This window comes from Thamnophis elegans, chromosome 4, assembly GCF_009769535.1.
Source record: "Thamnophis elegans isolate rThaEle1 chromosome 4, rThaEle1.pri, whole genome shotgun sequence".
NCBI lineage: Eukaryota > Metazoa > Chordata > Lepidosauria > Squamata > Colubridae > Thamnophis > Thamnophis elegans.
Window position 1 is genome coordinate 140,903,403 of NC_045544.1, and position 127,500 is coordinate 141,030,902.

The 127,500-nt window shown below is 48.2% G+C and overlaps 3 protein-coding genes across 5 annotated transcripts in view; 2 read left to right on the forward strand and 1 right to left on the reverse strand.

Moving 5' to 3' along the window:
• The first annotated feature begins 6,387 nt into the window (after window positions 1–6,387).
• CORO6 (coronin 6) lies at window positions 6,388–46,869 on the forward strand. 2 transcript variants are annotated; one of them, XM_032217024.1, is made up of 10 exons: window positions 6,388–6,603; window positions 19,178–19,300; window positions 27,989–28,118; window positions 34,395–34,576; window positions 35,513–35,632; window positions 39,126–39,230; window positions 40,445–40,590; window positions 42,615–42,672; window positions 45,639–45,869; window positions 46,557–46,869. In XM_032217024.1, the coding sequence occupies exons 1-10, from the start codon at window positions 6,406–6,408 to the stop codon at window positions 46,677–46,679; spliced, it is 1,416 nt and encodes a 471-aa protein (XP_032072915.1). In that variant the 5' UTR covers window positions 6,388–6,405; the 3' UTR covers window positions 46,680–46,869. The 2 variants fall into 2 exon arrangements, with proteins under 2 accessions (XP_032072915.1, XP_032072916.1); XM_032217025.1 differs by lacking the exon at window positions 35,513–35,632 and adding an exon at window positions 36,037–36,156.
• A 5,160-nt stretch (window positions 46,870–52,029) lies between these two features.
• ANKRD13B (ankyrin repeat domain 13B) lies at window positions 52,030–89,298 on the reverse strand. Its single transcript, XM_032217026.1, has 15 exons — window positions 89,122–89,298; window positions 78,941–79,076; window positions 76,941–77,065; window positions 71,336–71,381; window positions 68,896–69,039; window positions 67,763–67,952; window positions 66,127–66,193; window positions 65,936–66,017; window positions 63,866–63,930; window positions 63,461–63,591; window positions 63,191–63,348; window positions 60,706–60,864; window positions 56,637–56,797; window positions 52,782–52,858; window positions 52,030–52,346 (listed from the first exon to the last, which is right to left on the reverse strand). The coding sequence occupies exons 1-15, from the start codon at window positions 89,284–89,286 to the stop codon at window positions 52,136–52,138; spliced, it is 1,917 nt and encodes a 638-aa protein (XP_032072917.1). The 5' UTR covers window positions 89,287–89,298; the 3' UTR covers window positions 52,030–52,135.
• Window positions 89,299–105,184: 15,886 nt separating this feature from the next.
• The window catches only part of GIT1 (GIT ArfGAP 1), a 55,058-nt gene continuing 32,742 nt past the window's right edge, over window positions 105,185–127,500 (forward strand). For both annotated transcript variants that reach the window (XM_032216733.1, XM_032216734.1), the window contains exon 1: window positions 105,185–105,382. In XM_032216733.1, the coding sequence (XP_032072624.1) occupies window positions 105,331–105,382 (52 nt within the window). In that variant the 5' untranslated portion in view covers window positions 105,185–105,330. The remainder of the gene's footprint in view (window positions 105,383–127,500) is intronic.

Sequence of the window (127,500 nt, forward strand, 5' to 3'; positions counted from 1 at the left end):
ACAACGTGGAAAGTAGGACCCCCCAATTCTTCTGGATAGAAGGGGGGGAAGGAGGGGGGAAAACTCTGGCGGACTTTTTTTTGGCCGGTAGGAATTGGGGTCCCGGGACCCCCTGCGGAAGCCCACCCCCCACGTGTATAGTCGGGGGAAAGACCCCCAATTCTTCCCCCTTTGGAACGTTGGCTGGATAGAAAGGGGGGAGGGGGGAGGAAGGGAAGGAGGGGGAAAGTGCCGGAGTGGGAATTGGGGTGGGGTCTCGGGGCGAAACCCCTCCCACCAACGTGAAAAGTCGGACCCCCCAATTCTTATGGCTTTGGGGCTTTGGCTGGATGGAAGGGGAGGAAACTCTGGCGGACTTTTTCTGGCCCATGGGAATTGGGGTCTCAGGACCCCCTGCGGAAAGCCCCCCTAAGTGGAAGGTCGTAGGGCAGACCCTCAATTCTTCCCCCTTGGGAACTTTGGCTGGATAGAAGGGGGGGGAACTCCGCCGGACTTCGTTTGGCCTGTGGGAATTGGGGTGGGGTCTCGGGGAGAGTCCCCCTGCGGAAGACAACGTGGAAAGTAGGAAACACCCCCCCCCAATTCTTCCGGCTTTGACTGGATAGAAGTGGGGGGGGAGGGAAGGGGGGGAACTGTGCCAGACTTTATTTTGGCCCGTGGGAATTGGGGTCTCAGGACCCCCTGCGGAAGCCCCCCATACGTGGAAAGGACCCCCAATTCTCCCCCCTTTGGAACTTTGGCTGGATAGAAGGGGAGTGAAAAGGAGGGAGGGGGAAACTCCGTGGGACTTTTTTTGACCCGTGGAAATTGGGGTGGGGTCTCAGGGCGAGACCCCTCCCACCAACGTGAAAAGTCAAAACCCCCAATTCTTATGGCTTTGGGGCTTTGGCTGGATAGAAGGGGGGGGAACTCTGGTGGGCTTTTTTTGGCCCGTGGGAATTGGGGTCTCAGGACCCCCTGCAGAAAGCCCCCCCCCTAAGTGGAAAGTCTTAGGTCAGACCCCCAATTCTTCCCCCTTGGGAACTTTGGCTGGATAGAGTGGGGGGGGGAAGGAGGGGGAATCTCCACCAGACTTTTGACCTGTGGGAATGAAACCAAAGATAGCCCCCCCTTTTTCCCTTCTCTGCCCCCCACCCCCACCCCACAGACACACCTAAAGGCTCATCTTTAAACAAACTAGCATTGAAGGAACTTTTAGCAATCCTGGTTTAGTCTCCCATGGGCTAAGGATCCATCAACTGGGATTACAGGACCTTAGGGGCTGAATGGAACCTCCATATCCCAGCGCAGTCTATCAGGGAACCCCCGTTTAAAGCAGCAATCCCCCAAACCCATCCTTTCCCTGACACACACACACACACACACACACACAAACACAAACACACACACCACACACATTTTTTTAAAGTTTTTATTTTTATTTTTTAGAAACATATCAATGCACGAACAGGTTGCGCCACCTGAACTGTCACACATTTTGATGCAAATAAAATAGTATTAATCATATTTGTTTCATTTAACAAGCTGATATAATTCCAGGAATCGTACACACATTTATATTAAATTATAATCTTTCATTATTTAGGGTTCCAATATTTCGGTGTGTTGCTCTCCATGTCTATTGAACTTGTTCCTCCCCCCCCCCCCAACTCTCCCCCAATTCCAAATGGCTGCTGGTCCTGCTTTCAGCTTCTTAGATTTTTGTGGTGGGTGTGATTCGCACTCAAGGCTGGTCTCGTTAAGTTTCTCTCTGGCAAAGCTACTGAGCAATTTTTGGTTTAAAAAAAAAAAACCACCATTAAGTTAGAAGCTTTGGGCTCAGAATAACAAAGTTGAAGGGGACCTTAGAGGTCTTCTAGTCCAACCCCCTGCTCAAGCCCATATTTGGGAAGCAAAGGCTGTGACTTATGGATAAGAGCTTAGAGCATTTCCGTCGTCCTTAAAAAGTGGGTATCGCAGGGCGCTATAAATCCCAGATCCTAGTCCTAGGATGGTCAGACTAGATGACCCCTAAGGTCACTTCTGACTCCTGTTTTTCTCAGATTACAGATAGTTATTGACTTTCGACCACAACTGAGCCCAGAATGTATGTTGCTAAGTGAGGAATTTGTTAAGCAAATTTATTTGCCCCGTTTTGCAATTTTTTCCTTGCCATCGTTGTTAAGCGAATCGCTGCCGTTCTCCAATGGGCGTTAAGTGGATCTGGCTTCCCCATTGACTTTGGCTTGTCAGGAGGTCTCAAAAGGGGACCCCATAACTTTGGGATCGTCATAACTGTGAGTCATTTGTCAAGCATCCGCAACGGTCATAAGGGAGAAAAATGGTCACGAGTCACCGCTTCAGTGCTTTTGGAACTTTGAACCGTCACTAAATGAAGAGCTGTAAGTCAAGGACTGCCTGTACTGTCTAGGCCTGGCTGCCACCCATTGAAAAGCAGTACAGGTAGTCCTCAACCTATGACCACAATTGAACTCCAAATTTACGTGGTTAAGCAAGGCCCCATTTTTTCACCGTTCTTGCCACCGCCGTTAAGTGAAACGCTGCAGTTGTTAAGTGAGCCACACGGTTGTTAAGTGAATCTGACTTCCCCGTTGACTTTGCTTATTAGCAGGTCGCAAAAGGGGAACCATGTGACCCCGGGGACACTTCGACCGTCATAAGTGTGAGTCAGTTGTCAAGTATACAAATACAAAAATCATGCGACGATGGGGATATTGCAGCGGCCTTAAGTCCCTTTTTTCAAGCGCTGTTGCCACTTCAGTCACTAATGAGTAAGGTTGTAAGTCGAGGACTATCTGTATTTGTGGTGTGGCTGGCACAGTAGCCCCAGGCTGGTGTTCGGACTCCACTTTCCGGGCAGAAAAAGAAGATTTCTATAAGAAAATCCCCTTTCAAAACAGGTTTTAATATCTGAGCTGGGATTTGTGATGGTCCTACCTTAGCAGGGACAAAGAATTAGGGATAACACAACAAAATTGCACAAAAATTAGAAGTGAGAACCAGGAGTTCGGGCAAACACAGCAAAAATTAATCCTGTGGAACTCACCGCCACATGATGGAGCAGCCGAGGTGGGAACGGCAAACTGCATCCTTTGAAAGGATATTGGAGGTTTTATTTATTTATTGTTGGAAAAAGTTTTTTCGTTTTTATTTCTCTCGCATAACATTCACAAACATACAATCTCCTAACTCTCGTTAATCCAGTGTTTCTCAATCTTGGCGACTTTAAGTCCTGTGGACTTCAACTCCCAGAATCCTCCAGCACAGCTGTGCTGTGCTGGCTGGAGGATTCTGGGAGTTGAAGTCCACAGGACTTAAAGTCGCCAAGGTTGAGAAACACTGCGTTAATCATATTTCAATATTTTCAATATTTATAAGAGTTTTTCCTCCTCCTCAAGTTAAGGTTGCTTTCTCTACCATCCCTTCCACACGTCTCACTTTATAACAACCCTCCTCCTTCTTCTTCCTTCCCCTTTTCTCCTTCCCTCCCTTCTTCTTGGGGTCTCGGGGTGAGACCCCCTATGGAAGACCACCCCCAATTATTCCCCTTTTGAAACTTTGGCTGGATAGAAGGGAGGGGGGGTGGAGTGAAAGGGAGGAAGGGGAAAACTCTGGCGGACTATTTTTTGGCCCGTGGGAATTGGGGTCTCGGGACCCCCTGCGGAAGCCCCCCCCCATCCCAGGTGGAAAGTCATAGGGCGGACCCCCCAATTCTTCTCCTTCCCTCCCTCCCTTCTTCTCCTCTCCTTCCCTCCTGTCCTATGGGGATTTTAGAGAGGGGATTATCACGGGCCCCCACCAGGGCCTGGCTGGGGAGGGGGTGGGTGGGTGGATCAAGGGAGTGGATGTGTTGAGCCCCCTGCCCTTTGAGGCCCCTGCCAGGCGGGCATCCGCTAAGCCCTTTTGATTGATGGGCTTTGCAAAGTTTTCACACACCTCTCCCGAGCCAGGATTTCTCCCTTGGCCGTGATTGGAGCAGGAATGATGCTGCCTAAACCTTTTCGGGTTGCTGGGCTGTCGTGGCCATCAAACCTGGGGGCAGTGCCCGGTTGGCACTTGGGCCCTTCCCAAACCATTGCCAGTTTGCATAACCGTTGGTGAATTGAGTGAGGGGCTGTGCAATCATTTAATACCTGTGGGTTTCTAATTCCCAATCCACAATAGAGCTGAAAGGGACCTTGGAGGTCTTCTAGTCCAACCCACTTCTCAAGCAGGAGATGCTCTACAATTCCGGACAAATGGCTGTCCAGTCTCCTCTTGAAAACCTCCAGTGATGGAGCGGCCACAACTTCTGGTGGCAAGTTGTTCCACGGGTTAATTGTCCTCACCATCAGGAAGTTTCTCCTTAATTCCAAGTTGCTTCTCTCCTTGATTCTTTCTATTTCTATTTTATTTCTATTTATTGCCCTTCCTTCCTTCCTTCCTTCCTTCCTTCCTTCCTTCCTTCCTTCCTTCTTCCTTCCTTTCATTTCTCTTCCTTCCTTCTTGTCTTCCATCCTTCTTTCTTTCCTTCCTTCCTTCCTCCCTCCCTTCTTCCTTCCCTTCTTCCTTCCTTTGTTCCTTCCTTCTTTTCATTTCCCTTCCTTCCTTCTTGTCTTCCATCCTACCTTCTTTCTTTCCTTCCTTCCTCCCTCCTTCCCTTCTCCCTTCCTTCCTTCCTTTCATTTCCCTTCCTTCCTTCTTGTCTTCCATCCTTCTTTCTTTCCTTCCTCCCTCCCTCCTTCCCTTCTCCCTTCCTTCCTTCCTTTCATTTCCCTTCCTTCTTGTCTTCCATCCTTCTTTCTTTCCTTCCTTCCTCCCTCCCTTCTTCCTTCCCTTCTTCCTTCCTTTGTTCCTTCCTTCTTTTCATTTCCCTTCCTTCCTTCTTGTCTTCCATCCTACCTTCTTTCTTTCCTTCCTTCCTCCCTCCTTCCCTTCTCCCTTCCTTCCTTCCTTCCTTTCATTTCCCTTCCTTCCTTCTTGTCTTCCATCCTTCTTTCTTTCCTTCCTCCCTCCCTCCTTCCCTTCTCCCTTCCTTCCTTCCTTTCATTTCCCTTCCTTCTTGTCTTCCATCCTTCTTTCTTTCCTTCCTCCCTCCCTCCCTTCTTCCTTCCCTTCTTCCTTCCTTTGTTCCTTCCTTCTTTTCATTTCCCTTCCTTCCTTCTTGTCTACCATCCTACCTTCTTTCTTTCCTTCCTTCCTCCCTCCTTCCTTCCCTCCTTCCTTCCTTCTTTCCTCTTCATTTCCCTTCCTTCCCTCTTGTCTTCCATCCTTCCTTCCTTCCTCCCTCCCTCCCTCCCATCCATCCATAGAATAATAGAATAACAGACTTGGAAGGGATCTTTGAGGTCTTCTAGTCTAACCCTCTGCACAAGCAGGAGACCTTATACGTACCGTTTCGGATAAACGGCTGTCCATCCTCTTCCTAAAAAATGGATCCTCCCACAACTTCTAGTGGCAAGCAGGTCCACTGGTTAATTGTCCTCACTGCCTGGAAGTTTCTCTTTAATTCGCTTCTCTCCTTGATTAATTTCCATCCTTTGCTGCTTCTGCCTGCCTGCTGCTACGTTGGGGAACAAGTTGACTCCTAGAATTCCCCAGCCAGGCAGGAATTCTGGGAGTTGAAGTCCACAGATCTTAACATTTATGCCATTTTGCCCCCCTCTCTTGACCCATCGCTTGGGGCAGGAATGTGAAGCTGGAGAAACATCTCCTCAATCTTGGCTTCCAGGAACAGGAGCCTATCGTGTTCTGTTAGATGTTCTTCCCAATCCAACATTTCTCAGCCTCAGTCACGTGACGATGGGGGCGGACTTCAACTCCCAGGATTCCCCAGCCAGCTCTGGAATTCTGGGAGTTGAAGTCCACAAGTCTTTAATAGCTTCAAGGCAGGGCACCCTTGAGTTCAGTAGCAGGGTCCCCAAAGCAAAGAGGAATAACCTTCCTAATCTGGAACTCACTTGCCGGGGCCCAAAAGATATAAAGGAAATAAAGGAGCAGCTTTAGAGGAAAACCGAGACGGCAGAGGACGAAAACTGCAGCTTTGGAGACTGGAAACCGGGGAGGAAAGAAAAGTGGAAAGGAGAGCAGATTTAATCAACCTGGCATCCTCTGATCATCTTCATTTTACGACCCCGCAATCCCTTTGTCAGGTGGAGGCTGGGCAACTGAACAGAGCTGAGTGTTTTAATGGCCGGATGCCTTTCCCTGTTGCCAATGGGGAGTTTTGTTCGGCAGATCTATTCTCATTATGCCCAGAGAGAGAAATATCGGCCTCTACCTAGGATCATTCTGACATTCTTTGAATGCATGCCCAAAATTGTGACTTGTCCACCTAGGCGCTGCGGTGGTCCAGCTGCCTGGCTCATCTTACTGTCTCTCTCTCTCTCTCCCCCCCCCCCCCAGCACCCGCCCACATCCCACGCCATGAGTCGCCGGGTGGTTCGGCAAAGCAAGTTCCGGCATGTCTTCGGACAGCCGGTCAAAGCTGACCAGATGTATGAGGACATCCGAGTCTCCAAGGTGACGTGGGACAGCTCCTTTTGTGCCGTCAACCCCAAGTTCCTAGCCATCATCGTGGAATCGGGAGGAGGCGGGGCCTTCATGGTACTGCCCCTGAGCAAGGTAGGTGGGCTTGAGGAGGGGCAGGGAGTCATCCCCATGGGGAGGGGGCATCCATTGAGGGCCCCCAAGCTTTTGATTTTTGCCCTCGAGGCGCTCCATAGCTATTCACGACAACCCTGCGAGGGAGGTTATCCCCAAAAAAAATCTATCGGAAAGTGAGAGGAAAGAAAAATACATATAAAAAGAAGAAGAAGAGGAGGAGGAAAAGAAAGTAGGAACAGGGGATTAGTAAAATAAAGTGAAATATGTTAATCCTGGTGATGGTATGTAGCTAATTAGGATGTGATTGAACTAGACTGATATTATTAATTGTGCAAATTATTAAGTAAAATGTTGATTATACACAATACTGAACTTGAAGAGATATGTTACCTATGGAAAATAAATGGAAATGAAATGATCAATTTCATTTATTTCTAAAAGGATGAAGATGACAAGCTGTATGTATGTATTTATGTACTGGTATGTATGTACTGGTATGCATGTATGTATGTATGTACTGGTATGTGTATATGTACTGGTATGTATGTATGTATGTACATGTATGTATGTATGTATGTACTGGTATGTGTATATGTACTGGTATTTATGTATGTATGTACATGTATGTATGTATGTATGTACTGGTATGTATGTATGTGTGTACTGGTATGTATGTATGTATGTGTATATCTGTATATATCTATATCTCTCTCTCTATATATATATATATGTATGTAAGTCTTTGGTTATTCGGGTTTTCTCCCGCGTAAAATTGGAGATGTCTTAGCGACATTTCGACGAAGTCTCATTCGTCATCTTCAGGCTTCGTGCTTCCAGGAGCAATATATGTATATATATTGCAGGAGCCGAGGTGGCGCAGTGGTTAAATGCAGCACTGCAGGCTACTTCAGCTGACTGCAGTTCTGCAGTTCGGCTGTTCAAATCTCACTGGCTCAGGGTTGACTCAGCCTTCCATCCTTCGAGGTGGGTGAAATGAGGACCTGGATTGTTGTTGGGGGCAATATGCCGACTCTGTAAACCGCTTAGAGAGGGCTGAAAGCCCTATGAAGCGGTATATAAGTCTATCTGCTATTGCTATCTATCTATCTATCTATCTATCTATCTATCTATCTATCTGTCTGTCTGTCTGTCTGTCTGTCTGTCTGTCTGTCTGTCTGTCTGTCTGTCTGTCTATCTAATCTTCTTATCCTATCTATCAGCCATCTGTCTTTCTCTGTCTCTCTACCTATCATCCATCATCTATCTATCTATCTATCTATCTATCTATCTATCTATCTATCTATCAATCATCTATCTATCTATCTGGGTGAAATGAGGACCCAGACTGTGGGGGCAATATGCCGACTCTGTAAACCGCTTAGAGAGGGCTGAAAGCCCTATGAAGCGGTATATAAGTCTATCTGCTATTGCTATTGCTATTGCTATGTATGTATGTATGTATGTGTATATATGTATGTATATATCTATCTATATATCTATCTCTATATGTATGTGTGTATGTGTATGTATGTATATATCCATTTCTCTCTCTCTCTCTCTCTTTCTCTCTCTCTCTCTCTCTCTCTATATATATATATATATATATATGTGTGTGTGTGTGTGTATGTATGTGTATATTTATCTATATCTATACATCTATTATATCTCTCTTTTTCTATATATATATATATATGTATGTGTGTGTGTGTGTATGTGTATGTATGTGTATCTCTCTATATATATATGTATGTATGTATGTATGTATATCTATCTATCTATCTATCTGTAAGTATGTATGTATGTATATGTGTGTGGGTGGGTGTGGGTGTGGGTGTGGATGTGTATATGATTTAAAATTGGAAAATATGGGAAGAAAATAATACGGCTAAAATGGGAAATGGAAATACAGTGTAATATGAATTATGTATATATGAAAATGTTAAAGGGAGTAACCGGAGAACACTCTTGTTTACAAAAGAAATTTAAATATGTAACAAAAAATTAAAAAAAAACTTTGCTTTTTTTAAAAAAAAAAAACCATCCCTGCGAGGGAGAGAATCCCCTTGGCCTATAGCTGGCAAACCTATGGCACGCTTGCCAGAAGTGCCAGACAGAGCCATCTCTCCAGGCATGCCAGCCGTTGCTCAATGCTCTTCCAGTTGGTCTTTGTGTGTGAGGGAAACCATGATTTGAGCTCTTAACACGATCAACAGCCAACTTTTGAGAAGGACGCAGAGAAAGGGACGAAGGAGAGAAGTAAGGATGTTCAGGGAATGAGAAATGGAGGGGCTAGGAGGAGGGATGGGAAGGGGTCAAGCTTGGGTGCATTTAATCTTGGGAAAAGGAGGATGGAAGGGGAGATGGACAGGACTTGGTCAACCGCTGAAGGACGTCAACGGAAGAAGGATGACTCATACCTTTCTCTTCTTTGGCTCCAGTGTCCGAGATGAGGGTTAATGGATTGGATTAAGATAATGTTTCTCGACCTCAGCACCTTGACGATGGGTTCGTTAACCGGATTCGGTTTTTTATTCTGGGCAAGGAAGGTGGTTTTTGGGGTTCCTTTTCTGGAGGGGTTTGAAGGCCCCCCAAAGGGTTCGACCAAAACCAAAGCCAACTTTGTCTACTTTCAGGAATGGGAGCCCATCATGTTCTGGTATCCTCACCACTTGGATGGTCTTCCTTAATCCAATGTCTTTCAACTTCAGGAACTTGACAGTGGTTGGACTTCAATTCCCAGAATTCTGGGAGTTGAAGTCCACTCCTTGTCAAATTGCTGAGGTTGAAAAACATCATCTTAAGCCAATCCATCATCCCACATCTTGAAAAGCCAAAGACATGACTCATCCTTCTTCCGTTGACGTCCTTCAGCTGTTGACCAAGTCCTTCCAGCTCCCCTTCCGTCATCTTTTCTCAATAAATGTACCCATTTCCACTCCTTCCCATTCCTCCTCCTCGCCTTCATTTCTCATCCTCCTGAATATCCTTGATACTCTCCTTCATCCCTTTCTCTGTGTCCCTCTCAAAAGTTGGCTCGCAAGATCGAGATGAACCCAACGGAACAATGAATGAGAACATTCTCCGTTCAGTCGTGACCTATTCTTGGCAATTCTCTCCGGCCAAGACTTTCCGCGTCTTCTGAACTTACACTATGAGTAAATAGTCTCCCCTAATTAGGGGACGTGATGGAAAACACCCCAAACTGCAGGAGATCGAATCATTTCTTTTGGCCGGTGACATTAAGCCCACTCTCTCTTACACAGCACAGAACAAAGGGAAGGATTTCCTCACAACCTTGTGCAAAGTTGGTGTGAGTGTGTGCATGCACGCCCGTGTAACAGACTCCAGCCAGGAGTGAGAAATCGGTTTGCAACTGATGAGGAAATGGAATTAACAGCGAGGAGAAGTGAGTTCCCTTGAAAAGGAAGAGAAAATGCTACAATTGAAATGTGGATTTGTTCCTTTGACGCACAAAGGGGCCGGACCTCAGTGTTATTTGCACAAGCTGATCCCTGCAAAAAAAGAAAAAGCAGGCCTAAGAGAGTAGAACAGAACAGAGTTGGAAGGGACCTTGGAGGTCTTCTAGTCCACCCCCTGCTCAAGCAGGAGAACCTAGACCAGTGTTTCTCAACCTTGGCAACTTGAAGTCCTGTGGACTTCAACTCCCAGAATCCCCCAGCCAGCATAGCATAGCTGGCTGGTGAATTCTGGGAGTTGAAGTCCACAGGACTTCAAGTTGCCAAGGTTGAGAAACACTGCCCTAGACTATTTCAGTCAAATGACTGTCTGATCTCTTCTGGAAAGCCTCCAGTGATGGGACACCAACAACCCCTTCTGGCCAGCTGTTCCACTGATTAACTGTGTTCACTGTTAGGAAGTTTCCTCTTAATTCCAGATTGCTTCTCTCCTCAATTAGTTTCCATCTGTTTTCCTTCCTTCCTTCCTTCGTTCCTTCCTTCCTTCCTTCCTTCCTTCCTTCCTTCCTTCCTGCCTGCCTGCCTGCCTGCCTGCCTGCCTGCCTGCCAGCCAGCCAGCCAGCCAGCCAGCTAGCCAGCCAGCCAGCCATCGAATTACAGTGCTGGCAGGGGCCTTGGAGGTCATCTAGCCCAACCCTCTGCTCAGGCAGGAGACCCCGGACAATTTCAGACAGATGACTATCCAATCTCTTCTTAAAAACCTCCAGTGTTGGAGCACCCACAACTTCTGGTGGCAAGCAGTTCCCCGGGTTGAATTAACGTTTTGGAAATGTGGGTTACTCTTTAGAATTCCATAGAAATTTAGGGCGGGTCAAAATATATGCAGGTCATCCTCGACTTAACAACCACATTGGAGACCAGAATTTCCACTGCTAAGCAAGCGCGTTGTTAAGTGAGCCATACCCGATTTGACAACCACCTTTGCCATGATTCTTAAGCCCCATCACTTGGTTGTTAAGTAAGTCACATGGTCATTATGCAAATCCAACTTGATTTTGTTTATTGGAAGCGTTGAGAAGGTCAGAGGGATCACGTGACCATGGGGTGCTGCAAATTTTGTCAGCGCCGGCCGTGGGTCACTTTTTGTTGTTGTTGCTTTGCAATTTTGAACCACCGGTAAACAAATGGACGTAAGTCGAGGACTACCTGTGCTGGGTAAACTACAAGCAATTCATGGAACATCAGAAAGATTACAAAGGTTCAAATACGCCTTGCAAATTCCATCACAATGGAAGTCAACAGAACAACAGATTAACAGAGTTGGAAGGGACCTTGTAGGTCATCTAGCCCAACCCCCTGCCCAAGCAGGAGACCCTACACCATTTCTGACCAATGGCAGCCATGTCTCTTCTTGGAAGCCTCCAGGGATGAAGCTCCCACAACTTCCAAAGGCAACTTCTGTTCCATTTTCTGTTCTCACTGTCAGAAAATTCCTCCTTATTTCCAGGTTGAATCTCTCCTTGGTCAGTTTCCATCCATTCTTCCTTCTCTGGCCTTTGGGTGCTTTGGAGAATAGCTGGACCCCCTTCCTCCTCTCTGGGGCAGCCCCTCAAATACTGGAATGCTACTCTTGTGTCTCCCCTGGTCCTTCTCTTCTCTACATTGGCCATACACAGATCCTGCAACTGTTCTTCAATATGTTTTAGTCTCCAGGCCTTTAATCATCTTCTTTGCTCCTCTTTGCACTTTTCCCAAAGTCTCTTTATTCAGATTAACGGAGTTGGAAGGCACCTTGGAGGCCATCTAGTCCAACCCCCCTGGCCCCAGTCTCTTCTTGAAAGCCTCCAGGGATGAAGCTGCCACAACTTCCGAAGGCAACTTCTGTTCCATTGGCTGATTGTTCTCACGGTCAGGAAATTCCTCCTTATTTCCAGGTTGAATCTCTCCTTGATCAGTTTCCATCCATTCTTCCTTCTCTGGCCTTCGGGTGCTTTGGAGAATAGCTTGACCCCCTTCCTCCTCTCTGGGGCAGCCCCTCAAATACTGGAAGATGCTCTCCTGTCTCCCCTGGTCCTTCCCATCCCTAGACTAGCCAGGCCTCGTTCCTGCAACCGTTCTTCGTATGTTTTGGCCTCCAGTCCCTTTATCATCCTGGTTGATCTTCTCTGCATTCTTTCCAGAGTCTCCACATCTTTTTATAGCGTGGGGACCAAAACTGGATGCATTACTCTAGGTGTGGCCTTACTAAGGCTTTGCAGAGCAGTATTAGTACCTCCCTTGATCTTGATTGCATCCCTCTGTCATTCAAACTTTTTCTCCTGTTTTTATTTGACGTCTAAAAACTCCCAGATACACATGAAGGAAGAGCCACAGAAGGCCACTACAACTTTCTCCAGCCACCAGATGTGGAATTGAACCCACAATTATGTAGGAGGAACAACCCATTATGAACGATCAAGAGAGGGGACATTAGTAGTCTTTAAAAACAAGGCTAAATCAAGAATCGTGGACGATCCTCAACTTAACAACTGTAATTCGGCTCAAGATTTCAGGTTTTGCCCCGTTTTATGACTTTTTTGCCACCGTCGTTAAGTGAATCACCGCAGTTGTTAAGTGAGCCACACGGTGTTTAAGTGATTCTGGCTTCGCCCGTTGACTTTTCCTGGCCAGAAGGTCGCAAAAGGGGATAGCGTGACTCCAGAATACTGTGACCCTCATAAATATGAGTCAGTTGCGAAGCGTCCGGATTTTGACTGTAGAGATGCGGCCGTCGTCGTAAATGTGAAAAACCGGACAGAAATCGCTTTTTTTTCCCGTCGCTGTTGAAATTTTGAGCAGCCACTAAGCAGGCAGTTGTAAGTAGAGGACTCTCTGTACAATATTTTTCTTGATTTATCCTAAAATTGCCGCCGTTGTTGGCTCACATTCAGTTTGCAATCCACTGCTATTCCCGAGCCCTGTTTTGCATCCCTCCTTCAGCCTCAACCCGGGCTTTGGATCTGCTCCGAAGAGGCTTTTCTCAAGAGGCAACTGGACTTTCTGGTTGTTTCTTTTGAAGACGTTTCTCTTCTCATCCCAGAAGCTTCTTCAGCTCTGACCGGATGGAGGGGAAGAGAAGGATTGATGCTCCTTGCAGACAGCTGGTCATTTGCATCCTTTTAGAGGGTCGTTGAGGCCACTTGGAGGTTTCTCTGTGTCCTCAGGGCCACCCAAGTGGTGCAAATGGTTCCTGTGGTCTGCAATTTCTTTCCCTCTGGAAATCCATTCCTTCTCCCACACCTGAATCCTCTGGAAATCCATTCCTTCTCCCACACCTGAATCCTCTGGAAATCCATTCCTCCCACACCTGAATCCTCTGGAAATCCAATCCATCGGAATAGATTTCAAGAGGGGGGAAAAATGCAGACTACGGGAAGCAGGAGCTCCAACTCAGGAAACTAATTATAGGTATGGAAATTTCACTCGTCCCAAAGGGGCTTTTATCCAGGAGTCAACTGGAGTTTCTTGGTTTTTCTTTAAAGGTGTTTCAGTTCTCATCCCAGAAGCTTCTTCAGCTCTGACTGGATGGTGGGGAAGGGAAGGATTGATGCTCCTTGCAGACAGCTGGTCATTTGCATCTTTTGAGAGGGTCATTGAGGCCACTTGGAGGTTTCTCTGTGTCCTCAAAGTCACCTGAGTGGGGCAAATGGGTGTGGAGCCTTCTTGGAAGGGCTGGAAGGACTCCTGTGTTGTAGAAGGTTCCATTTGCACCAAAGCCCACGCAGTCTTTTTCCTCCTCCTCCTCCTCCTCCTCCTCCTCCTCCTCCTCCTCCTCCTCCTCCTCCTCCTCCTCCTCCCCCCTACACACTCCCTCCCTTCTAGCACTGGTGATGTTCCCTAGTTGGGTCATGAAATGTCTGCAAGGAACCCACCCAACTCAGAGAGCACCAAGGACCCCACAGTCCTCCTCCTCCTCCTGCACCACCTCGTCTTCCTCCTTTTCCTCCTCTGCCTCTTCCTCCTCTTCCTTCACCTCCTCTTTTTCCCCCTCTTCTTCTTCCTCCTCTTCCTCCTCCTCTTCCTCCACCTTTTCCCCCCACTTTTCCCCCTCTTCCTCCTCCTCTTCCTCCACCTCCTCTTTTTCCCCTCTTCCCCCTCCTCTTCCTCCACCCCCTCTTTTCCCCCTCTTCCTCCTCCTCCTCTTCCTCCTCTTCCTCCTCTCTTCCTCCACCTCCTCTTTTTTCCCTCTTCCTCTTCCTCCTCTTCCTCCTCTTCCACCTCCTCTTCCTCCTCTTCCTCCCCCTCTTCCTCCACCTCCTCTTTTTCCCCTCTTCCTCCTCTTCCTCCCCCTCTTCCTTCACCTTTTTTCCCTCTTCCTCCTCCTCCTCTTCCTCCACCTCCTCTTTTCCCACTCTTCCTCCTCCTCCTCTTCCTCCTCTTCCTCCTCCTCTTCCTCCACCTCCTCCAAACCCACATAATTTTAACCTCAGAATGTCCACCGTGGACCTCACCCCATTCCTAAGAGATCCTTAAAGGGGGCGTGCATAAGTGCACCAGCGTGCCTGCCGTCCCCATTTATTTATTTCGTTCATATCCATGTTTATATTTATACCTGCTATCTTGTACATACAATAATACAATACAATGCAATAGCAGAGTTGGAAGGGACCTTGGAGGTCTTCTAGTCCAACCCCCTGCCTAGGCAGGAAACCCTATACCGTTTCAGACAAATGGCTATCCAGCATCTTCTTAAAGACTTCCAGTGTTGGGGCATTCACAACTTCTGGAGGCAACTTCTGTTCCACTGATTAATTGTTCTAACTGTCAGGAAATTTCTCCTTAGTTCTAAATTGCTTCTCTCCTTGATTAGTTTCCACCCATTGCTTCTTGTTCTGCCCTCAGGTGCCTTGGAGAATAGCTTGACTCCCTCTTCTTTGTGGAAGCCCCTGAGATATTGGAAGACTGCTATCATGTCTACCCGGGTCCTTCTTTCCATTAAACTAGACCTACCCAGTTCCTGCAACCGTTCTTCATATGTTTTAGCCTCCTAATCCTCTTTCTTGCTCTTCCCTGCACTCTTTCTTTTACAATACAATAGCAGAGTCGGAAGGGACCTTGGAGGTCTTCTAGTCCAACCCCCTGCCTAGGCAGGAACCCCTATACCGTTCCAGACAAATGGTTATCCAACAACTGCTTAAAGACTTCCAGTGTTGGGGCATTCACAACTTCTGAGGCAACTTCTGTTCCACTGATTAATTGTTCTCACTGTCAGGAAATTCCTCCTCAGTTCTAAGTTGCTTCTCTCCTTGATTAGTTTCCACCCATTGCTTCTTGTTCTGCCCTCAGGTGCCTTGGAGAATAGCTGGACCCCCTTCCTCCTCTCTGGGGCAGCCCCTCAAATACTGGAAGATGTCCTCCTATCTCCCCTGGTCCTTCTTTTCATTAAACTAGACATACCCAGTTCCTGCAACCGTTCTTCATATGTTTTAGTCTCCAGTCCCCTAATCCTCTTTCTTGCTCTTCTCTGCACTCTTTCTAGAGTCTCCGCATCTTTTCTACATTGTGGCGACCAAAATTGAATGCAAATATTCCAAGTGTGGCCTTACCAAGGCCTTGTAAAGTGGGATTAACCCTTCACCTGATCTTGATTCTCTCCCTCTGTTGATGCAGCCTAGAACTGTGTTGGCTTTTTTGGCAGCTGTTGCACACGGCTGGCTCCTATTTAAATGGCTGTCCACTAGGACTCCAAGATTCCTCTCACAGTTACTGCTATTGAGGAAGGCACCACCTATACTGAACCTGTGCATTTCGTTTTTCTTGCCTAAATGTAGAACTTTATTTTTCTCACCCTTGAATTTCATTGAGTTAGATAGTGGCCAATGTCTGATATATATATAATGTGGCTTCCAGGCAGAGGAGCTGCATTTGAGAATGTTTTGCCAATTTGTGAATTTCTCTCCTCCCCTCGCTGACGTCCTCCCTTCTCTTTCCTCTTCCCTCCTCAGGCAGATGCCCTCTAAGTGCCCCCTTCTCTCTCTCTCTCTCTCTTTCCCCCCCCCCCTGCCCTTCCTGTCCCGGGCCAGCCAGCCAGCCCGAGAGATGGACTGGAGCAGTTGTCCGGCTGAGTCACAATAATAAGTGACTCACTTTGGGAACAAAGAGGAGGTCAAGCGGAGAAGGGGGGGCGGTTTTTCCACGGCTCAAATTTCCCTGGGCTGGGGGGGGGGCAGCAAGGTGGCCCCGCTCAAGGTCAGGGTGCCTAGAGGAGAACGTCGACACCCAGCGGGCATCTGCGTGGAAACGGGTGTGTGTGTGTTGCAATTGCTCACCCAGGTGTGTGCCATGCACGTTTTCTCATTGGGCTGCCTGTGGTCGTAAGTCGAGAGCAGGTACTCCTCGACTTACAACCACAACTAAGCCCCACCGTTTCTGTGGCCGAGCGAGTGTTTTGTCCCGTTTGATGACTTTTCTCGCCACAGCCGTTAAGTGAACCTCTGCCGTTGTTAAGGGCCGTTAAGCGAATCGGGCTTCTTCCGGCAATTTGGCTTGCCGGAAGGTCGCAAAAAAGGGGACCCCGGCCGGGATGCTGCGACCGTCATAAGTACGAGTCGGTGGCCCAACGGCTGGATTTTGATGGTGGGGAGGTGCGACGGGCGTAAGTGTGGGAAACGGCCCTACGACAGATTGTCCAGCGCTGTTGTAACTCTGGAGGGTTCCGGTTGTGAAGCAGAGGGGCCGGAGGGCCGGGGGGGCAAAGCTTGGCATTTTGGCTTTGCCAATTTTGACTTGACATTATGGGGTGTTTTCTTCCTTCGGCTGTTTTCCTTCGGCTCAGGATCCCTTTGAAAGGGAGCCTGTGAGGCCAACGTCCAGGATGCCTTTCTCTCCACAATGGATCAAGCTCAGGGGTTGCATTGCCTCCCCCCCCACAATGACTTCTGACCTTTGTGGCCTCTCTGCTTTCGATTCCCCTTCCTCCTCCTCCTCCTCCTCCTCCTCCTCCTCCTCCTCCTCCTCCTCCTCCTCCTCCTCCTCCTCCTCCTCCTCCTCCTCCTTTCTCCCTACAATCTCCACTTCCTTCCAGCACTGATGATGTTCCCTAGGTGGGTCATGAAATGCCTGCAAGAAAACCGCCAACTTTAGAGAGCACCAAGGACCCCACAGTCCCCCTCCTCCTTCTCCTCCTCCTTCTCCTCCTCCTTCTCCTCCTCCTCCTCCTCCTCCTCCTCTCCACAACTCCTCATCCCTTCTAGCAGGGATGCCATTACCTAGTTGGGTCATGAAACGTCTGCAAGAAAACCACCAGGCTCAGAGGGCACCAGGGACCCCACAGTCCTCCTCCTCCTCCTCCTCCTCCTCCTCCTCCTTCCTTCTAGCACTGATGATGTTACCTAGTAGGGTAATGAAATATCTGCAACAACCAAGCTCAGAGAGCACCAAGGCCCCCACAATCCTCATCTTTTTCCACCCCGTTGTTTCTCCTCCTCCTTTTCTATCTTCTTCTTCTCCTCTTCCTCTCCTCCCTTCTTTTCTCCTTTCCTCCCTCCCTCCTTCTTCTCCTTTCCTTTCCCTCCGGTCCCCTCCCCTCCCCTCTGCTTTCTCTTTTTATCTTCCTTTTTCCTTCACCCTTCCTCCTCCTTTCCTTTTGTTCCCCTTCCTTTCCCCTTTTCCCTCCCCTCCCTTTCCCTTCCTTTCCTTTTTCCTTTCCCCTTCCCTTTTCCTTCTCCTCTCCTTTTCTTCCCCTTTCCTTCAATTCTCTTTCCCCTTCTTCCTCTTCCTCCTTCTTCTTTCCTTCTCCTCTCCGTTCTCTTTTTATCTACCTTTTTCCTTCACCCTTCCTCCTCCTTTCCTTTTGTTCCCCTTCCTTTCCCCTTTTCCCTCCCTTCCCCTTCCTTTCCCTTCCTTTCCTTTCATTTTCCCTTCTCCTCTCTTTTTCTTCCCCTTTCCTTCACTTCCCCTCCTCTTCCTCCTTCTTCTCCTTTCCTTCTCTCTTTTCCTCTCCTCTCCTTTCTCTTTTTATCAGATGGTAGGAAGAAAACCTGAAGCAACAGAGGAGGAAACATCTCCTCTCAAAGTCACCCAGCCTAAAAGTTTGACGTTTCAAAAAAAAACCCCAGCTCTCGCTCTTTAAATGAGACCCAAACGCTCCGATGCCCAGGGCCGGATCAGGATGTTCTTGCCCTGCCAGGCGCGCCTGGGAGTTGAAGCTCAGGAACTACCGTTTATTCCTATCCTGAAGCGGAGCGAAGAGCGTGACGGGGCTGCCAAAAACGGCCCCGATGATTTGGGGCTGGGTTAATGGAGCCGTAACAGTCAGACAATGACAAATAATTGTTCTGTTTTCTTTGTCCTTGGCAAAACGGACGAGTGATAAAACGCACCTTGTCTGGACCGCAAAATCGGGGTGGGGTGGGGGGCTCCCAGTGGATCCTGGTGGGGGGCTCTAAGCTTACTTGGTTTTATTTATTGCAGGGGTGTCCAAACTTGGGAACTTTTAAAGACTTGTGGACTTCAACTCCCAGAATTCCCCAGCCAGCCAAAATGGCTGGCTGGGGAATTCTGGGAGTTGAAGTCCACAAGTCTTAAAGTTCCCAAGTTTGGAGACTCCTGAGTTATTGGTATCCTGCCTTTATTATTTTTTTACGAAGAACTCAAGCGAGAAACGTGTCCAATACTCCCCCCCCCCCGTTTTTAGCGCAACAACAACCCTGTGAGGTGGGCTGGGCTGAAAAAGTAGCCCAAAGTTACCCAGCTGGCTTTCAGGCCTAAGGCAGGAGTAGAACTCTCCGTCTCCTGGTGATTGGCCCAAAGTCACCCACATGGCTTTCAGGCCTAAGGCAGGACTAGAACTCCTCGTCTCCTGGTGATTGGCCCAAAGTCACCCAGCCGGCTTTCATGCCTAAGATAGAACTAGAACTCACCGTCTCCTGGTGATTGGTCCATGCCTAAGATAGAACTAGAACTCACTGTCTCCTGGTGATTGGCCCAAAGTCATCCAGTTGGATTTCATGCATAATGTGAGACTAGAACTCCCAATCTCCTGGTGATTGGCCCAGAGTCACCCAGCTGGCTTTCAGGCCTAAGGCAGGACTAGAACGCACAACCCCAGGCTGGGATCTCCCTCTGGCCCTTGGCATGGGTGGCATGTAAGTTTAACAAGTAAACGAAATCCCCTCCTTCTCCCTGTCTGTTGGCAGATGGGCCGCGTGGACAAGAACGTCCCTCTGGTGACTGGACATTCGGCCCCCGTGCTGGATATCGACTGGTGCCCCCACAACGACAACGTCATTGCCAGCGCATCGGAAGACACAACCATCATGGTAAGCAACGGTGCCAGCAGGATGTCACCGCCCTTCAGAGCTTTTGCACGTGGGTCGTCCTCGACGTACGACCACAATATCTATTTTTAGTCATTGTCATAAGTTGAGTCATCGTGGGAACGGATCCAACTGGACAACTGTTTTTCCCGTGGATTTAAAATTCAAGTCGTACCCTCGAAGCAGGTTGAACGGCCTGCTTGTAATTGTGAATCCAGCTTAAGGTAAAGGTTTCCCTGGCACAGATGTGCTAGTCGTTCCCGACTCTAGGGGGCGCTGCTCATCTCTGTTTCAAAGCCGAAGAGCCAGCGCTGTCCGAAGACGTCTCCATGGTCATGTGGCCGGCGTGACTCAACGCCCGGAGCCGCACGGAACGCTGTTCCCTTCCCACCAAAGGTGGCTCCTGTTTTTCTACTTGCAATTTTTATGCGCTTATGCGCTAGGTTGGCAGAAGCTGGGACAAGGAATGGGGGCTCCCTCCGTTATGCAGCACTTGGGAATCCAGCTTAACTCATGGCATTTTTTTTGCCAGAAATGGGGCCGAAAGTCGCAAATTGTGACACTACAACCTGTCATAAACAGAGGCACCCAAAGTGCAATCAGGTTGACTGATTGGCGGGGGCGGGACAGCGGTCATAAATTCGAATTTCGCTGACCTTTTCAGGGCTTATCGTAAACTCAAACCGTTATTAAGAGAAGGACGGAAGGTCGAGGATTATCTGGGTTTAGCGTCCTTGGTCAAAACGGGGATTTGGATTGGAGGTGTGTGGGGGCCTTGGACGAAGGCAGGGGGTGTCCCAACCTGGGAACTTTTTAAGACTTCTGGACTTCAACTCCCAGAATTCCAGTTATTCTCTCCTCTGCCGTCCCAGTGATGGCAAACCTTTTCGGCACCGAGTGCCAGAACTGGAACATGCGCCCACCGGAGCACTGGAAACCCAAAGACCATCTGGTGACAGCACATGTGCCCACAGAAAGTGGTCTGTGTGCCACCACTGGCACAAGTGCCACAGGTTCACCATCTCTGTTTTATACCATCCCATCCTCTAGTCCCATGATGGCAAACCTGTGGCCTGCGTGCTAGAGGTGGCGCACAGAGCCCTCTCTTTGGGCATGTGTTCTGTTCCGTTATTTGTTCTGTTATCTGTTCTGTTCCATTCCATTCCTTATTCAATTCTATTCTTATTATTCTATTCTATTCCATATTCTGTTCTGTTCCATTCTGTTATCTATTCTATTCTATTCTATTCTATTCTACTCTATTCTGTTCCATATTCTGTTCTGTTCTGTTCCATTCCATTATCTATTCTGTTCTGTTCTGTTCCGTTCCATTCCATTCTATTCCTTATTCAATTCTATTCTTATTATTCTATTCTATTCCATATTCTGTTCTGTTCCATTCCGTTATCTATTCTATTCTATTCTATTCTGTTCTGTTCCATATTCTGTTCTGTTCCATTCCATTATCTATTTTATTTTATTCTATTCTGTTCTGTTCTATTCTATTCTGTTCTGTTCCATATTCTCTTCTGTTCCATTCCATTATCTATTCTATTCTGTTCTGTTCTATTCTATTCTATTCTGTTCCATATTCTGTTCTGTTCTGTTCCTTTCCGTTATCTATTCTATTCTATTCTATTCCATATTCTGTTCTGTTCCATATTCTGTTACGTTCCCTTATCTATTCCATTCCATTCTATTCTATTCTATTCTATTCCATATTCTGTTCTGTTCTGTTCCATATTCTGTTTTGTTTCATTCCGTTCTGTTCCGTTTATCTGTTCTGTTATCTGTTCCATCCCATTCCATTCCTTATTCTATTCTTATTCTTTTATTCTATATTTCTATTCTATTCCATATTCTGTTCTGTTCCCTTCCGTTATCTGTTCTGTTATCTGTTATCTGTTCTATTCTGTCCTTATTGTTATTCTACTCTACTCTTTATTCTATTCCTATTCCTATTCTTGCCAATCCACTCCCTGCACTGCACCAGCCTCTTCCTCATTTCTCGGCTGGCCAAACCAGGCATTTGCAGAGATTTTCAGGGGCGAAAAACCCAGCACTCCTTCCTTTCCTTGTCCCAGCTGAACCAGAGCCCTGGGACCTTTTCCAAGCCCCCCAGGAGCAGCCTGGGCTCCCTACTGGCACTGCAGGAAATCAAAAGCAGTTAGTCAGCACCCAGAGGCAGCAAAATGCCCACTGCGGAGGGCGCAGGGCATCCGATCCGCTACCCCTTTCTCCATTGGCGCAAAGAGAAAGGAGCAGTTTCCCTTTCCCGTGGCTGTCTCTCCGGGGGCCAGCATGAGGGAGTGGGCTTGGGACCCCAGGCCCGGTCTTGGAGCTGGCACCTTTTCCACGGACATGAGGCAGCATTTTAAGGCTAAAAATAGCAGCCAGGACTCAGCACCTAAGAATAGACCTTTCCGCGCAGGAGGCCAAGAGGAGGAAGGGATGGGCAGTTCAACGCACACAACCGGGCGCATTTCCCCCCCCCTCTTCGTTTGCGCCCCCAAGGCAGCTTTTGGGAAGAGCAAACACTTTGGGTGTGATGGAAAAGTGTCTCTGCTGGCAACAATAAGGGTGGGTGTTTCAGAGCCCCCCCCTTCCCCCCCCCCCAGCCTCACCAGGTGCCAGCAGCGTAACTGTTGATGGACGCATGCAAAAGGTTTTGACATGTGAGAACTGAACTTTCTTAAGGACACAGCTCTCTCTGGGCGGGGGGGGGGGGAGGTTTCTCAGCCTTGGCAGTCTTCACATGGATGGGCTCCCACTCCCAGAATCCCCCAGCCAGCAATGCTTTAAGAGGGGAGGACTTCCACTCCCAGAATCCCCCAGCGAGCCTGCTTTAAGAGAGGTGGGCTTCCACGCCCAGAATCCCCCAGCCAGCAATGCTTTAAGAGGGGAGGACTTCCACTCCCAGAATCCCCCAGCCAGCCTGCTTTAAGAGGGGAGGACTTCCACTCCCAGAATCCCCCAGCCAGCCTGCTTTAAGAGGGGAGGGCTCCCACTCCCAGAATTCCCCAACCAGCAATGCTTTAAGAGGGGAGGACTTCCACTCCCAGAATCCCCCAGCCAGCAATGCTTTAAGAGGGGAGGACTTCCACTCCCAGAATCCCCCAGCCAGCCTGCTTTAAGAGGGGAGGGCTCCCACTCCCAGAATTCCCCAGCCAGCAATGCTTTAAGAGGGGAGGACTTCCACTCCCAGAATCCCCCAGCCAGCCTGCTTTAAGAGGGGAGGACTTCCACTCCCAGAATCCCCCAGCCAGCATGCTTTAAGAGGGGAGGGCTCCCACTCCCAGAATTCCCCAGCCAGCCTGCTTTAAGAGGGGAGGACTTCCACTCCCAGAATCCCCCAGCCAGCAATGCTTTAAGAGGGGAGGACTTCCACTCCCAGAATCCCCCAGCCAGCCTGCTTTAAGAGGGGAGGGCTCCCACTCCCAGAATTCCCCAGCCAGCAATGCTTTAAGAGGGGAGGACTTCCACTCCCAGAATCCCCCAGCCAGCCTGCTTTAAGAGGGGAGGGCTCCCACTCCCAGAATTCCCCAGCCAGCAATGCTTTAAGAGGGGAGGACTTCCACTCCCAGAATCCCCCAGCCAGCCTGCTTTAAGAGGGGAGGACTTCCACTCCCAGAATCCCCCAGCCAGCATGCTTTAAGAGGGGAGGGCTCCCACTCCCAGAATTCCCCAGCCAGCAATGCTTTAAGAGGGGAGGACTTCCACTCCCAGAATCCCCCAGCCAGCCTGCTTTAAGAGGGGAGGGCTTCCACTCCCAGAATCCCCCAGCCAGCCTGCTTTAAGAGGGGAGGGCTTCCACTCCCAGAATCCCCCAGCCAGCCTGCTTTAAGAGGGGAGGGCTTCCACTCCCAGAATCCCCCAGCCAGCAATGCTTTAAGAGGGGAGGACTTCCACTCCCAGAATCCCCCAGCCAGCATGCTTTAAGAGGGGAGGGCTCCCACTCCCAGAATCCCCCAGCCAGCAATGCTTTAAGAGGGGAGGACTTCCACTCCCAGAATCCCCCAGCCAGCATGCTTTAAGAGGGGAGGGCTTCCACTCCCAGAATCCCCCAGCCAGCAATGCTTTAAGAGGGGAGGACTTCCACTCCCAGAATCCCCCAGCCAGCCTGCTTTAAGAGGGGAGGGCTTCCACTCCCAGAATCCCCCAGCCAGCAATGCTTTAAGAGGGGAGGACTTCCACTCCCAGAATCCCCCAGCCAGCCTGCTTTAAGAGGGGAGGGCTCCCAGTCCCAGAATTCCCCAGCCAGCAATGCTTTAAGAGGGGAGGGCTTCCACTCCCAGAATCCCCCAGCCAGCCTGCTTTAAGAGGGGAGGGCTTCCACGCCCAGAATCCCCCAGCCAGCCTGCTTTAAGAGGGGAGGGCTCCCAGTCCCAGAATTCCCCAGCCAGCAATGCTTTAAGAGGGGTGGGCTCCCACTCCCAGAATCCCCCAGCCAGCCTGCTTTAAGAGGGGTGGCTTTCACTCCCAGAATCCCCCAGCCAGCCTGCTTTAAGAGGGGAGGGCTTCCACTCCCAGAATCCCCCAGCCAGCCTGCTTTAAGAGGGGAGGACTTCCACTCCCAGAATCCCCCAGCCAGCATGCTTTAAGAGGGGAGGGCTCCCACTCCCAGAATTCCCCAGCCAGCAATGCTTTAAGAGGGGAGGACTTCCACTCCCAGAATCCCCCAGCCAGCATGCTTTAAGAGGGGAGGGCTCCCACTCCCAGAATCCCCCAGCCAGCAATGCTTTAAGAGGGGAGGACTTCCACTCCCAGAATCCCCCAGCCAGAATGCTTTAAGAGGGGAGGGCTTCCACTCCCAGAATCCCCCAGCCAGCCTGCTTTAAGAGGGGTGGACTTCCACTCCCAGAATCCCCCAGCCAGCCTGCTTTAAGAGGGGTGGGCTTCCACTCCCAGAATCCCCCAGCCAGAATGCTTTACGAGGGGAGGACTTCCACTCCCAGAATCCCCCAGCGAGCCTGCTTTAAGAGAGGTGGGCTTCCACGCCCAGAATCCCCCAGCCAGCAATGCTTTAAGAGGGGAGGACTTCCACTCCCAGAATCCCCCAGTCAGCCTGCTTTAAGAGGGGAGGACTTCCACTCCCAGAATCCCCCAGCCAGTATGCTTTAAGAGGGGAGGACTTCCACTCCCAGAATCCCCCAGCCAGAATGCTTTACGAGGGGAGGACTTCCACTCCCGGAATCCCCCAGCCACGATGCTTTAAGAGGGGAGGACTTCCACTCCCAGAATCCCCCAGCCAGGAGGCTTTAAGAGGGGAGGACTTCCACTCCCAGAATCCCCCAGCCAGCAATGCTTTAAGAGGGGAGGGCTCCCACTCCCAGAATTCCCCAGCCAGCCTGCTTTAAGAGGGGAGGGCTCCCACTCCCAGAATCCCCCAGCCAGAATGCTTTAAGAGGGGAGGATTTCCACTCCCAGAATCCCCCAGCCAGAATGCTTTACGAGGGGAGGACTTCCACTCCCAGAATCCCCCAGCCACGATGCTTTAAGAGGGGAGGACTTCCACTCCCAGAATCCCCCAGCCAGGAGGCTTTAAGAGGGGAGGGCTCCCACTCCCAGAATTCCCCAGCCAGCCTGCTTTAAGAGGGGAGGGCTCCCACTCCCAGAATCCCCCAGCCAGAATGCTTTAAGAGGGGAGGATTTCCACTCCCAGAATCCCCCAGCCAGAATGCTTTACGAGGGGGGGACTTCCACTCCCAGAATCCCCCAGCCACGATGCTTTAAGAGGGATGGACTTCCACTCCCAGAATCCCCCAGTCAGCCTGCTTTAAGATGGGTGGACTTCCACTCCCAGAATCCCCCAGCCAGCCTGCTTTAAGAGGGGAAGACTTCCACTCCCAGAATTCCCCAGCCAGCATGCTTTAAGAGGGGAGGACTTCCACTCCCAGAATCCCCCAGCCAGCCTGCTTTAAGAGGGGAGGACTTCCACGCCCAGAATCCCCCAGCCAGCCTGCTTTAAGAGGGGAGGACTTCCACTCCCAGAATCCCCCAGCCAGCATGCTTTAAGAGGGGAGGGCTCCCACTCCCAGAATTCCCCAGCCAGCAATGCTTTAAGAGGGGAGGACTTCCACTCCCAGAATCCCCCAGCCAGCCTGCTTTAAGAGGGGAGGACTTCCACTCCCAGAATCCCCCAGCCAGAATGCTTTACGAGGGGAGGACTTCCACTCCCAGAATCCCCCAGCCACGATGCTTTAAGAGGGGAGGACTTCCACTCCCAGAATCCCCCAGCCAGGAGGCTTTAAGAGGGGAGGACTTCCACTCCCAGAATCCCCCAGCCAGGAGGCTTTAAGAGGGGAGGACTTCCACTCCCAGAATCCCCCAGCCAGGAGGCTTTAAGAAAGGTAGAGTTGGATGTGATGTGAAGCCTTGAGAAACTTGTAGTATCTCCCTCATACCCCAGTTCATCCTCAAAAGGCGGCCCCCTGTTGTGATGTGCCAGGTATCAAAAAACCGCAATTCCCGATGGATCTGACAGGCGCTAGGTTGGCGGATCTCCGAGGGTTGGAGAGACGTTCCGAAATCTGAGTTCAAATCTCCATCTTGGCTCTGTTTTAGTCCTTTCTCCCTCGGAGAGTTAGCCAGGGGGCCCATATCAAATATTTTGGTTTTTTTTTAAAGATTAAGTAATGGGTTTCCCCCCCCCCTTGGGGCAGAAAAGAATAGGGGCAACAGGCAGAAGTCCCGGTCTGTTTCACAACTCCAGGTGTGAAGAAAAGGTGAAAAATGAATGAAAACATCTGCTGATGTATTTCTGTTTTTAGCTGCATGTGAGGCTGATGCCCTCACGGTGCTAAACTCTGGATGAGCTAAGCAGGATCAGGTGGATTGGAGTGGGGGCTACCAGGTGATCCCAGGGTTGTAGCAAAAGGGAAAAGCAGAGACTACTGACATCCCCAATGTTGCATGGACCATCCTCGGAGGGCAAGAGGCGTGGGGCTCATGTATCTTGATACCTCTGTGGTGTGTTAACAACAACAAAAAACATGGGGTGCAGTCAAGTTTTCTGGGGGTGGGCAACGTCTGTGGGGTGCAGTGCTGTGGACTGGGGGGGGCAGAAATCTCACATAAATGTTTGGGGGGGAATGAGGCCAGTGTGAGCATCCATCTTTGTAGCAGAGGGCGTGGCTTAAGAGAGCAGGAAAGGATTCCTTCGGCTTTGGAACTCCCTGCCTCAAGAAAGTGGGCTGATCGTCTCACTCCTGGCCTTCAGGGAAGCTAATTCAAGGTATCAAAATTATCTGCTGCCTTTTCGTTACATTTAGCATCTTGAAAAACTCATTGGTATTTTATATATTATTTTACTTTGTATATTATTTTATGTTATATATTGTTTTATTTTATATATTATTTTATTTTATATTATATTATATTATATATTATATTTTATATATTATATTATATTTCATATTATATTTTATTTTATTTTATATATTATATTTTATATATTTTATTTTATTTTATATATTTTTTATTTTTTTATTTTATATTTATTTACTTTTATTTTATTTTATTGGACTCTATTCTATGTATTCCATTCCATTCTATTTTATTATTATTTTTGTTTTATTTCACTTTATTTTTTATTTTATTCCCTTTTATTTTATGCTTTATTTTATTTTTATTTATATCAGTTAATCAATGGAAAAACAATTAATCAGTGGAACAGAAGTTGACTCCAGAAGTTGTGAATGCTCCAACACTGGAAGTCTTTAAGAAGATGTTGGATAGGCATTTGTCTGAAACGGTATAGGGTTTCCTGCCTAGGCAGGGGGTTGGACTAGAAGACCTCCAAGGTCCCTTCCAACTCTGCTCTTGTATTGTATTGTACTGTAATTGTATTAATGAAAAGGACTAGGGGAGACATGATAGCAGCCTTCCAATATCTCAGGGGTTGCCACAAAGAAGAGGGAGTCAAGCTATTCTCCAAGGCGCCCGAGGGCAGAACAAGGAGCAATGGGTGGAAACTAATCAAGGAGAGAAGCAACTTAGAACTGAGGAGAAATTTCCTGACAGTTAGAACAATTAATCAGTGGAACAGAAGTTGCCTCCAGAAGTTGTGAATGCCCCAACACCGGAAGTCTTTAAGAAGATGCTGGATAGCCATTTGTCTGGAACGGTATAGGGTCTCCTGCCTAGGCAGGGAGTTGGACTAGAAGACCTCCAAGGTCCCTTCCAACTCTGCCATTGTATTCAAAGTCCTCAATTTACAATCTTTCATTTGATAACCATTCCAAATTACAACAGCACTGAAAAAAGTGAGTTATATGATCATTTTTCACACTTACAACCGTTGCGGCCTCCCCACCATCAGGTGATCAAAACTTGGTCTCTTGGCAACTGATTCATAGTTATGACGGTCACAGATCCAGAAGATCACATGATCCCCTTTTGCAACCTTCTGACAAGCAAAGTCAAGAAGGAAGCCAGAATCACTTAACAACTGTGTTACTAACTTAACAACTGCAGTGATTCACTTAACAACGGTGGCAAGAAAGGTCGTAAAGCACGGCAAAACTCACTTAACAAATGTCCCACTTAGCAACATAGATTTTGGGCTCGATTATGGTCGTAAGTCGAGGACTGCATGTGTACTTCCCATCTCACTACTACTGGCACCTTTTAGCCAAGAAATGCTAGAAGTTTTCACTTGACTCGAACAGCGGCCGTTTTCTCTCCCTCCAGGTGTGGCAAATTCCGGATTTCCTGCCGTTGCGTAACCTGACAGAGCCGGTGGTGACCCTGGAAGGGCATTCCAAGAGGGTGGGCATCCTGACTTGGCACCCTACTGCCCGGAACGTCCTACTCAGCGCAGGTAAGAGACTCTCTCCACCCACCTTGGCCGCTTCCAGTGGGATGGAGTTCCTCAGGTTAAGCCAGTGTTTCTCAACTTCAGGAAACTCTTTTTTTTTTAATGAAAAATTTAAAAAACAAACTTTTACAAATATTTACCTCCCTCCCCCCCCCACCCTCCTCCCCAACCCCCCCAACCTCCCCCCCCCCGACTTCCCAGAACCAATACAAGGTATAAATCTTTAACAAAAACATTCTAAAATAAGCTTAAAAAGAAAAAAAAAAGTTAATAACATCTTTCACTTGAGCTTTAACCCCTCCTTGCTAGGCTAACTCTAAACAATTTATATCATTCCTAGTTTCTTTAGTCATAATCTATCTGGAATTTCTTAGTCCCGTATTTATTTTGAGTATAATCAATCCATCTTCTCCACTCCAGTTTATATCTCTCGTTTGAATGGTCCTTGAGATATGCAGATATTTTAGCCATCTCAGCTAGGTTTGTTACTTTCGATGTCCATTCTTGAATTGTAGGCAAATCTTCCTTCTTCCAGTATTGCGCCACCAGCAGTCTAGCTGCGGTTATTAAATGCAAAATCAGGTTAATCTCTACAGCTGTACAATCAGTAATTATACCCAACAAAAATAACTGGGGGGTAAACTTTATCCTTTTTTAAAGAACATTATGCATAATCCACCATATTTTTATCCAAAATGCTTTAACCTTTTTTGCAAATCCACCATATATGATAATACGTAGCATCAGCACAATCGCATCTCCAGCATTTAGGTTGTAAAAGCCAGCTTTTTAGGATCTAAATGCCATCTATAAAACATAAAAATTTTCTCTCAAATTTGGGGCTTGTGTAAACTTTACATTTCTTACCCAAATCTTTTCCCATGTATCCGACTTCAGGAAACTCTTAAGGTGGGTGGACTTCAAGTCCCAGAAAGCTTTGCTGGCTGGGGAATTCTGGGAGTTGAAGTTCGCCCACCTTAAGAGTTGTTTTGTTGAGAAACACACGGATCTACATAGAAGCCAGGTGTTTTTTTTTCCTTGGAAGCATGGAGCTGCACATCGTCAGAAATGGCTGGGGGAATCTCCCCCCCCACCCTGGAATCCCCCAGGACCAGGATGGGGAACTCATGGCACGCAGAGCCCTCTCTCTGGGCACGGGGGGCGGCTGTCTCCAGATGTACACCCGGAAACCAGAAATGGCGTTTTTGGCCCGAGAGATGGCCTGTTTTCAGAACTTTTTCGGGCCATTTTCCTGCAATTTTTCAACCATTTTTTGGGCCAAAAATGGCCTGAAAATGGCCTAAAAATGGCTCCCAAAACCACCAAAAAACAGGTCATTTTTGAGGCCGTTTTTGGCCCAAAAATCGTATGGAAAATGGCCCCAAAACAGCCTGAAAATGGCTCTAAAAACAGCCACAAAACAGGCATGTGCATGCTGGCCAGCTGGTTTTCAGGTTTCTGGCGCTCCGGTGCATGCGCACGAACGCATATTCCAGGTTTGGGCACTCAGTGCCAAAAAGGTGCACCATCACTGCCCTAGGGACTAGCATCTTAACTCCTTCTTTAAAAGGAAAATTAAAAAAAAACAACAGTCTCAGTCTTCACAGGTTAATTATTTGGCTGATCTCGCTTCTTCCTTCCTCGACTTTGAAAAATTGCAGTGACTTAATTCTGCTGATCTGTTTTTATTTTTTTATTGAGTGAATGGATGGATTCTTGAGGCCGTTAAGAACTGGATGAGCGCTAACAAACTGGTACTCAACCCGGACAAGACCGAGTGGTTGTTGTGTTTCCCTCCCAATAATTTGGCCGATATTCCATCACTCAGGCTGGGGGGTCAAATTTTATACCCCTCAGAGAGGGTCCGTAACTTAGGAGTCCTCCTGGATCGACAGCTGACCTTTGACCATCAGCTGTCGGCTGTGACCAGGGGGGCATTTGCCCAGGTTCGCCTGGTGCGCCAGTTACAGCCCTACCTGAACCGGGAGGCTCTCGCAACAGTCGCTCGAGCCCTTGTGATCTCCAGGCTGGAATACTGCAATGGGCTCTACATGGGGCTGCCCTTGAAGTGCATCCGGCGACTGCAGTTAGTCCAGAATGCAGCCGCGCGAGTGATAGTGGGCGCACCGCGGTTCGCCCACATTACACCCATCCTCCGCGAGCTGCACTGGCTACCTGTCGATCTCCGGGTGCGCTTCAGGGTACTGATGACCACCTTTAAAGCACTCCATGGTAGTGGATCTGGGTACTTGAGAGACCGCCTTCTGCCGATTACCTCCCTCCGACCGATTAGATCGCACAGACTGGGCCTCCTCCGAATCCCATCCGCCAGTCAATGCCGACTGGCGACTACACGGAGGAGAGCCTTTTCTGTTGCAGCTCCGACCCTGTGGAACGATCTCCCCGCCGAGATTCGCACCCTCACCACCATCCAGACCTTCCGCACAGCCCTTAAGACCTGGCTCTCCCATCAGGCCTGGGGATAGGTTCCCAATTTACCCGCCCGAGTGTTGACTGTTGAATGCAAGTTGTGTTTTATTATTTTATTTTGTTCACTTACTGTTTGTCTTTTGATATCGCACCCCACTCCCTGTGATTGTAAGCCGCCCTGAGTCCCCTCAGGGAGAAGGGCGGCCTATAAATCTTAATAAAATGTCTAAAAAAAAAAATTTGAGATTTATAAGGCTGCCTGATTCAGACAGAGTGATTCTGGGCTCAGGTCAACACAAACACTCAATACACAAACACACACACACACACAAAAACACACACATACCCGCATCACGACAAATCGGCCAGGTGTAAATACGGCATTTTAAAGCTCTTAGAATGAATGAGCCGGAAGGGACCTTGGAGGTCTTCTAGTCCAGCCCCCTGCTCAAGCAGGAGAACCTATATATATATATTATTTCAGGTAAGTGACTATCTCTAGACTCTTCTTGAAAACATCCAGTGATGGAGCGCGTGTGACCTGGATGGATGGGGGATCTCAAAGATCATCTAGCCCAGAATACAGAATAAGAGAGTTGGGAGGGGTTTGGGGAGGTCATCTAGTCCAACCCCCCCCCTCCCCGCTCAGACAGGAGATCGTCTACCATTCTGGAAAGACGGCGATCCAACCTCTGCTTAAAATCCTCCCATTGATGGAGCACCCATCCATAATCTGCAATTTCTCAATCTTGGCAACTTGAAGACGGGTGAACTACAACTCCCAGAATCCCCTGGGCAGCTTTGCTAAATATTGCCAGAGTTTTCCATTCTTTCTTCTTATCCTGGATGGCTTCCCAGCATTCCTGCTCTCCTTCGGTTTTGGCCACTTGGTTTCGGTCACTCTGTGGGCCGAAGCAACCTTCCTGCAGTTGGGGAAGGTGGACGGTACCTTAAACACCCCCCCCCCATTTCTTACACGTTGGGGAGGCTATAAAGCCTCAATAAGGCCCCACCTGGAATCCTGCGTCCAGTTTTGGTCACCACGATATAAAAAAGATGTGGAGACTCTGGAAAGAGTGCAGAGAAGATCAACCAGGATGATGGAAGGATTGGAGGCCAAAACATACGATGAGCGGTTGCAGGAACTGGGCCTGGCTAGTCTAGGGAAGAGAAGGACCAGGGGAGACAGGAGAACAGCCTTCCAGTATTTGAGGGGCTGCCCCAGAGAGGAGGAAGGGGTCAAGCTATTCTCCAAAGCCCCTGAAGGCCAGACAAGGAACAATGGATGGAAACTGACCAAGGAGAGATTCAACCTGGAAATAAGGAGGAGTTTTCTGACTGTGGGAACTATCAACCCATGGAAGAGAAGTTGCCTTCGGAAGTTGTGGGAGCTTCAAAGAAGAGACTGGGCTGCCATCGGTCAGAAATGCTGTAGTAGGGTCTCCTGCTTGGGCGGTGGGGTTGGACTAGATGACCTCCAAGGTCCCTTCCAACTCTGTTAATCTGAATCTATCTAAGACGATCAAAGGCCTGGAGGCTCAAACATACGATGAACGGTTGCAGGAACTGGGCCTGGCTAGTCTAGGGAAGAGAAGGACCAGGGGAGACAGGAGAGCATCTTCCAGTATTTGAGGGGCTGCCCCAGAGAGGAAGGGGGTCAAGCTACTCTCCAATGCACCTGAAGGCCAGAGAACGAATAATGGATGTAAACTAAACAGGAACAAGAAGAGACTGGCCCTCGGTCAGAAACAGTGTAGGATCTCCTGCTTGGGCAGGGGGTTGGACTAGATGACCTCCAAGGTCCCTTCCAACTCTGTTATTCTGTTATTGTTATTCAGAAGTTGTGGGAGCTTTCAAGTTTCCTTCGGAAGTTGTGGGAGCTTCATCACTGGAGGCTTTCAAGAAGAGACTGGGCTGCCATCGGCCAGAAATGGTGTAGGGTCTCCTGTTTGGACTAGATGACCTCCAAGATCCCTTCCAACTCTGTTCATCTGTAATATGAAGAATAGTTGCAGGAACTGGGCCTGGCTAGTCTAGTGAGGAGAAGGACCAGGGGAGACAGGAGAGCATCTTCCAGTATTTGAGGGGCTGCCCCAGAGAGGAAGGGGGTCCAGCTATTCTCCAAAGCACCCGAAGGCCAGAGAAGGAAGAATGGATGGAAACTGACCAAGGAGATATTCAACCTGGAAATACGGAGGAGTTTTCTGACTGTGGGAACTACTAACCAATGGAATAGCTTGCCACCAGAAGTTGTGGGAGCTTCATCCCTGGAAGCTTCTAAGAAGAGACTGCCATTGGTCAGAAATGGTGTAGTAGGGTGTTCTGACCCCCCTCATCCCACACCAACACGCACTCCGAGCCAAAGATAAGTTACGGCATTTAATTAACAGACAGACAGGTCCTTGGCAGCAAACCGGCACAGATAAACCCTGGCAGCAATCCAGCCTTCCCAAACTCACAATAATGTTCTTCGACATTAGTTCCTGCATTGACTTCTGCAAGAGGGGCGTGTGCACAAGCAGTCCTTTTATAGTCTGGAGAGGAGCCTAATTTCCACCAGCTGAGTGCAATTACCTCCTGTACTTGCACAACTGTTCCTGACGCCTATTAGCTCTTCGGTGCCGGGCATCCAGGAACAACTCACTGCTGACCTCCGGCTCACACTCCCTTGTCTCCTCCCCACTGGTCCAAGGCTCAGGCGCCTCCTGGTGGCCAACCAGCCTCTCTGCCCCCTGCTCGGAGTCGGAACCCTGTCCAGGGTCCTCCACATCCTCCAGAGCTGACTCATAGGGCCCCTCGCTGTCGGAGTCTGGTGGCAGCTCCAACGGCTCCTGCTGGACCACAACAGTAGAGTATCGTGCTTGAGCAGGGGGTTGGACTAGATGACCTACAAGGTCCCTTCCAACTCTGTTAATCTGTAAATGCCAGCCTATTTTATTATGAAATTTCATTGCTGCCCATCTTAAACATAAAAACATTATAAACATATGATATACAATATAAGTTCAGCCATAATTCAAATGAGGTTTAGATCAGACTACAAAATAATATTGCAGAAATGGAGCTCCTAATAAATGACTGGTTTTCTTTTGAAACTTGGCTTGAGGCTCATGAATCAATTAGGGCATTTTTCGGAAACCTGACATACAGCTAGTCCCAGGCACACAACATTCAATGACCGTTCAGAGTTACTACGGTGCTGAAAAAAGTGACTTAGGACCAGGTTTCACACTTACGACGGTTGCAGCATCCCCGTGGTCACGCGATCCAAATTCAGGTGCCTGGAAACCGACTCGCACGAGCGAAGGGAATGCGGAAGCCAGACTCACTTAACAACCATGGGACTGACTTTTATCAGCTAAGAGTGATTCACTGCACAACTATGGCAACAAAGGTCGTAAAACAGGGCAAAACCTATTTAACAACCATCCCGTTTAGCTCCATATTGTGGGCTCAGCTGTGGCCGTAAGTGGAGGACTACTGTAAACCTGTCCCTGGAGGTAAAAAAAATCTAACCTAATTCCATTGACTCATATTTATGACGGTTGCTGTGTCCCGGGGTCGTGTGATTCCCTTTTGTGACCTTCTGACGAGCAAAGTCCACGGGGAAGCCACATTCGCTTCGGGGCCGTGTGACTGACTTAACCAGAGAGCCGATTCGCTTAACGACCGTGGCAAGAAAGGTTGTAAAATGAGTCAAAACACACGAGAAATGCTTGAGTTAGTGACATAAATTTTGGACCCGAGTGTGATCACGAGGAGGACAACCTGTAATGGGGAGGGGGGCAGGGGAGGGGTCCAGGGACCCTGGGTCCTTCCATCGCGTCCTGACACCCTCTTCTGCACCAGGGGGGGACAATGCCATCATCCTCTGGAACGTGGGCACAGGGGAGGCCCTCATAACACTGGACGACCTGCACACCGACGTCATCTACAGCGTCTGCTGGAATCGCAATGGGAGCCAGTTTGTCACCACCTGCAAGGACAAACGCCTGCGGATCATCGACCCACGGCAGCACCTGGTTGTGGCTGTGAGTAAGACGGGCCGAGGGGAGGGTGGCTGGCACTGCCTCATCTGCCCCCAGCATGCGGGGTAGAGGTGAGTTTTCCGTCCTTGGTTTGGCTGGGTGGCTCAGATCAGCGTTTTCAACCCTGGAAAATTCCACTCCCAGAATCCCCCAGCCAGCAGGCTTTAAGAGGGGTGGGCTTCCACTCCCAGAATTCCCCAGCCAGGATGCTTTAAGAGGGATGGACTTCCACTCCCAGAATCCCCCATCCAGCAGACTTTAAGAGGGATGGACTTCCACTCCCAGAATTCCCCAGCCAGGATGCTTTAAGAGGGATGGACTTCCACTCCCAGAATCCCCCATCCAGCAGACTTTAAGAGGGATGGACTTCCACTCCCAGAATTCCCCAGCCAGGATGCTTTAAGAGGGATGGACTTCCACTCCCAGAATCCCCCAGCCAGCATGCTTTAAGAGGGAAGGACTTCAAACTCCCATAATCCCCCAGCCATCATGCTTTAAGAGGGATGGACTTCCACTCCCAGAATCCCCCAGCCAGCAGGCTTTAAGAGGGATGGACTTCCACTCCCAGAATCCCCCAGCCAGCAAGCTTTAAGAGGGGAGGACTTCCACTCCCAGAATCCCCCAGCCAGCCTGCTTTAAGAGGGGTGGACTTCCACTCCCAGAATCCCCCAGCCAGCATGCTTTAAGATGGGAGGACTTCCACTCCCAGAATCCCCCAGCCACCCTGCTTTAAGAGGGGAAGACTTCCACTCCCAGAATCCTCCAGCCAGCAAGCTTTAAGAGGGAAGGCCTTCCACTCCCAGAATCCCCCATTGTGGCTGGGGAATTCTGGGAATTGTAGTCCCCCCCATCTTAAAGTTCCCAAGGGTGGGAAACATTGCACTAATGCTTTTGGGGTGCCGTGTCTGTGTGATCTAACCCACTAACCCTTGCCCCCAGGAGACCCTCAAGCCCCATGAGGGGGCGCGTCCCGTCCGCGCCATCATCTTGGCCGATGGCCGCGTCTTCACCACTGGCTTCAGCAAGATGAGTGAGAGGCAGCTGGCCCTGTGGGACTTGGTACGACTGGCTGGCATCTGGAGGGGCAACTCACGCCTGTGGGGGTCTCTGGGGAGAGAGGAAGGGGTGTATGGGGGCTACGGGTGGCTATCTTGACCTTTGACTCCACAGGAGGAGGAGAAGAGGAAGAACAGAATGCCTTAAGATGAGTGGACTTCAACTCCCAGAATCCTTCAGTCACCAAGACAGGTGGACTTCAACTCCCAGAATTCCTGAGCCAGCATGGCTGGCTCAGGAATTCTGGGAATTGAAGTCCATAGGTTGTAAAGTAGCTATAGTTGCTGACAGTTGGGTTAGTAGCAGTGTGTATATATCCCCCTTGTCCTTCCTCGTCTTCGTCCCTCTGGCCAGCCGGCTCCTCTGTGCCCCTGCCGGCCCGTAACGCTCTCTTTCCCGTCTGCCAGGAGAGATTGGCGGCCCACGAAGGGATGAGGCCCATGCGCGCCATCTTTACCCGCGAAGGACAAATCTTCACCACGGGGTTCACCCGCATGAGCCAGCGGGAGCTGGGACTCTGGGACCCGGTAGTCGGGCTGCATGGTGTGGACCCTCCCCCAACCCCTCCCCCCTCTGGGAACTCGGGCATTGTCCTGCCCGGCCCCTCCCCTCCTGTCTAGCGGGGGGGGGAGGCAGGCCCAGAGGCATGGCGGGGTCATGTTCGGGCAGGTGATGTTACGGTGGGATGAATGCCCATGGGCAGGAGCAGTTCCCACATGCACCAAGTCCAGAACACATGTGCACGCACGCACAGACATATCCCTGTGGGAGTCAGTGATGCAAAGATGGTGAAAGGGAAAATCAAATTTTCACACAGAGAAATTTACACACACAGAAATGTAGACGAACACACACAGAGAGACACATCCCTGTGGAAGCAGGTGTAAAGATCCTGAAAGTGAATTACAAATTTACAGAGAAATTTACACACAGAGAAATTTACACACAGAGAAATTTACACACAGAGAAATTTACACACAAGAGAAATTTACACACAGAGAAATTTACACACAGAGAAATTTACACACAGAGAAATTTACACACAGAGAAATTTACACACAAGAGAAATTTACACACAGAGAAATTTACACACAGAGAAATTTACACACAGAGAAATTTACACACAGAGAAATTTACACACAGAGAAATTTACACAGGAAATTTGCACATATAGAAATTTACAGAGAAATTTACACACAAGAGAAATTTACACACAGAGAAATTTACACACAGAGAAATTTACACACAAGAGAAATTTACACACAGAGAAATTTACACACAGAGAAATTTACACACAGAGAAATTTACACAGAGAGAAATTTACACAAGAAATTTGCACATATAGAAATTTACAGAGAAATTTACACAGAGAAATTCACACAGAAATTTGCACATACAGGAATTTACAGAGAAATTTGGAGACACAAAAATTTACACAGAGAAATTTACACACAGAGAAATGTAGACGTACACACACAGAGAGACACATCTCTGTGGAAGCAGGTGTAAAGATCCTGAAAGTGAACTTCAAATTTACACACAGAGAAATTTACACATACACCCACATAAATACATCCCCATCAAAGTCAGCGCTGCAAAGAGGCTGAAAATGAACCTCAAATTTACACACACAGAAATTTACAGACACATTTACACACACTTTACACATACATACATACAGAGACATATCCCCATGGAAGTCAGGACTGCAAAGGTGCTGAAAGTGAACCTCAGATTTGCACACACAGAAATGTACACAGAGAAATTTACACACAGAGAAATTTTCAGAGAAATTTACAAAGAGAAATTTACACACAGGGAAATTTACACACAGAAATTTTCAGAGTTGTTTACACGGAGAAATTTTCACACAGAGAAATTTACACAGATATTTGCACATACAGACGTTTACAGATAAATTTGGAGACACAAAAATTTACACAGAGAAATTTACAGAGATAAATTTACACAGAGGAATTTAAACAGAGAAATTTGCACATACAGAAATTTATACAGAAAAATCTACACACACCCATTTACACAGAGAAATGTGCAGAGATAAATTTACACAGAGAAATTTACACACACACACACACTTAAGTCAGTACTATAAAGATGCTGCAACTGAACCTCAAATTTGCACATACAGAAATTTAGACACACACACACACACACACACACACACACACACACACACACAGGTCCCCATGGAAGTCAGCCCTGTAAAGATGTTGAAGCCAAACATTGAATTGAACTCAGCAATTAAGCCAAAGACATGGAGTCCTCGACTTACAACCATTCATTTAATGACCGTTCAAAGTTACCACAGCACTGAAAAAAAGAGACTTAGGACCATTTTTCACACTTACGACCGTTGCAGCCTCCTCGTGTTCAAGTGATCAAAATTTGGACACATGGCAACTGACTCGCATTTATGACGGTCAGAGCATCCCGGGGTGATCACAGGATCCCCTTTTGCAACCTTCCCGACAAGCCAAGTCAAGGAGGAAGCCAGATTCACTTACTGACCATGCCACTGGCTTTAGAACTGTGATGTTTCACTTAGCAACTGTGGCGAGGAAGGTCATAAACTGAGACAATTATTCGCAAGGTCTCCTTTTCCTATAACCTTACACCGGATTTGGCTTTTTTCCAAGGACATCTGGGAGCAGGTCAGGTGTCAATCAAATTTATTGCCCATCTGGCCAAGATTCTGAGTGTCCAGCAGAGGGCAGCATTTGGCCCACCTTGACTCCACAGCAGTTAACATTTGGATAGGAGGCCACCAGGTGATCCCGGGGCCAAAAAGCTTCAATGGGAAGCTCCGAGGAGACATGACTTCCCTTTCTGACCACTCGGTCCGTCCCCGGACAATGCCTGCTTCCCAGAGTCTGATTGCTGTGGATTTGGGGCCCGGGGGTGGGGTGGGGAGGATGGAAGAGTGCATGGGGGTGTGCTGTGCTTCCAGGGCGGGGGGTGGGGGCTACAAAAAGAGGATGGGGGGCATTCACAAATAGGGAGTGGGACTAGGAATGGACGATATAGTCTGTGCAGCCCAGGATTCTCCAACTTTGGCCCCTTTAAGACTTACGGACTTCAACTCCCAGAATTCCCCCCCCCCTCCCAGCCAGCCTTCTGGGAGTTGAAGTCCACAAGGTCTTAAAAGGGGCCCAGGATTGAGCATCCCGAGTGCAACCCATGGGGCACTGCGGCTGAGGTGAACGGGGGGCTCAGTTAGAATGCGCAAGGCTAAGAGGCAGGAGATTAGGGAGGGGGTCAGACTAGATGTCCTCTGGGGGGATCCTTCGGTCAGGATAGAGCGCAAGGGGAGCGTTTTGAGTTACAACTGGCGTCACGGGTGATTCTAGGGGGCGAAATGTGGCTGGGGGGGATCACCTTGGGTTCTCCCACCCCCACCCCCAGCTGCGTGCATGGGCCTTGGAGTGGGCCTGGGGGAGGGGTCGGGGGGTCCTGACTCCTCTCCTGGTCTTTGCAGAAGAACTTCGAGGAGCCCATCGCCCTCCAGGAGATGGACACCAGCAACGGGGTACTCCTCCCCTTTTACGACCCTGATTCCAGCATAGTCTACCTCTGTGGAAAGGTAGCTAAACGGGGGTCATTCCTCCCCTGGCAATGGGGGGTGGGGGTGGGGGTGGGGCAGGGAGTCTACTCTGGGGGGAAATGGGGAGGGGGCACCGTGCTCCCCTCCGATGGCTCCTCATGGTGATCAATCTGAGGTTCTAACCAAGGGAGTGCAGCCCCGATCGCCCCCCCCCTTCCCACCTTAGACCCACGGCCGGGGTTCCTGGTGGGAATAAAAAGGGAGTCAGGGAGGGGGGAGTTGTAATTGGGTGTCACCGTTTTCTTGGAAGAAATGAAAAAGGAAGAATGGGCTGTTAGGGGAAATGAGAGAGAGGGAGGGAAGGAAGGAAGGGGAGAAAGAAAAGTAAGAAAAAAAGGGGGGAAGGAAAAGAAAGAAAGAAGAAAGAAAGAACGAAAGAAAAAGAAAGAAAGAAAGAAGAAGAAGAAGAAAAGAAAGAAAGAGAAAGAAAGAAGAAAAGAAAAGAAAGAAGAGGGAGGAAGGTGGATGGGAGGAAGGTGGGGGGGAAATTGAAGGAAGGAAAAAGAAAAAAGAAAGAATGAAAGGAAAGAAAGAGGGAGGAAGATGGATAAGGAGAAGATATGAGTAAGGAAGGAGAGAAAAAGAGAAAGAGAAAGAAAGGCGAGAGAAAAGAAAGAAAAAGACAAAAAAGGAAGAAAAAGTGGGAGGAAGATGGATAGGAGGAAGCTAGGAAGATAAAAAAAGAAAGAAAAGGAAAGAAAAGAGGAAGGAAAAATGCAAGGAAAAATTGAAGGAGGGAGAAGGAAAGAATGAAAGGAAAGAAAGAAAAGGAAAGAAAGAGGGAGGAAGGTGGACAAGAGGAAAAATTGAAGGAGGAGAAAGAAAGAAAGGAAAGAATGAAAGAAAAGGAAAGAAAGAGAAAAGGAAAGAAAGAGGGAGGAAGGTGGGCGAGAGGAAAAATTGAAGGAAGGAGAAGGAAAGAATGAAAGGAAAGAAAGAGAAAAGGAAAGAAAGAGAGACGGAAGATGGATAGGAGGAAGGTGGGGAGAAGGAAGATGAGAGAGAGAAAGAAAGAAAGAGAAAGAAAGAGAAAGAAAGAAAGAAAGAAAGAAAGAAAGAAAGAAAAAAGCCACAGAGCCTGATTTAGGGGAGAACCAGGGAAGATGCTTTGCAGCGTTTGGCAAAAGGTCTTGGCCTTGCGGGAGAGGAGGGGGAGCCAGCCTGAGACCCCTCCTCCTCCTCCCCCCCCGCAGGGGGACAGCAGCATCCGCTACTTCGAGATCACGGAGGAGGCGCCCTACGTCCACTACCTGAGCACTTACAGCAGCAAGGAGCCGCAGCGCGGCATGGGCTTCATGCCCAAACGGGGGCTCGACGTCAGCAAGTGCGAAATCGCCAGGTGAGGCACGGGGGGGGGGGGGGAGCAACCGGGCGCTGGGATCTCCGGGGCTCTTAGCACCCTCCCCAACACGGCAATTCCTTTAGGGACCCTTCCAAATTATAACCCACGGAGCAAAGGGACTCAAAATGACCGGTTTTCACACTTAGTGACCGAAAGTCAGAGGCTTGGCAACTGGCATGGACTTACGACGGTCGCCATTGCCCAGCCCAGCTCCACCACGTGCGCCTTCGTGCCTCCCGCCAGCCAGCTGGTCTTCGGGTCTCTGTCGCGCATGTGCGAGGGGGGAGGAGGGGCGAAAACGGGGGGACGACGACACTCGCGCAGAGGAGGCGGAGCGCATGCGCGGGGCTCACTCGCATTGCGTTTTGGGTCCTCGCACAGCGCCCCTCACCCATTTTTTGGCTTCCCGGTTGGTGGGAAGCCTTTTGCATCAACCTGGAAGCCAAAAATGGGTGAGGGGCACGCGGTCATTGCGCAGGAGGAGGCAGGGTAGTGGGGGGGGGGTCACGCACATGCGCAGGGGTCGCACACGCATGCACGGGAGGGTGCGTGCAGGGGAATCACTGTTACACGCATGCACGATTTTGGCACATGAGGACAGAAAGTTTAGCCATCACCGCTGCTGTATTATATATCCAAAGGACGATGCATTTTAGACCTGCAGCTCTTTACATCCCAGGGCCAAATTGATGGAGGATCTGAATTATAATTTAGATATAGGATTGTTGGAAGAAACGTCCTTCTGAGTTCGGTTCCAAGTGGGGAAAAAGACACTGGAGACATGGAGGCTGCTTGGAAAGATGGTTTTAATGGTGGACAGGACCACGTGCCTTGAGCTCCTGAACAGAAAAGGGGGATCCCATCCTTCCAGATGTTTGGTGAAGAAGAAAAAAATGGGGCTAATACTATCATGCCTTAATCCCATCACCCTGGAGATCTTTGTTATGTAGAATAGACTGGCTCAGGCCTTTAAATGGCCCATTGACAAAGGTGGGGGCTATTAAGATAAGGTGACCAGATTTTCAGATTGGTAAAGAGGGACACCTTTGACCGGGGTGGGTGGGTGGGCTTGATTAAAAATTTTATACGGAGCAACAAAAAATTTCATACAACACAAAAATAGTATTGTAATTTTTTTTTATTTCAACATAACTACAATTTACAATTTGCTTTAACGTTTTATCTTCAATGAAAGTACTGAGACAGAGAGAGAGGTTAGACAGATTTCTTAAGCAAATCCACCTGGGCTTTCAACCTGAAGCCAGAAAATCGGGACTGTTTTAAAAACGCCCCGGGACACGGGACAAATTGTTATAAATCGTGACTGTCCCGCCAAAATCGGGACATCTGGTCATCTTATATTAAGAGTGAGGTCTGTTTCCCTGGGCCATGCCCATCGGTTTAGTTACATTGGAGTCCCATCTGGGATGCCAATTGTTGGAAGAAATATCCTTCTGTCTTTTAAAACATACTTCTTCCTTTTCACATCCAGAGGAAATATTCTGCCTTTTCAATATTTCCTAGGATATTTCATTTTTTTTCTGGGAGACGGCTGGGTAATAACTTCCTACAGGATCTAAACTATGGCCAGTCCTTATTTAAATGTGATATATTATTCACTTTCTTTTGGCACAAGGGGGCTGAAAAATGGCCGTTTTCCAGACCAATCGATTCAATTAAAAGGTGTAAGGCTTTTATAAGTTGCACTGTATTTTTTCAACTTTTCAACAGTTTGAGACAAGTGGATTTCAGCTCCCGTAATTCCCCCCGTGGCTGAGGAATTATGGGAGTTGAAGTCCACACTCCTTAAAGGAACTATATGACTTTAAAAGAAATTTCTTAAGGGAAATTGCAGAGAAAATGGGATTTCCCTTCCACTCCTCCTAGGAACAACAAACTGAATTGACGTGATTCAGAAGCTGGAAGGGGGCTTATGGGACGGGGGGAAGGGATGCAGGAGGGGAGCAAGACCCCAGGCATGCCAGACCCATAACTTCCGTCTCTTTCCCCCCACCGCACAGGTTTTACAAGCTGCACGAACGGAAATGTGAGCCCATCGTTATGACTGTTCCCCGAAAGGTGAGAAGGAAGGAAGTAGTAGGGTTTCCTGCCTGAGCAGGGGGTTGGACTAGAAGACCTCCAAGGTCTCTTCCCATTCTGTTATTCTGTAAACAAAATAGCCACCTTTGAGAGCACTTGCATGGTGTGCAACTCCCAGAGGCAGAAAGGGTTTTCCCCTGGAGCCCCAAATCCATGAATCCACCACCATTATAAAAGATTGTAACTGTGAATCGGGGATCTTGGAGTCCTACTGTACAAGCATTTAAATAGGAGCCAGCCGTATGCAGCAGCTGCCAAAAAACCCAACACAGTTCTAGGCTGCATCAACAGAGGGAGAGAATCAAGATCACATGAAGGGTTAATGCCACTTTATAAGGCCTTGGCAAGATCACACTTGGAATACGGCATTCGGTTTTGATCACCACGATGTAGAAAAGATGCGGAGACTCTAGAAAGAGTGCAGAGAAGAGCAAGAAAGAGGATTAGGGGACTGGAGGCTAAAACATATGAAGAACGGTTGGAGGAACTGGGAATGTCTAGTTTAATGAAAAGAAGGACTAGGGGGGACATGATGGGAGTCTTCCAATATCTCAGGGGTTTCCCCAAAGAAGAGGCAGTCAAGCTATTCCCCAAGGCACCTGAAGGCAGGACAAGAAGCAATGGGTGGAAACTAATCAAGAAGAGAAAAAACTAAAGAGAAATTTCTTGACAAGACAATTAATCAGTACTACAACCTTCCTCCAGAAGTTGTGATTGCTCCAACACTGGAAGTTTTTTTTAATGTATATAAGAATTTTTTTATTTTTGAATAAACCCAGGCAATCAAAAGACAAAAAACACCACAAAACCATTTCCATTACAGATTGTAAAAAGTGTGTCAATTGGTTACAAAAAACTTTCGTGCATCCCTTCCACAGTCATCACCTATCATTCATACCAAGTTATATATTTTAAATCATATATGTATGTATGTATGTATGTATGTATGTATATATATATTTTTGAATCCCAGTAAGGGTATGGCTAGCTGATGAGAGCTAAATAGCTTGAAATAGATCTATACTAGTCTCCCTTTATTTATTTATCAGCACAAATAAAACACACGTGCACACACACACACAGACACACACACACAGACACACACACATATATATATGATTTAATATATATATATATATTACTATCATCATACCTCAACCTTCATTTGACTATAATTGTTTTAACATCCTTTTATATAAAATATTCCAAAATTTAAAGAAAAACCACATAGTGGCATTCCGTTAACTGTTTCCATTATCATCCGGTAACACCACGTCTTTATGACATGTTCCAAATTTTAAAAAAAATTGATTATATTTAATAACAAAGTTTCTAGACCTCCTTTCTTAACACTGGAAGCTTTTAAGAGATTGGATATCCATTTGTCTGAAGTAGTGTAGGGTTTCCTGCCTAAGCAGGGGGTTGGACTAGAAGACCTCCAAGGTCCCTTCCAATTCTGTTATTCTATTCTATTTCTATTCCCTATTCTATTCCTATTCTGTTCTATTCCTTATTCTATTCCTTATTCTATTCTTATTGCTATTCTATTCCTCTTCTCTTCCTATTCCTCTTCCTATTCCCTATTCTACTCTACTTCTATTCCTATTCCGTTCTATTCCTTATTCTATTCCTTATTCTATTCCTTATTCTATTCTTATTGCTATTCTATTCTATTCCTCTTCTCTTCCTATACCTCTTCCTATTCCCTATTCTACTCTACTTCTATTCCTATTCCTAATTCTATTCCTTATTCTATTCTTATTGCTATTCTATTCTATTCCTCTTCTCTTCCTATTCCTCTTCCTATTCCCTATTCTACTCTACTTCTATTCCTATTCCGTTCTATTCCTTATTCTATTCCTTATTCTATTCCTTATTCTATTCTTATTGCTATTCTATTCTATTCCTCTTCTCTTCCTATACCTCTTCCTATTCCCTATTCTACTCTACTTCTATTCCTATTCCTATTCTGTTCTATTCCTTATTCTATTCCTTATTCTATTCTATTCTTATTGCTATTCTATTCTATTCCTCTTCTCTTCCTATTCCTATTCCTATTCCCTATTCTACTCTACTTCTATTCCTATTCCTATTCTGTTCTATTCCTTATTCTATTCCTTATTCTATTCTATTCTTATTGCTATTCTATTCTATTCCTCTTCTCTTCCTATTCCTCTTCCTATTCCCTATTCTACTCTACTTCTATTCCTATTCCTATTCCGTTCTATTCCTTATTCTATTCCTTATTCTATTCTTTATTCTATTCTTATTGCTATTCTATTCCTCTTCTCTTCCTATTCCTCTTCCTATTCCCTATTCTACTCTACTTCTATTCCTATTCCTATTCCGTTCTATTCCTTATTCTATTCCTTATTCTATTCCTTATTCTATTCTTATTGCTATTCTATTCCTCTTCTCTTTCTGTTCCTCTTCCTATTCCCTATTCTACTCTACTTCTATTCCTATTCCTATTCCGTTCTATTCCTTATTCTATTCCTTATTCTATTCTTTATTCTTATTGCTATTCTATTCTATTCCTTATTCTATTCTTTATTCTATTCTTATTGCTATTCTATTCTATTCCTCTTCTCTTCCTATTCCCTATTCTACTCTACTTCTATTCCTATTCCTATTCTGTTCTATTCCTTATTCTATTCTATTCTTATTGCTATTCTATTCCTCTTCTCTTCCTCTTCCCTATTCTACTCTATTCTACTCTACTCCTATTCCTATTCTATTCTTATTCCTATTGCTCTCTTGTCCTATTCTAAGGTGGGTGGTCTAACAACTCCCAGAATCTCCCAGCCAAGACGCTACAAGAGGGTTGATTTCCTAGCTGGGGAATTCTGGGAGGGGACGTCCACCCATTTGAAAGTTACCGAAGTTGGCAAAGACGGTTACAACTTCCCAATCCTTCACGAAACCCCTCTCTCCATTCTCGGCAGTCGGATCTCTTCCAGGATGACCTGTACCCAGACACCCCGGGTCCCGAGCCGGCCCTGGAGGCGGACGAATGGCTGGCGGGGAAAGACGCAGAGCCCCTCCTGGTCTCCCTGCGGGACGGTTACGTCCCCCTCAAGAACCGCGAGCTCAAAGTCAGTAAGAAGAACATCCTGGACAGCAAGCCCCCGGCCGGCACGCGCAGGACCCTCTCCAGCTGCGACTCCAATTTTTCTGTGAGTTGTGTGTGTGTGTATGAGAGAGAGAGAGAGAGAGAAAAGAAAAAAGAGAAAGAAAAGAGAGAACGGGGGAAAGAAAAAAGAGAGAAAGAAAAGCGAGAAAGAGGGGAAAAGAAAAAAGAGAGGAACAAAGAGGGAGGGAGGGAGAGAAAGAGAGAGACAGAATGGGAAAGAGAACAAGAGAAAGACAGAAGGAGAGAGAGAATGTGGATTTTGTCTGTGAAAATCAACTGAGCCCCTTCTTCCTTCTTTAACTGACATATCTCTTTCTCTCTCCTCCTTTCTCTTTTCTTTCTTCTCTGTTTCTCTTCATTCTCCTCCTCTCTTCCCCTTATGCCTCCTCCTTTTCCCCCTCTTCTCCCCTCCTCCTTTACTCCTCCTTTACTTATCCTTTTCCTTCTCCTTCCCCCCTTTCCTCTCCATCTCCTGCTTTCTTTCCTCTCCTTTTCATTCTCCTCGTCGTCCTTCTTTTCCTCTTTTTTCTTCTTCTTTCTTTCTTTCTCCTTATCCTTTTGATTCTCCTCCTTCCTCCTCTTCCTTTTTTCCTTTCTCCTCCTCCACCTTCTCCTTTCCTTCTTCTCCTTTTCCTCTTCTATTTTCTCCTGTTTCTCCTCCTCCTTTTTCTCTTCCTTTTTCTTCTCTCCTCCTCCTCCTCCTCTCTCGCTCACACAACCCCCTCCTCAGACCTCCACCCTCGAAGACCTCTTGCAAGAAATCCGCACTCTGCGCCAGACCCTCCAAGACCACGAAAAGCGCATCACCGACCTGGAAAACACCCTCTGCGAACTCGCAGATGTGACGGACTAGCCTCTTCCGTGCCCAGAAACATTGCACCATCCCGGAGGCCGGGCATCTCCCCCATCCATCTGCTTCTTTCTCAGCTCAGTGGGCATTTACAGGGAATGCCCCTGGCTCTCCCTTTCTCGTCCCTTTCTCTCCAACCTGACTCTCCTCAATTTTGTGACGGAAGCGAAGAAAACATCTGCCGTGGACGCTCGGGTGGGACGGGGGGGTGTTGCAGGTAGGGTTGCTGTGATGCCAACTCACCTTTCGGTCTCCGGGGGGGGAGCAGGGGCGAAGGGAGCGGAGTTGCTGTGAGCCAGAGGTTTGTTGTGAGTTTTGCAGTGCGAGAGGGACCTTTAGGTTTTCAGGATTAGAAAGGGGTCTGGGCCTCTGTGGAGAGGCGGGGGGAAGAGAGGGAAGGGGGCAGCCAGACCCTGCTGGCGGGGGATTGGTTTTACCGGAGGGGTGGGGGTGGGGGGCCCAGGAGGATTCCCCAGCCCCTATTGGAAGGGGGGGAAGAGGGGGCATTGTGGCCCAGCAACCCTGCCCCGAAGGGAGGCATCTGCAGGCATAGCTTTCCGTGATGAATTGAGGAGGGGGGTTGCCCGCTGCCTGTGGCGAGGGGAGGGGGAGCTGTGGCCTTTTCCCATCTCAATTGCTGAATGTTGTACAGATGTTGCACCGCTGGGCCAGATGTGCTGCCAGGGGTGTGTGGGGGTGGAGGAACAAGGATGCTGGGTTACAGCAACGCCTCCCCTCCCCACATGCAAAGGGACCCCCTCCCTGGTGGGGTTGGGAGGGGGGGAGAGAAAATGAGGCCATTGCTCATTTGCATATGCTGATAAATATATATATATAGATAGATATATATAATGTGGCTCATTTCCAATGGCTGATTATGATTCTTGGCTCCGAGTTATTTTCTTTGTGGAGGGAGGGAAGGGAAAACGGCCAAGCCTAGGGGCTCAGCTGGATGCCCTTGAGGGAACCCACAAGCAACCTCAGATGACAGCTGCGTTCTCCATCCATGGACAGCAACACCGGCTGGGGAATTCTGGGAGTTGAAGTCTCTGGTCTATACTCTGCACGGCATCCAATGAAATATGCAGCACAGGCAGTCCTCGTCTTACGACCACCCTTGGGCCCCAATTTTCAGTGGCTAAGTGAGACAGCGGTGATTTGAGTTTTACCCCCCTTTCTTGCTGTGGTTGTAGTTAATTTAGCCAGACCGCCGTTAAGTGAATCCGGCTTCCCCCTTCTGACTTGTCAGAAGATCCCACCTGACTCCAGGAGACAGCGACCGTCATAAGTACGAGTTGGTGGCCAAGCATCTGAATTTTGATTACGCGACCATGGGGATGCTGCAACGGTCGTAAGTGTGAAAAATGGGCCCAAGTCATTTTTTCCCCGGTGCTGTTGGAACTTCAGACGGTCACTAAATGAACTGTCGTAACTCGAGGACCGGTGTGCAGCTCTCAAAATCTTCTGCCTTTGGATCAAATGTGTTAAATCAGAAAAGATGCTTCCAGGATCCTGATTTCTGCCTTGTGGCAAAATACAGGTAGTCCTCGACTTACAACAGTCCATTTAGTGACCGTTCAAAGTTACAACAGACTTAGGAGTCGCTTTTTCAGCCTTACGACCGTTGCAACATCCCCACTGGGTCACGTGATCAAAATCCAGGCGCTTGGCAACTGACTCACATTTACGACGGTCGCACTGTCCCAGGGTCCGATGCTCTTCTTTTGCGACCTCATTACAAGCAATGTCAATGGGGAGTCCAGATTCACTTAACGACCGTGTCACTAACTTATCAACTGCTGTGTTTCAATTAACAATTATGGCCCAAACGATCGTAAAACGAGGCAAAATTCACTTAACTGTTTCGCTTAGTAAAACAAAGTTTGAACTCGATTGTGGTTATAAGGATTAGTTGTAGATATAATAACAATACATAATATAAACCTTCCGCCAGGCTATCCAGTCTTCATGTTATGACGGACTCACAAAATAAAATATTTTAATTTTAATCTCTTTTCTAAAGACAGCAGAGAGAGAAAATAGGGCATCATCAGATCTGCATATCCAACCCAATTTATTTATTTTTAATAAAAAATAAAATTTAAAAATTGGGAATGCCCCCTTTCCGGGCACTGAATACCAAATATGACGAATGAATGAATAAAAACAGGTCGTCCTCAACTTACGACCGCAATTGAGCCCAAAATTTATGTTGTTAAGTGAAACACTTGTGAAGGGAATTCTGCCCCATTTTTCTGGCCACCGTTAAGAAAACCACTGCAGCTGTTCATTTAGTAACACGGTCATTAAGTGAATCGGGCTCCTCCACTGCAGCTGTTCATTTAGTAACACAGACATTAAGTGAATCGGGCTCCTCCATTTGACTTTGCTTGTCAGAAGGTCGTAAAAGGGGATCATGTGACCCCGGGACACTGACCGTCATAAATATGAGTTAGTTGGCAAGCGTCTGAATCTGGATCACAAGACCATGGATATAATACGAAGGTGGTAAGTGTGAAAAATAGTCCCAAGTCCTTTTTCTCCTCTTTGTCGTAACTTTTCAACCGTCACTAAATGAACTGTTGTTAAGTCGAGGACTGTCCTTTCACAGGGCGACAAAATCCCCTCTGCAGAACCTCAGATGAACTCCAGGAGGCACTACTGAATAGACATTTCCCCAAGCTTAACTCTGCCCTGCCCCCCGGTGGCCGTTGCAATCGTTGCAACCCAGATCTGATTGCTTTTAGGTACTCCTCAATGTACGACCCGCTCATCCGGCAAGTTCGAAATGGCCACTGCACCGAGGGGTGGGGTGGGGGGGCAAGGGGGGGGTTATAACCTGACCTCGGTCGAGTCCATTTTTTTTCCAGGGCCGTTGTAACTTTGAACCGTTGCTAAACAAGGTTGTAACGCGTCAAGGGCCCCCAGGGCCAGAAAGCTGCAGACGAATGCACAATGTTTGGATTGAAGAGGTGGGAGGTACAATTTCCAAATGCTGCTACTTCAAATTTAAGGAAATCTGCCCACCCCCTCCCCTAAATTCACAGTGCTGCCCCCACCCCAACCCCCAAAACAGAGGCAGAACGCAGCGAGGGTTCTTAAGGTATTTTATTGGTGTTTCTGTGCAGGGAAATACACCTGGCCCCCAGGTGGTGCATCTCCAACGCCTTCCCCAATGTGCGGGGCGCCCAGAAGCCCCCTCCCCTCCTTGCAATTGCTGTAGTTTGATCTTAGCCCCTCCCACCGCCCAAAAAACACAAGCCCCCCCCCTGTGGCTTCCCTGGCAGGTAATAGAAGAGGAGGGGGCTGCAGACGATCCCTCGCCTTCCCCCCCCCGCACCGTCCTGACCCCTACCCTGGCAAAGGGGTCTCCAACCCCCCTCCCCAGAGGTTAGCACCATGGAACGACAGGATTGTAACGACCTTGCCAGGGGGCCCTGGCAATAGGTGGGGGGGGGGTCTTCCTTGGAAATGGGTAGGGGGGGCCAAATTGGAAAAGAGCCAATCGTTAGCCCCCATTGGAATCACGGCAAGGGGCACATCCAACAGGCTTTGGAGGGGCAGTGGAGAAAAGGGGGTGCAGGGTGGGGACCCCACCATGTCTCCCCATATTTCCCCCCCCACATACCCCGCCCGTTGGCACTGCCTCCTCTTGCATTCAAGTCGTCCCTCCCCAATGCCAGCCTGGGTACCCCACAAATGGGGTACCCAGAGTGAGTGGGGTTCAGCTGAGGGGGGGGGCACAGCCACGAAAGGAACCTGGAAGACCCCCCCCGGAAGGCGGTGGAGACCTGATTGGCAGGCAGGGGGTGGGGTTAAGTGCACTTGGTGCTACTGGTGCAGAAACTGGGGTGTGCGGGGAGGCGGGGCGCGGACGGACACACGCTGCCATAGGGGTCCCCCAAATATCTCGGGGTGGCATTTCTCCGCCCCTTGTTTTGTGCTCGCCACACGATAAATGTTCTCGTCGGCTTCCGGGAAGTTCTGAAGTGGTCAAAAAAGTCAAGATGGCAGCCAAGATGGCCGCCAAGCCCCGCCCACTTTTTAAATGTGCTCCTCCCCGAATTAACAAGACTTTTTGATTCTGTGCTAAATTAAACCAGGATTCGTTCCCGTAAGCTGTTTTTTCTCCTTTGCATTTTCTGAATTCAATAAGAGGTAAGCCTTCGACTTAACGACGGCTCATTGAATGACCAAAGTTACAACTGCAGTGAAAAAAGGTGACTTGGGACCATTTCTCGCATTTATGACCATGGCAGCCCTTATCCCTGATCGGGTGACCAAAACTCGGATGCTTGTCAAATTTATGACGGTTCCGATGTTCCCAGGGGTGGGGTTATACGCAATCCCCCTTTGCGACCTTCTGGCAAGCAGTGGGGGAAGCCAGATTCACTTAACAACCGGGTAACTGTCTTAACAGTTGCAGCGATTCGCTTAACAACGGTGGTAAGAAAGTGCGTAAAACTCAACTCGCTTCGCAATGGTCTTGCTTAGTTGGCTTCCGTTGTGGTCATAAGTTGAGGACTACCTGCTCCTTAACTTATGACCAGTTAGGATGGACCTCCCCTGGGGGGAGGGGGGGATGGACCCCCAGTTCTGAAGTTCCAAAGGCTGCCCCCCCGGGAAATGATCATGTGACCTCAAGTCGGCAATTAGAACACAAATATGGTCCTTTGCAGCTTCCCAGAGTGACGTGACAACATTTTATGTCGTTTTTGCCAAAGGGGTGGTGGTGGTTGGGAAGGGGGAGGGGGAATGGTCATAAGTCACATCTTTCAATGCTGTTGCAACATCACATGGTCACAAAACAAACCGTTGTAAGTTGAGAACTACCTGTCAGTAGGACTGAAAGGGCCCTTGGAGGTCTACTAGTCCAACCCGGATTATCTTCCATTCCAACAATTAGTGTTAAGGCTCCAAATTTGCTCATCGGCTCCCCTCTGGGCTTCCCGCCGTTCTCCAATTGCACCCAGGTTAAGAATTGGGGTCTCGAATTAGGTTTGCAAACAAGCTGGCAACGGAGAATGCTTGGGCCCTCTGGTGGCGCTCTGGGATTTTGCACCCCGATGTGGGGGGAGACTTGGCTGAGATGCATCCCTACCTGCCCAATGGTTGGAACCCAGAGCCTGGCAGCCCCCCAGACCAGAAAAAAAGGGGGCAGGGAAGGAAGCCCCCTCCCTTATTTACTGCAGAGAGCTGGCCAATCTCGGAGTGATTCAACCCTCCTCCCACCGTCCAAGGAGGGTCAAATTAAATGGCTCAACTGTGAGATGGGAAACATGTCCGGACCCCTGCCAGCCCCCCCCCCTCCGGCTGTGCCCCCCCCCCATATCCCGCCCCACTCCGTCCTGGTGGTACCCAGCTTTGTGCATTGGCTGAGCCAGAAGTGGGGAAGGCACAGTCTGTTCAGCGCTGGCTGGTGGGCCCCGGGGACCGAGACCCTCGGGGGTGGGGGGACCCTATTGTTCGGTGAGGGAGAGACGCAGGATCCGCTCCAGTTCTTCCTGCTCTAGGCGTGAGCGCCGTTCGGCCTCTTCCTGCTCTTTGGCAGAGAGCGCCATGGCCAGGCGCAGCTGCTCGGCGTACGTGGGCAGTCCGGGGCCCCGGCCTGCTGTGGGGAGAGGCGGCTGCGGGGTGGAAGGCCGCGGGGATGGCATGTGCTGTGGTGTCCTGGCGGGAGGAAACGGAAGGCAGGTTAGCCGAGCATTTGGAGTGGTGATGCTTCCTAATGCTTCTCTGGACCTCAAGATTACACTCCTTGTTGATCGAGGGGTCCTTGGTCCTTTCCTGCAGATGTTTCATGGTGAAACTAGGGAACATCAGCAGGGCTAGAAGGGAGTGGGGTGTGTGGAGAGGAGGAGGAGGAGGAGGAGGAGGAGGAGGAAGGGCTGTGGGGTCCTTGGTGCCCTCTGAGCTGGGTGGTTTCCTTGCAGATGTTTCATGACCCAACTAGATTTTTTAAAAAGCCACTTTTTAAAAGCGCTATTCTAACGGTCGCTAAACGGATGGTTGTAAGTCAAGGACTACCCGTGAGAGCGTAAAATTGACAAATATTCAGAACGAGGAAATGAAATTGACGGAAGTGACCCCGGGAGGGAACCTCACCTGTTGACTCTGCGCCCTTCCTGGGACACTGGCAGAGTACCTGGTTTGCTGTTGGTCAAAGCTTCCCAAATAGTCACCTGTGGGGAGGAGAGACAGGTAATTTGACTCCCCCCAAAGGCGATTTGGACATTTAGGAGACCTGGCTCAGATGTGGAAACCAGCCTATGGTTCATTGCCCCTTTTTAAAAACCTCCAGACATGAAGCACCCACGAGGTCAGGTTTCCGAAGGATGCCCTCATTTTGATTCATGAGCCTCGAGCCAAGTTTCAAAAGAGAAACAGTCATTTATTAGAGGCACCATTTCCACAATACCCTCTTGCAGTCCGATCTAAGCCTCATTTGAATTATGACTGAACTTTGTCCCTGTTCCTCCCCTGCCCTCAGTCTGTGTCATAAATCACATTCACCAATGAGGTGCACACCTCCCAAGCCGGCTGTAGTAATCTTGAGATCTGACTCTAGCCGAAGGTATGCGTGGAATGCGCTCCCCCACTCCTTTCCTCACCATGGCAACTTTATGAGTTGACAGTACACAGTACATCTAGTGGCAAGCTGTTCCATAGGTTAAATGTCCTCACTGCTAGGAAGTTTCTCCTGAATTCCAGGTTCCTTGATTAGTTTCCATCCATAGTTTCTTGTTTTGCCCTCGGGTGCTTTGGGAAGTAAGCTGACCTCCTTTTCTTTGGGGCAGCCCCTCAAATACTGGAATACGGCTATCATGACATTCCCCCTATTCTTCCTTTTCTTTGGACTGGCCAAACCCAAATCCTGAAGCTGTTCTTCATATGTTTTGGTCTCCAGGCCTTTCATCGCCTTTCAGAGAGCCAAGGTGGCGCAGTGGTTAGAGTGCAGTACTGCAGGCCACTTCAGCTGACTGTTATGTGCAGTTCGGCGGTTCAAATCTCACCGGCTCAAGGTTGACTCAGCCTCCCATCCTTCCAAGGTGGGTGAAATGAGGACCCAGACTGTGGGGGCGATATGCTGACTCTGTAAACCGCTTAGAGAGGGCTGAAAGCCCTATGAAGCGGTATATAAGTCTAACTGCTATTGCTATCTATCTATCTATCTATCTATCTATCTATCTATCTATCTATCTATCTATCTATCTATCTGTCTGTCTGGGTGAAATGAGGACCCAGACTGTGGGGGCGATATGCTGACTCTGTAAACCGCTTAGAGAGAGCTGAAAGCCCTATGAAGCGGTATATAAGTCTAACTGCTATTGCTATTGCTATCGCCTTAGTTGCTCTTCTCCGCACCATCTTTTTTGTAATGTGGTGACCAAAACTGGACGCAGGTGTGGCCTCACCAAGGCTTTATAAAGCGGTGCTAATACTTCACCTGTCTATGGAGATTCTCCGTCCTCCAGGTCATGGTTGTCCCAAAGGATTTTTCAAGAGGCAACTGGACTTTATGGTTTTTCTTCAAAGACATTTTGCTTCTCGTCCAAGGAGCTTCTTCAGCTCTGACTGGATGGTAGGGAAGGATTGATGCTCCTTGCAGACAGCTGGTCATTTGCATCCTTATAGAGGGTCCTTGAGGCCACCTGGAGGTTTCTCTGTGTCCTCAGGGTCCCCTGAGTGGTGCAAATGGTTCCTGCAGTCTGCAATTTTTCCCTCTGGAAATCCATTCTTACTCCCACATCATTCCAAGGGTCTTCATCCCAAATTGCGTAGCTAAAAGACTGAAGAGATTCTCCTTCATCCAGGTCATGGTTGCCCCAAAGGTGTTTTTATCCAGGAGGCAACTTGACTTTCTGGTTTTTTCCTTTGAAGACGTTTCGCTTCTCATCCCAGAAGCTTCTTCAGCTCTGACTGGATGGTGGGGAATGGAGGGATTGATACTCCTTGCAGACAGCTGGTCATTTGCATCCTTTTTAGAGGGTCGTTGAGGCCACTTGGAGGTTTTGCTGTGTCCTCAAGGTCACCTGAGTGTTGCAAATGGGTGTGGGGCCTTCTACAACAGTCAGTTCCAAGAAGGCTCCACACTCATTTGCACTACTCCAAGTGGCCTCAACGACAGATAAATCTCCAAGTGGCCTCAACAGCTCTCTAAAAAGCATGCAAATAACCAGCTATCTGCACGGAGATAAATCCTTCCCTTCCCCACCATCTGGTCAGAGCCGAAGAAGCTTCTGGGACGAGAAGCAAAATGTCTTTGAAGAAAAACCAGAAAGTCCAATTACCTCTTGAAAAAGCACCTTTGGGACAACCATGACTTGGAGGACGGAGAATCTCCATAGACAGGTAAAGTATTATACTCCTTGCTGACATCTGGTCATTTGCATCCTTTTAGAGGGTCGTTGAGGCCACTTGGAGGTTTCTCTGTGTCCTCAGGGTCACCTGAGTAGTGGAAAGGGGGGGTGGAGCCTTCTACAACAGTCCTTTCAGCAGTTCCCAGAAGGCTCCACCCCCATTTCCACCACTCGGGTGACCCTGAGGACACAGAGAAACCTCCAAGTGGCCTCAATGACCCTCTAAAAGGAGGCAAATGACCAGCTGTCTGCAAGGAGGATCAATCCTTCCATTCCCCACCATCCAGTCAGAGCTGAAGAAGCTTCTTGGATGAGAAGTGAAACACCTTCAAAGAAAAACCAGAAACTCCAGTTGCCTCTTGGATAAAAAAAACACCTTTGGGACAACCATGACCTGGATAAAGGAGAATCTCTACAGACCTTTAGCTACACAATTTGGGATGAAGACCCTTGGGATGATGGTGGGAGAAGGAATGGATTTCCAGAGGGAAAAATTGCAGACTACGGGAACCATTTGCATCACTCAGGTGACCTTAAAGAGACAGAGAAACCTCCAAGTGGCCTCAACGACCCTCTAAAAGGACGCAAATGACCAGCTGTCTGCAAGGAGCATCAATCCTTCCCTTCCCTCCCATTCAATCAGAGTTGAAGAAGCTTCTTGGGTGAGAAGGGAAACGTCTTGGAAGACAAAAACAGTTGCATCTTATCAAAAACAAAGGGACCTCTGGGAATACTTCACCTGATTTTGATTCTATGCCTCTCTTTAAACAACCCAGGATCGTATTTGCATTTTTGGCTGCTGCTGCGCACGGCTGGCTCATCTTTGTGTTTTTTTTTCTTTTTCTTTTTTTCTTTTTAAATGTGTTTTTATTTTCCATTTCATTTTCGTACAGTCACATATATACTGTGCATAACCGGGGCCATATAACATTAAACAATAAACACAGCCATTCCTCTTGTCAATAATAGCCCCCAAAATAGAAACCCAATGTACCTCTTCGACCCTCCATACACCCTTTCTTTCGCCCCCCTCCAACTTCCCTTCTTCCCTCCATCATTCCCCTCTACCCTACTTCCCCTCCCCCTCTACCACTCCTCTCTCCCACTACACTCCCTCCCTTCCTTCTCACCCTCCCTCCCGTTCTCTCTCCCACCCTCGCTACCCCTCTTTCTTCTATCCCTCTACTCCTCCCTTCGGTGTATTTCTACAATCTATTAATATATTCAGCTTGTCCTATTTTTACAGTGAAATTAAAGAGCAATAGTATACAAGTGCCATCACGTTACTTTAAAATCTAGCACATACTATATATCCCCCCTCTCCCCCTCCCCACTAACACCCCACCTCCCTTCTCCCCCCAACTTCCCAGAGCCCGTAAACGGTATAGATTTTTAACAAACACAGTCTAAAATATATTAAAACAAAGGAAATTAAAAAAAAGAAGTTAATAACGGCTGGCTCATCTTTAAGTGACCGTCTACTAGGACTCCAAGGTCCATCTCCCAGTGACTGTTTCGGAGCCAGGTTCCACCTTTTCCCTTCCCATGGATGCCCTGCTTTTGCCCCCTCCATCCCATGAGGTCGGTCCCTCCCCCATACCTGGTCGTATTCACTGCCCGCCTCTAGCAAGCTCTGCTGGATGGCGAACTGCAAAAGATCATCCTCGTCTTCCCTCAAGGGCTCCGGGTGCCTGCCGACCACGCTGTAGCCTTGGGGGGCTTCGAAGAGGGAGGGGTCCATCTCAAAGCAGCGGCAGGAGCCTGCAAATAAAGGGGGGGGTGTCAAACCACCATCAGAATAACAAGAGTTGGAAGCAGGAGTGAAATACGGTTCCACTACAAAACCACGTTCGAGTAAACCACGCTCGACTAAAGCGCGTAGCTGACGTCATCAACAGGGCGACAACAGCACAGAGACAGAAGCACGCTGTAAACGCTAAACCTAAAATTAACCTCTAAACCTAAACCTAACCTCCCTAAACCTAACCCTAACCCTAAACCTAACCCTTAACCTAACCCTAACCCTTAACCTAACCCTAAACCTAAACCTAACCCTAACCCTTAACCTAACCCTAAAGCTAACCCTAACCCTTAACCTAACCCTAACCCTTAACCTAACCCTTAACCTAACCCTAACCCTTAACCTAACCCTAAACCTAAACCTAACCCTAACCCTTAACCTAACCCTAAAGCTAACCCTAACCCTTAACCTAACCCTAACCCTTAACCTAACCCTTAACCTAACCCTAAACCTAATCCTAACTCTTAACCTAACCCTTAACCTAACCCTAAACCTAACCCTTAACCTAACCCTAACCCTAACCCTAAACCTAAACCTAACCCTAAACCTAACCCTTAACCTAACCCTAAACCTAAACCTAACCCTAACCCTTAACCTAACCCTAAAGCTAACCCTAACCCTTAACCTAACCCTAACCCTTAACCTAACCCTTAACCTAACCCTAAACCTAATCCTAACTCTTAACCTAACCCTTAACCTAACCCTAAACCTAACCCTTAACCTAACCCTAACCCTAACCCTAAACCTAACCCTAAACCTAACCCTTAACCTAACCCTAAACCTAAACCTAACCCTAACCCTTAACCTAACCCTAAAGCTAACCCTAACCCTTAACCTAACCCTAACCCTTAACCTAACCCTTAACCTAACCCTAAACCTAATCCTAACTCTTAACCTAACCCTTAACCTAACCCTAAACCTAACCCTTAACCTAACCCTAACCCTAACCCTAACCCTAAACCTAACCCTTAACCTAACCCTAACCCTAACCCTAACCCTAACCCTAAACCTAACCCTTAACCTAACCCTAACTCTAACCCTAAACCTAACCCTTACCTTAAGTTGAATCGGCTTGCTTTCAAAGCGCTATTTAAAGCGCCCTTCTTTCTCCGCGCTCGCCGTTGTCGCCCTGTTGATGACGTCAGCGATGCGGTTTAATCGGGCGCGGCTTAGTCGAGCGCGGTTTTGTCGTGCCACGGTGAAATACAACAAGCCTCACCGAGTTACAGAGAGCTAAGAAACAAACAATGGCCCTTTACACAAAAATAACACAGAAGCTACACAACTGACTCACACACCCACAGCGCACAAGCAGCCGGACTTCGCCCCAAATGGCCCCTTGCAACAACAAGCAGGGACCTCACAGAGTCGCAGCTCCAAAACCAACGCTCACACTCTACGCAAAAATAACACCAAAGCTACACAACTCAACTCGCGCACAATCTCACGCACAGCCAGCGGCGACAATCGGCTGTGCCCCACTTTTTTTTTTTTTTTTAGCAAATAAGTAGTAAAAAGAAATGATTTAATAAAAAGTTGTTTTTTTAAAGGTTCCCACTATCTGCGGCACAACTGATTGTGGGAAACTTTTTTTTTTAAACTTTTTTAAAAGTGTTTTTTTAACTACCTGTTTGCCCGGTAGTAAAAAAAAAATAACGTTTTTTAAAAAGTGTGGCACAGCTGGTTGTCACAGCGGATCGTGGGGTTGTGCGAGTCAGTTGTACGTGGCTTTTGTGTTATTTTTGTGTAAAGTGGGATAGTTTTGTTTGTGAGCGCTCTGTGAGGTTCTTGCTTGTTGTGGCAGGGGGCCTTTTTGTGTGTGTGAAGTCCAGCTGCTTTTGCATTGTGTGTAAGTCAGTTGTGTAACTTTTGTGTTATTTTTGTGTAAAGTGTGATAGTTTGTTTCTGAGCTCTGTGTAACTCGGGGAGGCTCCTGCTTGTTGCACCGAGCCACGCCCACCGAGCCACACCCACCGAGCCACGCCCACAGAAACGGTAGGGGAAATTTTTGAATTTCACCAGCTTGGAAGGGACCCTCGAGGTCATGTAGTCCAACCCCCCACCCGAGCAGGAGACCCTACACCATTTCTGACCGATGGCAGTCCAGTCTCTTCTTGAAAGCCTTGTGATGAAGCTCCCACAACTTCTGAATAACAATAACAGAATAACAGAGTTGGAAGGGACCTTGGAGGTCATCTAGTCCAACCCCTTGCCCAAGCAAGAGGCCCTACACCGTTTCTGACCAATGGCCAGTCTCTTCTTGAAAGCCTCCAGGGATGAAGCTCCCACAACTTCCGAAGGCAACTTCTCTTCCATGGGTTGATTGTTTCTCACAGTCAGGAAATTCCTCCTTAGTTCTAGGAAACTATTGGATTTGATCAGGGATGGAAGGCCACTAGGAGAGCTTTTCTTTTCAATTAAAATCTGTCTTACATCGCTACCAATTCCCAGGGGGCGTTATCGTCCGACTCACCAAATTCTCAAAGCCTCAAAGTAAATCAATATTTATTTCCCAATTTTTTTTAAAATGGAAAATAGATGTCAGAAAGATTAAAATCTTTCTGACGGGATCTCGGTCCGTGGCCAGCCTGCTAAGGGGTGCATTTTGAACAAGATGACTGAGCGTTGCCCGCATCATAAAAATAAAATAAAAAATAAAGAAATATTCCATAGTTGTATTCAACCAGTAGATGGCAGTATTAACAAGTTCGGATCTATGGTATATTCTCTGTGCTCTTGCTCTAAGTAGAATTTCCTGTTTCCTGTTACAGTTGCGTGACTGAGCAGTAAAACACATGGTGATTGTTCTTTTTGTTTGCTCCATGTGGTGCTTTACATAAACAGAATTTCTAACAATAACCTTCTCCAAGGTGGCTCAGCTACTTAGTAGGAGAGCCCAGAAATTGGGGGAGGGGGATAAAAAAAATTATAGAGATGGTCTTCACTGGGGGTGCCACCCCATTTTTACACACACATCTAACCCATGTGAAAAACTACATCTAACCCATGTGAAAAACTACATCTAACCCATGTGAAAAACTACAGGTAGTCCTCAACATACACCCATGCATTTAATGTCCATTTAAAATTACAACGGTGCTGAAAAAAGCAACTTATGACCATTTTTCACACTTACGACCATTGTAGTATCCCTGTGGTCACATGACAAAAATTCAGACACTTGGCAACTGGTTTGTATTTATGACGGTTGTAGTGTCCCTGGGTTATGTGATCCCCTTTTGCGACCTTCTGACGAGCAAAGTCAATGTGGAAGCCAGATTCACTTAATGACCATGTGATTCAGTTACAAACTGCAGTGAAGCACTTAACAACTGAGGCAAGATAAGTCATAAAATGGGGCAAAATTCACAATGAATGTCTCACTTAACGACATCAATTTTGTGCTCAACTGTCATCATAAGTTGAGGACTATCTGTTGCAAGTGTCTAAATGTATACAATCCAGAGTCACTTTGGACAGTGAGATGGGCAGCATATAAATTTAATCATCTTCTTTTAACGATCCCACAATCCCTTGCGGGGTGGAGTCTGGGCAACTGAAGGGAGCTGAGGGTTTTACTGGCCCGATGCTCTTCCTGTTGCCAATGCGGAGTTTCGTTCAGCAGATATATTCTCATTGTGCCCAGAGAGAGAAATATCTGCCTCTACCAAGGATTGAACTCACAACCTCCTGATTGTCAGGCGAGAGTTTCACCTCTAGGCCACCGCACCACTCACCAGTATATAAATTTAATAAATAAAATGCTTGTGATGTCATCTTGACCACCACCCCCGCCCACTGGCTTTGCAGGGCATCTCCTGACCCACCTTGCCTCGTGGCCCCATTCTCCGCCCCCCCCCCCACTTACCAAGGGAGCTGGAGCTGCTGATGCTGGACCGGTCACTCCCGGGCGAGGGGGCATCGCTGCTGGGGCTGCCGGTGCTGCGGAGGGAGACCACCGGCTCGTCACAGCCGTTCAGGTTGCCAAAGGTGATGCGGGCATTGAGGATGTGGAAGATGGGGATTTCTGGAGGGGAGGGAGAAGGAAGTGTGCGCGTTTGTGTGTGTGTCTCCTTCAGCCCAGGGGAGAGGGAGGGTCACTTTAGGGAGACCCACTTCAGCCAAGGCACACCGGGACTCTTCCATTAGCCTCTGGGCTGGGTCTCTTGCACTACAACTCCCATCTTCCACCATTGGTGTAAAGCAGAACAGCTCTCTCCTCTCCACCATACCTCTCTCTCTCTTTTTTCTCTCTCTCTCTGTCTCCCTCTTTCTCTTTCTCTCTCTCTGTCTCTGTCTCTCTTTTTCTTTCTCTCTCTTTGTCCTCTCTCTTTCTGTGTCCTCTCTGTCTCTCTCTTTCTCAGTCTCTTTCTCTGTCTCTCTTTTTCTTTCTCTCTCTCTTTCTGTCTCTCTTTCTCTCTCTCTCTCTGTCCTCTCTCTTTCTCAGTCTCTTTTTCTTTCTCTGTTCTCTCTGTCCTCTCTCTCTGTCTTTCTCTCTCCTCTGTCTCTCTCTTTCTCATGCTCCCTTTCTCTCTCTTTGTCTGTCTCTCTCTCTCTGTCTGACTCTCTTTCTCTCTCTCTCTTTCTCTCTCTCTGTCCTCTCTCTTTCTCAGTCTCTTTTTCTTTCTCTGTCTTTCTCTTTCTCTCTTTTTCTTTCTCTTTCTGTCTCTCTTTTTCTCTCTCTGTCTCTCTGTCCTCTCTCTCATTCTATGTCCTCTCTCTGTCTTTCTCTCTCTCTCTCTCTCTCTCTCTCTCATGCTCCCTTTCTCTCTCCTCTATCTCTCTTTCTCGTGCTCCCTCTCTCTCTCTTTGTATTGTTTGTATCTCTCTCCTCTCTCTGACTCTCTTTCTCTCTCTCTTTCTCTCTCTCATGCTCCCTTTCTCTCTCCTCTGTCTCTCTCTTTCTCGTGCTCCCTCTCTCTCTCTCTCTCTGACTCTCTTTCTCTCTCTCTCTCTTTACCTCTCTTTCTCTCTCTCTCTGTCCTCTCTCTTTCTCAGTCTCTTTTTTTCTTTCTTGTCTTTCTCTTTCTCTCTTTTTTCTTTTTCTCTCTCTCTCTTTCTGTCTCTCTTTCTCTCTCTCTGTCCTCTCTCTCATTCTATGTCCTCTCTCTGTCTTTCTCTCTCCTCTGTCTCTCTCTCATGCTCCCTTTCTCTCTCCTCTATCTCTCTTTCTCGTGCTCCCTCTCTCTCTCTTTGTCTGTTTGTCTCTCTCTCTCTCTGACTCTCTTTCTCTCTCTCATGCTCCCTTTCTCTCTCCTCTGTCTCTCTCTTTCTCGTGCTCCCTCTCTCTCTCTCTCTCTGACTCTCTTTCTCTCTCTCTCTCTTTACCTCTCTTTCTCTCTCTCTCTGTCCTCTCTCTTTCTCAGTCTCTTTTTCTTTTTCTTTCTCTGTCTTTCTCTTTCTCTCTTTTTCTTTCTCTCTCTCTTTCTGTCTCTCTTTCTCTCTCTCTGTCCTCTCTCTCATTCTATGTCCTCTCTCTGTCTTTCTCTCTCTCTCTCTCTCTCTCATGCTCCCTTTCTCTCTCCTCTATCTCTCTTTCTCGTGCTCCCTCTCTCTCTCTTTGTCTGTTTGTCTCTCTCTCTCTCTGACTCTCTTTCTCTCTCTCTTTCTCTCTCTCATGCTCCCTTTCTCTCTCCTCTGTCTCTCTCTTTCTCGTGCTCCCTCTCTCTCTCTCTCTCTGACTCTCTTTCTCTCTCTCTCTCTTTACCTCTCTTTCTCTCTCTCTCTGTCCTCTCTCTTTCTCAGTCTCTTTTTCTTTTTCTTTCTCTGTCTTTCTCTTTCTCTCTTTTTCTTTCTCTCTCTCTTTCTGTCTCTCTTTCTCTCTCTCTGTCCTCTCTCTCATTCTATGTCCTCTCTCTGTCTTTCTCTCTCCTCTGTCTCTCTCTTTCTCGTGCTCCCTTTCTCTCTCTCTCTTTCTCTCTCTCTCTCTTTCTCTCTCTCTGTCTCTCTTTTCTCTCTCTCTGTATCTTTCTCTTTGTCTCTCTCTTTCTCTGTCTCTCTCTTTTCTCTCTCCTCTGTCTCTCTCTCTCTCTCTCTCTCTCTCTGTCTTGCTCTCTTTCACACTCCCTGGGCAGCATGCTTTTAGAGGGGTGGACCCCCAACTCCCAGAATTCCATAAGATAGTATGGTTGAAGATTTAACGACTCCCAGAATTCCCTTACGAGAGGCTACGTGGCCCACAGCCCTGGGTCATTTCTCAATCTCATTGCTTCCAATGTGCCGGAGAGCAAATAGAATAATTGCTCTCTTATTACAATCCCTTTCTCTCCGATCTCTCTGCCCTGCGAGAGATGCCAGAAGTTCTCTCGGCCATTTTTAACTTCCCTCTTCCCGCTGCGGTATCGACATCTCACCGATCTTGACGGGGAAGCCGGGTGGCAGGCGAAGCGTGATGAAATCCCGGAGCTTGGCGAAAAGGGCGTTGCTGACCGCCATGAGGTCAATGATGGGGGCCACCTGCTCGGCCAGGGACAGTGGGTGGTCTTCGCACAGCCACAACTTGGCTTTGAACCTGGGGTGGGGGGGAGGCAGGAAGGGGAGGCGGGGGTGTGTGTGTGTGAGGAAGGGTCCCTCAAAAAAAAAAACCCCAGCCCCAATGCCCCCCCCCTCTGCTCTGCTCTCACTTTTGCGTCTTGGTGGTGAGTTCAACGGGTCGCCCCATATCCCGGGTCCCCAGCTCAAAATTGGGGTTGAAGTATTCCTCGGGCGTGATGGCCGTGGGGTTGGCGTGGCTCAGCGTCTGAGTGATGAGAGCCTGCAGAGGGTCAGAGAGAAGATGGGGGGGTGACGGGGGTCCCCACCACTGGAGAAGCACCTTCCGGGGGGGGGGGAACTGAGGCCAAGTGGCCGCTTTACCCAGAATCACAGAATCGGCATTAAGAGAGCTCCTAAGAGATCATCTAGTCCAGCCCGCTGCAAGATTCGCTGCAGCAGGGGTGTCAAACTCTTTTTCTTTCTTTTTTTCCCAAAAGGTTTAACACCCTCCCCCCCCCCCCCCCAAACAGCTGAAGGGCCTGCCAGTTACTCACCCCATTGTTGGGCCCCACGTGTTGCTCGGCGATGCCCAGGAACGACTGCAGTGGGGTTTTGCCACCTGGAAGAGAGGAAAGCTGTGAAAAGGGAGGACGTTGAATGTGTGGGTGGCACATCTGGGGCACAACGGAGTGGTGCTCGTGGCCTAGAGGTGGCGCTCTCGCCTCACAATCAGGAGGCTGTGAGTTCAATCCTAGGTAAGGCGGATATTTCTCTCTCTGGGCATAATGAGAATACATCTGCCGAAACAAAACTCCGTGTCGGTGACAAGAAAGGCATCTGGCCAGTAACACACACTCAGCTCAGCTCCATTGTGTAGTTTTCTTTTCTTTTTAATTAGCATTATTTCTAATTAGACCCGTGTCCAGACCCCCCAGGGAAACAGGGTGAACAGAGAGACTACGGAAAATCAAAATAAATGACACTCAATCCCTGACTTACAACAGTTCATTTAGTGACCATTTGAAGTTATGACAGCACTGAAAAAAGAGAATTATTATGACTGTTGTTCCCTCTTACGATCATGGATCCAGTGGTCACGGGCTCAAAATTCAGACGCTCAGCAACCGACTCATATTTATGACGATCGCAGCGTCCCGGGGTCACATGATCCCCTTTTGCGACCTTCTGACCAGCAAAGTCAATGGGGGAAGCCGGATTCACTTAACGACCGGGTTACTAATTTAACCATGGCACTGATTCGCTTAACAACTCAGGCAAGAAAGTTGTAGAATGGGCAATGGTCTCGCTTAGCCACATAAATTTTGGGCTGATAGCTGTCGCAAGTCAAGGACTTTAAGACTTTTTAAAGTATTATTAATTATAGTACATTCATATTTATTACTTATATTATTTTATAAAATATATACTTATATATAACTTTACATAATTTATATATCTATATCTACATCTATTATATATCTATATCTACATCTACAATCTATCTATATCTCTATCAATCATCTATCTATCCTATCTCTATCTTATCTATCATCTATCTATCATCTATCTATCTATCTATCTATCTATGTCTGTCTGTCTGTCTGTCTATCTATCTATCTCTACCTCTCGTTATCTCTCATGCCGTGTCTGTCTATCCATCTATCATCTATCACCTCAGATGATAGATAGATAGACACAGACAGACAGAGATTATCTATCTATCTATCTATCTATCTATCTATCTATCTATCTATCTATCTATCTATTATAGTAATAATTAAATGATTAAACCGATGTTAAAAATAGGAGGAATGATATCTATCTCTAAGGAGGTTTTAAAGTACTATTAATTATAGTACATTCATATTTATTACTAATTATATTATTTTATATAATATATACTTATATATAACTTTACATAATTTATATATCTATATCTGTATCTACATCTACAATCTATCTATATCTCTATCAATCATCTTTCTATCTTCTATCTTATCTCTCTCTCTCTCTCTCTCTCAATCTCTCTCTCTCTCTCTCTCATCTATCTATCTATCTATCTATCTATCTATCTATCTATCTATCAATCAATCATCTATCTATATCTATCTTAGTAATAATTAAAAGATTAAACCCATGTTAAAAATAGGAGGAATGATATCTATCTTTAAGGAGGTTTTAAAGTATTATTAATTATAGTAAATTCATATTTATTACTAATTATATAGTTTTATATAATATATAATTTTTATAATTTTATATAATTTTATATATCTATATACTGCATATCTATCTATATTTATATCTATATCTATTCTCTCTCTCAATCATCTATCTATCTATCTATCTATCTATCTATCTATCTATCTATCTATCTATCTATCTATCTATCTATCTATCTATCTATCATCTACCTACCTACCTACTATATCTGTCTGTCTGTCTGCCTGTCTGCCTGCCTGCCTGCCTGCCTGCCTGCCTACCTATCTATCTAATTGTAGTAATAATTAGATCATTAAACTGATGTTAAAAACAGGAGGAACGATTAAGGCCCACTCCTAACCTGCCAACTGAAAGGGCGAAACAATCCAGCAGGTGAAACTCCGAAGCGAAGTGATTCTCACCTTTAGTTTTCCCCTTGTGCTGCTCGGAGAGGTGTTCGGTCCGCGTCCGGGTGATGAGTTCTACATTGGAAGCCCCGTACACCTGTTGGCCAGGAGGGACACACGGTACGTTTCCTCAGCGTCCTCCCCCGAGGCCCCTCCCTGCCCCTCTTCCCATCAACTTCTCAAGCGTCTAGTCCTCAGTGTCTCACCTTGGCTTCGTACCCGTTCACCACCTCGGTCTTTTCACTCCTCCAGCCTAAAATACCCGTCTTGTTCCTGGCAGAGAGAGAGAGAAGGAATCAGTGGGAGAATTATAAGTGATCCTCAACTTACAACCATTTGTTTAGTGACATTTCCAACTAGCCCTGAAGAAAGTGATTTACGATCAGTTTCACACTTATGGCCATTGCGGCATACTCCCCCCCCCCGCATGGTCACGTGATCAAAATCCAGAGGTTTGGCAACTGACTCGTACTTATGGCGGTCGCAGTGTCCCGGGGTCACATGATCACAGCTTGTAACCTTCCCAGGCAGCATCCAACAAGCAAAACAGATTTGTTTAATGACCACATGATTCACTTAACAACTGTGACAAAAAAGTTTGTAAAATGGGGCAAATTATTTGCCTTGCTTAACCGTGGAAATTTTGGTTCAATTGTGGTGAATTGTGGAGGGGGATTGTGGAGGCCCTTGGCTGTCTCTGAGCTTGGTGGTTTTCTTGCAGATGTTTCATGACCCAACTAGGCAACATCATCAATGCTAGAAGGGAGTAGGGGTTGTGGAGAGGAGGAGGAGGAGGAGGAGGAAGAGGAGGAAGAGGAGGAGGAGGAGGAGGAGGAGGAGGAGGAGGAGGAGGAGGAGGAGGAGGAGGAGGAGGAGGAGGAGGAGGAGAACTGTGGGATCCTTGGTGATCTCTGAGCTTGGTGATTTTTCTTGCAGACATTTCACGACCCAGCTAGGTAACGTCATCACTTCAATAACCAGCTTAGATGTCCCTCTGTGAACTTCAAGTTAGTCGCCAAAGCCGGGTCTTCCAACACATCTTCAGTCCAGGAAAATGAGGGGATTCCCCACGTGTATAAATTGCACTCCCGCACTCTTCATTTTTTCCCCCTAGATTCCCCCACCACTACCACCAACGCCCCGGCCCTTCGGTTGATGCCCCCGTGCCCAGTTTTAAACCTTCAGGGACAAGCTGTGTCAGGCCTGCCGCCATCTTTCCTTCTGGATCTCTGGCCTGCCACACTTTCCATTATTCTGCTATGCATTTTCTATGGTGGGAAAATGGGAGCTGGGGATTAAATGCAGCACTGCAGGCTACTGCTAGATCAGCAGGTCAGTGGTTCAAATCTCACCGGCTCAGGGTTGACTCAGCCTTCCATCCTTCCGAGGTGGGTAAAATGAGGACCCAGATTGTTGGGGGCAATATGCTGACTCTCTGTAAACCGCTTAGAGAGGCCTGAAAGGCCTATGAAGCGGTATATAAGTCTACTGCTATTGCTATTGTACGGAGTTAGATGACAGGTAGCCATAACAACATTCTTTCTAGAAAGCCAAGGTCACCCTTTTGTCTCTGCACCTCTGCACCTGACCGGAACTAGAGGGGTGGAAGCTGCCAGCGTGGCAGTGGGAGATGGGACCATGGGATGGGCTTGTGGGTGTGGGGTAAGATATTGAACTTCCAACTGGGTGGGGAAAACTGGGAAGCTTTCAGATTCGGGTTTTCCCAGATGTGCCAACGTGGCTCTCTTCATAAATTGGGACTTTGAGGAATCCTTTGCCTTGGACTCTGATTTAATTCTGGATGCTATTTGGGACCCTGACAGCCACGCACCTCCCCCATACCTCTCAAAGGCGATATTGCGCATGTCCAGATGCGTGGCGACCACGGGGGCCATCAGGCGCCCCATCACCTGCTCCTCGGTGGGCTGCATGGCTGCCAGGATGGTCTCCTGGTCGTGGGAAGCCAGCGCCAGCGTTTCGGAGTACACCACCTGCCGGTTGTGATCCACCTCCATGAACACCGCGCTGGTATCTGAAGGGAGGAGGAGGAGGAGGAAAGAGAGGGGTTACCTGTTTGAATAGAGCCCTGTTGTGGCCCAGCAGGAGCCGTTGGAGCTGCCACCAGACTCCGACAGTGAGGGGCCCTATGAGTCGGCTCTGGAGGATGTGGAGGACCCTGGACAGGGTTCCGACTCCGAGCAGGGCGCAGAGAGACTGGTTGGCCAACAGGTGGCGCCTGAGCCTTGGACCAGTGGGGAGGAGAGAAGGGAGAGTGATCCAGAAGCCAGCAGTGAGTTGTTCCTGGATGCACGCCATCGAAGAGCTACTAGGCGTCAAGAACAACTACGTAATTACAGGAGGTAATTACGCTCAGCTGATGGTCATTAGGCTCCTCTCCAGACTAAAGAAAAGTCTGCTTGTGCCACACCCTTCTTGCAGAAGTCAACGCTTGGACTAAAGGGAAACTAACTTGGCAGGCTGGATTGCTGCCAGAGTTTGTCTGAATTGCTGCCAAGGTCCTTATCTGTTTGTTTACTTGGCTTTCAGACACCGAGAGTCTGGTCTTGTTATTAAAGGACATTCTCATTAAGCGTGTCTCGGCTTTCATTACTGGACGGAGGAGGGGGTCAGAACAAACCCCTTCCCCAGAAATGTAATCTCATTGGTCCAGATATTGAAAGCAGCCTCGTCTCATGAGCCTTTGAAGAAAGCTCCTTCCCCAAATCTTCGGATTGGTCCAAACATTGAAAGCAGCCTCGTCTCTGGTTTTGCAGGGAAGTGAAAAACGACGTGGCTGCTTTAAGTGACCTGAGCAAGACGTTTTAATGAGCTTCTTAAAGCAGAGGCAGCTTCTCCTTTTTTTGCCAAAAGGAGGAAAGCATTTTCTACCGCGAGGAAAACAACAACACGGTGGCTTTCATGAGCCACCGAGAGGTGTGAATTTCAAGGTAGGCCATGCAATCCTTTCCACCTACCTTGGCCCCGGAAGATGAAGCTGTGGTTCCCACGCTGCCACGTCATGTGGTCGAACCCCAACAACGTGGTGTCCACCCGCAGGTTCTGGCCACACTTCCACACCTTGTAGGTGTCGCTGGGGCAAATCTTGGAGACCAAGGGGACTGCGAAAAAGCAGAGGGAACCGAAGAATTAGGGGGTGACACGATAACAGTATGCAGGTATTTGAGGGGCTGCCCCAAAGAAGAGGGAGTCAGGCTCTTCCCCAAAGCACCTGAGGGCAGAACAGGAAGCAATGGGTGGAAACTAATCGAGGAGAGAAGCAACCTAGAACTAAGGAGAAACTTCCTAACAATAAGGACAATTAGCCGGTGGAACAGCCTGCCACCAGAAGTTGTGGGTGCTCCATCACTGGAGGTTTTTAAGAAGAGTCTAGACCTGTGATAGCGAAACTGTGGCATCCATGCCACAGGTGGCACACAGAGCTCTCTCTCTGCGGGCGCATGAGCCATCGCCCAGCTCAGCTTCACCGCGCATGCATGCAACTCCTGCTGATTTTCGGCTCTCCGCCAAGCATGAGAGAGATGCGCATGCATGTATAAGGGAAGCGCGTATGCACAGGATGTGGGGAACACAGAGGGCGTCCCCCCGTGCCCTGCTTTTAGTTCCAGGAGGCTTCAGGGAGGCATGTTAGCTAGGCCCAAAACGGGGCACACGCATGCATGGGGGTTTGCGTGCATACACAGGGGCAGGGAGAGTGCAGGTGTGTGTGTATGTTCACACATGGGCAGCGGGCAGGGAGCATTGCATGATGGGTGTGTGTGTGCTGTTGCATGCACAATTTTGGCACATGAGGAAAAGAAAGGTTAGGTGAGTTCCTATCTGTTTGGACCGCCTCGGCTGAGTAGGTAGTAATTCGGCCAGCCACGCCCCTGAACTGGTCCTATCGGGGGGGCGCCATAGGCTTTTTTGCTTCTTCACATGCGCAGAAGCAATTTTTTTTTACTGCAGCGCATGCATGCACAAAGCGCGCACACAAAGCACATTATTCTGAGCGAACCGGCAGTAGCAGAAGCTGGAACCCATCCCTGGTCTAGACAGCCACTTATCTGAAATGGTAGAGGGTCTCCTGCTTGAGCAGGAGGCTGGACTAGAAGACCTCCAAGGTCCCTTCCAGATCATCCATCCATGCATCCATCCATCCATGCATGCATCCATCCATAAATCCATCCATCCATCCATAAATCCATCCATCCATCCATAAATCCATCCATCCATCCATAAATCCATCCATCCATCCATAAATCAATCAATCCATCCATCCATCCATCCATCCATCCATAAATCCATCCATCCATCCATCCATCCATAAATCCATCCATCCATCCATCCATCCATCCATCCATAAATCCATCCATGGCGCAGTGGTTAAATGTAGCACTGCAGGCTACTTAGCTGACTGCAGTTCTGCAGTTCAGCTGTTCAAATCTCACCGGCTCAAGGTTGACTCAGCCTTCCATCCTTCTGAGGTGGGTAAAATGAGGACCCGGATTGTTGTTGGGGGCAATATGCTGACTCTGTAAACCGCTTAGAGAGGGCTGAAAGCCTATGAAGCAGTATATAAGTCTAACTGCTATATCTATCTATCTATCTATCTATCTATCTATCTATCTATCTATCATCTATCTATCTATCTATCTATCTATCTATCTATCTATCTATCTATCTATCTATCTATCTATCTATCTATCGGATTGTTGGGGGCAATATGCTGACTCTGTAAACCGCTTAGAGAGGGCTGAAAGCCTATGAAGCAGTATATAAGTCTAACTGCTATATCTATCTATCTATCTATCTATCTATCTATCTATCTATCTATCTATCTATCATCTATCTATCTATCTATCTATCTATCTATCTATCTATCGGATTGTTGGGGGCAATATGCTGACTCTGTAAACCGCTTAGAGAGGGCTGAAAGCCCTATGAAGCGGTATATAAGTCTAACTGCTATTGCTATTGCTATCCATCCATCCATCCATCCATCCATCCATCCATCCTTTCATTCATTCTATATGCCATTTATCTCAGTGTCAAAGAGTCTCTGGGTGACTTATTAAATCTACCCTGCCACCAGAATTACGTCCTTCCACTACTCGGAGCGCCATGTTTTCTGTCCTGGAAAAGTAGGGACATCTCAAAGGGGGGGTGAGGGTCAAAAAAGTCAAGATGGCTGACGTGTCTGCAGAATTGAAGCTCCGCCCATTGCGATGGATACAACAATGAGAAGGCGTTGCACACTTGCGACCCTCTTGACTTTTCCTAACCCTGCAAAAGCCTCTTGGGACGGGGGCGGGGGGAGATTTTTCTCAAGGGGGGGCTGGTTTTTCCACTTGGGGGGGGGATCAGACAGACGACAGCCTGTTCCAAAATAGGGGCCTGGGTTGCATGCAAACATACCCCAACTGGTGAATTCCCACTTCATCTCCACGTAGAAATCTTGAGCCTGCAGCAAAAGAAGACAGAAAGAGTTGAGGGGCGGAGTTTAAATGCAGGCCGTCCTCAACTTACGACCACAATCGCTAAGCGAGGCACTTGTTAACTGAGTGTTATGTCGCTAAGTGAGGCGCTTGTTAAGTGAGCTTTGCCCCATTTTACGACTTCATTTTGCCACGGTTGTTCAGCGAATCACTGCAGTTTTTAAGTTAGACACACGGTTGTTAAGTGAATCAGAGTTTGTTGCAGCTATCACATCTAGAAAGCACACACAGGTAATTGATTCCACAGGATTCATTAACTTCCCTTTATACATACATACATACATACATACATACATACATATATGTTGTGGTCCAGCAGGAGCCGTTGGAGCTGCCACCGGACTCCGACAGCGAGGGGCCCTATGAGTCGGCTCTGGAGGATGTGGAGGACCCTGGACAGGGTTCCGTCTCAGAGCAGGGCGCAGAGAGGCTGGTTGGCCACCAGGTGGCGCCTGAGCCTTGGACCAGTGGGGAGGAGACAAGGGAGAGTGATCCAGAAGCCAGCAGTGAGTTGTTCCTGGATGCACACCATCAAAGAGCTACTCGACGTCAGGAACAGTTGCGCAAGTACAGGAGGTAATTGCACTCAGCTGGTGGTCATTGGGCTCCTCTCCAGACTATAAAAAGGACTGCTTGTGCACATGCCCCTCTTGCAGAAGTCAACACAGGAATTAATGTAGGAGAACATTATTGTGAGCTTGGCAGGCTGGATTGCTGCCAGGGCTTATCTGTGCTGGATTGCTGCCCAAGCTTGTCTGTGCCAGTTTGCTGCCAAGGACCTGTCTGTGTGTTAATTAAATGCCGTAACTTATCTTTGGCTCAGAGTGTGTGTTGGTGTGGGACGAGGGGGGGTGCATATATATATATATAATAATACATAAGCATATATACAACCCCCATGCGGCTGCTTCCAACGTGGTAGAGAGTACAAGCGAAACACAGGCAAAGGAGAGAATAGTTTCAGTTTCAGTTCAGAGCAGCAGACTAGTTGAGAGCTCAGCACAGACTCAGAGCTACAGAGCTAAGCCACATCCAGGCTCCTAGCTGTCTCCTTGTTGCTCACACAGCAAATACTGTTTCAGAGTCCAAATAGCTCCCATTGGCTGACTTAGTTGCCATGCCTATTCATTGGCTGACCTTGTTACCCTCTCTCTGCCAGTCATGAAGTCTCATGCACTGACATTTCCCGTTGACTTTACTTGTCAGAAAGTCGCAAAAAGGGGATGGTTTGACCCCGGAATGCTTCAACAGTCATAAATGTAGCGTCGGTTGCCAAGCGTCCAACTTTTGATCACGTGACTACGGGGATGCGCCAATGGTCCTAAGTGACTTTCTCAATGCCGTTGTAACTTGGAACGGTCGCTAAATGAACAGTTGTAAGTTGAGGACTGTCTCTACAGGTATCCTCGACTTACAAACATTTTTTCAGTGACTGTTCGAAGTCCTGAAAAAAACTGATTTACGACCGTTTTTCACACTTACGACTGCTGCAGCACCCCCACGGTCACATGATCAAAATTCAGACACTCGGAAACCGACTTGCATTTATGACGGTTGCAGTGTCCTGGGGGTCACATGATCCCCCTTTGCCAAGTTTCTGACAAGCAAAGTCAACGGGGAAGCCCAATTCACTTAACAACCGTGTGACTAACTTAACAACTGCAGTGATTCGCTTAACAACCATTTCACTTATTTAGCAACTGCACGATTCACTTAACGATGGCGGCAAGAAAAGTTGCAGAATGGAGCGAAACTCACTTAGATGGTTCACTCAGCGACATAAATGCTGAGCTCCACTCTGGTCGTAAGTCAAGGACCACCTCTATAAGCCCTTCAAGACACATGCTCTATGCTGAATGGGTTAGGGAGGGGAAGGAAATACAATTATTAAAGTTGTGAATGGAATCTTCTCCGGAGTTTTTATTGAGAATTGGCAGCAAGAAATATTAAGGCTATAAAAAGAAGCTGCCCGAAATCTCATTTCCAATTTCACTTATTTATTAACCTGTTTATTTATTCATCAGTCTTATATTCCGTTGAGTCTCAGATACGACTGGCAAATTCCAAACCCCATCAAGTGTCATTAAAAAGGCCGCCGTAAACCCGATAACGATTGAATAAATGAATTCATATTACTAAAATAATCCTTAAATTACGATAGGTGGTTTAATAACAGTTTAAAGTTAAAATAGCCTAGAAAGGATGTGTTGTCCAGGGGTGCCCAATTTTGGCAACTTTAAAACTTGTGGACTTCAACTCCCAGAATTACCCAGCAAGCTCCTGGCTGAGGAATTCTGGGAGTTGGAGTCCAGACCTCATCTTAAAGTATAGCTAGCTGAGGAATTCTGGGAGTTGAAGTCCACAACTCATCTTAAAAGCATAGCTAGCTGAGGAATTCTGGGAGTTGGAGTCCAGACCTCATCTTAAAGTATAGCTAGCTGAGGAATTCTGGGAGTTGGAGTCCATACCTCATCTTAAAGCATAGCTAGCTGAGGAATTCTGGGAGTTGAAGTCCACAACTCATCTTAAAGCATAGCTAGCTGAGGAATTCTGGGAGTTGGAGTCCATACCTCATCTTAAAGTATAGCTAGCTGGGGAATTCTGGGAGTTGGAGTCCACACCTCATCTTAAAGCAGAGCTAACTGAGGAATTCTGGGAGTTGAAGTCCACAACTCATCTTAAAGTATAGCTAGCTGAGGAATTCTGGGAGTTGGAGTCCATACCTCATCTTAAAGCATAGCTAGCTGAGGAATTCTGGGAGTTGAAGTCCACAACTCATCTTAAAGCATAGCTAGCTGAGGAATTCTGGGAGTTGGAGTCCATACCTCATCTTAAAGTATAGCTAGCTGGGGAATTCTGGGAGTTGGAGTCCACACCTCATCTTAAAGCAGAGCTAACTGAGGAATTCTGGGAGTTGAAGTCCACAACTCATCTTAAAGTATAGCTAGCTGAGGAATTCTGGGAGTTGGAGTCCATACCTCATCTTAAAGCATAGCTAGCTGAGGAATTCTGGGAGTTGAAGTCCACAACTCATCTTAAAGCATAGCTAGCTGAGGAATTCTGGGAGTTGGAGTCCATACCTCATCTTAAAGTATAGCTAGCTGGGGAATTCTGGGAGTTGGAGTCCACACCTCATCTTAAAGCAGAGCTAACTGAGGAATTCTGGGAGTTGAAGTCCACAACTCATCTTAAAGTATAGCTAGCTGAGGAATTCTGGGAGTTGAAGTCCACACCTCATCTTAAAGCATAGCTAGCTGGGGAATTCTGGGAGTTGGAGTCCAGAACTCATCTTAAAGTATAGCTAGCTGGGGAATTCTGGGAGTTGAAGTCCACACCTCATCTTAAAGCAGAGCTAGCCACTTGACTCATATTTACGACGGTCGCAGTGTTCCGAGGTTACATGATCCCCTTTCTCCTTAACTAGGAGTTTCTTTGATCAAAGCAAATGAAAGCAGAGTGTGGATTCTGATTAGAACTGGCTCAAAGCCACTGAGGACAAGGACTGTATGTAGATTTCAACTCTAGTAAAACCATTAGGCCAGATTATAACGTAATTATGCTGGATTACAATTCATCACCCATGTATTGAATCTGACAACTAACAAGGTCACACTAAGAATAAGATGGAATGTTACATGGCACGCATAAATGTTATAAATGTTATAAATGGTACGTATAACACAGGGCTCAGCGGTTAAAAAACATTGCCGGATGAAAATTGATCGGCTGTGTTCGATACCCCAACGCCGTGAGACGGGGTGAGTTCCCGTTCCTTGCTGCAGCTCCTGCCCATCTTGCAATTCAAGAGCACGTAAATCTTCTGAAATCTACTTTCAACACCACCACCACCCTCCATCATCCCTTACAGCGTGGAGTCTGGGCAGCTGAATGGAACCGGCATCGTGTTTTAATGGCCGGATGCCCTTCCCTCTCGCCAATGAGGAGTTTTGTTTGGCGGATACATTCTCATCATGCCCAAAGAGAGAAATATCTGCCTCTAACTCGGATCGAATTCACAGGCTGCTGATTGCGAGGAGAGAGCTCCACCACTCTTCCAAAGCATGTAAATGCAAGTAGAAAAATAGGTACCACTTCAGTGGAAAGGTATCAGCGTTCCTTTGCCTTGGGAGTTTAGCCATGTTGGCCTCATGACCGAGAAAATGTCTTTGCACAACGCTGGCGCCCTCGGACGAAAACGGAGATAAGCGCCGTGCTCCAGAGTCGGACATGACGGATAGGGAAACCTTTACCATATATATATATATGTAAAATATGTTGACCACTAAGCCACAAGGTTCTCCTCCTTTATCAGCTGAGCCAGGGAAATAGGTATGTATTTAGTGTCACAACCCCTGGTATGCCCAACACATCTGCCTAATATGTAATACAGCCCAATGTTGTACACAAATACAACACACACACACACACACACACGTATATGTTACATTTTTGTGTTTTTATTTGTGCTGATAAATAAATAAAGGGAGACTAGTATAGATCTATTTCAAGCTATTTAGCTCTCATCAGCTAGCCATACCCTTACTGGGATTCGAACCTGGGCTGTATTACATATTAGGCAGAAGTGTTAACCACTAAGCCACAAGGTTCTCCTCCTTTATCAGTCGTGTTGTATTTGTGCTGATACACATTTAACTCTCATCAGCTAGCCATATCCTTACTGGGATTAGAACCTGTGCTTGAAATAGCTTGAAATAGATCTATACTAGTCTCCCTTTATTTACTTATCAGCACAAATACAACACAAATGTAGCAAAGGCAACAGTAAAAATATTGGGTTTCTGTCTGGATGGTTTCTTGTGACGAGCCGATGGACAGAGAATGGAAGCAGTAGGCTTCCTCCCATATTTGGGCATACCAGGGGTTGTGACACTAAATACATACCTATTTCCCTGGCTCAGCTGATGAAGGAGGAGAACCTTGTGGCTTAGTGGTTAACACATCTGCCTAATATGTAATACATATATATATATATACACACACACACACATACATACATACATACACCACAGGTAGTCCTCAACTTACAACAATTTAATGACCATTCAAAGTTACAACGGCAACTACAAAAAGTGACTTAGGACCATTTTTCATACTTATGACCATTGTGGCATCCCCACAGGCCCATGCTCAAAATCCAGACGGCAAGCCACTGACTCGTACCTACGACGGCCGCAGCGTTTCCCAGGCCCACGTGATCTCTTTGGCGACCTTCTTACGAGTCAGTGGGGGGGGGGAAGCCCGGTTCACTTAACAACCGGGTTCCTAGCTTAACAAATGCAACGCTTCGCTTAACGACCGTGGCGAGGAAAGCCATAAAATAGAGCTTTTTTTAAAAAAGTTGCTTGGCTCGGTCAGCGACGTGAGTTTTGAGCCCAGCCGTTGGTTCTACGTTGACGGCTACCTGTACGTCTGAGGTGTACGAGGGGTTTGCAAGAGGTTTACAATCTAAGCAAGGTCACAGAGGGGAGAAGCCTGTAAGTGGCGAGGAGTGGGGGGGCACTGACCTTCCGTAGTTTTTCCAACAGGACGGGGATTCCGGCCAACCGTTTGATCGCTCGCTGGTAGTCCCGATAACGCAGCACCAGTTGAACCAGCTCCAGGTCCTGAGTGCCGACCGCCTCCTGCAACACTGAAACCCGTGAAGGAAGAACCATCCGTCACTTAACCACATGGTCCTCGACTTACGACCGTTCGCGTCGCGACTTTCGTTACAACGGCGGCGTGGGGGAAAAAAGTGACTCGCGAAGGGGCGCAGGACCGTCGCAGCATTCCTCTTTAATCCGCGGGATTAAAACTTCCATGCGCGTTCACCGGAACGTTCAGGCAGTCCTCGATTTACGACGGTTCGCTTAGTGACCGTTCAAAGTTACCACGGCACTGGGGAAAAAAGTGACTTACAAGCATTTTTTCACGCCGTTGCAGCATCCCCCATGGTGACATGATTTTCATTGGGATGCTTGGAAACGGACTCATAGTTATGACGGTCACAGAGTCCTGGGGTCACGTGATTCCCCCCCCCTCTCCTGACAAGTAAAGTCAATGGGAAAGCCAGATTCACTTAAGAACCGTGCTAATAATTTAACAACTGCGGCGATTCACTTAACGACCACGGCAAGAAAGGTCGTAAAGTGAGGCAAAACTCGCTTAACAAATTTCTTAGCAACATCAATTTTGGGCTCAATTGTGGTCATAAGTTGAGGACTGCCTGAACGAACAAATGGGGTAGTAAGTGCAATTAGCCACAATATAATGCTTGTGTGATTTTTTTGAATGTGTTCTGTATACAGCACATTTTTACAAAGAGTGTGGCTCTGTTTTAGAGTCACAACCTCCATTTTTTACACTTTCACACCCCTGAATATAACGAAGTCAAATTCCTAGGCACATCCCTCCCTCTTTTTTTTCTTTCCTTCCTTCCTTCCTCCCTTCCTTCCTTCCATACTTCCTTCCTTCCTTCTCTCTCTCTGTCTGTCCCTCTCTCTGTTAATGTATTAAAATTATTTTGAAAATCTTTTCCAAGCATTCATTCCAATTCCTTTGAAAATAACTTTGGAAATGGTGAACTGAAAATGTTCAGAAGTGGAAATCAACGGTGCTCGATCATAACAGTTGTATAAAACAAACCCATGGGAAAAAATATTTCCTATAAAAGACTTTCAGTTCACCTTTTAGCACAGAATTTTGCTGAAGTCACTTTTGCTGAAGACACGCAATGGTGTTTCTTAACCTCTGCAACCTCAAGAGGGCTGGACTTCCACTCCCAGAATCCCCCAGGCAGCATGATTTTAGAGGGGAAGTCTTCCAGAATCCCCCAGCCAGCAGGCTTTAAGAGGGGTGGTCTTCCACTCCCAGAATCCCCCAGCCAGGATGCTTTAAGAGGGGAGGACTTCCACTCTCAGAATCCCCCAGCCAGCATGCTTTAAGAGGGGTGGGCTTCCACTCCCAGAATCCCCCAGCCAGCAGGCTTTAAGAGGGGAGGACTTCCACTCCCAGAATCCCCCAGCCAGCAGGCTTTAAGAGGGGAGGACTTCCACTCCCAGAATCCCCCAGCCAGCAGGCTTTAAGAGGGGAGGACTTCCACTCCCAGAATCCCCCAGCCAGCAGGCTTTAAGAGGGGAGGACTTCCACTCCCAGAATCCCCCAGCCAGCAGGCTTTAAGAGGGGAGGACTTCCACTCCCAGAATCCCCCAGCCAGCAGGCTTTAAGAGGGGAGGACTTCCACTCCCAGAATCCCCCAGCCAGCAGGCTTTAAGAGGGGTGGGCTTCCACTCCCAGAATCCCCCAGCCAGCATGAAGACCACCCCTCTTAAAGGATGCTGGCTGGGGGATTTGCAGCTTTGGAACCAGGTTATAAACCCACCCACCCCAGTCTGACATAACTTCAACTTCGTCGTAAGTCGAGGACCACCTGTGTATCCTGTATCCTGTAGCATGCTGCAGTTGAGAAAATCTTTTTCTGCTCAGCTCCGCTTCCCACCTGCCGAGGAGAGAAATGGTAACACACCTGTCCAGCCAGACCGATTTTCTTTGGCCACGTCTGCACCGTGCCGCAAGAGAATTCGCGCACACTCCAGGTGGCCCAGGGTGGTGGCCAGGTGCAAGGGAGTCCGCCCTCGAGGGTCCACCTGTTCCACATCCACCTGCCAGGAAAACAAGGAGGTGTTTTATATTGCCAAGATTATAAAATCTGTGATGAGTGCAGAGAAGAGCAGGAAAGGTGAGGAGGGGATGATTGGAGGCTCAAACATAGGAAGAACGGTTGCAGGAACTGGGTAGGTCTAGTTTAATGAAAAGAAGGACCAGGGGAGATGGGAGAGCATCTTCCAGTATTTGAGGGGCTGCCCCAGAGAGGGGAAATGGGTCCAGCTATTCTCCAAGGCACCTAAGTGTAGAACAAGAAGCAATGGGTGGAAACTAATCCAGGAGAGAAGCAACTTAGAACTAAGGAGGAATTTCCTGACAGTGAGAACAATTAATCAGTGGAACAGAAGTTGCCTCCAGAAGTTGTGAATGCCCCAACACTGGAAGTCTTTAAGAAGATGCTGGAGAGCCATTTGTCTGAAATGGGTTTCCTGCCTAGGCAGTGGGTTGGACTAGAAGACCTCCAAGGTCCCTTCCAACTCTGTTGAAACCTGGCTTCACTAGTGAATTCTAGGAATTCTAAGTCCACCCTCTTAAAGCATGCTGGATGGGGGATTCTGGGACTGGAAGTCCTCCCCTCTTAAAACATGCTGGTTGGGGGGATACTGGGAGTGGAAGCCCACCCCTCTTAAAGTATGCTGGCTGGGGGATTCTGGGAGTGGAAGTCCATCCCTCTTAAAGCAGGCTGGCTGGGGGATTCTGGGAGTGGAAGCCCTCCCCTCTTAAAGCCTGCTGGCGGGGGGATTCTGGGACTGGAAGCCCTCCCCTCTTAAAGCACGCTGGATGGGGGGATTCTGGGAGTGGAAGCCCTCCCCTCTTAAAGCCTGCTGGCGGGGGGATTCTGGGAGTGGAAGTCCTCCCCTCTTAAAGCACGCTGGATGGGGGGATTCTGGGAGTGGAAGTCCTCCCCTCTTAAAGCCTGCTGGCTGGGGGATTCTGGGAGTGGAAGTCCATCCCTCTTAGAGCATTGCTGGCTGGGGGATTCTGGGACTGGAAGCCCTCCCCTCTTAAAGCACGCTGGATGGGGGGATTCTGGGAGTGGAAGTCCTCCCCTCTTAAAGCCTGCTGGCTGCGGGATTCTGGGAGTGGAAGCCCTCCCCTCTTAAAGCAGGCTGGCTGGGGGATTCTGGGAGAGGAAGCCCACCCCTCTTAAACATGCTGGCTGGGGGATTCTAGGAGAGGAAGCCCACCCCTCTTAAAGCACGCTGGCTGGGGGATTCTGGGAGTGGAAGCCCACCCCTTAAAGCCTGCTGGCTGGGGGATTCTGGGAGTGGAAGCCCACCCCTCTTAAAGCAGGCTGGATGGGGGATTCTGGGAGTGGAAGCCCACCCCTCTTAAAGCCTGCTGGCTGGGGGATTCTGGGAGTGGAAGCCCACCCCTCTTAAACATGCTGGCTGGGGGATTCTAGGAGAGGAAGTCCTCCCCTCTGAAAGCAGGCTGGCTCAGAAACAGAGCCAGTGTCGACACAAATTCTCTGGGGGGCTCCGTGTAAGAGGTGAGAATAATTTCATTGCCAACGTTCCCCAGGGGGTTCTTAGAGTCCTCTGTTCTTCCAGCAGCTGAGTGTTAATTGCAAATAAGCGGAACTAACATTTCTCAGTGCAGCAGGAAAACAAGTGGCAAAGGGTTTTTTTTTTTAAGTGGGGGGGAAGGGGAGGGAGGCCCAGCAGACAGATCTACAGAGGGATCAGCCGCAAAAAAACCGCTCCCGCTTCCTCCTCGATGCTCTTTGAGAGGGTGAGCAATTCTTGTTTGTAAAGCCAGCCCTTCCTATTCTACTGTCTAATGCAGTGTTTCTCAACCTTGTCAACTTGAAGATGTCCGGACTTCAACTCCCAGAATTCCCCAGCCAGCGAATGCTGGCTGGGGAACTCTGGGAGTTGAAGTCCGGACATCTTCAAGTTGACAAAGTTGAGAAACACTGTCCTAACCACTGCTGGGGAATTCTGGGAGTTGAAGTCCGGACATCTTCAAGTTGCCAAGGTTGAGAAACACTGGTCTAATGTGATGATGGATGGCTGCAGTCAATCCGATTGTTGGACTGGATTGCATACAATGATTCTCCTGGTTGGGTCTTCTCCTCCTTCCATGAGGTCATGCCAGAGGGGTCTTCTGTGGTGCTCCTTCCTGGTGGGACCCAATCCTCACACCTTTCCTCTTGTGGCCCCCACCTTCTGGGCATCGTGGCCTCTAATGGCTGAACAGCAATAACTGCGAGAAGGATGGGCAGGTTAACAGAGTTGGAAGGGGCCTTATAGGTCATCTAGTCCAACCCCCTGCTCAAGCAGGAGACCCCACGCCATTTCTGACCGATGGCAGTCCAGTCTCTTCCTGAAAGCCTCCAGGAATGGAGCTCTCACAACTTCCGAAGGCAACTTAATTGATTGTCCTCACTGTCAGAAAATTCCTCCTTATTTCCAGGTTGAATCTCTCCTTGGTCAGTTTCCATCCATTCTTCCTTCTCTGGCCTTCAGGCACCTTGGAGAATAGCTTGACCCCCTCCTCTCTCTGGAAGGAACTTGGAGTCCTAGTTGACAACCATTTAAATAGGAGCCATCCGTGTGCAGCAGCTGCCAAAAAAGCCAACACAGTTCTAGGCTGCATCAACAGAGGGAGAGAATCAAGATCACGTGAAGGGTTAATACCACTTTATAAGGCCTTGGTAAAAGCCACACTTGGAATATCTGCATTCAGTTTTGGTGACCATGATGTAGAAAAGATGTGGAGACTCTGGAAACAGTGCAAAGAAGAGCAACAAAGAGGATTAGGGGACTGGAGACTAAAACATATGAAAAACAATTGCAGGAATTGGGTATGTCTAGTTTAATGAAAAGAAGGACCAGGGGAGACATGATAGCATCTTCCAATATCTCAGGGGTTGCCCCAAAGAAGAGGCAGTCAAGATATTCTGCAAAGCCCCCATCAGGCAGGACAAGAAGCAATGGGTGGAAACTAATCAAGGAGAGAAACAACTTAGAAATAAGGAGAAATTTCCTGACGGTTAGAACAATGAATCAGTGGATTTGATTTGATTTTGATTTCATTTTATTAATATTTGTAGGCCGCCCTTTTCCCTGAGGGGACTCAGGGCGGCTCACATAAAATCAGGGGAGGGGAAGACAAACATTGACAAAGAGACATATAATAAAATAGTCAGCAACATACATTCATCATTCGGGAGGGGCGGCTATCCTTGTCCCCAGGCCTGACGGGCTAGCCAGTTCTTAAGGGCTATGCGGAAGGCCTGGACGGTGGAGAGGGTACGAATCTCCACGGGGAGCTCGTTCCAAAGGGTCGGGGCTACTACTGAGAAGGCTCTCCTCCTTGTAGTTGCCAGCCGGCACTGGCTGGCCGATGGAATACGGAGGAGGCCTAATCTATGGGATCTTATTGGTCGCAGGGAGGTAATTGGCAGAAGGCGGTCTCTCAAGTATCCAGATCCACTACCATGTAGGGCTTTATGGGTGACTAATAGCACCTTGAAGCGCATCCGGAGATTGACAGGTAGCCAGCGCAGCTCGCGGAGGATAGGTGTTATGTGGGTGAACCGAGGTGCATCCACAATCGCTCGCGCGGCCGCGTTCTGGACTAGCTGAAGTCGCCGGATGCTCCTCAAGGGCAGCCCCATGTAGAGCACATTGCAGTATTCCAGCCTAGAGGTCACAAGGGCCCGGGTGACTGTTGTGAGAGCCTCCCGATTCAGGTAGGGTCGCAACTGGCGCACCAGGCGAACCTGGGCGAATGCCCCCCTGGTCACAGCCGTCAAGTGGTGGTCAAACGACAGCTGTGGGTCCAGGAGGACTCCCAAGTTGCGAACCCTCTCTGAGGGGTATAGAATTTGACCCCCCAGCCTGATTGATGGAATATTGATCGAATCTTTGGGAGGGAAGCACAACAGCCACTCGGTCTTTTCTGGGTTGAGTACAAGCTTGTTAACCCTCATCCAGTCCATAACGGCCTCAAGGCCTCGGTTCATTACGTCTGCCGCTTCATTGAGTTGGCACGGGGCGGACAGATACAGTTGAGTATCGTCCGCATATTGATGGTATCTGATCCCGTGCCTGCGGATGATCTCTCCCAGCGGTTTCATGTAGATGTTGAATAGTAGGGGGGATAAGACCGAGCCCTGAGGCACCCCATATGTTAGGGGCCTAGGGGACGATCTCTGCCCCCCCACTAACACCGACTGCGACCTGTCCGAGAGGTAGGAAGAGAACCACCGCAACACGGTGCCTCCCACTCCCACCTCCCGCAGTCGTCGCAGAAGGATACCATGGTCGATCCTGGAACAGAAGTTGCCTCCAGAAGTTGTGAATGCCCCAACACTGGAAGTCTTTAAGAAGATGTTGGATAGCCATTTGTCTGAAGTGTTTCCTGCCTAAGTGGAGGGTTGGACTAGAAGACCTCCAAGGTCCCTTCCAACTCAGCTGTTCTATATTTTGATCAGGTGAAGGATGCTCCAATTCTGTCAATTTCTGACAAGTCCCTTAAAAGGGATCTTTATTCCCCAGCCTTGTTTACCCCAGGATGATAAACTGGCTAGATAAGATTATCTGATTGTTCTTCCCCTCCCTCCATTCTTGGTTTTTTAACTGTTTATTATATCTGTTTACTTTGATCTGTTTTATTTGTTTTTGATTGTTTTACGACTACTGTGGAGTTTGCAATTGTTGTTGGGTCATGAGTCACATACCTGTGAGACAGGTGGCTCTTTTTTCACACTTACGACCATTGCCGTATCCCCATGGTCCCGGGATCGAAATCCCAACGCTTGGAATTCAGACACTTGGCAACTGACTCGTATTTATGACGGTTGCTGCGTCAATAGGGTTCCATGATCCCCTTTTGCGACCTCCTGGCATGCAAAGTCAAGGGGGAAGCCACTTAACAACCAGGCGACTAGCTTAACGACTGCAGTGATTCACTTAATGACAGAGGCAAGAAAGGTTGTAAAATGGGGCAAAGCTCACTTAACAAATGTCTCGCTTAGCGGCAGATATTTGGGGCTCAATCGGGGTCCTACATTGAGGACTCCCTGTATGCAATTAGCAAAAGAGTCAAACCCCCCCCCCCAATCTAGAGATAAATACATTTATTAAATGCTGGTTCCTGGGTTTCTAGTCTAGGTCACACACCTGGGATCTCTTAGTGGTCTCCCATCCACAGATCCAATGCCACTGAGCCTTTTGCGGTCAGCGAAGATGCCAATACTGGGTGATAAAAGCAAGGGGAACCATCCAGGCTGGCCACTGAACTTGGCAATGGTCAGTGGTCTGGACTCCAAACTCCATGGGGCTGATCCTGACTGCACAATCCTAAGACAGAAGGTGCAAAAACAGACAATCCAGCACAGATCTGTAACTTCCTACGAAATAAACACCTTCAGAAACATGTGTCTGTCTGGGAAGGGAGGGAGGAAGAGGGAAGGAAGGAAGGAGGGAAGGAAGGAGAAAAGGAAGAAAGGAGGAAGAATGGGGAAGGAGATGGGAAGGAGAGGGAGGGAGGAAGAAAAAGGGGGGGAGGGAGGAGAAGGAAGGAAGAAGGAAGGAAGGAAATCAATGACTGAGGGAGGAAGGAGAAGGAAGGAAGAAAGAAGGAAGGAAGGAAATCAATGACTGAGGGAGGAAGGAGAAGGAAGAAAGAAAGAAGGAAGGAAGGAAGGAAATAATGACTGGGGGAGGAAGGAGAAGGAAGGAAGAAAGAAGGAAGGAAGGAAGGAAATAATGACTGGGGGAGGAAGGAGAAGGAAGGAAGAAAGAAGGAAGGAAGGAAGAAGGGAGGAAGGAAGGAAATCAATGACTGGGGGAGGAAGGAGAAGGAAGAAAGAAAGAAAGAAAGAAGGAAAGAAGGAAAGAAGGAAAGAAGGAAAGAAGGAAAGAAGGAAAGAAGGAAAGAAGGAAAGAAGGAAAGAAGGAAAGAAGGAAAGAAGGAAAGAAATCAATGACTGAGGGAGGAAGGAGAAGGAAGGAAGAAAGAAGGAAGGAAGGAAATAATGACTGGGGGAGGAAGGAGAAGGAAGGAAGAAAGAAGGAAGGAAGGAAGAAGGGAGGAAGGAAGGAAATCAATGACTGGGGGAGGAAGGAGAAGGAAGAAAGGAGAAGGGAAGGGGGAGAGAGAGGAAAGAAGGAAAGAAGGAAAGAAGGAAAGAAGGAAAGAAGGAAAGAAGGAAAGAAGGAAAGAAGGAAAGAAGGAAAGAAGGAAAGAAATCAATGACTGAGGGAGGAAGAAGGAAGGAAGGAGTTAGAAAGAATGGGGAAGGAGATGGGAATGAGAAGGAGGGAGGAAGGAAGGAAGGAAGGAAGGAAGGAAGGAAGGAAGGAAGGAAGGAAGAAAGAAAGAAAGAAAGAATCTTAATGGGCCCTGGGACCCGCCAGACTTCACATAATTGGAGCCAAAGTGTAGAACCCCGTGGCTGCCCCCCTCACCCCCCCCTCGCTTCTCCTTCAATATTTGTTGTGGTGGTGACGGCTGTACTTTTTCACATGCTTGTGACAAAACATCTTCACACAGCCACCGTCGTGCCATTCTGCATTTCAGGCACGTTCGTCGCAATTGTGACTCTCCCAAACCCCCAAAAGAAGAGCCACAAACAAACACAACACAACCCACACACACACACACACACACGACTGCCTGGACTTTCCCCCAAGGCAAATATCATCCGTGTGAATCCAGGATGTTCTCTGTTGACACACAACTGCCCTGGCCAAAGCGGGCATGGCACATCCTCATACAACACGGATAAATCACACACACACACACACACACCAAAAGCAGAGGCAAGCAGGAAGCCGGGCATCTTGTAAGAGACACCGGTTGGGGTTTCATATCCTGGATGACCTCGGGCTGGGAATCTGGCATTGTGGGAAAAGGGATCCCAAGAGATCATCCACTGGGTAATCTGTTTTCCCCTCCCAGCAGTGAGATGAGCCCAGGGAAACAACAATTGTGTTAATTGCCTTATGGGAAGTCAACCCCAGCATATCTACAGGTCACGTTTGATTGAGGGGGGTGCGTTACATGGACCGGAACTCAGCTCCGGTCAACAAGGAATCACGTTAGCGCTAGTCCTCTTGATCTAACACCTACATTTTTCAATTCACGCACAGGCAGTCCCATAATTGAGGCTGGAATGTCCATTGGTTGTTAAGTGAGGCGGGCCTGATTTTACCATCCTTTCGGCCCCCGATTAGTAAGTGAATCGCTGCAGTCGTTAAGCGAGTCACATGGTCGCTAAGCAAATCCGGCCATCTGGGAAGGGCACAAAAGGCGAACACACAACCCCGGGATGCTGCAAGCATCATGAATACACAATGGATGCCGACTGACTGAATTTTGATCCGGTAACCATGAGGATGCTGCCGCGGTCGTAAGTGAGAGGAATGGCCACTGTAGTGCCGTTGTAACTTTGAACTAAACTGGTTGTAAGTTGATTACCTATGCTGTATAAATCCAGGGCTGGGATTGCACGGATGAGCTCCACAATGGTGCTCTGAAGGTCTAACAACCTTGGCTCATCCTGGGTTCATCGTGGTTTGTTGAAACGTGGCTTGCCAAGTATACCAGGATTTCCAGACGGTAAAGAAGGGACACCCCATCCAACAATGGGCAATGCCATCACAGCTGAAAGGAAGGAGATGGCTCTCCATTCTGACTTCAGACCGTTTACGGCTTCCCACCTTCCGTTCCTCGCAGGTATACTGCAGCTAAACATGGAGGCTCGATCTTTAGACAACACAGTCAGCCCCAATGCTGACAGGCCTGGCCTTCACTTGGGCGACCATTGAGAAATCGAATAAATATATATCACGAACAAATAAATAAAGCGTTTTACTATATATATATAAGATGCAATACAGCACAGGTTCGAATCCCAGTAAGGGTATGGCTAGCTGATGAGAGCTAAATAGCTTGAAATAGATCTATACTAGTCTCCCTTTATTTATTTATCAGCACAAATAAAACATTAGATAGATAGATAGATAGATAGATAGATAGATAGATAGATAGATAGATAGATAGATAGATATAGATATAGATATATATATGTGTGTATGTATGTATGTATGTATGTATGTATGTATGTATGTATGTATATATATATATATATATATATATATATATATATACACACGCACACACACACACACATATACATACATACATACATACATACATATATATATATATATATATATATATATATACACACACACACAAACACATATACACATATACACATACATACAAATACAACACACATATATATATAGGAAGCCTTGACTTATGACCAGAACGGAGTCCCCCACCTCCCAATTTCTATTGCTAAGCGAGACAGTTCAGTTTTGCCTCATCTGATGACCTTCCTTGCCACAGTCCTTAAGGCAGTCACTGCAGTTGTTAAGTGAGTCAGACCGTTGCTAAGTGAGTTTGGCTCAGCGGAAGGTCGCGTAAGGGGATCGCAATGCAAACCGTCATCAGCGCGAGTCCATTGCCGAGCATTCCCGAATCCTGATCACGTGACCGTGGGGTGGGGGGGAGGTTGCGGCAACGGTCGTAAGTGTGGAGAAACGGTCGCAAGTCCCTTTTGGGGGTGCCTTTGTAATTTTAAACGGTCGTTAAATGAACTGTTGTAAAACCGAGGACTCCCTGTAAAAAAGGGTTTGGCAAAGCCCACAAGGGAAGATCAATCCAGAAATGTTGCTGCTAGGAAGGACAGGAAACCTCACAGGGGGTCTCCGAAGGCTATCAATCAAACAGAGTAGAGCTGGAAGGGACCTTGGAGATCATCTAGTCCAACCCCCCCTGCTCAAGGAGGAGAACCTTCTACTATTTCAAACAGGGGGCTGTCCAGCCTCTTCTTAAAGTCCTCCAGTGATCAACCCATCAGCTCTTGATCAATGGGGATGGACTGTTCTTGGATAGGGGTCTTTGAAGCCAACAACAGCCACACTGGGAAACACAACTTACGACCCCCCCCCCCCAATAAAGCCCACAATGTAGGTTGCTAAGTGAGACATTCGCTCAGTGGGCTTTGCCCCCGTTTTGTGACTTTCCCTCCCACGTGTCTAAGGGGGTCGCTGCCGATGTTAAACGAGGACCATGGTCATTAAGCAGATCCGGCTCCCCTGACTCTGCTCGCCTGAAGGTCGCAAAAGAGGATCCCGTGACCTCCCACCCACCCCCAAGACGTGGCAACCGTCATAGGTGCGAGTCAGTGGCCGAGCGTCTGAATTCGGATCACGTGACCACGGGGAGGCAGCAACGGTCGTTAAGTGTGAACCACGGTCCTAAGTCTCTTTTCCCCTGCGCTCGTTGCCATTTTGAATGGCCGTTAAGTGAACCGTTGTAAGACGAGGACCACCGCCTTTAGTGGTCTGGACCGCTGACATGGGAGAGGGAGAAAGAAGTGGACATCTGGACCAGCGAGGCCAGATGTTAAGGATGCTCCAGCATCCTTAACATCCTCCTTCCTCCCCCCAACCCAAAGATCCCATTGTTTTAAGGGGGGGGGTCGATCTTAAATTCCCCTGGAGTTCCAGCTGCCCACCTGGGGGGGTATTTTTTAGGGGAGGGGGGAGGCAGTCCAGAGAGGGAAGGGAAGGGCAGTTGCTGGACAAGGAAGGAACTGGGGGCAGAGCAGGAAGGGGGGGGCTCCTGCCCAAGGGCCTGAGAGGTCGGACTAGATGATCTCCAAGGTCCCTTTCCAACCATTTGTAGGTGACGTGGGGAGGGGGAAACAGAGATGCTAGAGATGCTGGAAAAAGGTGCGGCTGCCTCCCCCTCCCAGAAGATGCTTGAACAAAAAGGGTCCTTTGCAGGACGAGCGCAGGGCCGGGGTCGCGGCGACCCCCCACCCGCTTTAGGAGGGAGGGGAAATCCCCGCTGCCTCGCCCTCCGGATGCCTCCGCAAACCCCCCCCCCCCCCCCAGCATCGCGGCCCTGCCTCATGGTCCTTGGAGTGCGGCGGAGGCCGCGTCCTGCAACGCCCTCTCTCTCTCTCGCTCTCCGCGGACCCCGGCCCGTCAAAGCCCCCCGACCCACCTGCTGTCCGCCGCAGCTGAGCATCCTCTCCAGCTCGGCGGGGCGATCGTGCCAGACCAGCGCGTGGAGCGGGTAGCGGCTCTCGGCGCCCTTGCTGGCACGGGGAGAGGTGGCCAGCATCCTCCTGGCACCGGGGCGAGGGGCTGGCGGGGGCTGCAGCCGCATGGGCGCCGCGGGCCCTGGAGCTGCTGGCACGCCGGCAGAGGAGGAGGAGGAGGAGGAGGGGAAGGAGGAAGAGGCGGAGGAAAAAGGAGGAGGGGGGGAGGTGGAAGAGGAGGAGGAGAGAGAAGAGGAGGAGAAAGAGAAGAGGATGGAGGAGGAGGAGGAAGGTGGAAGAAGGAGGAAGAGAGAGAAGAGGAGGAGAAAGAGAAGAGGATGGAGGAGGAGGAGGAAGGTGGAAGAAGGAGGAGGAGAGAGAAGAGGAGGAGAAAGAGAAGAGGATGGAGGAGGAGGAGGAAGGTGGAAGAAGGAGGAGGAGAGAGAAGAGGAGGAGAAAGAGAAGAGGATGGAGGAGGAGGAAGGTGGAAGAAGGAGGAAGAGAGAGAAGAGGAGGAGAAAGAGAAGAGGATGGAGGAGGAGGAAGGTGGAAGAAGGAGGAGGAGGGAGAAGAGGAGGAGAAAGAGAAGAGGATGGAGGAGGAGGAGGAAGGTGGAAGAAGGAGGAGGAGGGAGAAGAGGAAAAAGGAGGAGGAGGAGAAAGAAGAGGAGGAAGAAGGAGGAAGGTGGAAGAGGAGGAGGAGGAGGAGGAGAAAGAAGAGGAGGAGGAGAAAGAAGAGGAGGAGGAGGAGAGGAAGAAGAAGGTGGAAGAGGAGGAGGAGGAGGAAAAAGGAGGAGGAAGAGGAAGGTGAAAGAGGAGGGGGAGTCGCCCCCGCCGCGGCACACAAAGGGGGTCGCGTGGCTAGGGTCTCCCCGGCTCCCTCCACGCGCCGCTTCAGCGGGGAACCATGGAACTTGCAGTCGCCGCGGGCACCACCCTCTCCGCCCGTTCCCGCGAGAGGAAGCACCCACCCACCCACCCCACGGGCACCGCCCGCCCCCGCCCTCCCCAGCGTGGGAATGGGGTTGTTGGCAGGAGGCGGCGGCGGCGCGCCCGCGTGCGCCGAGTTGCAAAAGCGAGGCTCTGTCATCCCACCTGTGCGGCGGCGCTTCTTGGGCGTCTCTCTTCTTTCGGGGGGTGGGTGGGAGGGAGGTCTGCGGGGGTCCCTCTCTGATCACCCGAGGCTTTGCGTGGTGGTGGTGGGGTTTGAAGACGGCCGGAAGTGGAGCTGGAGCGATGGCAGAGAGTGGGGGGTGGGTGGCAGCCATCTCTGGCCCGGTGTGCCCCCAGGTGGGTCCTGGCATCCCCCCCCACAAGCCCCCTCCGCTTCTGCCCTTTGCAGAAAACCCCCTGCAAGGCTGCTCATCGTTGTTTGCAAGGCGCCAGCTGGGTGCGGCCCCCACCCACCCTTGGCCGTGGCTGCTGCCACGCTGGCTGCCCACCAGGTTTGAGATGGTATAAGGGAGTTTTGCTGAGGCTTAGGGGCATCACCCCCCCCCCAAAAAAAACCTGAGCAATTGGTTCAGGTAGCCAACCAGAGCGGGCTGGGATTTCTAGGCTCAGCCAGCAGCTGGGTGGTCCTTAAAGGGGAAAAGAGGAGTGGTGGGTCAGGAGGGAACCCCTGGCATCGCTGTGCCAGGAGAACTTCCCTGGGGAATTGTCATCCCTGCAAGGACCCCATTGGTGGGGTGTTCCCCCCCCCATTTTATGAGTTGTTTTGTTTCTTCTGATCCTTTTCATCCCGGAGAGTCATTTTTAGCACCTTTATAATTAAGAAAAATGTGCATTGAAAAGGGGGAAAATTAAATCTCTCTCTCTCTTTTTTTTAAAGACAGCAGAACAGTCCTGGGCTTCGTTTAGTGACTGAATTTGCAACCGGACTGATGACCTGTTTTCACACTTAGGACAGTTCCAGCATCCCCATGGTATATGGGATCAAAATTTGGGCGCTGGGCAACTGACTCATACTTATGACCGTTGCAGTGTCCCCGGGGTCACGTGATCCCCACCTTCCTAGCTTGTTAAAGTCAAAACCAGATTTGCTTAATGACTGCCTGATTCGCTTAACAGCTGAAGCGGCACAAGTGGTCACAAAATGGGACACAGCTCACTTGGCAGCTGTCTTGCTTACCAACGGAGACGTGGTGCTCCGTTGTTTTCATAATTCAAGCATCATCCATGGGTTGTTACTTCCGATCCATTCCAACCTTCAGAACAACAGTAGCATCTCTATTAAAAGATAAAGATGCATTCATGTGGTTGTTAAGTGAATCGCATGGTCATTAAGCGGATCAGGCTTCCCCCATTGACTGCTTCTTAGATGCCAGCTGGGAATAGGACCATCATAACTACATGCCTTTAAATGTATTATTTATTTATTATTTTTCTTTGTTTTGTTCTTTCCTTCCTTCTCTTTATTTTTATTTTTCTTTCTTCCTCCTTTCTTTCACTTCCACTATTTCTTTTATTTTTTCCTCTCCTTTTTTTCAACTCTCTCACTTTCTCTTCCTCTTTTCTTTCTTTCTCTTTCTCTTCCTTTTTTACTTTTACTTTCCCTCCTTCCTTTCTCTTGTTCCTTTCTTTTTCTTCCTCCTTTCTTTCTTTCCTCACTCTCTCTTTCTCACTCTTTCTTTTTCCCTCCTTCATGAATTTTTTGCAGAAACACTTAAAACCTGTGGGTTTTTTTAACCTCTCGAATGGCTTTGGAATCCCCATATATCCTGTCCTGAGTGGCCTCTCAATTTATTTATTTTTTATTGCCTTTATTTCCTGCTCCTTCATTTTTTCGAGATGTATCTAGGTTGGAGATCACCTCTGGGGAAGATTCCTGTGCTTCAGTGAGGCCAATCAAATATCTGCACCAGGTGTGTCTGTCAAGGTATCTAAAAACCCCTTAAGAGGCTGCGGCTGCCATCTGATTGAGGCTGTACTCCTGTTTCCATGAAACACATATAAAATAGATTTTTTAAAAATTATTATTAGACAGTTACACTCATCATTCTGACTTTTAAAACACATTTTTGATTGCTTCATTCACATACACAACTGCAGCCACTCACCTTACAGCTGCATAAACCTGATGCTCAAACAGGCCTGATCTACAACTGAATCAGCATCAGAATAGAGCTGGAAGGGACCTTGGAGGTCTTCTAGTCCAGCCCCCTGTTCAAGCAGGAGACCGTAGGCCATTCCAGACAAGTGGCTGTCCAACCTCTTCTTAAAAACCTCCAGTGATGGAGCATTCACAACTTCTGGTGGCAAGCTGTTCCACTGGCTAATTGTCCTCACTGTCAGGAAGTTTCTCTTTAATTAATCTAAAGAGGTCCTAGATTTCCTGCAGGGATCTGGTGCATCCTGATCCAAAGGGATTCCGGAATTTCCTGCCGGGACTCCCTGTTCAAATCAAACGTAAATCAATATTCTATTTTTATAGATTGTATAATATACGTACCTTTAATTATAACTATATAAAGTCCTTGTGTGTCTAATCACACTTGGTCAAATAAAAACTTCTCTCCTCACTTCTTCTCCCTTTCCTTCTTTTCCCTTCCCTTTTTCCTCCTCTCCTCCTCTCCTACCTTCCCTTCTTTCCCCCTCTCAGTTCTACTCTATATTCCTGTTTCATCCATTCTGTATTTTTTCTCTTCTCTTCTCCCTTCCATTTCCCCTTCTTCTTTGCTCTTCTCCCTTCCCTTTTCCTCCTCCTCTCTCCTTCCCTCTTTTCTTCTCCCTTCTCTTCTTTCCCCTTTTCTCTCTCCTTCTTTTCCCTTCCCTTCTCCCTTCCCTTCCCCTTCTTCTCTTCTTCCTTCCCTTTTCCCCCTTCTCCTCTTCTCCCTTTCCTTTTTTCTCTTCTCTCCCCTCTCTTCCCCTCTTCTCCCTTCCCTTCTATCCCCTCCTTTCTCCCCTCCTTCTCTTTTCCCTTCCTTCTCTCCTTCTCCCCATCCCCTCCCTTCTTCTTTCCCTTCTTTCCCCTTCTCCCCTTTTACCTTTTTCTCTCCTTTCTCTTCCCCTCTTTCCCTTCCCTTCTTTCCCCTTCTCTTCTCCCTCCCTCTTTTCTTCTCTCCCATCCCCTCACTTTTCCCCTTCTTTCCCCTTTTTCTTCTCCTCTCTTCTCCCTTCCCTTTCACCTTCTTTCTCTCTCCTCCCTTCCCTCCTCTTCTCCCTTCCCTTCCCTTCATATACTTCCATAAGGGAAGAATAATTAAGACTTAAGATGCTGCATAGGGCTTAAATTTGCATGTGGGCCCAAGCCACCACCCACACCAAGCCCCCCCCCAGTAGTTATTCCTATTCCACCCATTCCATATTTTTTATTCTCTTCTCTCTTCTTTTCTCCCATCACTTTTTCCTCTTCTCCTCCTCTTCTTCTTGCCCCCTAGACAGGAGAAACCCCACGGTTAGCTTTGAAATGCCTCCCTTGTGAGAAGCTTTGGTGGAATCAGTTAAGGCTGCTAAGACGGTAATCCAATTTAGAAGAATCCAACGGGCATTAATCTCTCAAATTGACAGTAATCATTCACTCACGCTTCGGAATAATGAGCTTCTAAGATCTGTTTTCATGGATTAGGGAAAGATCACCTGAAAACAAAATTTTGCAACCTTGGCCACTTTAAGAAATTAATATCCCATTCTTTTAAGACATTTTTTTTTTCAATCTTGGCCACTTTAAGATGGGTGGACTTCAAGTCCCAGAATCCCCCAGCCACCCTTCCTAGCTGGCTGGGGCATTCTGGGAATTGAAGTCCACCCATCTTAAAGTGGTCACGATTGAAACTTAAAGAATGGGATATTAATTTCTTTTTGGCATCCACTGAGGCCAATATGACAAAAGACTCAATTTTGTGTGAATACATATATATCTATTTGCATTTACTTATTTAATTTCTATAGCCACCCATCTCAGCAAACGACTCTGGGCAGCTCACAATTCAAAACATATATTCCGATTAAAATTTACGTTAAAACAATAAAAACAGTAAAATGCATTGGAATCGGTTAAAAAAAAAATTAAAGAATCTATTTCTCTTTTATTCTCTCCTATGAGCCACCTAAATCAAAATCAATCAACCTTGGAGGTTAGTAAAAATTGGAGATTCGATATAGATACGGGAATTGTAACTCATCCTGATATAAACCTGTGTTTCACAACAAAAGCAACTTTAAAATATGTGAACTTCAACTCCCAGAATTCCCCAGCCTGTCACAGGAAATAATAATAATAATAATTAATTTGTGTGTGTGTGTGTGTGTGTGTGTGTGTGTGTGTGTGTGTGTGTTTTCCGGCATAACTCTGGAGTGCCTCGAGCAATTTCAGCCAAACTTGTTACACAGAACAGTGTGTGTTCTGTTAAGATACAGCCTGTTGTGCCTTTAAATGAATTCTACTGTACTGCCATAAAATGGCTTCTACTGTGTAGTGCAGTGGAGTTGTTGCCATGGGAATGGCTTCACAGTACTCCACAAAGGTGCTCTCTCTGGTAAGGGGGAAAATCCAACAAATTACGTTTGATCTGGACATTTCCCCCCTATAAATAAATACCCAGTGGGTTATCAACTAGTGTTTAATAAAATTACTGGGGAAAGTTTTAAGAATCATGCATGATGGATAGAAAAAGAACGTTGTACAACTTCAGAAGGATAAATCTGTGCTCAATTTCTAGCCACCATGTACTATTACAGACAGTCCTTGACTTATGACCAAAATCGAGCCCAAAATTTCTACTGCTGAGCAAGACCGTTATTACGTGAGTTTTGCCTCACTTTACGACCTGGCTAGTTACAGTTGTTAAGTGAATCAAGTTGTTAAGTGAATCACACAGTCGTTAAGTGAATCTTGCTTCCCCATTGATTTTTTTCCCAGTGCTGTTGTAGCTCTGAAAGGCCACTAAACAAACAGTTATAAATCAAGGACTACTTGTGTATATGTCAGAAGGACAAATCTATGCTTGATTTGTAACCAGAGAGTACTATTATATGCAACCTGTAAAAATTTAAATAATTAAAAGTTACAGCAGTTATTAAAATCTATAAGGAAGAGGATTTACAATACAATACAATAGCAGAGTTGGAAGGGACCTTGGAGGTCTTCTAGTCCAACCCCCTGCCTAGGCAGGAAACCCTATTCCGTTTCAGACAAATGGCTATCCAGCATCTTCTTAAAGATTCCAGTGTTGGAGCATTCACAACTTCTGGAGGCAACTTCTCTTCCACTGATTAATTGTTCTCACTGTCAGGAAATTTCTCCTCCGTTGTAAGTTGCTTCTCTCCTTGATTAGTTTCCACCCATTGCTTCTTGTCCTACCCTCAGGTGCCCTCTTCTTTGGGGCAACCCCTGAGATATTGGAAGACTGCTATCATGTCTCCCCTGGTCCTTCTTTTCATTAAGCTGGACATCCCCAGTTCCTGCAACCGTTCTTCATATGTTTTAGTCTCCAGTCCCCTAATCCTCTTTGTTGCTCTTCTCTGCACTCTTTCTAGAGTCTCTGCATCTTTTTTACATTGTGGCGGCCAAAACTGAATGCAAATATTCCAAGTGTGGCCTTACCCAGTGCTTATAAAGTGGTATTAACACTTCATGTGATCTTGATTCCATCCCTCTGTTGATGCAGCCTAGAACTGTGTTGGCTTTTTTGGCAGCTGCTGCCCACGGCTGGCTCCGATTTAAACGCTTGTCCACTAGGACTCCAAGATCCCTGATTCACAGTTACTACTATTGAGGAAGGCACCACCTATACTGAACCTGTGCATTTCGTTTCTCTTGCCTAAATGTAGAACCTGACTCTTTTCACCACTGAATTTCATTTTATTAGATAGTGCCCAATGTTCAAGTCTCTCAAGATCCTTCTGTATCTTAAGCCTGCCTTCTGGAGTGTTGGCTATTCCTGCCAGCTTGGTGTCATCTGCAAATTTGATGAGTTCCCCATTTATTCCCTCATCCAAATCATTGATGAAGATGTTGAAGAGAACTGGGCCTAAAACAGAGCCTTGGGGTCCCCCACTGCATACTTCCCTCCATGTAGATGCAGTTCCATTGAGTACTACACTTTGAGTGCGGTTGGTCAGCCAGTTACGAATCCATCTGGTGGTGATGCTGTCCAACCCACATTCTTCTCCTTTATCTAGTAGTAGGTTATGGTCTACCTTATCAAATGCCTTACTGAAGTCCAAGTAAACTATATCGACGGCATTCCTCTGGTCCACTCATTTTGTCACTTTGTCAAAGAATGCAATAAGATTAGTCTGGCACGATGCAGAGACTTTAGAAGTTATTTTAATAACCAATTTCGTTGCATTTATTTTGTACAATGACAATACAGACTATACTATTTTAAGCAGGACAACCTTCCATTGCTTTATTTACTTCTTTAAAAGTTACAGGTAAATAGCAGGGTTACGTCATTTTTGGTTCTTTGTTAATTTTTCTTTTTTTATTCCACGGAAGTGTGAAAAACATGTCATCCAAACCCAGAAAATTAGGTTGCATTAAACCAGGTTTAATTCACCACCAATAAGTATCCCGCAAAAACAGGCCATGAAGTTAAGATGGATTTTGGTTTAGCACAAAGGGTTGTGATGGACCAACCTTGATTTATAGGAGAACGGAATAACCCACTTGAAAGTTGTAGCTTTCTTTCCCCCTTTTTTCTTTTGCAAAACTGTGTGACCTGAAATGACAGCGCCTTTTTCCCATCTCTTTGGGTGCTAATGAAGCAGCTGCCACACACATCTGTATGAAGTCTCCATAAATAAATGAATGAGCTATTTTGCTTCACCCAGCAGCACAGCAGCAGCCAAAGAAACAAAAGGAAGGAAGAAAGGAAGGAAGGAAGGAAGGAAGGAAGGAAGGAAGGAAGGAAGGAAGGAAGGGGGATTGAAAACTGCAGCCCACATCCTCCCCCACGTGAGAACCCTGCCCAGGCTCTGATGGGGGACACCACCCCATCAAAGGGGCCCATTGCCCGGAGAGATTCACTCAATTCAGTGCTACCACCCAAAGCCCCTCTTGGAAAGAGAGGCCTTCTCTGGCCCAGCAGTTGGGACGGTCTCTCCAGATTTTCTAAAAATTTATTTTATTTTATTTATACATTCTATTTCTAAACACTCATCTCCCTCAGAGGCAGGGGTCTTCCCCACCCACAAAGAGAAATTCCCACAGTTGGTCTCCAAAGAGAGAAAATACCCCCATGACTTTCTAAAAGAGAGAGATGAGATAGATAGACAGATAGACTGACAGGATAGGATAGGATAGGATAGGATAGGTAGATGATAGGTAGGTAGGTAGATGATAAATAATATAGATAGATAATATAGATAGATGATAGATAGATAGATGATAGATAGATAGATAGATAGATAGATAGATAGATAGATGATAGATAGATAGATAGATAGATAGATAGATAGATAGATAGATAGGCAGGCAAGCAGACAGACAGACAGACAGACAGACAGACACAGATGATTAGGTAGGTGGGTGGGTGGGTGGGTGGATGGATGAATGGATAGATAGATGGCTAGATAATTAGACAGACAGATAGATAGATATAGGTAGGTAGGTGTTCTGACCCCCCTTCTCCGCTCATTAACAGACGACAGTCAGACAGACTTAAAAGGAAATAACTTTATCAGTCCTGGTTCACGCTGGCTGCGAGCCCAAAATAAACATAGATAAAGTCTCTGTCAACAGGGGTTACGCAGCAGAATGCAGAAACAAAACTCTTACAGCACCAGGTTTTCAAGAAGCAAAATCACTTATCCAAGTATCTCACAAACTCAAACAGGAACGGAACTGAATTCTCCATCAACGAACCACGAATGAACGATGAACGTTGACTTCTGCAACCAGGGCATGGCACCATCAGTCCTTTTATCTCCAGAAGACCACACTAATGAGCCCCAGCTGCATTGTTATTCCTGCTTCCCGACTCAACTCACAGAAAACTTCTGCTGAGTCACAACAGGTAGGTAGGTAGGTAGGTAGGTAGTAGGTAGGTAGGATAGGATGATGATAGATGATAGGTAGGTAGATAGGATAGATAATATAGATAGATGATAATAGACAGACAGACAGACAGACATAGCTAGCTAGCTAGCTAGCTAGCTAGATAGATAGATAGATAGATAGATAGATAGATAGATAGATAATTAGGTAAGTAGGTAGATAGGTAGATAGGTGGGTAGGGATAGATAGATAGATAGATAGATAGATAGATAGATAGATAGATAGATAGATAGGGATGGGATAGGTAGATGATAGATGATAGGTAGATGATAGATGATAGGTAGATAGTTGATAGATAATATAGATAGATAGATAGATAGATAGATAGATAGATAGATAGATAGATAGATAGATAGGGATGGGATGGGTAGATGATAGGTAGATAGATGATAGATAAGATAGATAGATAGATAGATAGATAGACAGACAGACAGACAGACAGACATAGATAGATGATAGATAGAAGATAGATATATATATAGATGGATGATTAGGTAGGTAGGTAGGTAGGTAGATGGGTGGGTGGGTGGGTGGATGGATGAATGGATAGAGTGGGGACACACAATCATATCTGCCTATCCCCAGTTCATCTCAAAGGTGCCTTTTCTGGCTATCCCAGATGCTTGGGAAGCACTCAACTGGGGATAAAATGCCAAATCCAGTCTCTGCAATCAACCACAATTAAATTTTCAAGTTGTGCAATCCCAAACATCTGGAACGACGTTGAATATCCTTGGCATTGACACAATCCGCATCACTCAATTGCAAAAGGCAGCTTTGCTTGGAGCGGGTGACATTCTGTTGATACCATCTGTCTGTGTCAGATTTTTGGGAAGGACTCGATAGGTGGATTAAAAAAAAAAAAAGCCAAATCCAGTTTGAACATCTGATTGACGGTGTGGCCAACAGTAATCATTTAGATGTTTAAAATGTACTCGCCGGAGAAACAGGTTTCCGAAATACTTGCAATGAGATAAATGCAATATTTTTAGAATTGGTTAGCAATCTTTTTTTTTTTTTTTTTTGCTAATGCTGTTCTAAAGAAAGGTGTTGATGCAAATTTCGAAGGAGCAGGAAGGATGTTATGCTTGGCCTGTGGAAAATTGGTTTTGGATGGCATAAATATGAAGAGGAGACAGAAGGATTAATGTTTACTAGGCCTGGCTAGTCTATGGAAGAAAAGGGCCAGGAGAGCATCTTCCAATATTTGAGGGGCTGCCACAGAGAGGAGTTAGGGGGTCCAGCTATTCTCCAAAGCACCCGAAGGCCAGAGAAGGAAGAATGGATGGAAACTGACCAAGGAGAGATTCAACCTGGAAATAAGGAGGAATTTTCTGACAAGTGAGAGCAATCAACCCATGGAAGAGAAGTTGCCTTCGCAAGTTGGGGGGGGGGCTTCATCTCTGGAAGCTTTCAAGAAGAGACTGGACTGCCATCAGTCAGAAATGATGTAGTAGGGTCTCCTGCTTGGGCAGGGGGTTGGACTAGATGACCTCCAAGGTCCCTTCCAACTCTCTTATTTTGTATGCAATGGAATAGAAGTTGCCTTCAGAAGTTTTGAGAGCTTCATCACTGGAGGCTTTCAAGAAGAGACTGGACTGCCATCGGTCAGAAATTGTGTAGTGTCTCCTACTTGGGCTGGGGGAGAGTTGGACTAGATGACCTACAAGGTCCTTTCCAACTCTGTTAATCTGTAGTTTAATGAAGAGAAGGACAAGGGGAGACAGGAGAGCATCTTCCAGAGAGGAGTTAGGGGATCAAGCTATTTTCCAAGGCGCCTGAAGGCCAGAAGAAGGAAGAATGGATGGAAACTGACCAAGGAGAGATTCAACCTGGAAATAAGGAGGAATTTCCTGACCGTGAGAACAATCAACCCATGGAAGAGAAGTTGCCTTTGGAAGTTGTGGGAGCTTCATCCCTGGAGGCTTTCAAGAAGAGACTGGACTGCCATCTGTCAGAAATGATGTAGTAGGGTCTCCTGCTTGGGCAGGGGGTTGGACTAGATGACCTCCAAGGTCCCTTCCAACTCTGTTATTCTGTTATTGTTATTCAGAAGTTGTGGGAGCTTCATCACCAGGCTTTCAAGAAGAGACTGGACTGCCATCAGTCAGAAATCGTGTAGGGTCTCCTGCTTTTTTTGGGGGGTGGTGGTGTTGGACTAGATCAGTCGGGTTGCCCCTGGTTCGGCCAAACCAGTAATGGTGATTTGGTGATCTGGGTCACAGAACCAGCAGCGACCCCGGGCTGGCCATGCCTCCGAACCGGATTCCTGGTCTCTTCTGCCGTTGCTGGCATGTTTCTGTACATGCTCAGAACAATTTACATTCAACTGTGCCTGTGCGAGCAATGTGCAGTTTGCGTGTGTGAATGAAATGAGCTGCGTCTAAAGCACACACGAAGTGAACCAGTAGCAATTGTTACAGGGACCCACTCCTGGACTAGATGACCTCCAAGGTCTCTCTTCCAACTCTCTTAATCTGTTAATCTTTAGATGACTGTTTCTTGATTTATGACAACAGGACAAGAATTTTCGTGGCCAAGCAAGGAGATTGCTAAGCAAGCCATGCCTGATTTTACATGTTTTTAATTTGCCCTGGCTGTTTAGTGAATCACTCCCGTCGTTAAGTGAATCGAGTGGCTATTAAGCGAATCCAGCTTTCCCCACTGACTTTGCTTGTTGGAAGTCTGTCAGGAAGGTCGCAAAAGGGGATAATGTGACTCCAAGATACGGCAACCGTCATAAATAAAAATCAGTTGCCAAGTGCCTGAATGTTGATCACATGACCAACGGTCATAAGTGTGAGGAGTGGCTGTAAAGCACTTTTTCCAGTGCTGTTGTAACTTCGAATGGTCACTAAATGGATTGTTGTAAGTCAAGGGCTATCTGCTTATTCTACTCTCGAAACCCCAGAAAATGACCACAGGTCTTAAAAAGGGCAAGAAAAGTGTTGAAAATTGAATTTAATCGTTCTATTTTGTTTATTTAGTGTACGGTGGCTATAGTGGGTCATCCAACGGGCAGCAGATCTTTAAAAAGTGAGAGTAACAAAGGGGAAATCAAAAGAAGAAGTAACTTTGTGAGAACTTTAAAAACCAAGCGTAATTTTTTCTTTCTTTCAGTAGAACGGAAAGATAAGGGCAGAGTTGAAAAGCAGAAAGAAACACTAATTAAAAAAATAATTCTTTTTTGCAGATGGTATCAGGCAGAAAGATCTGCTTGAGAGGGTTCAAGGAGGAAGTTGGTAGGATTGGAGGAAATAAGCCTGAGAAAAAGAAACGTTTTTTGCCTTTTCGGATAAATAAATAAATAAAATAATAATGACATGGCAGACAATGCCCGAGTTTGATTTCTTGAAAAGTTCTGACTATTAGAATTGCTTCAGTTCAGTGTTTCTTAACCGTGGCAATGTGAATATGTGTGCACATCTGAACTAGACTGTCGTTTCTCTGTGACATGCGATATATGTGGGTCCGTGCATAATTCTGTATTGATCTCTATTCATTTATTCGTTCTGTTATATTATTAGTGTCTATTGGAGGTGGTGATCCTTTGAGAGCTGGATGCAATGAAATTTCACTTGAATGTTTGCCGATTAGTGTACATTCAAAGTGACAATAAAGTTATTATTCTATTCTACAATTATTATTCTATTCTATACTTTTTCTATTCTATTGTTTATTTATTATTCTATTCTATTATTCTGTATTTCTGTTCTATTCTATTCTTTATTAATTCTATTCTATTCTTTTACTCTATATTTGTATTCAATTCTATGTTTATTATTCTATTTATTATTCAATTCAATTCTTATTCTATATTTCTATTCTATTCTACATTTATTATTCTATTATATACTTTTGTATTCTAGTCTATTATTTATTTATTATTCTATATTTCTGTTCTATTCTTTGTTCTATTCTATTTTTTATTCTATATTTGTATTCTGTTTATTATTCTATTCTTTATTATTCAATTGAATTCTTATTCTATATTCCTATTCTATTCTATATTTATTATTCTATTCTATTCTTTATTCTATTCTATTTTTATTCTATATTTGTATTCTGTTTATTATTCTATTCTTTATTATTCAATTGAATTCTTATTCTATATTCCTATTCTATATTTATTATTCTATTCTATTCTTTATTATTCTATTCTTCTATTCTATTGTATTGTATTGAACTCCCAGAATTCTAAGCTGGCTGGGGGATTCTGGGAGTTGAAGTCCACCCAGCTTTAATCCAACTTTTTAAAGGACTTTATGCAATTTTATGCATCCTCGATCAGATTTCTGCATCTGTCGTCCGTTTCGCATTTCGCATTCCTTCCTTCAGGCGCTTCCGTGCAAACAGGCAGCGGGTCGGATGCCATTCAGACGATGCCACCTCCAACAGCGGGCATTGGATGGAGAGAGACGTCTCTCTTTAGGACCCGCCGCCGCCGCCGCCGCCCGAGCCCCGATGACATCATGCCCAGCTGCTCCAGGCAGCCCACCTCATTTGCATCGCGGGGGCGATGACGTCACCGTGCTCAAGACCTCACTTCCTCCTCGGGCTCGCCCCTCCCCCCCGTGGACCCAACATGTCATGCAAAAAATAGAAAGAAGTTCAGACAAAATCCGAAGGGGAGGGGGAGCATCTAAACTCTTGGCCATCTCCCCCCCCCCCCCCACAAACACACCCCGGCCTTGCAGTCAACTCTTTGCAAAGGCCGCTTTACAACCACAGCCAAGATGCCAGGAAATACAGAAATAAGTAAACACGGATCCTGCAAGCACGTGTGAATGCTCCCCCTCCCGCGTGTAGCGGGTTCTCCAAGTCCGCTTGGCAACCAGAGGGTGACATAAACTGTTCAAGGAGCGGCGAATGGCCCTCTTCCCCTCCCCACTTTCCAGATTGGCCCCACTCCCCAGCCCCCCCCATTCTCCATGCCCCCCTCCCCATTGTCCTTCCTCCCCACCCTCCATCCCCCCTACTCTCCACAGTCTCCATTTTCCAGCCCCCCCACTCCCGCCCTACCCCCCCACTCCTCACCCCCCACTCCCAATTGTCCCCACTCTCCCCAGCCCCCCATTCCCCAACCCCTCCCCACCCTCCATCCCCCCTACTCTCCACACTGTCTCCATTTTCCAGCCCCCCCACTCCCCCCCTACCCCCCCCACTCCTCACCCCCCACTCCCAATTGTCCCCACTCTCCCCAGCCCCCCATTCCCCAACCCTCCCCACCCTCCATCCCCCCTACTCTCCACACTGTCTCCATTTTCCAGCCCCCCCACTCCCGCCCTACCCCCCCACTCCTCACCCCCCACTCTCAATTGTCCCCACTCTCCCCAGCCCCCCATTCCCCAACCCCTCCCCACCCTCCATCCCCCCTACTCTCCACACTGTCTCCATTTTCCAGCCCCCCCACTCCCCCCCTACCCCCCCCACTCCTCACCCCCCACTCCCAATTGTCCCCACTCTCCCCAGCCCCCCATTCCCCAACCCCTCCCCACCCTCCATCCCCCCTACTCTCCACACTGTCTCCATTTTCCAGCCCCCCCACTCCCGCCCTACCCCCCCACTCCTCACCCCCCACTCTCAATTGTCCCCACTCTCCCCAGCCCCCCATTCCCCAACCCCTCCCCACCCTCCATCCCCCCTACTCTCCACACTGTCTCCATTTTCCAGCCCCCCCACTCCCGCCCTACCCCCCCCACTCCTCACCCCCCACTCCCAATTGTCCCCACTCTCCCCAGCCCCCCATTCCCCAACCCCTCCCCACTCTCCACCCCCCCTACTCTCCACACTGTCTCCATTTTCCAGCCCCCCCACTCCCGCCCTACCCCCCCACTCCTCACCCCCCACTCCCAATTGTCCCCACTCTCCCCAGCCCCCCATTCCCCAACCCCTCCCCACCCTCCATCCCCCCTACTCTCCACACTGTCTCCATTTTCCAGCCCCCCCCACTCCCCTCCTACCCCCCCCACTCCTCACCCCCCACTCCCAATTGTCCCCACTCTCCCCAGCCCCCCATTCCCCAACCCCTCCCCACTCTCCACCCCCCCTACTCTCCACACTGTCTCCATTTTCCAGCCCCCCCACTCCCCCCCTACCCCCCCACTCCTCACCCCCCACTCCCAATTGTCCCCACTCTCCCCAGCCCCCCATTCCCCAACCCCTCCCCACCCTCCATCCCCCCTACTCTCCACACTGTCTCCATTTTCCAGCCCCCCCACTCCCCTCCTACCCCCCCACTCCTCACCCCCCACTCCCAATTGTCCCCACTCTCCCCAGCCCCCCATTCCCCAACCCCTCCCCACTCTCCACCCCCCCTACTCTCCACACTGTCTCCATTTTCCAGCCCCCCCACCCCCCACTCCTCACCCCCCACTCCCAATTGTCCCCACTCTCCCCAGCCCCCACTTGCCCCACTTCCCCCCACTCCCCGCTGGGGCTCAAAGAAGTTGGGTTGGGGGGGCAGACTGAGCATTTTAAGAGGGAGGGGGCCCCACCTGCATTTTGAGCCCACCTGCCTTTCTTCTGGTGGGGGGGGGGCAGGTTGGGCTGGTCCAGGCGCCTTTCCTGGCAAGAAACCCCCTCCCCATGAAGCCTATTTGGGGGTTCAGGGCTCCAGGTGTGACTTTGGGTCCAGGGGTCCGGATGGCAAGACCCCCCACCCCCTGCACCCCCTGCACCCCCTGCTTGGCTGAAAGACCCCTTCGGCCCCTGCGTCGGCGCTGCGGGGGCTTCAGCTAGCCATGGGGGGGGGGCTGTCCAGCGCATCCCCAACAGGGCGCCCCCTGGGCATCCCGGGGCAATGGACCCTCCCCATCCATCAACCCCCCCCCCCTAAAGAACGCGCAGAAGCAGCAGCAGCAGCATCGGCATAGGATCGGGCGCTGCGTGGCTGGCCCGGGGACGCCCCCGCAGGAGCCGGCGGTGGAGGCGGCTCGGGGCGCCCCGCTGCCCGGCTCGCTCCGCCTCCGGAGGGCCGGCCCTGCGCTCTCGCCGCCCGCCCGCCCGCCTGGCTTCCTGCAGGAGGGGCAGCTGCTGCGCCCGCCGCCGCCACCGCTGCTGCTGCTGCTGCTGCGCCCAGCCCGGGAAGCGGCGCCCGGCCGGAGGGAGCCGGAGCGGGCGGAGGTCGCGGGGCGCGGCGGGCGCAGAGGCCGGAGCCGCAGGCGGCCAGGATGGCGCGGAAGGCGGGCCGGGCGGAGGTGTGCGCCGATTGCAGCGCGCCAGGTGAGCCCCGGCGGGGAGAGGGAAGGCGAGGCCGGGCCTGCGGCTCTGCCCCTGCCCCTTCCCCCGCCTCTGCCCGGCCCGGCCAGGTGCGGCGGGCGCCGCGTTGGCGGAAGAGGCGGCTGCGGGGAAGGATGCGCCCGTCCCTCCATCCATCCCTTCCTCCAGCCTTTCCCGGGAGGATCCCGGCGGCGGCGGCGGCCCCTTTGCGCCGCTCTCCTGGCCGGCCTTCCCCGGACGACAAGCCCCCAGCAGGGCCAGGCGCTGCGGAGGAAGGAGGGAAAGGAAGGGAGGATGGAAAAAGGGAAGGGAGGAAGCAGGGAAGAAAGGGAAGGGAGGAGGGAGGAAGGAGAAGGAAGAAAGGAGAAGGGAAGGGGGAGAGAGAGGAAAGAAGGGAAGGAAAAAGGGAGACAGGAAGAAAGAGAGGGAAGGAGGGAGGGAGGAAGGAGAAGGAAGGGGGGAGAGAGGAAAGAAGGGAAGGAAAAAGGGAGACAGGAAGAAAGAGAGGGAAGGAGGGAGGGAGGAACGAGAAGGGAATGGGGGAGAGAGGAAAGAAGGGAAGGAAAAAGGGAGACAGGAAGAAAGAGCGGGAAGGAGGGAGGGAGGAAGGAGAAGGAAGGGGGTGAGAGGAAAGAAGGGAAGGAAAAAGGGAGACAGGAAGAAAGAGAGGGAAGGAGGGAGGGAGGAACGAGAAGGGAATGGGGGAGAGAGGAAAGAAGGGAAGGAAAAAGGGAGACAGGAAGAAAGAGAGGGAAGGAGGGAGGAAGGAGAAGGAAGGGGGAGAGAGGAAAGAAGGGAAGGAAAAAGGGAGATAGGAAGAAAGAGAGGGAAGGAGGGAGGGAGGGAGGAAGGAGAAGGAAGGGGTGAGAGGAAAGAAGGGAAGGAAAAAGGGAGACAGGAAGAAAGAGAGGGAAGGAGGGAGGGAGGAACGAGAAGGGAATGGGGGAGAGAGGAAAGAAGGGAAGGAAAAAGGGAGACAGGAAGAAGGAGAGGGAAGGAGGGAGGGAGGAACGAGAAGGAAGGGGGGTGAGAGGAAGGAAGGGAAGGAAGAGAGGGTAGGAGAGAAGGAGGAAGGAGAAGGGAAGGGGGAGAAAGGAAAGAAGGGAAGGAAAAAGGGAGGCAGGAAGAAATGGAAGGAAGGAGGGAGGGAAGAAGAAAGGAAGAAGAAAAAAGGGGAGAGAGAGGAAAGAAGGAAGGATGTGGGAGGGAGGAAGCAGGGGACAAATGGAAGGAAGGAGGAAAGAAGGAAGGAAGGAAAAAGGGAGGCAGGAAGAAAGGGAGGCAGGAAGGAAGAAGAAAGGAGAAGGGGAGAGAGAAGAAGGAAGGAAAAGGGAGGAAGGAAGCAGGGGAGAAAGGGAGGGAGGGAGGAGAAGGGAAGGGGGAGAGAGAGGAAAGAAGGAAGGAAGGAAAAGAGGGAGGGGCTCATCCTGTAGGACCCAGCCTTGCTCTGCTGCACCCCCACCCCTTCCCTGGCTTGCTGGAGACCCTGCCCTCCCCCCCCTTCAGTCCCTCCAGCAGAAGATGCTCTGCACCATGGATCCAGAGCAGACCCAATTTCTCCCCTCCCTCCCCCTCTATATTCTGGATTTTCCATATGGTTTTTATCCCCCCTCCCCTTCCCTTCGTTGGGCCTGCACACTAGATTGGGGAGGGGTCCCTGTTCCCCACTCACCGCCAGCAAGCCAAGGCTCTGCAACCCTTGGGGGGTGCATGGGACTACAACTCCCATGGTTTCTCCCCAACCCACCTGCTCATCCGCTGGGGCTCCTGGGAATTGAGTTGGGGGGAGACTTAAGCCTTGTAGGATGGAGGGAGGGGCTGGTGTTCTTGGCACACCTGCTTTTGGGTTTGTGTGTGTGTTGCAAGTGGCATGCCCTGGTTCCTTAACTGGGGGGGGGACGACCCTCCCCCCATTAAGTGGATTTGGGAGTTCAGGGCTCCAGGTATAAAGACCCCCCACCCTGATTTCTGGAACATGCTTTTAATTCTCTTCTCTAGTGGCATCAAAATCTGGGCTCTGTGTTTAGGTAGGCCGGAGAATGGCGTCCATCTCGACCCGACGCAGGATTTGAACTCGGGACCGGGCCCGTCTTTTTGGGGGGGCCTGGGCAAGGAGGCCCGCTTAGGATCCGGGCCTGATTCTTTTGTATCCTGTCTTGTGTTTTTGCGTGGTGTGGTTGCGTTAACTCCAAGATGCTCAGGTAGTTTTGCTAAGCATAATAATAATAATATTTTATTTTTTTTAAAAAGGGCGAGGGGAAATGGGTGAATTAAGAGGGGCTCTGAGATGGGTCTCTGAATCCTGGCTAAAAATGTGGGTGATGGGGTTGCTAGTACTGCCTTAGCTTGGCTATGTGGACTACAATTCCCAGAAGTCCCTAGTCAGCCCTGCTTAAAAGGTTTGGGGATTTCAACGTCAGCCATGCTGGCTGGGGAATTCTGGGAGTTGAAGTCCTCCCATCTTACAGTCACCAAGATTCAGAAAGATAGCCTAGATCAGTGTTTCTCAACCTTGTCAACTTGAAGATGTCTGGACTTCAACTCCCAGAATTCCCCAGCCAGCATTCGCTGGCTGGGGAATTCTGGGAGTTGAAGTCCAGACATCTTCAAGTTGACAAGGTTGAGAAACACTGACCTGGGGACATCCAGGGAGGACCCCTCCCCAAAAGTCCCTCTCTTGCATCTGCACCCCTCTCTGGGTGGGCTCCATAAGGAGAAGTCACCCTCGACTTAACAGCACTTCGTTTAGCGACCGTCCGAAGTTACAACGGCACTGAAAAAAACGGACTCGTGACCGTTTTCCACACCTAACGACCAGCATCCTTGCCGTGTGATCAAAACAGCCAGCTTGGCAACTGACTCGTATTCATGACGGTCGCATCACATGATCCCCTTTGGCCATCTCCTGACAAGCAAAGTCGGCGGTGATTCGCTTAATGACCGTGGGGCTGATTTAATAACTGCAACGATTCCCTTAAGAACGGCAGCGGTTTGCAAAATGGGGTGGAACTCACTTAACGACCGTCTGGCTTCGCAGCGGGCCTTTTGGGCCCAATTGCGGTTGTAAGTCGATGACTTAGCTGTATGTTCAGAGCGGGGGGGAAACGGGAGTAATATTATGTGAATAATGTGAATTATACATGGGGGGGGGAGGTGTTTTAGGTGACCTTGGCTGGAGGGGATCTGCCAGAGGAGAAAGGGAGCATCTTGAGATCCTCCTGATTTCCAAAAGGATCTTCAGATCCAGTGTATCTAATGAGGCCCAAAGGTTTGAATGTGAGAATGGCTGGGTGTCAGCCTCCTGTGAAGCCCTAATGGGGTTGTTTCGATCTGGGTTATGATGTGGGGTCGTATTCACATGTTACGGAAAAGCCCACCTTGGCTCTGTGTCTGCTTTTGGCTTCTGCACCTCTTACCTGTGGGTGTTTATGAACCAACAGAAGAGAATATTTGCGGGCCAGGAGTCCCGGGTGCTCTCTGAGCTCGGTGGTTTTCTCAGAGACGTTTCATCACCCAATTAAGTAACATCATCAGTGCTAGAAGAGAGTTTCTGGAGGAGAAGAAGAGGAGGAAGAGGGGAAAAGAGGAGGTGGAGGAAGAGGAGGAAGAGGAAGAGGGGAAAAAGAGGAAGGGGAAGAGGAGGTGGAGGAAGAGGGGAAAAAGGAGGAAGAGGTGGAGGAGGAGGAAGAGGACTGAGGTCCCGGGTGCTCTCTGAGCTTGGTGGCTTCCTTGCAGACGTTTCGCGACCCAACTAGGGAACATCATCAGTGTTGAAAGGAAGTGGATATTGGAGAAAAGAGGAGGAGGAAGACTGGGGGGTCCTTGATACTCTGAGCTGGGTGGTTTTCTTACAGACGTCGCAGGACTCAACTAGATAACAACATCCGTGCTGGTAGGGTGAGGGGTTTGGGAGGAGGTGGGTGCTGTCTGAGCTTTTACAGACGTTTCATTACCCAATGAGGGAGCGATATCAGTGCTAGAAGGGAGTGGGGTTTGCGAAGAGGAGGAGGAGGACTGGTCCGTGGTGCTCTCTGAGCTTGGTGGCTTCCTTGCAGACGTTTCACGACCCAGCTAGGTAACGTCATCAACGCTTTTTTAACCAACTCTCAATGCGGTTTGATAACAGAGCGTAGTCATTCCTTCAAAAAGCCAGGCTTAAAAATCTGCAGTCTTTGAACCAGGCCTCTGTCCCTAGACTTTTAATTTAATTTTTTAAAATGTTATTGTTAATATTAATTGGGTTTGCTTTTGGATACTCTTATCTAATTTTCTTTTTAACTTTTGTAATATTTTTTTTAAATGTTTACGCCGCCCTGAGTCTTTTGGGAGAAGGGCGGCATATAAATCCAATTAAAAAAAAAAACCTCACTTTGGGTAGCAAAATTGGGGGGCACATAAATGTCATAAATTCATATTAAAATGAATATGAAACACTTGGGACGGGGTGCGTTTTAAAGACCTTCTGGGTTTCTGCACTGCTCCACGTGTCTTGGAGGTCAACGCAACCCACTGTCTCAGACCCCCATGATGAGAAAGACAGAAATCCACACACACACACACATCTGGCCATCGTGCTGGCTAGGAATTATGGGGTTTGTAGTCCCACGCCTTTAGAAGACACCCACTTCCTTCATTCGAATATTCCTTGATTGACACGGGAGAAGCGTGGCCGGCATGTAGTGGGATAGTCTAGTCAAAAAAAGTCCCCCACACAACCGGTGTTGGTGCAAGAGGCTTGTGCAAGATTCACTTTTGCTGCCCTAAAAGTGGAATCAATATATTGATGAAATATATTGATTCCTCCTCTGCCAGAATTTGCAGTTCATAGCCCCGAAGTTTCTGGTGGGCACCAGGTTGGAGAAACAGGGCCCGACTCCGCTTGTAGGGTGGAATTGTGATTTGTAATGTTGGCGTGTTCAGATTCGCTTCATCCTTACGCCAGTGTTTTTCAGCTTTGGGAACTCAAAGGGGTATGGACTTCAACTCCCAGAATTCCCCAATCAGCATGGTCATTGCAAAGGATTCTGGGAGTTGAAGTTCAAGCATAAAGAATGATTTAGATTCTAGACTTATGTTTCTCATGCTTGGTCATTCTTAAGATGTGTGAATTTCAACTCCCAGAATTCCTCAGCCACCATGATCATAATTGCAAAGGATTCTGGGAGTCGAAGTCCACACATAAAGAACGATCTAGGCCAGTGTTTCTCAACCTTGGCAACTTGAAGATGTCCGGACTTCAACTCCCAGAATTCCCCAGCCACCATGATCATCATTGCAAAGGATTCTGGGAGTTGAAGTCCACACATAAAGAACGATCTAGGCCAGTGTTTCTCAACCTTGGCAACTTGAAGATGTCTGGACTTCAACTCCCAGAATTCCCCAGCCAGCGTTCGCTGGGAGTGGATTCTGGGAGTGGAAGTCCGGACATCTTCAAGTTGACAAGGTTGAGAAACACTGATCTAGGCTTTGTTTCTGAATATTGGTAACTGTAAGATGGGAAGACTTCAACTCCCAGAATTCCCCAGCCAGCATGGCTGACGTTGAAATCCCCAAACCTTTTAAGCAGGGCTGACTAGGGACTTCTGGGAATTGTAGTCCATGTATCCTAGAGTTGCTAAAGTTGAAAAACATTTAGACTATAAAGACTTAAAGACAAGAGACCTTTCCCTTACAGTTTTTGTTCTCCAAATATGCCAAGGACACCACAAGAAATGCAAAATGTTTAAAATTCCCGTTATCTGTTCCTCTCCCCTCCCAAACTTTGCCAGTCGTCACAACAACTTTAGAGAGAGAGAAGCAAATTCTCACATTTGCACAGATATCTGTGTTTTCCTCTCGGTTTCGTAGCAAACATGCTGAGATCATGGGAGTATTGCGGGGCAGGAGACAAAACCTGGAAGTTGATTTAACGGCTCCTTAAAATGCCCCTTGTGATTTAAATCTCTTTCTCAGGGCAGCACGAGACACAAACACACTCTCGCACATCCACCTCATGTGTCGTACTCATCTTCAGAGATGCAGGCTGTTGGGCTTTGCGAGAACTGAAAACATAGTTTTTTCCGACCTCCTTTTTTTTTCTAAAAAAAGAAAAGCAATTGAGCCGTTTTAATGAGACCCACGGAAGAAAAAAACGCTCCCTAATCTATCCATAACCTTGGCAGCCATGGGAAAAGTCCGGGGTAGCCAGAAAGCAGGAAACCAACTTGTGTGGCAGAAGAGATAATGCTGAAACCCTTGTGAGCAGCTTCTGATAAATGTAAGGGCTCCTTCTGGGAGGCCTTGGTATTTTCAGCTGTTTGGGATTTCTGGAAGGGGCACCTGGATTGTCAATAATCCATAAAGTCTTGGGACTTTTTAAAAAGAAAAACAGAGGCCTCGTTTGGTTATATTTTGATTGTATAACTTCAAAGCAGAATTTCTCAGCTGGCAATTAGAAGATGGGTGGACTTCAATTCCCAGAATCCCCCATACGGCATGATTTAAGAGGGGTGGGCTTCATAGGTAGGGAGCAGGTACAGGCAGAGACACACAGACAGACATGAGAGAAAGAGAGGATAGACACAGAGAGAGATAAGAGAGAGAGATTGGATGGATGGATGGATGGATGGAGATAGATGATAGATAGATAGATAGATAGATAGATAGATAGATAGATAGATAGATAGATAGATAGATAGATAGATGATAGATAGATAGAGATAGATAGATAGATAGATAGATGATAGATAGATAATAGATAGATGATAGATAGATGATAGATAGATAGATGATAGATAATAGATAATAGATAATGGATAGATAAATAGATGATAGATGAGGGATTGGATTGGATAGATGATATAGGTAGGTAGACATATAGGAGAAAGATTGGATGGATGATAGATGATAGGTAGGTAGACATATAGGAGAGAGATTGGATGGGTGGGTGGATTGATGGATGGATGGAGGGAGATAGATGATAGATAGATGGATGGATAGATAGATAGATAGATGATAGATGAGAGATTGGATGGATAGATGATAGATAGGTAGGTAGACATATAGGAGAGAGATTGGATGGGTGGGTGGATTGATGGATGGATGGAGGGAGATAGATGATAGATAGATGGATGGATAGATAGATAGATGAGAGATTGGATGGATAGATGATAGATAGGTAAGTAGGTAGACATATAGGAGAGAGCTTGGATCGGTGGGTGGATGGATGGATGGAGATGATAGATAGATAAGAGATAGATAGATAGATAGATAGATAGATAGATAGATAGATAGATAGATAGATAGATAGATAGATGAGGGATTGGATGGATAGGTGATAGGTAGGTAGACAGACATATGTAGGAGAAAGATTGGGTAGGTAGGTAGGTAGGTATAGATAGGTACAGTAGTTAGGAGAGAGAGGTTTGATGAGTGATAGGTAGATACATAGGTAGGCAGGTATAGATAAGAGACAGACAGACAGGTATAGGTAGGTAGGTAGATAAGATGGATGGATAGACAGGTAGATGTAGATAGATAGGTAAGAGAGAGAGGTTGGATGGAGGATAGATAGGTAGATAGGTGAATAGGTAGGCAGATAGATATAGATAGGTAGGTAGTTAAGAGAGAGGTTGGATGGATGATAGATAGGTATGAGGGTAGGTAGGTAGGCTGATAGTTAGGTAGATAGGTTGGATGGATGATAGACAGACAAACAATGATAGATAATCGATACATAGACAGACAGGGAGAAATGGTGGGGGGGGGGGCAAATGAATCTGAGTGACAAAAAGACCTACAAAAATTCAGCGAACCCCAAAGGCTGCAAATCCTTTTTCGCAGAATCGTACATCGTGTGCCAGTCCATAAATATAATCCTCCATTCTGGGTAGGGGGGGGCAACAGATTCGGTTGGCATCTGTACTTGTTTCACCAAGACGGCTTAAAATCTTGGGGGGGAAACTGGTGTGTTTGTGTGTGTGCTCGTACTCGCGCACAGAGGAGCCTGGCTTGCTTTTGAGCTGCCGATAATCCTCGACTTACAAACCATTCGTTTAGTGACGGACGTTACGACGGCCTTGCAAAAAACTGAGGAGGCCATTTTTTTTTTCCACACTTAGCGGCCATCGCAGCATCCTCGTAGTCATGTGACCGAGATTTGAAAGCTTGGCAACTGGCATGTACTTACGACAGTTGCAGTGTCCCTTATGGCAGTGTTTCTCAACCTTGGCGGCTTTAAGTCCTGTGGACTTCAACTCCCAGAATCCCCCAGCCAGCTATGCTGGCTGGGGGATTCTGGGAGTTGAAGTCCACAGGACTTAAAGCTGGCTGGGGGATTCTGGGAGTTGAAGTCCACAGGACTTAAAGTCGCCAAGGTTGAGAAACACTGCCCTATGGCGACCTTCCCACCAGCCGAGTCCATGGGGAAGCCCCCGATTCACTTAACGACCGTGTTAAAGGGGGAAGCTCCATCACCGGAGGCTTTCAAGAAGGGACTGGAATGCCATCTGTCAGAAATGGAGTACGGTCTCCTGCTTGGGCGGGGTGTGGGATGGACTAGATGGCCTCCATGGGTCCCTTCCAGCTCTATTCTGAATTAATTAAAGTGGCAGGAGCTTCACCGCTGGAGGCTTTCAAGAAGAGACTGGGCCGGCATCGGTCAGAAACGGTGTAGGGTGGGCTGGGGGGCTGGACTAGAGGACCTCCAAGGTCCCTTCCGACTCTGTTAATCTGTCTGTGTTTCCTAACTTAGCGATTCCCTTAACAACTAGGTTGCAAAATGGGACAAAACGTGAGGACTGCTTTTATGGGTTGGTAATGCTGATATTTGCCCCCCCCCCCCGCCCGCAGTGGACACTATTGGGGGTGGGATGGGAAGGGGAGGGTAAGAGGGGAGAGGGGCATGCCGAAATTGTGGGGAGGGGGTGTCCCGACTTATGACTGGCAGCCTTGGGGGGAACAAACTGATCTCCCCAGCGCCTACTTTCCTGCCCGTCTGGGAGATGCCCGACAGCATTTCCTGGCAGGCTGCCCCGTCGTGCCACACCATCAAGTGTGCCAGCGCCTGGCATCTGCTGAGGAGTTGTGGCTGGTGCCCACGCGCATGGATCCGCATTGCCAGCCTTTTAATTTAAACATCAATATGCACATGAACAGTGTATGGTATGGATAATTTTGAGAAATAACAACAATAATATTCATAACATGGATAGTAACCACATCATAACAGTATTTGCTTAACTATCTTAGTAAGCCTTCTATCCATCACCTCTTATTTTTTTACGCGGTGGCTCAGTGGCTAAGATGCTGAGTTTGTCGGTCAGAAAGGTCGGCAGTTCAGCGGTTCGAATCCCTAGTGCGCGTAACGGAGTGAGCCCCCATTCCTTGTCCCAGCTTCTGCCAACCTAGCAGTTCGAAAGTAGGTAAAAAATGCAAGTAGAAAAATAGGAACCACCTTTGGTGGGAAGGGAAGAGCATTCCGTGCGCCTTCGGGCGTTAAGTCATGCCGGCCACATGACCACGGAGACGTCTTCGGACAGCGCTGGCTCTTCGGCTTTGAAACGGAGATGAGCAGCGCCCCCTAGAGTCAGGAACAACTAGCAGATATATGCGAGAGGAACCTTCATCTTTTCCTTTAAAGATACATAATAATAATCTTGACTTCTTCTAACATTTACTTGTACATAGTAACTGTAATAATGGCAATATATCTAATAACATTTTCCCAGTTTTTAATTTCTATCTCCATTTCCTAATCTTTAATAAAACAAATCCCGTATCAAAATGTATTCTATATTTATGAGTCATCCCTTGCCCTCTTTAGTATTTCGTTGCCAGTCTGAAGAGAGGGTGGTGCGGTGGCCTAGAGGTGGGGGCTCTTGCCTCACAATCGGGGGGGCTGTGAGTTCGATCCTGGGTCTGGGCAGAAGGAGAATATAGCAGTGTTTCTCAACCTTGGCCACTTGAAGATGTCTGGACTTCAACTCCCAGAATTCCCCAGCCAGCATTCGCTGGCTGGGGAATTCTGGGAGTTGAAGTCCAGACATCTTCAAGTAGCCAAGGTTGAGAAACACTGGAATATAGTATCTGCCGAACAAAACTCCGCACTGGCGACAGGAAAGTCATCCGGCCAGGAAATGCTCTGCTAGCTCCCTTCAGTTGCCCAGACTGCACCCTCCCCCCCGCGAAGGATTATGGGGTGGATAAAAGGGGGTGATGATTCCTTGTCTGAAGAGAGGCTGGGGGGGGGGGCTGATTTGAGAGCCGCACTCAAGGATGGGGAAGACATAACCGGGTGCTCCATGTTTCCTGGCCTGGGGGCAGTGGGGAAATACAGATTTCTCAATTTACCACAGTTCATTTAATGACCACACTGGAAAAAGGGAGTTGAAGTGATGACCATTTTTCACACAGACGACGGCTGCACCATCCTGCACCAGCAGTGGGTTGGACTAGAAGACCTCCAAGGTCCCTTCCAACACTGCTATTGTATTGTGTTCCCCTGGCCATGTGATTAGATGTCAGACATCAAGTTACCCACACGGTCGTTAAGCGAACCCGGCCTCCCGCCTTGACTTTGCTTGTCGGAAGGTTGCAAAAGGGGAGTCGCGTAACTCCGGGACGCTGAGACCGTCATAAGTATGAGTCGGTTTGCCAAGCGTCTGAATTTTGATCGGTTGACCACGGGGATGCTCTTAAAGTGGGTTCCGTCCCGTTTTACAGGCCTTGTTGCTGCCGTTGTTAAGTGAATCACTGCAGTTGTTAAGTGCGACGGTTGTTGAGTGAATCGGAATTCCCCATTGATTTTGCTCGTGGGAAAGTCGCGAAAGGGGAATCACGTGACCCAGGGACAGGGCGGCCATCATAAATACAGGGAGTCCCTGACTTACGACTACAATTTCCGTTTCTAAGTGAGACGGTCATTAAGTGGGATTTCCTCCATTTTCTTGCCAACCTTGTTAAGCGGATCACCGCAGTTGTTAAGTTAATAACATGGTTGTTAAATGAATCCAGCTTTCCCCGTTGACTTTGCTTGTTGGAAGGTCGCAAAAAGTGGATCATGTGACCCTCCCCCAAGACACTGCGACCGTCATAAATATGAGTCAGTTGCCAAGCGTCTGAATTTTGATCGCGTAACGGTGGAGATGCTGCAGCCGTGTGAAAAATGATCGTAAGACAATGCCATTGTAGCGGTCCCTAAATCAACTGTTGTAAGTTGGAGACTGCTGTATTTTCAATGCCATTGTAACTTTGATCGGCCACTAAATGAATTGTTGTAATTCGAGGTCTTCCTGTAAGGAAACTTTCTTACTGGGAAGAAAACCACGAGGGAAAAAAACCAGCATTGACTTTCCGGTTGGCACAAACTAAAGCCGAAAATGGCATTTTTGTCAGAATATTTCATACAATCCCGGAGTCCTTCGGGATTAGGCGGCCTATAAATTTATTAAATACAAATTTATTAAATACAAATTTATTAAATCCAAATTTATTAAATACAAATTTATTAAATACAAATTTATCAAATCCAAATTTATTAAATACAAATTTATTAAATCCAAATTTATTAAATATAAATTTATTAAATACAAATACTTTGCCAGTTTGACTTTTGGCATTGGATTTTTCTCCTGTCTGGGAAATGTGTGAAATATTAAATGCTTCATACTGTGATGTCCCGTTATTGGCACTTTACGGATTTCCTAGGCATTCCCCAGAACGTCTTAATTTCCCACCCTGGGGCTAGATTTATACAATAAAATATAAAATTAGCAGGAAATGTATTCGCTCCAAACTCCTCTTGGAAAAGTTTTTAGCAGTTTGAAGTTTGTCTTCTTGGCATCTCAGGGACCATCCTGGACATCCCTGCCTGTCATTCAAGGGTTAATTTGATGTGGGCTTTTCACTGTATAGAAATCTGACTTTCTGGAGAGAGAGAAAAAGGATTTTTCAGGAAACGGAAATCTCTGCCCTCTGCATGCCCCCGCTTGGTAATTGCGGAAAAAGTTGTCTCACGAGTCAAAAGTGGGGCGAGCTGTTTCGAACAGATTTCCTTTCAATGGGGCACCTTCCGTGCGTATCCTGTGCAGGAGGGGAAGTCACCTCTGTGTGTATCACAAGAGGAATCGGTGGCTTGCAAGGGTCATTCCCCAAATTGTGGGTCTGGGGGTTTGACTTAAGGATTGCCTTGTTTCACTTTTTCCTTTGGTCATGTTTTAAAAAAGGTGTTTGTGTTTTTAAAAAGGCATTCATTTTTAATAAGGCAATTGTATTTTAAAGGGGTATTTGTGTTTTTAAAAAGGTGTTTGTGTTTTAAAAAGATATTTGTGTTTTTAAAAAGGTGTTTGTGTTTTAAAAAGATATTTGTCTTTTCAAAAGGTGTTTCTTTTTAAAAAGATGTGTTTTCAAAAAGGCCTTTGTTTTATAAAGTCGTTTGTGTTTTTAAAAACGTGTTTATGTTTTTAAGAAGGCATTTGTGTTTTTAAAAAGGCGTTTTGTGTTTTTAAGGCACTTGTGTTTTTAAAAAGATGGTTCTGCTTTTTTTAAAAAGGCTTGTTTTTTTAAAAAGATATTTGCGTTTTAAAATATTTGTGTTTTCAAAACGGAATTTATGTTTTCAGTAAGGCACTTGTCTTTTTAAAAAGGCGTTTTGTGTTTTTAAAAAGGCGTTTCTGTTTTTAAAAAAAGTATTTTAAGTTTTCAAAAGATATGGGTGTTTTTAAAATAAGTTTGTGCTTTAAAGAGCTTCTGGTGCAGAGCGAGTGTTAAGGGAATGGTACCCAATTTTACATCCCTTTTTTTGTGCGCGTGCTAAAATTGTCAGGTGAAGCCCTGCCGTTGTTAAGAGAATCAGGAGGTCATTAAGCGAATTCGACTCCCCCCACTGAGCCTGCTTGTCTGGGAAGGGCGTAGAGGTATTGAGCATAGAGGCCCTGTGACTGTTATTTGGGGCAAGGACAAGTTGCCAGACTCATTCAGCGCTGTCCTCGCTTCGAATGGCCACTTATCAAGTAGTTGTAAGTTGAGGACTACCCTGTACACCCTCTCCATAGCAGTTGAAATCTCATAAATCCCTGGGCATCGTATTTCCTGCCTTTTTGTATTCCCGCGAGGGGCAGGGCTCCAGAGCTGAAATTCTCCCCTTGCTGCCTTTGGCTTCTCCCTCAAGAGGACTAGCACCATGATTTTTTTTTTCCAAAAGAGGAAGCTGCGGCCAAATGAGGAGTTTTAGGCCATGCTGGAGAAGCTCGTTGTCCGAAATCTGCAAAGCTGAACAAGAGAACGGCTGACCATCGGACGCCTCCATCCCAGCCCTGGAGATTTGACTTAATTCCAGATTCCTTAACAATTTTTGGCTCAGCGTTTTTTTCCCCCCCCCCTCCATTCCTCAGTTTGTGGATTCTGGCTGCATGGACTTCCCTTTTTCTCAGCTTGCACACAATGCACACGTTGGTGTGCAGCAAATCGCCCCCCCAAAAAACTTTTCCTTAAACAATATTGGGGTGTGTGTGTCTCTTGTGTCCAAATTCTCATTTCCGAGTGTCTTCTGCAAAAGGGCTCAATTCAGCTCCAGAGGAGCCAGGAATGTCTGGGGTGGGGCGTGCCGGATTCCCCCACCCCTCTTTAATGCACGCACACACGTGCCAAAGAAGCCAGGAAATCTCTGGGTCCAGCTGGAACGGAGGTGGAATCATAAAACCCGAGGGTGGGAAAGGGACCTTGGAGGTCTTCTAGTCCAACCCCGTTTTGCCGAAGGCCAAGGGTTGTGTGTGCAAGGAAACGGTGGAGGAAACGGGCCTTTTCAATCTTCTCCCGGCCTTTTTTCCAGGCCAGAGATTCCATGTGCAGCCCCCCCCCCCCAAAAAAAGCACTGGGGCTTAACTCTCTCACCCTCTCCCCAAGTTGGGAGTTGTGTATGTGTTTGTGTGTGTGTGCGTTGGGGGCCTTTGCAGCCACACAAAGGCAAATCTTGCAGAAGCAGTAATGTTTGGGGGGTGGGCTATTGCTCCAAGGGGGTGCTGCTCTGCTTCCCTCTCCCCACCCGCCCCTTTCTTCCTCGGAGGTGCCCCTTTTTCACATCCTTTGGCCAAAATTCACCTTTTCAGTGAAGTTCAATTCTTGTGGCTGTCGGCAGCCTTAAACACCCAAATACCCATTTCCAGCTGTTCCGCACACAAAAGGGAACACCAGGAGCCACAAAAGCTACCTGCCATCATGCCGGAAGGGGTCGCACATTGGTGGTGCATATTTTGAGCAACCGGAAGCCGCAGCCGAGGGATGAAAGAGCCACATATGCGGCTCCAGAGCTGCAGGTTGCTGACCCCTGGTCTGGGCTGAGAATATAGCAATAGCAATAGCAGTTAGACTTATATACCGCTTCATAGGGCTTTTAGCCCTCTCTAAGCGGTTTACAGAGTCAGCATATCGCCCCCAACAACAATCCGGGTCCTCATTTCACCCAACTCGGAAGGATGGAAGGCTGAGTCAACCCTGAGCCGGTGAGATTTGAACAGCCGAACTGCAGAACTGCAGTCAGCTGAAGTAGCCTGCAGTGCTGCATTTAACCACTGCGCCACCTCGGCTCTTAATCAGAAGCCCCCCTCCCCTCTCGCTTCTGCCCAGGGTCAGCCCGGGATGCCCCCTGCCCCACTCCTGGAGGGCAGGTGTGGCTCCCATCATCCCATCCAAGCACATCTGGAAGAAAGCAGCTGTAGATGCAAATCCGGAAGGAAGGCAGGTGGGCTGCCAGGGAGTGGTGTCCTATCCCCCCTACCAGGGTGTGATTTTCAGCTGCAATATAGCAGGGATGTGCACCCCCCTAACCCTAATAGGGGTACTCTGGGACTAGCCATTTCCAGAGCCCCTTTCCAGCAGGGCTGCGTTTTTTTCTCCATTTTACCACTGTTCCTGCCACTGTTGTTAAGCGAATCGCTGCAGTTCTTAAGTGAGTCACGTGGTTGTTAAGTGAATCCAGCTTCCCCGCTGACTCCATTTGTCAGAAGGTCCCAAAAGTGGATTTTGTGAGCACAGGACACGGCGACCGTCATAAATGCAGGTAGTCCTCGACTTACGACAGCACATTTACTGACCAGAATTACAACGTCACTGTAAAAAGTGACTCATAACCACTTTTCATGCTTAATGACCATGACTATTGCTATTTTATTCTACTTTATTCTATTTTGTTATTGTTATTATATTTTCTATCTTCTATTCCATATTTATTCTATACTACTATTCTATTCTATTCTTATTCTATTTAATTATTCTATTCTATTTTCTATTCTATTCTATACAACAATAGAGTTGGAAGGGACATTGGAGGTCTTCTAGTCCAACCCCCTGCCTAGGCACGAAACCCCTATACCGTTCCAGACAAATGGCCATCCAACATCTTCTTAAAAACTTCCAGTGTTGGGGCATTCACAACTTCTGGAGGGAACTTCTCTTCCACTGATTCATTGTTCTCACTGTCAGGAAATTCCTCCTCAGTTCTAAGTTGCTTCTCTCCTGGATTAGTTTCCACCCATTGCTTCTTGTCCTACACTCAGGTGCTTTGGAGAATAGCTTGACTCCCTCTTCTTTATGGCAACCCCTGAGATATTGGAAGACTCCCATCATGTCTCCCCTGGTCCTTCTTTCCATTAAACTAGACATACCCAGTTCCTGCAACCGTTCTACATATGTTTTAGTCTCCAGTCCCCTAATCCTCTTTCTTGTTCTTCTCTGCACTCTTTCTAGAGTCTCCACATCTTTTCTACATCGGGGCGACCAAAACTGAATGCAGATATTCCAAGTGTGGCCTTCCCAAGGCCTTATAAAGTGGTATTAACCCTTCACGTGATCTTGATTCTCTCCCTTTGTTGGTGCAGCCTAGAACTGTGTTGGCTTTTTTGGCAGCTGCTGCACACGGCTGGCTCCTATTTTAATGGTTGTCCACTAGGACTCCAAGATCCCTCTCACAGTCACTACTATTGAGCAAGGTGCCACCTATACTGTACCTGTGCATTTGGTTTTTCTTGCCTAAATGTAGAACCTGACTCTTTTCACCACTGAATTTCATTTTGTTAGCTAGTGGCCAATATTGGGCTTGATATCAAGAAGGCGTTGGGTCACCATTTGTCTGAAGTGGTGTAGGGTCTCCTGCCTAAGCAGGGGGTTGGACTAGAAGACCTCCAAGGCCCCTTTCAACTCGTTTATTCTGCTCTGTGCTGTCAAGATCCTTCCCTATCTTAAGCCTCTCTTCTGGAGTGTTGGCTATTCCTGCCAGCATCAGGTCTGCCAATTTCCTGTGCCCTTGTAACTGCCAACAGGTTGCCTTTCCCCCCTTCTGAGCAAAGATTGCTTTCGATGGGAATCTCTGCCCGTTGCTCCAGAATACTCTGCAATCTTTTTTTTAAAAAGCCCTAAAATTATATAATGGGAAGAATAAGTGCGTGAGAGGAAGACTTTATAAAAAAAAACACATGAGCTTTTTCTGTACCACTGAATGCCTCTGGGCGTTTCTGGGCTTCATGTGCAGGAATGGGAATGGCCCTGCGGTTTGTTTACCTTCTGCTCGCATCCGGTATTCGCTTTAATCCGCAATTAATTAAGTCTTAAAAAAAAAAGATCTGTTGGAAAATCCTGAAAGGTAAACTCCTTGATGTGTTTTGTCCCCGGAGCGTTTCTTTTGAAGTTTGCGTTGGCTTGCCAGACACGGGTTCAAGACCCTGGTTGTGCATTCTGGGGTTGTGTAAAAACCTGGACTCTGATTGTGCATTGTGTGGTTGTGTAAGGACTCTGATTGTGATTGTGCGGTTGTGTAAAACCTGGACTCTGATTGTGCATTGTGGGGTGGTGTAAAACCTGGACTCTGATTGTGCATTGTGGGGTTGTATAAAACCTGGACTCTGATTGTGCATTGTGGGGTTGTGTAAAACCTGGACTCTGATTGTACATTGTGCGGTTGTGTAAAACCTGGACTCTGGTTGTGGATTTTGGGGTTGTGTAAAACCTGGACTCTGTCCATTGTGGAGTTGTGTAAAACCTGGACTCTGATTGTGCATTGTGCGGTTGTGTAAAACCTGGACTCTGTGCATTGTGGGGTTGTGTAGAACCTGGACTCTGATTGTACATTGTGCGGTTGTGTAAAACCTGGACTCTGGTTGTGGATTTTGGGGTTGTGTAAAACTTGGACTCTGATTGTGCATTGTGCGGTTGTGTAAAACCTGGACTCTGTGCATTGTGGGGTTGTGTAGAACCTGGACTCTGATTGTGCATTGTGTGGTTGTGTAAAACCTGGACTCTGATTGTGCATTTTGGGGTTGTGTAAAACCTGGACTTTGATTGTGCATTGTGGGGTTGTGTAAGGACTCTGATTGTGCATTGTGCGGTTATATAAAACCTGGACTCTAATTGTGCATTGTCATGTTGCGTAAAACCTGGACTCTGTGCATTGCGGGGTTGTGTAAGGACTCTGATTGTGTATTGTGCAGTTGTGTAAAACATGGACTCTGATTGTGCATTGTGGAGTTGTGTAAAACCTGGACTCTGATTGTACATTTTGGGGTTGTGTAAAACCTGGACTCTGATTGTGCATTGTGTGGTTGTGTAAGGACTCTGATTGTGCATTGTGCAGTTGTGTAAAACCTGGACTCTGTGCATTGTGTGGTTGTGCAAAACCTGGACTCTGATTGTGCATTTTGGGGTTGTGTAAAACCTGGACTTTGATTGTGCATTGTGGGATTGTGTAAGGACTCTGATTGTGCATTGTGCGGTTATATAAAACCTGGAGTCTAATTGTGCATTGTCGTGTTGCGTAAAACCTGGACTCTGTGCATTGTGGGGTTGTGTAAGGACTCTGATTGTGTATTGTGGGGTTGTGTAGAACCTGGACTCTGATTGTGATTGTGTGGTTGTGTAAAACATGGACTCTGATTGTGCATTTTGGGGTTGTGTAAAACCTGGACTCTGATTGTGCATTTTGGGGTTGTGTAAGGACTCTGATTGTGCATTGTGCGGTTATATAAAACCTGGACTCTAATTGTGCATTGTCATGTTGCGTAAAACCTGGACTCTGTGCATTGTGGAGTTGTGTAAAACCTGGACTCTGATTGTGCATTTTGGGGTTGTGTAAAACTTGGACTCTGATTGTGCATTTTGGGGTTATATAAAACCTGGACTCTAATTGTGCATTGTCGTGTTGCGTAAAACCTGGACTCTGTGCATTGTGGGGTTGTGTAAAACCTGGACACTGGTTGTGCATTCTGAGGTTGTGTTAAGACTTAGGCTGGTTGTGCATTGTGAGGTTGTGTGTAGCCTCCCGGCATCCTGGGGTGCAGAGAGCCAAGATGCTTGCAGGCGGAAGAGGAATTCGGAGGGAGGGGAGGGGACCTGCCCCACCCCTGGAGGGCCTGGCGCACCCTTCATCTCGGAGAATGCTTGGAGGCTGGCAAGGATCAAGGTCAATCCAGTTTCTCTCTGTGTTGGGGGGCCGTGGGGGGAGGAAAGCGGGGTGACTCAGACTGGAAGAATCCGGAGTGGGTGGGAGAGGGCACAGCCCACAGCAGCCGCCTGGAGAGGGAGGGGAAGCCGTGCGGATTCCCTCGATAGAGCAGAGAGTCTCCAAATTGGCAACTTCCACCCCCAGAATCCCCCAGCCTCATCCTTTAAGATAGGAGGACTACAACCCCCAGAATCCCCCATCCAGCCTGCTTTAAGAGGGGTGGGCTTCCACTCCCAGAATCCCCCAGCCATCATGCTTTAAGAGGGGAGGACTTCCACTCCCAGAATCCCCCAGCCAGCCTGCTTTAAGAGGGGAGGACTTCCACTCCCAGAATCCCCCAGCCAGCAGGCTTTAAGAGGGGAGGACTTCCACTCCCAGAATCCCCCAGCCAGCCTGCTTTAAGAGGGGAGGGCTTCCACTCCCAGAATCCCCCAGCCAGCATGCTTTAAGAGGGAAAGACTTCCACTCCCAGAATCCCCCAGCCAGCCTGCTTTAAGAGGGGAAGACTTCCACTCCCAGAATCCCCCAGCCAGCCTGCTTTAAGAGGGGAGGACTTCCACTCCCAGAATCCCCCAGCCAGCCTGCTTTAAGAGGGGAGGACTTCCACTCCCAGAATCCCCCAGCCAGCATGCTTTAAGAGGGGAGGACTTCCACTCCCAGAATCCCCCAGCCAGCCTGCTTTAAGAGGGGAGGACTTCCACTCCCAGAATCCCCCAGCCAGCCTGCTTTAAGAGGGGAGGACTTCCACTCCCAGAATCCCCCAGCCAGCCTGCTTTAAGAGGGGAGGACTTCCACTCCCAGAATCCCCCAGCCAGCATGCTTTAAGAGGGGTGGACTTCCACTCCCAGAATCCCCCAGCCAGCCTGCTTTAAGAGGGGTGGACTTCCACTCCCAGAATTCCCCAGCCAGCATGCTTTAAGAGGGGTGGACTTCCACTCCCAGAATCCCCCAGCCAGCATGCTTTAAGAGGGGAGGACTTCCACTCCCAGAATTCCCCAGCCAGCATGCTTTAAGAGGGGTGGGCTTCCACTCCCAGAATCCCCCAGCCTCATCCTTTAAGATAGGGGGACTACAACTCCCAGAATCCCCCAGCCTCATCCTTTAAGATGGGAGGACTACAACCCCCAGAATCCCCCAGCCATCATGCTTTAAGAGGGGTGGGCTTCCACTCCCAGAATTCCCTAGATGTTGGGTGGGGAATCCTGGGAGTTGAAGTCCACCCCTCTTTAAAGTTCCCATGCCTTTTAAGAGGGGCTCCTGCAATCTTCATAAATACTTTGCCTAACTGATGATCATGTGACCGGAGGGATGTTAGGACAGTCGTAAGTGCGAGGAACGATCCATAAGTCATTTCCCCCCCACTAAACGCCTCGTCTCCAACGGAGGACTGCCTTGAACCTCCTTTTCTGGGTCAGGGGGGGCATCGTCCGGGTTTCCCCTACTGGTAGCGCAAACCGGAAGCTCTCGAGGAACACGCCGAGGTAGACTGCTTTCGAACATGGAGGCTCATTTTGGGATCATGTGAAACAACTAAGTCTCGTTCCGTTAACTAATTGTGCATAGCTGGCATGAGGGGTGGGGGCGGTGAGTGGGGATCACCCGTGAATTCCTGGGTTCTGTGGTCTTGGAATTGTGGCATTGAAAGTGTCCCCAAAGACCATCTAGTCCAGCCCCTCCCTCTCCACAGTCCTGCTGTCCTAATGGTTTTTTTCTTTTTTCAGTCAGTCCTCGATGGACGACCACAAAATGGGGCCCCAAAATTTCCGTCGTGGAGCGAGGCGGTTGTTCGGCGGGTTTCACCCCGTTTTACGACCTTCCTTGCCACCATTAAGTGAATCACTGGCATCGTTTACGTTGGGGGCACAGCCGTAGAGTGAATCCGGCTTCCCCCTCGACTCCGCTGGTCAGAAGGTCGCCAAAGGGGGTCACAGGACACTGCGACCGTCATAAGTACGAGTCAGTTGCCGAATTGTTTGACCATGGGAATGGTGCAACGGTCATAACTCTGAACACTGGCCCTTTTTCCAGCCCCGTTGTCCCTTCGAAAGAAAACAGTTGTAAGCCGAGTTCTCCCTGTAAATCGCATTTTTGCGGCGTGGGGGGGGGGAACCCTCTGCCCCATTTTACGCCGGCACCCCCAGGCTTTATTCCAGCTGCTGCCGTTGTGCCTTTGTGTTGAACTGTGTGCACAGCCTTGTTGGCCTGAAACACTGAAGCATTTTGTGTTCTGTTTGGGGAACAAAGAGACCCAGTTCTTGTGGGGCAGGGAGGGGGGGACGTGGGGGGGGGAGAGCCTGGCTGGGCCTCCCATTGAAGAGGCGGGTGACATCATCCCATCCTGGCCTGGAGGGGACGGGAGGGGAGGGGGGCCTTCTGTGGATGTAGAAATGACCCCCCCACCCCCACAGTGCTGAAATCCCAGCCGGGAATTTAACCCTTGGCCTGCCCCGGGGAGGGAGGGGGGGTTCTGCTGCCCCCCACCCCAATTTCCCCCAGACCAGAAGTGGGTTGACAGCAGTTTGCATCAGTTCGGCTGAACCAGCAGTAAGAATTGGGACTTCCTTGCGGTACCGGTAGAAACAACAGGCTGGCCACGCCCCCTGAACCAGTTTTGCCGCAGCCCCCACCCCCACCCCAATTTCCCCCAGACCAGAAGTGGGTTGCCAGCAGTTTGCATCGGTTCGGCTGAACCAGTAGTAAGAATTCGGACTTCCTTGCCGTACCGGTAGAAACAACAGGCTGGCCATGCCCCCTGAACCAGTTTTGCCGCAGCCGTTGTCTGCTTGGTTTTTAATCATTTTTTAAAATGTTAATTTAAAATTTTTTAAAATTAAATTTTAATTTTAATTTGCTCTCAACTGCGCACGTGCGCGCAGCACGCACAGAACGCGCACGCAGAGAACCCGCAGCCATGCCGGCAGCAGCCCACCCTGGCCCCAGGCCCATTCGAAGTTTGCAGGAGTTTGCTGTCGGTGAACAGTTTTCAAGCATGCTCAGAGGGCCTCTTGGCCGGGGTCTTGGCGGTGCTGGGTTCAAGGCTGGCCTGCAGGTTTGGTGGTCCATATCAGGGTGCAGAGAACCCCCCCTCCCCTATTCTGCACTTTCCTGGAGAGGCTATCCTGTGTTGGAGTGCAGAGCCCCTCCCTCTTGTGCTTTTTCCGGGGGGGATGTATGTGATCTGTGTTGGGGTACTGCAGACCCCCCCCCCTCTGTTGTGCAGCCCCCACCCCCACCCCCACCCCCGGGCCTTTCCAGGCCTGTGATTCTGGATGCCAAGACTTGGCCGAAGGATTTGAATTCTGCACCTTCAGCCATGGTAGCGCTCAGTGTTTCTCAACCTTGGCAACTGGAAGATGTCTGGACTTCAACTCCCAGAATTCAAGCCAAGGTTGAGAAACACTGGTATAGCTGAAATGAGACAATCTCCCCACCACCACCACCTCTTGATGCCAGCCACTCCCTGGCACACCGGATGCCCCCCAGTTCTTCCCCGGGGATCTGGGTGTGGGGACACAGCCCAGAATAGCCGACCGTGGGGGAGGCATTTTGACGGAGGCAGAGGGAGGTGTGAAAAACTCATCGTGTGTTGTCACGCATCCGGAAACGATCAACTAGGACAGGATAAATGTTGGCACTAAGCTGGCATTCTTTGCTC

What these genes read in the sequence shown, in the direction of transcription:
- ANKRD13B (XM_032217026.1), bottom strand. Translation starts at nt 89,286, where the DNA reads ATGCGGCTGCAGCCCCCGCCAGCCCCTCGCCCCGGTGCCAGGAGGATG. An exon ending in TCAGCTGCGGCGGACAGCAG is followed by an intron (nt 79,077 to 89,121) that starts GTGGGTCGGGGG and finishes TTTTCCTGGCAG; the next exon opens with GTGGATGTGGAACAGGTGGA. An exon ending in CGCAATATCGCCTTTGAGAG is followed by an intron (nt 66,194 to 67,762) that starts GTATGGGGGAGG and finishes TCTCTCTGCCAG; the next exon opens with GAACAAGACGGGTATTTTAG.
- CORO6 (XM_032217024.1), top strand. Translation starts at nt 6,406, where the DNA reads ATGAGTCGCCGGGTGGTTCGGCAAAGCAAGTTCCGGCATGTCTTCGGA. An exon ending in AGCAAGTGCGAAATCGCCAG is followed by an intron (nt 40,591 to 42,614) that starts GTGAGGCACGGG and finishes CCCACCGCACAG; the next exon opens with GTTTTACAAGCTGCACGAAC. An exon ending in GCTGCGACTCCAATTTTTCT is followed by an intron (nt 45,870 to 46,556) that starts GTGAGTTGTGTG and finishes CCCCCTCCTCAG; the next exon opens with ACCTCCACCCTCGAAGACCT.